Here is a 111,476-nt window from a genome sequence, read left to right as displayed (position 1 = left end):
TCACAGCCAAGTTTTGTTGGATAGACTGTGAAATCATTATTTTCCTTCTGCGTCCCTCCACCATCTGTGCTTTCCCTAAAGAGAAATAAAAACAACATAAACTCAATAATAAATGATCAGAATACGTCCGCTAATGAGAATCAACATAATCTAACCCAAATGAACCATCGTGCAATGAAGATTTAGAGATTAACGGACACAGTTGCAGATTTAATCATTGTCGACAGACATCACCGTCTGAACTAATCAGACTTTTCAAGTCAATCGCATTGTGAAGAATAAAAGGAGTTGTTGATAGTACACATCTCTGCAAAGCGGTCTTGGATAAAGCTTGATTTAAATAAAGGTCACGGGACAGTGAACAAATTGTGACTTCATCATCCAGAGCCAAAAAGGCAATACATGATGTCATTACCAGAATGCATGTTCATTCTTAAGGTGAATGCGCTAGTTGACATATAAGCTAAAATTGTGATCCTTTGTGATAATGTGCTTTTGTAAGCTTGTCACGATGCATTATGGGATTGCCTTTACCACGAAGGACACGTGCAAAGCCAGCTTTAAAATTAACCCCAAAAACATCTTTCTTCAGATTGGAGCTTGATGCCTTAAAATGCTGCTTTAAGAGCCCTTAACTCCTATCATTACATTTGAAAGAAAGGATGGCAGTTTTTAAGAGCACAAAAGCACATGTCCACATCTTTGATCTGGATAATATTCCTCTCTCAACTGAGCCAGATGCAGCAGACTTTGGCAGGTTGAGTTAGCGCTTGTGTCTTTCCAAAGTGTCTTGCAAGCCAAATGTCTGCCTGTAATGACCTGTTAATCATCACATCAGCACAGATTCTCTTTAAAGCTTCACCTGTGTGCAAACATTACTGCTTTAATGTATAAGCAAATTTTCGTCATTTAAAACATTAAAACCTAAATCATGAGATATGCAACTAAGATCTCTATATTAAAAACAATGACTGACTTTTGGGAAAGTGTAAAATCTGTTTGCAGAATGTATTTCAACATTCAAGTTGCATGATCTGATGTGAGAGTGCTGCCATCTGTTGTTCGGTATTGATGAAAATAACTCAAACCAAGTGATGAAGTGATTGATTAAAATATATTAACATTTGTTCTTTAAAAGGGTTAAGAAATCCTCTTAGTCTTAAGAAATCTTTAAAACACAAATAAATACATCTTGCAATTATGTATGATTTGGCAAATATTAGTCATAAAATATCAGTCATTCAATATCACACACATTTTTTTTATCCTGTACATTCTGGTTTTGATAAAAAAGGTGCTTTTATAATCAGCATTCCATGAAATCACATGAAACATCATGTTGAACTAAATCTCTGAAGACAGTGGTACAAACAGCAGCAAAGTAGTCTGAACGACACGCTGGACAACTAAAAGGAATAAATAAACAAAATAGGCAAAGAGCGGCCGTACTATGCCTGGCCTGGACTGGAGGCGGCGATAACTCGCGTCAGTAAAACAGGACAGACTCACACCGAGCAAGAGAAACGCGGGGAAGAAATAGCAGCCTAAAGAGAGAGAAAATAAGGAACGTATCATTACGGGATAACAAGAGGGCGGGAGGACAAGACAATGACAGGTAACACATGGCCACCTGTCGAAACAAAACCCATACACTAAACAAAACACACGAACAAATCAGACCAAAGTCAGGTAACTATGGTGAATAAATGACGACAGAACTTTTATTTTTAGGTGAACTATCACTTAAAGAAATGTGCAACAAGGCCCTACCATTGCAGAAATCCTGGGACTGCATTCTTGGTATAAGTTTGGAATAAAGCTGTTTTCTAAAAGTCTTTTTTCGGATCATCCCTACTCTCGGTTGAATGTTGGCTGGTTATGGCCTGCTGTAACAGAAAGGTTTATGAGCTCAGGTTGGTAAAAGCCGTGAGTATTGTCCAAGAGGAACTGATGCCAGAATAAATCATGTAATATGTGGTGAATGTGGGTTGAAACAAATGAAAGCTCATGGCTCAAAGGTTTCAACAAATTGTGTTCAGCAATATACACACTGCCAAAGTGGCAACACCATGACCTCCTTGGATACGTTTTGCTCGTACATTTCCAAACTTTGGACACATGTCTGTACCTGCAAAAATGTGCCTTTCACTTGAGTATTACATGATGACTTCATTTAATCCCCATAAATCTTCCATCTACCGCTGACCTGCTGAGAAAAACTATTTCTAATGTTACACCATTATGAAGAATCAGCAATTTATCATAAGACCCATTACAAATGTCTGTATGTAGTATGTTTTAGGTCTTATTCCAGTATGATTTCATGGTTTTATGTTGGTTCTCAAGATATAAACACCACTAAGGAAGATCCCTACAGATTTTGGCTTCTCACAATCATGTGAAACATGCGTCACTGGTAGGGGTGGAAAACATCTGAAAACAATATCGTATTGTTTGAGTTCTTTGCATATTGACAACAGATGTCATGTATGGAACAAAGACTATTCAGAAAGTACATTAGTATACAGTTTAACCTTTGACTGAATGTTTCCATAAAGAACCGTTAACATCCGAAGAACCTTTCTGCTCACAACAGGTTCTTTGTAGTAGAGAAAGATTCTTTTGATATTATTCTCACTTTCAGGGCACTTGTTATTTAGGTATATATTAATGCAGGTAGAAGAAATGTTCCAGTATTATTGACACTTTGCACATTTGTGTCCCCATAACCTCAGTAGTAACTACATCTGCTGGGGTCTCTCCCTTTAATGAAAAGGACAACGGATGATATTTGTTTGAGACCCTTAGAGCATCTTTGAAGGGACACTTCACCCACAAATAACAATTCTTTCATCAGTTGTTCACCCTCATGTTGTTTGAAGTCATACCTCAAGCCGGTATGACTTCAAACAAATAAATAACAAAAGAATGACACCGTCACGCATATATATGTGTATAATAATTATAATTTCCTTAATAGTTTTATGGTAACTACACAAATATGAATCTGTTTTTAGAAATATACATTCAAATGATATTATTGCATATTTGTGACCATGCCTGTGAAATTCAGGCTAAAATCTCATAATCTAATAGTGAGAGAACAACCATCAGTTTACTTTCAATCATTGAGTTCAATATTTGACATGACCTTACTCATTCAATTAAAGTTATCAAGATAATGTTTTCAGAGACAGCTCTTGACATTATGTAGGTTGATTTTGTCAGGAGGGAGAACCCTACAGTTCAGTGACACAAAACTTAAACTAATAAAATAAACCCACGAGGGGGCAAAAACCATAACAGAACAATCAAAACTACAAAACAACAAGAGCACATGGCCATCATAACAATCAGTGTCCAAAATCATCAGCATTTGTTTGCTAAATGCCATTCACACAATCTAGTGACAGATTGTTCCGTAAGCGTGTCCACCCCGTCGTGGTCCACTCTTGTCAACTAACAGGGTGGAAGGGTGTTTTAAATTTTTTCAACCCCATTTTCAATTCTCACTTTACACATTTTTAAATCGAAGTTATAAAGTATCTATGTGTTTGATCATAACAGGGTGGACATTTTATGTCAGTAATTTGTTTAAAAGGTTTGTATAAATGAGTCAATTTAAGTGCTAGATCTTGATGTTGAAACAAAATAAAGATTAAAAGTGCTTTCCGGAAAATCCAAGAAATTTGGGAATTGTAGAAATGACCAAAGAAGACATGAAGTACTGTAGTCTTTCATGTAGAACAGGGCTTAAGTGGACGGTTCTTGGTCACAAGTTTCAAACTGTACCAGATTTAACGGTGTTTTCTCTTCATAACCTCAATATCACTGGCTGGATTTACCACACTTGATTTTTTGTAATAATGATCTAGGATCTTTTTCCAAAGATCACTGCATCTTAAGATGTCACTGTTACCTGACAAAAAAATACAAGAAGCAAAAAATGTAATAAAATGTAAAGTAAAAAATGTGTAAACATGTGTGAGTATGTTTTACTCTTTACCCAGAATGCAAAGTCCATCCTGTGCACGTGTTATGGCCACATTAACCAGATTTCCATCAGTGATAAATCCGAGTCTTTTGCACTGCCAGGCTTTACTGGATCTGTTAATGTCTGTGTCAGTAATAGAGCAGGAACGGACAGTAGAGAGGATCACATACGGCCACTCGCTCCCTGTAAACACAACATATAATACTGTCAAAGACTCTTCAAACCAATGTTCCAAAACCTGCCCTACATATACAGCTACCTAGGCTGATTCTGTATACACATATTCACATCTGTATAGACAGAATATTGTTAACTCAATGATACAATTCTCGAATTAGCATAAATATATTTTGTAAAATTGTCTGTTTAAAAGCCATATATAAAAAAATACATTTCATAACTAAATTAAATGATAATAATAAAAACCGCAAAGGTGCTGTTTTCCAGTAAATACGTTTTATTGACGTATGTAACGGCAATTAATTTTGTCGTAATTACGTCAATATTTCTGGAAATTTGACTCACCTCTAATAATATTATATTTAGAAATTGCAGTATATAATATGAATATGTTAATAATTGATAAATGTTTAAAAATAAAGAACCTTGAGAAAATAAAATGATGTTAATAAAGGATATGAATCATCTTTTTTTCACCCCCTGTATGTCTGATGGACAGGTTGATGGCTAATTTCGTTGTATTGTAAAGTACAATGACAATAAAGGCATCCATCATCATCATCTGCCACCTTAGATTTTTTTATTGTTGCAGTGCATTCTGGGATTGCACATTACACAAAGGAAACTCCATTGAAATCAGGTGAAAACTGGATATCTTAGAAAGCAGCATGTGTCGACCTTGCAATAAATGTACACAACATAGGATCACGGAATCACAATAACTCACCTTGACTTTTCATAATTGTGCAAACGGTAACATTTTCAATGCCACTTTTCTGCAGTTGTTCTCGGATATAAGACACCTGTGCATTATATGGAGTCAGAATGGCAATATGAGCAGGGTTGACAAATGAACGCTTGATCAAAAGATTTGCCACACGGACCTGGAACAACAATCAAGAAATCATATGTGAGTGCCTATGTTGGACTAACCGAGAATAAGCTTGGCAGAAAAGTTCTTATGCCCTTTTGAAATATTCCTACTTATACACAGAATCAGATGCATGCAGCGTTCGGGGCACCGCCCGCATGCACAAGGGTCATGGTGCTATCATCAACGCATATCATTTAACAATGTCTTTAGTACTTTACTCGACCTTGGTAGAGAGAATTACCATGATGTTTCTGAGGAAAAAATCTTTATTTGTGTTCTGAAGAAGCAGGGATGTCTTAATGTTTCGAGTCAAAATAACGGCAGTAACTCATGCATTATACGCATAAACAAAGATCTAATGAACGCTTTATTTAGGTTGTCACATCATTTTTCAGAGTGCAGATTGTTATTGCTCCCTGTTTTTGGTTTGTTTAGATGTTTTGCTTCTTCACACTTCTTTGTTTGTTATTCTGAAGCATTCCCACCAGTTTAGACTGGCATGGGATTAGTAAATGATGACAGAATTTCCATTTATTCATCTCATGGCATGAATGATCGTGACTTCGACCGTGACTTACTGCCTGCTTTGCCTCTTCAGCGTTTTTCATTGAGTTCTCGTTCCCCTGTTCTGTGGACACCACCAAACTTTCTTCTATCCCATCGACGTGGCCAAACAAAATGGCCGTAGGAAGCTTGTACTTGTTCAGTAGGTAACAGGGTCCACGCTCAGCTGCTGTTTTTAGTTTGTCATCGTAAAACTCCACTGACGGAAACCTGCAAATTTCTTCATGCTAACACACACAATTGGAGAAGAAAAGAGACGAAAGATGTGTGACATTGCATGTGAGGTACTCCAAACTACAGTCTAGGCTTCTTTCTATTAGGAGTGACATTATAGTCATTATAAAGTTCTGTTGTGTTGATCATTGACAATTGTTTTAGTGCTTACCATTCTGTACTGTGTGTCCAACATTATGGCCAAATCCATGTAACGTTCAAACAGAGATTGCTGCATGCCCATCTTTTTAACAACGTCATACTGCACTATCGGTCGTATCTGTTTGTGATCACCCATCAACACAATCTAAAAAAGACAACCTGTGAGAAAAGCCTTTTCAGTCCATTTTTAGCTAAAGACTCGAACATTCTTTGGTTGCGCCAACCCTTGGACATACCCTACCGCTGGTTTAAATAGTCCTAGAAAGTACTTGACCCAACCATGGATTCACAAATCACAATTCTGTCTTAACATTTCTGTGCTCATTTCTGTGTCTTAGACGGTCATGATTGCGATATATCGTGACATCACTCACCTGCTGTGGATTGTGGGCAACTAAAGGAATGAAAGCCTCGGGCTCTGTTGCCATGGCACATTCATCGATGAGAATCTGCCGGAAGTCCATCACCTGTAGAGTGGGATTCAGTGCTGATGAGCAGGTGCACAGAATGACGTCGTGTTTCTGAATCTCGTACTGTTGTGCTTCTTTTAACAGTTTCCTGTAGCTGTTAAAATACATTTTTATACATGTTCATTGCTGATGCATTAGCTGTAGCAGTTTTCCTCACATGATCAAATCCACTACCTAATACAGTTTATGTCAAACCCCATACATTTAAATGTTTTTTTATTGTTATATAAAATAAACCATTAGCTATAAAGCCATTATGCATTATATACACATTTATATATACATAAGGTCTAACTTACCTGTCTATTTCATCCTCTGTCATGTTTTTTTCGAGGTTGTTAATTTTTTCAGAAAAAGGGTTTTCAGGCTTACGGACAAGATACATCAGCGTAATATCCCTGAGAAAATGAGACAATTAGAAGTGCAATAGATGTATTTGCATTCTTTGTAACATGTATCTGATTAAGTGTGGGTTTTTTGGTAGTTTCTTAAGCAGATTGATCATCATTTGTCACCTTAGTTTTGCTCCTCAAAGATCTTACCTGAGCTCCTCTTTTGGTTGTTCTTCGCGGAGGGATTTGCGACAAAGCTTTAGATCGCTGCCTGGATACGGAAACTCACGCATTTCCATCTGATCGCAGTGGATTCTCAGAGGCTTGAGGACTCCTTTTAGCTTCAACAATTGCTCTGGAACACAAAACAGTTAACTGTTAAAAAAAACACGTTACGACCGCTATATACTCTACATAAACAGACACATCCACACCTCCAAAAAAGTCTAGAATTAAAGGAAGCGTAGCAATGTTTTCTTTATCATTGAAGGCCACACAATGAAAATTCACCTGCAACAATGTCCACAGACTTGTTGGATGGTCCACAGTACAGTATTGCAGGCTTTTTTGGCTGATTCTGAGCTGCACATGATGAATCAGAGGCAGTGGACAGAACCTCTTTGTTTTTGTTGAAAAACTGGTAAACAATGTGAATACCAACAACTGTTTTCCCTGTACCTGTTTGAAAAAATAAAATGGAATATAAGCGCATTGTTCACAAGTCCAACTCAGGTAGTCGGCCAAATAAGATAATTTGAGGTTGGATCACAATATAGAATTGCCGAATACTGAAATTCTGAGAAGCACTGAACCAATGACCTCTAGTAGTTTTGAAAGTGTACCTGGTGGGCCTTGGATAACTGTGAAAGGTTTCCTCAGAGCCTCCTCAACTGCTCTTTCTTGGCTTTGATTCAAGGAGGGCAGTTTCAGGCTCTTGTCCATGGTGTAGAGGCTGATATTTCTATCTGCATAATCGAATAATAGTAAAACAAAATGATGCGATTTTATAAAATGAATTTTCATAATTTTAAGAATAATCCATGAGAATTCTAAAAATGAAAGATTGCCTTAAATATAACTGCTTGAATATAGTTATGTCATGTTGATTTACTTACCGATAATCAAATCTTCAGTTTGTCTAGTGGCAACACTTTTCACCAGTTTGTTAGCCTTTCCTAACTTTGCAACAGCTTGTTCCCTAAGTCTGCAAAAAATTGCATAACTTACAAAGTACGAGACTGGAAACAAATCGGATATGTATAAGTAAGGTACGCGCTACTTACAGGTATGGTATTTTTTTGGGAATGACCTCGATGGTGAATCTTGTTTTCTTATCAAGAACCTTAGGTGGGGTGGCATGCATAGAGCTTTGTATGATCTCAAAATGTATTTGCCCTGATGCTTGCTCTTTGTTTTTGTCCCTCGGCTCCGTTGATGTGGTGGCTACTCCATGTGTAACCCAGGTGAAAGGTAGTGGACCCTGCAGGTCCAAATCTTCTGAATAATTTGGTGGTTTTGCTCCTTTCTTACAGTTCGCTTCCTTCTGATGCCTAAGCCTGATGCATAGAAAGCAATTCCTAAGGTCAAACTCTAGAGACCATTGTGTTCTTTGAGTCTTCGATATATGAAACGAACCCTCTTTATCCCCGATCCATTTAATTGGCACATCCTCTATTATCACACTGTTGTTTTCTTCAAGAGCATTGTAAGCTGTGTCTATCTGACAGAGTCGACTCCAGATGCTTTGGTACTCCATGTAGCTTGCATACTTGGGCTGTGATGCATTGCATTTTACTCTGGAGAAGCACTCAGTAGGGTTTCTTGAGTGCTCCAAACAGATCTCAAAGTTTTCATTAATGTTGAGCAGTTGTACTACAGGTGCGTTGAAACCATCCTTGACTTGGGTCCCAAGTTGCACTTGAACAACCATTCCTAGCTTCAGTTCCATGGTGACTACCGTAAGGTGCTTCTCTGCTGAAGAAGTCGCATCCTTTACATGGCTTGAGGTTTCTTTTTTTGCCTCTTGTTTCATGTCACTTAGGCATTGCCCAATCTTGGCCCAGTCCTCTTTTTTCATGACAGATAATAACTTCTGCCACATGGTACCTGACACTGGGATCACATTTTTGATAGGCTTGGATATATATGGAATCGGGGAAGACTTGAATGAATATACTCGCCTCTTCCAAACAAGAGAAGTGGATTTCTTTTCTTCATTGTATTTAGGCTGAGACACAACTTTCAGGTGTCTGTACATAATGTCGATGGCCTCTGACATGGGATGTAGTGGAAATGATATTGTGAAATCATGCTGATCCTTGATTGGCTGGTCCACCACCGCTAGCCTGACAATGGTTTTAAAAGGAGGCTGAATCTTCCTCAGCATCAAAACTTGAGCATTATGCTTATCTTCTACTTCCGTTCCAGATTGACAGAACTTGTCGATTTCAATTTGTGTGTAATCTGGTTGTTTTATTTTATTCTTAGAGAGAATGGTGTGCAAAAGCCTCTGTAGGATAAGGTCTAGATAACGCCTCATAGGAGATGATGCCCAGGTGTATGCGTCCAGCCGCAAGTCGTAATGACCCAATCTGGAATCCGTTGAGGAGCAGGACCTTAGAATGACAGCTTTTCTTTTAATGTCTTGAAACTCCCGTACCATGTGCCAAAGGGTAGGATGGATTTCGTCTGAAGTTAATAATTGCACCAGACTGTAATAGTCTTTGTTCTGTGCAAAAGCTTCCATTTTCTCAAAGATAGAGGTGAAAATGTTTAGCGATATGACTTGCCCCTTGTCATTGTCGTGGATATTCCGTCCCTGTCCGATACTTTCAGTTGCTTTACACATACTTGAAAAGTAAAGTGACATGGGAATTAGGTCACTGTATTTCTCCTGAAACTGTTCCAGTTGTTCGGGATCGGGCTGCTTGTGGCACCTCAGTGGTGTGAGATCCCTTGTGATGTCCTTAGAGAGGAGTTCTTCAGCTACAGCGTTGTTGTAGAGGTTCATGAGCTCCTCAACCATGGCGTGAGAAGGTGGTTGCTTCTCTAAGGGCCACCCCCCTTCCAACCTGCACTTTCTGTGCACTTCAGAGAAATGGTAGGCAACTGCTACACAGTCCTCCACACCAGAGAACTGCAGAGGCTCCATGGTATCAAAGAAATATTCCTGAATTATTTCGTTTGCATCTTCATATGACAGACGTTCATTAGACCTAACGTACGTTAAAGCAAAGTGCCAGGATACAACTTTGCTTGTTTCCTTGTCAATGTCTATTAGCAAAGATATGGCTTTACGTTTTTCTCCTGGTATCAAACTTAAATGTTCTTTACTCAGTTCTCTTGAGAACATGAAGGTAGCCTCTTCCTTCTCTTGACTGTAAATGGTTTTGCCAAGTTCTCTAGCAAATTCATCTGGCTCACTATCTTTTTTAATGCAACTCGCCACATCTGTGATATGAATACCTATCTGGTAGGTGTCATCGTTGATTTTAGTAACACTAATGGCATCATCCAGGTCTTGAGCTGTAGTAGGGTCAACTGTGAAAGTTATGGCGTCACACAAATCTTTCCTTTTTATAGCATTTTCAGGTTCTTGTGGTTTTAATGATGGCGGATCTTTAGAGTGAAGCTGAAACTTGAGAAACTGAACAGCACCTTCAACTACTCCTGTAACCATCCCGAGAGGATAAAATTTGTTGTTTTCCCATTTGATAACCTTGACAAAAAACATTTGATTCCCGGAAACCTTTATGAACTGCTTCGTCCCCCACCTTCCATTCTTCTGTTCTCGTATTTCAATGTGTCCAGACATTTTTTGAATTGTAAATATTCTGGTCATGTTATTGGGAACAGGCGTGAAAAGATGAGACTGGTTTTCCATCATCCTACAGATGAAGGTAAGGTTGTTTATGTCTCTGTTCATCAATCCAGTAACTGTTCCCTTTAGCGCTTCACCTTCCCATTGAGACTGTTCTCCGTCCTCAATCTCTACACAGACTTCATCACCAGGAAAAGATCTGCCCACATTTTCTCTTCCTCTGATTGTAATACAGACATCCGGCTCATGAATAGGTCTGGCATATGCCAAATCATGTCTTTTCATTTCTAGATTACAGTGTTTGTAGTCATATGGATAGGTGGCAATCAATTCTTCCAGTTCTTCCTTGCTGTATTCCTGGTAAAACTCATCTGGCCTCAACAAATACATGTCTGATATCAAGTCTCAGTATTCTTGCTTGTAACTTCTGCAAATACAGATTGAGGCACTTATGAACAGGCATTTTTCTTTTCAGCCCAGACTAGAATTGTTCAAAAAGGGCAATAAATTTAGCAACATTCTTAGGATTTCTTCTGCAGAACACAACTTTGGAGTTTAACGTATTTTCAAGTTAATTCACCCAAACATTATATTTATCAATGTCCTCACCCTCAGGCTTTCCCAGATGACATAATCTCCTTAGCTTTATACAGTTATATCAAGTATGTCAGTTTTGAGGCTGTAAACAGGACCCATGTTGATGATTGCAAAAGCATATACAGCAATCGAATAAAGTGGAAGAAAACAATTATCAATTTAAATTTATTTTGAGAAATGCTTTTTTCTTCCAACTAACAACTATTTGGTTGGAAGAAATTGTTGTATTAAACTTGTGGTATACTTATTTTATCTTCCTTTATACAGCCTAACACAAAGCCATGCAAAATATACTTCCTTCGAACTATCGCCTACACATGGGCTTTGAGGCACGCACAATTCTGTTGGTGCACGTACAATTTGCGTCACACGCACTGATGTAATTTGTGTCATGCTTGTGTAGGGGTGGGCAGAATGACCAAAATCTATTTCACGGAATGAGTAATTTTATATCACGGTAATTATATATTTCACGGTAACAATCTCCCATTATAATTCTATATCATATACCTAATTTTTCTTAGATTTATTTAATTTATTACAGTTCATTTAAAAGCTCACCATAGTTCAAATATAGGCAAGTTAAGAAAATGTACTAAAGATATTTGTTTCAGTTCTATATATATAACTTGTGGCTAAATCATATGTATAGGCTACAGTAGGAATATAGACAACATGTATAACGATGAAGTATGAATAAATGCACAAACAATGAGAGTACAGTATATGAACAGGTTCTGTGCTGTAGGTCTTCACTCTCTATTAGATGCGCTCTTTTAGTCTGTTGCGGCACTCGGTCTTTAGGTTTGTTTATTCTCGTGCTTGTCTTTGACCTGACTTCTGAAATACGTGAGAATTAGCTTTTTTTATAAGCACGCACAGAGACCTTGCACCCCTCAGGTGAGAGAGAAAGCGCCGGACTGGAAATTTCAATTGTTAGGTGGGGTGGTTGATTTGGAAAGGTGCTAACTTTAGCCTGCTAGCTATGAAGTTATAATCCCACCCTTGATGTGATTTGCCGTCCAAGGCCACGAATGTTTTTCGTAAATCCACGTAAGGAATTACAAACTAAATCCATTAACTTCTTCTCGAAGCATGCACATAACCATCCAAAAGAAGAAAAGAGCGCATGGTATTGTCTTTCAGACCCTTTGCCTGCCAGACCTGTATCCAACGTGTAAAAGCTGAACCAATGTTCATTTTGAGTTTAACTGCTTTTTCAAAAACTGACTTTTGCTTTGTAGATCTACTTGTTGTCGGTTCCGCAGGAAAGTTTGATTGTTGCTGATTGTCCGCCATTCTCCCTACATTGACACGGACGTGAGCATGCAGATGACGTATGATGTGAACACGGAATAGAAAAATCGGTTGACATTTTATTCCGCGATTCCATCCAGCCCTACCCTCACATACGCGTAAAATAGGAACTATACTTCAGGCTTTACTCTTCAGAGAAATAGAGTTCCTCAAATTAAATATTTCCTTTTCTTGAAAATATTTCCTTCCGTTACGGCTTTTTGTTTTCAATGGAAGAAGGACAAGTCATGTGCTCGGCATGTTGTAAGTTTTACTCAAAAGCTGAGGGACCCCTGATAATTCAACTACTTCACGTAAGAATAATAAACCAGAGGCTGCTATATATATATATATATATATATATATATATATATATTGTGTTTTTGTATGTTTTGTTGTCTTTACTCACGTTCCATATGTTTTGACTGTTGCCATGTGTGCTGTCGTCATCTATCAGCCCTCTCCTCTTTCATTTAATTAGCTTGTTGTTGTATCCCAACCTGCACCTTCGATCTATTTCCGCCCCTTCCCTATTTTTTCCTTGTGTTTTCACGCTCTTACACCTGATCGTTGTCGTCCGTGTAGCGCTTTGAGTCCTAGTCTCAGTTGCAGTTTTGTGACTTACCTGTTTGTTTTGTTTCACATAGTTGTCTTCTCCTTCCCTCCAGGCTTTTCCCTGCTGCCCGATGTATATTTTTGCATTAAAAAACAAACGCAGCAGGGGTGGAGCACATGCAAAACTCTGTGAATGACAAGTAGTTGCTAGGATGCAACTAAGGTGTGATAGATTGATTGGTTGTGAACACAAACACTAGTATGTCCAGAAAAAATCATTCTCTTAACCTCTACATCTACTCTTAATGTGATAGTTCACCCAAAAATGTCAATTCTGTCACCATATATTCAACCTCTTGTTGTTAATCACTTTGGTTGCGAGTCCACACAATGGAAGTTAATGGGTGCAGGTGTTGTTCGGGTACCAACATTCTTCAAAATATCTTCTTTTGTGTTCCCGGGAAGAAAGAAAGTCATAAAGGTTTGAAACGACAAGAGGGTGAGGAATTGATGACAGAATTTTCAACCATCACTTTGAAATCATTTAAAAGAGACTCGTGACTACACACTTACCTTCTGAACTTCACCTGAGCTGTCAATCCTCACAATCTTCACGAAATTAGATTATTTCCAGTTTCTTCTTAACCGGATAGTATCAGAAGCGGAGACGTGATGCCAGATTTAAGGCAGCGATGAGAGCGATACTCTTGCTTTGAACTGACGTGTGTTTAAACAACTGATATGATTAACCCTCCTTACAATCCCCATGAAAATAGTTTCCATTTACTCCGGCCAAAGGTATAACCCGTGTTACCAGTTTTCTCTGTTGACTCATTTGCCTCACCTTCATTTTATCAGCCTGTTAGGAAGAACGGAAACGGAAAAGATCTGTTTTTAACCTGAATGACGAGAAGATAACAGTGATTTCACAACCCAGACGTCATTCATAAATCAGATCATCCTCCAGCATCATCGACATTCATACGAGTCGGTCACATTGGAATCGTGCAGATGAAGCAGGAGTTCAAATTCAAGCACAACAAAACATTGGAATAAAATGATGGAGTCGCTGGATTCATTGTAGTCAAATGAGTTGTAGTTGTGAATCTGTCATAATGTGATGCGGATACTGAAAGATGCACACGGCAAACATCCCGTCTTCAATTTAAAAGAAAAACATGAATTTAAACTCTTTACTTTGAGCTATGCATGAACATTTTGGAAAGATCCGCATGCCGGTGATGCGTGACGTAAGCGCAGTGATGTTCTTCAGGGATGTTTTGTTAAAGGATTTTTGTCTTCTGACTCTTCATTCCTCAGGCGTGATGCGTCCAAAGAAAAAAATCTTGGCTGAAACTTAACAAAGGTCTGGGCGATGGGCCAAACACTCAATGTATTGAGAATACACGTGAAACTTAACAGTCTTCATTTTTTCCCTCGACATACCAGCTGACAAATACACCTCGCACAGGTGCTGTAATTATCTCCACCCCCACCGCCCTTAAAAAACATTTGAAAACAATTATCAAATACTCAAATGACAGGAAGATCAACCTGGACAACAGGTCAGTATAGTATCAGCCTATTTTGTAGGTATCTCTCGGAAATAGACGTCAAAAAGAGACACTCAAGTCTACTAGACTTATGCTGACAGAAAGGTCTGGTAAATATGTTTGTATTCGAGTCTTTTGATGGATTTTTGCTCGATAAGGTGTATATGACACATTTCAAGTGGACTTGAACTAGAAGTTGTATTGCTGAGCTTTTTTGTTAAGCTGTGCAGCAAAATAATGGACAAAATAGAAGAAGAATACAATTTATTATTTTATTTAATAATTTAATGCATCCATTTTTTTCCTTTAGAACATTTTACAACAATGCTAAATTATGCACATTATAACAAGTAAAGACACAAGAAAACAACAATAGGAAAAGCAATTATATAAAAACAGGGAAATTATAGGGTGTACGGTATAATTGCAAATACAATACATTAACAAATGAATTAAATCAATTATCTCGGACAAGTGTAATCAGACATTTCTATTCATAGCAAAATTATGAGATTTTGTGTATAGCGGATGCAAAAATGCAGACGTGTTTGACTTCTGTCTTAATCGTTCTTGTTTGTCTGTTTGTTAGTCTGCAGTACCATCTAGTGGCGTCATCAAAAAGTAGTAAAGTAGACATGACGTCAGGTGTAGAGCCAACCTGGTCTCTGTGGCGCAATCGGTTAGCGCGTTCGGCTGTTAACCGAAAGGTTGGTGGTTCAAGCCCACCCAGGGACGCAGTCTTTAGCTTTTTTAAATGTTATATTCAGTCTGTTTTCATTAATATAATGGTGTCTTTATAAAAACATTTTCTTATGTTTATGTTGAACATCCGGATATTTAAATAGCGTAATGAAGGACATATGAGTTACATTCAGCGAGTGACATTCATTTTTTTATTAAATAGGTCTACAATTATTAATAAACTTCATACACCATGTAGTCCTTTATGTATTTTTTTATTATTTGTAAATGTCCATCAAACGAGGTAAATATTTATACCGTATTCTGTTGTTCATATAAGGCGTAAAATAAGATTTTAATTCAAGCATTATCTCAAAACATCTACTCCTTCTTCTAGTTTTGCCATTTTATGTTTGTTTCACTGTCAACATTAGGGGGCTTCCGGAACTCATATAGGTTGAACTACACTATTTGAAGTTTTGACCTTCATTCCGCAAACAGACACGTGATGCGAATATAAAACGACCGCAAAAGAATCCAGAACCGAGTTTAATGTCTGATGACTGGGAGCTCGTCTCAAAAGAAGGCGTAGTCACTGTGTGGGCTTGAACCAACAACCTATCGGTGAACACCCGAACGCACTAACCGACAATAAAAACACGCAGTTCAATTACAGTGTAAAAAAAGTGTAGTTTGCACCCACAAATAGAAGGTTTTGCCAATCTCACCATAGTTTAACCATAACATCTGCTGTAAAACTGTGTTAAAACAAATGGTAATCAATACGCAAAATCGAAATTACGACGGAAGAACGAAACGAAGGCAACATAACACACATTCCGAATCCTAATAATTGATCACGAAACCAAAGTTTGACATAAAGTTCATGTAATGTTTCCGATACAATGTGTTGTAAACAAAGTGACGTTAGCCGAAGTTAACATTACCGGTTGCTTCAGGGAGACACTCGATAAACCGCGTTTGTTATTTATTACTTGTGACGGATGAAAACGCAACGAATGTTTTAAAAATAAGAATATGGTAAACAGAAGAGGAAAACAGGTTTTTAAGATTTACTTTGATGCTTCATTGTCCGTTACCTGCGCTCGTCATTTCGCAAAAGCACACAATCACGGAGCAACACTCGACGAAACGACACTTTCTGACTGATTTAAAGACTTAATGACTAATCAAGAACACAGTGTTAAGATTAAAACATAACTTGTATTACTTACTTTGCTCATGAATCCGCTACCTGCGCTCCAATCTGTCTGACAATGGGCGTGGTCGCGGTCCATTCTCATCCCGCGACGCGATTGGTTCCCGTCCAATCTCACAAAGTGCCCCGATTGGATCCCGTCCAATCTCACAATGGAGAGCGAGTGCCCCGATTGGATCCCGTCCCATCTCACAATGGAGAGCGAGTGCCCCGATTGGATCCCGTCCCATCTCACAATGGAGAGCGAGTGCCCCGATTGGATCCCGTCCAATCTCACAATGGAGAGCGAGTGCCCCGATTGGATCCCGTCCAATCTCACAATGGAGAGCGAGTGCCCCGATTGGATCCCGTCCAATCTCACAATGGAGAGCGAGACCTCCGATCCTGCTCGATTGCGCCACAGAGACCAGGTTGGCTCTTCATCTGACGTCATGTCTACTTTACTACTCCTAAGTGTTATTTTTGATGATGCCACTAGATGGTACTGCAGACTAACAAACAGACAAACAAGGACGATTAAGACGTGAGATTGGACGCGATCCAATCGGGGCACTCGCTCTCCATTGTGAGATGGGACGGGATCCAATCGGGGCACTCGCTCTCCATTGTGAGATGGGACGGGATCCAATCGGGGCACTCGCTCTCCATTGTGAGATGGGACGGGATCCAATCGGGGCACTCGCTCTCCATTGTGAGATTGGACGCGATCCAATCGGGGCACTCGCTCTCCATTGTGAGATGGGACGGGATCCAATCGGGGCACTCGCTCTCCATTGTGAGATGGGACGCGATCCAATCGGGGCACTCGCTCTCCATTGTGAGATGGGACGGGATCCAATCGGGGCACTCGCTCTCCATTGTGAGATGGGACGGGATCCAATCGGGGCACTCGCTCTCCATTGTGAGATTGGACGCGATCCAATCGGGGCACTCGCTCTCCATTGTGAGATGGGACGGGATCCAATCGGGGCACTCGCTCTCCATTGTGAGATGGGACGGGATCCAATCGGGGCACTCGCTCTCCATTGTGAGATTGGACGCGATCCAATCGGGGCACTCGCTCTCCATTGTGAGATGGGACGGGATCCAATCGGGGCACTCGCTCTCCATTGTGAGATGGGACGCGATCCAATCGGGGCACTCGCTCTCCATTGTGAGATGGGACGGGATCCAATCGGGGCACTCGCTCTCCATTGTGAGATGGGACGGGATCCAATCGGGGCACTCGCTCTCCATTGTGAGATTGGACGCGATCCAATCGGGGCACTCGCTCTCCATTGTGAGATGGGACGGGATCCAATCGGGGCACTCGCTCTCCATTGTGAGATGGGACGGGATCCAATCGGGGCACTCGCTCTCCATTGTGAGATGGGACGGGATCCAATCGGGGCACTCGCTCTCCATTGTGAGATTGGACGGGATCCAATCGGGGCACTCGCTCTCCATTGTGAGATGGGACGGGATCCAATCGGGGCACTCGCTCTCCATTGTGAGATGGGACGGGATCCAATCGGGGCACTCGCTCTCCATTGTGAGATGGGACGGGATCCAATCGGGGCACTCGCTCTCCATTGTGAGATTGGACGGGATCCAATCGGGGCACTCGCTCTCCATTGTGAGATTGGACGGGATCCAATCGGGGCACTCGCTCTCCATTGTGAGATGGGACGGGATCCAATCGGGGCACTCGCTCTCCATTGTGAGATGGGACGGGATCCAATCGGGGCACTCGCTCTCCATTGTGAGATGGGACGGGATCCAATCGGGGCACTCGCTCTCCATTGTGAGATGGGACGGGATCCAATCGGGGCACTCGCTCTCCATTGTGAGATTGGACGGGATCCAATCGGGGCACTCGCTCTCCATTGTGAGATTGGACGGGATCCAATCGGGGCACTCGCTCTCCATTGTGAGATGGGACGGGATCCAATCGGGGCACTCGCTCTCCATTGTGAGATGGGACGGGATCCAATCGGGGCACTCGCTCTCCATTGTGAGATGGGACGGGATCCAATCGAGGCACTCGCTCTCCATTGTGAGATTGGACGGGATCCAATCGGGGCACTCGCTCTCCATTGTGAGATTGGACGGGATCCAATCGGGGCACTTTGTGAGATTGGACGGGAACCAATCGCGTCGCGGGATGAGAATGGACCGCGACCACGCCCATTGTCAGACAGATTGGAGCGCAGGTAGCGGATTCATGAGCAAAAGTAAGTAATACAAGTTATGTTTTAATCTTAACACTGTGTTCTTGATTAGTCATTAAGTCTTTAAATCAGTCAGAAAGTGTCGTTTCGTCGAGTGTTGCTCCGTGATTGTGTGCTTTTGCGAAATGACGAGCGCAGGTAACGGACAATGAAGCATCAAAGTAAATCTTAAAAACCTGTTTTCCTCTTCTGTTTACCATATTCTTATTTTTAAAACATTCGTTGCGTTTTCATCCGTCACAAGTAATAAATAACAAACGCGGTTTATCGAGTGTCTCCCTGAAGCAACCGGTAATGTTAACTTCGGCTAACGTCACTTTGTTTACAACACATTGTATCGGAAACATTACATGAACTTTATGTCAAACTTTGGTTTCGTGATCAATTATTAGGATTCGGAATGTGTGTTATGTTGCCTTCGTTTCGTTCTTCCGTCGTAATTTCGATTTTGCGTATTGATTACCATTTGTTTTAACACAGTTTTACAGCAGATGTTATGGTTAAACTATGGTTAGATTGGCAAAACCTTCTATTTGTGGGTGCAAACTACTCTTTCCTTCTCTGTTGTGAAATCAGGGGTACCATAGTTAAGTTAGCTTCAGGTTGTAATTGAACTGCGTGTTTTTATTGTCGGTTAGTGCGTTCGGGTGTTCACCGATAGGTTGTTGGTTCAAGCCCACACAGTGACTACGCCTTCTTTTGAGACGAGCTCACAGTCATCAGACATTAAACTCGGTTCTGGATTCTTTTGCGGTCGTTTTATATTCGCATCACGTGTCTGTTTGCGGAATGAAGGTCAAAACTTCAAAATAGTGTAGTTCAACCTATATGAGTTCCGGAAGCCCCCTAATGTTGACAGTGAAACAAACATAAAATGGCAAAACTAGAAGAAGGAGTAGATGTTTTGAGACAATGCTTGAATTAAAATCTTATTTTACGCCTTATATGAACAACAGAATACGGTATAAATATTTACCTCGTTCGATGGACATTTACAAATAATAAAAAAATACATAAAGGACTACATGGTGTATGAAGTTTAATTAATAATTGTAGACCTATTTAATAAAAAAATGAATGTCACTCGCTAAATGTAACTCATATGTCCTTCATTACGCTATTTAAATATCCGGATGTTCAACATAAACATAAGAAAATGTTTTTATAAAGACACCATTATATTAATGAAAACAGACTGAATATAACATTTAAAAAAGCTAAAGACTGCGTCCCTGGGTGGGCTTGAACCACCAACCTTTCGGTTAACAGCCGAACGCGCTAACCGATTGCGCCAAAGCTGGGGAACAATAGTCTGTTAAGGAGGGGGAAGAAGGGGAAGAAAGGGGAAGAAGGAAAAAGAGGGAAAAAGAGGAAAAAGGGAGAAAAAAGAAAGAAAAAAAGAAAGGAGAGAGTAGAAAGTGATTTTTTTCCCCATTGGCAATAACGTTTTTATATTGTTCATCGTAAACTATCGTTAAAACACTATTTTCAATTTCACAATGCATTTGTATGGGAGTAAAGATGATCACAAGGTTACTGGTTCGAATCCCACGATTGGCAGAAAAGAAGATGTTTACTTTTTGTTGTGAATTATGCTTCATCGTTTAAAATCATAGGACATATGCTAACATTATTTGTGTTTTTCCTTATTACAATAAAAAATTGCATTGTATTAATATTTTACAGAATATATACATTTAAACAGGTCTTTTCACAGAGTATAAGCACTTTTGAGTATATTTCTATAGTGATAACTAATCAATTCTATTATTTATTACCTATAATTGTTGACTATACAAAAGCAAATGTACTGAATCTGCTTCCATAACACAACAGTAGCCACTTTTAAATCCAGATTAAAAACATTTATTTAGATGTGCATTTACAACCTGAGCACTGTGCTAGTTCACACCAACTGCACTTTTATTTCTTTTTTTAATCAATTTTATTACCTTTTTATTATCATTTCAATTCTTAAGTTGTATTTGTGATTTTTTAATTTGCTTTTTAAAGATGTCTTTTGCATGATGTATTCTATTCTATTTTGCCTTTGCCAATCATTTTTTATGTGAAGCACTTTGAATTACCTTCATGTATGAAATGGGCAATATAAATGATCAAGCCTTGCCTATAACATTGTGACTGTAAAATAGCATATGCACTGTGGCATATCAAAACAAAAAGAAAGGGAGAGAAGCATTTATGTCAAAACTTTTATTTTAAACTATTTTCATTATATTACTTATTTAAAGATTAAATATACATGAATAAAACGGTTATACATTCACAAAACTTTGTTTACTATAGTGCAACGGTACCGAACACGTACCTGGATAAAACTATTGTACATTATTTAAATCGTTTGGTTGTTTTAAAGTGCAACAGAACAGAAAACAAACATTAAAAGTATTATACATTAATAATACCTAAAAGAAAGATGACCATAATAAGAAGAATACTCTTATACATTATTTAAACCGTTTAGTTTTTTAAAAGTGCAACAGAACAGAAAACAAACAATTAAAACTATTATACATTAATAATAACTAAAAGAAAGATTATCAATAAAGGAAAAATACACCCCAACATAAAACTTATGTGTTCATTCACTCACCCTCAGGTAATTTTAAACATGTAAGACTTTCTTTTTTCTACAGAAGACAAAATATACATTGAAGAACGTTGGTAACAGAAAACCATTGTTTGCCGTTGATATTATGTGCCCAAACAAAATAGTGAATGGGGACCAATGGTTTTTGTTCACAAACTTTTAAATATATTTTGTGTTTCGCAGAAGAAAGACAGTCAAACAGGTTTGAAATGACAAGAAGGTAATTAAATGATCTTTGCATTTTTACTTGGAGTTACTTTTTTTTATATTCTCCAACCACTGTTCCTTTGGTACAGCCTCTACAGAGGGACAGTATACAACCCCCTTGTATTGGCTGTGCCCAGTCTCTGCTGTCCTGAACTTCCCACATTTCTTGCACGTGTTGTGCAGCACTTTTCGTGTGAGTTTTCGAACTGGACCAGCAGAAGCAGCAGGAGAAGGAGCAGAAGAGAGGCTGACAATAGGAGCCTGTGAAGCAGGAAACAGCACAGGCCTCTGTGAGGCCACTGGCATCGGCATCAGCATCACCATTTGAGCACCTGGGGTGGAGCAGGAAAGAGTTGCCGCGGTGTTGGTGGTTTTTCAGCAGTCGGTGAAAAAACTCCTGGTGCTGATGGCATCTTCTTCCTTCTCAACGGAGCCTGACCAACGGTGCTACTGAGCAAGTGGTATTGGTGAGCTGGTCTATTGCCTCCTCCAGAAGGCCAGACCCCAGAGCTGGCAAAAGTCCTCAGCCTGGCCATCCACTCGCCATCTCCCATACCCTTGTGACTCTTTGTCTAAGCATAACATGGGAATAAAAGCAAAAGGGTTCATTTTTGCAGGTACTGGATAAATACACTGATTACTAGTATTATTATTTCATTCAAATGTAAGGTTTAAACCATAAAAACATGCATTTCAATTACAACCTGAAGCTGACTTAATTATGGTACCGCTGATTTCATAACAAAAAAGGAAAGAGTAGTTTGCACCCACAAATAGAAGGTTTTGCTAATCTAACCATAGTTTAAACATAACATCTACTTAACCTTTTAAACAATTACCATTTGTTTAACCACTGTTTTATCAATATGCAAAAAACATGGCTAATAAACATTTACTCTAGTAAAACCATGATACATTTTCGAAAGGGATGACTACGTTTACGAATATAGTTTATGTTTTGTCAAAACGAACTTTGAGATGAATAAATTAGGTATAATATCTATGATTACTGGCAAATCGTTATAACCCGACCACAGTTAATACACAGAATATCGAAATTACGGCGGAAGAACGAAATGAAGGCAACATAACACAGATTCCTAATAATTGATCACGAAACCAAAGTTTGACATAAAGTTCATGTAATGTTTCCCTTACAATGTGTTGTAAACAAAGTGACGTTAGCCGAAGTTAACATTACCGGTTGCTTCAGGGAGGCACTCGACAAACCTTGTTTGTTATTTATTACAGATGAAAACGCAACGAATGTTTTAATAATAAGAATATGGTTAACAGAAGAGGAAAACAGGTTTTTAAAATTTACTTTGATGCTTCATTGTCCGTTACCTGCGCTCGTCATTTCGCAAAAGCACGCAATCGCGGAGCAACACTCGACGAAACGACATTTGTGACTGAAAAAGGATCGACTTAATAACTAATTAAGAACAGAGTGTTAAGATTAAAACATAACTTGTATTACTTACTTTGCTCATGAATCCGCTACCTGTGGGCTCGTAATCCAGTCTGACAATGGGCGTGTTCGTGGTCCATTCTCATCCCGCGACGCGATTGGCTCCCGTCCAATCTCACAATGGACAGCGAGAGCCCCGATTGGCTCCCGTCCATTCTCACAATGGACAGCGAGAGCCCCGATTGGCTCCCGTCCATTCTCACAATGGACAGCGAGAGCCCCGATTGGCTCCCGTCCATTCTCACATTGGAGAGCGAGACCGCCGATCCTGATCGAGGTAGCGCCACAGAGACTAGATAAATGTCGCTGACGTCATGGCTGTCATATACTCTCATCAAGCACAAATTTGATGTAAGCAGAAGCTGTAGTTACTGCAATGCTGATTCCAAATTGATTCAAAATAGATGTGTAATTCCACAGGTACAGCTAAATCTGGAGTATTTATATGGAGCATGTAGAAAACAGCACGAGCTCTTATACTGTAGTTTACTACGACGCCACTAGATGGCAGTGCGGGCCTTTTATATTGGTGAGAGAATAGAAGCGATTTCATGTGTCTGGAACTGAACATTTCCTAATGTAAAGATTAGATGGATCTTTAAAGGAATATCTACTCCAAACAAAGATGAAAATTCTGTATTGAGTTAATCACGAATTGTTCCAAACCTGTACAAATTCATTTGACATATACAACTGACATTTCTGGGACATAATTGACTACTATAGTAGGAGTAATTATTATGGTAGTCAATGATGTCCCAGAACTGTCAATTGCCAACATTCTTCCAAATATATTGATTTCTGTTCATCCGAATAAAAGCCATTTATACAGGTTTGGAACAACTTGAGGGTGAGTAAATGATGACAGAATTTTCATTTTAATAAAATTATTATGAACGTATTTAGGTCTTCCTTTATAAAGACGTATCCATAGCATTACTACATATATAAATAACTGAAATGTTATTGTTTACTGTTTTGTTATTATTTCAAACATAGACCGCGGAACTGGGGGCAACTTTTGTACTCTGACAAACTATCTTATATGAATAAAAGTATATAATATATTGTATAAATGTTGAAGTCAGATGTGCATTTGTCAGACGACGGCGTCTCACTTCTTTGTTGTCTCGGGCAACAAAGTTTTAAAACTCTTGACACCTCGGCATTCTTCCTTTTTAAAGTTTTTAGACTGATTTTTCCACAACGAATGCAAACTCGTGAAGTGTGTTTATAGGACCATAGTTGGGAAAGTACCGCTGACTATAAACTCAAGATAATGAAAAGCATCCGCCCAACGTGGGGCTCGAACCCACGACCCTGAGATTAAGAGTCTCATGCTCTACCGACTGAGCTAGCCGGGCTTACAACTCAAGGGTCAGGGGTGTCGATAGATCCATTTTACTGAGTCTGAACTTTATTTAGTTTATTCGTTAGTGAAATAATTTACATTGATAATAGCGACAAAAACGGATTTATATGCAGCATTCATATATGCTCATATAAAACACAATCTGGTGCCGTACTTTAGCGCAGAAAGTCTTACGCACGCACACTTTTTTTGGTTGATTATATGAGAACAGCGAAGCGCCAACGTAGGACTCGAACCCACAACCCTAGATTGATCGTGTCAAGATCCGCCGACGGCTGCACGTGACGTGTTTCGATCCCTCTGTGCGGCACACGCACACACACACACACACACAGTTTGTTTTGTTGCGCTCATATTCATAACGCTCGAGTTGTTCTTTGTGATGTAATAATTAACCGAGTTTAATAAATGCTGTAAAAAGTATTGTTGCAATGCACTTATCTCTGGATCATTTATGATGTCCAAAGTCTCTGGGTTTTCCCAGGAAATCCCAGAACTTATTATGAAATAGGCCTTTTAAAGGAAATCGAAAGTGATAGCTTGTAGGCTACAGTATACAAGGTGAAGAAGAGGCTTGATCTCATTCTGCGCCTATAGATTGAAAGCATGGGGGTCTTTTACAGCTACTTTGCTGGGGTAAGTTACTGCTCAATTTCTTTGAGCTTTTCTCTTTCTTTCAATATCTAGCACAGAATCAGCATTGTTCTTACACCAGAGCAGATTGCAGCACGTGTTGCAGAATTTATACAATGTTCAGAAATGTATCTTAAGCAGCTTCTTGCAATATTTATTTTACCTTTAAAAATGATTGTGCTAAATAACCTGCACGCCTACTGATTCTAATATATTGAGTTGAATGCACTGTAAGTAGTGTAATGTTATGTTATTTAGGGAATCCTTTGGCTCGGTGATAACCGCATGGCGCTAGCAACGTCGGTCATGGGTTCGATCCCAGGAATTGCACAATATGTTGCTTTTAGAAAAAATCGAAGAAGTGTATTATTATGCAATGTAAGTCCCTTTGGATAAAAGCGTATGCCAAAATGTAGGAAATCTAACATGTATAATTTGTCTGGGAGTAGCCAATTTGAAGTATTAAAATGACTTTTCACTTGTTAATATTATAACTTTAAAGTTCTTCGAGGAGACAGAGCAGGAGATGTCTCCCCCTGAAAGCAGCAGTTCAATCCCTGCCAGCCTTGTGACGAGAGAGACACCAGAGAGTTCAAACCAATGTACGACACGTGTTTCTTATCCATCCACTTCTGACTGTTGATGTAATGTGTGGTGTCTGTAAATATGTGCACTGTGCAATATATGAATAGTGTGTTTTATTATTCATAATTTTATTTTTCTTCATTGTTATTGTATGAAAGAAATATACGTTTAATTGCAAAAACCATATGGTTTATGCCTTATGTTGTTTTATTATTTCAGATCAACATGAAGCGGTGCAGTCTGTCCCCTCGCCGCCTCAACCCGACGAAGCTTCTCAAGTGGACAAGATCAACTTAATTGTTAAATGTGCTGGGAAGAGCAGGACCATAGATGTGTTCCCACTTGAAAGGATCTCTGTTATTCTCAAGGAGGCGTGTGAACATGCAGTGAAGAAACCTGAGAAAATGATTCTTATTTGTAATGGTAAACATTCATAAATTGATCGTAATGAATTTTGTCCCACTTCAAGAAAGTAATAGCTTACCTTATTTATTTCAGGAGATATTCTGGATGTGAACAAGACAGTGAGTCAGTATAAACTACGAGGAGGAACTACAGTGAATCTAATTCCTACCTGCTAGCAGGTTTTCAGCACCAAATGCGACACGAGAAGCTTCCGTATTCCCGTTTACTGCTATAATGTAGGAATATAGACAACTATAGAAAATACTGCCCTTCACTTCCAGTACACATTCACATTATTTCTAATAACAAGCCGAGAAGAAACTCTAAAATCTCCAATATTTTGAATTCAGACTGCGATATCAAGCTCAACCGCTAGATGTCAATGTACCATACAGGACCAAACTACAGGACCCATTCAACAAATTGTTTAACATACAATTTTACATACATTTAGTTAATACAATTATTATACAATAAAATAATAATATAAATGAGTATTAACATAAATGAAATAAATTATAGATTGTTAGACACTAGCCAAACACAAACCGGAAGTTAACTGCAGTCCCGGCGTCCCGGCCTTAGGAAACACAAACTATATTATTTTGAAGGATGTCTGAGCTTTTCGGCTGTTATGAGCCGGTGTCACACTGAATTCTGTGACCAACAAATTCTGTCAGCGTGTAACTAAACACTGTCATTCTAATCCCATCTCCTAACTGTCACTACATTGCCTTCACGTTTCACTGTAAATAGAATTTGGCTCATGACGTTCACAGTAAACACACAGTTGTGTTCTACGTTTTTGGCATGTCCACTCAACTAAAAAGTTGTCAACGTTTTTGTTGACTGAAAAACAAGTGTCAGAGCAGTGCCATGCCACCTTGACAGAAAAATCTTGAAATCCTTGGCCGTGATTATTTATGTCTTATGACTACACCTGTGTATATGCTATGGGAAACTGATAACCTGCTCTTGACCTTTGCCGTGAATTGTCCTGAGATTTGGTGTGCCGTTATCTTGTGTGATTTATCTTTTTTTTCTTTTTTGTTAATTTATTTTGTGCCCCGAGCATGTATGTCAATCTGTGTGTGCGTAAAACAATACTGAAATGTTATTGTTTACTGTTTTGTTATTATTTCAAACATAGACCGCGGAACTGGGGGCAACTTTTGTACTCTGACAAACTATCTTATATGAATAAAAGTATATAATATATTGTATAAATGTTGAAGTCAGATGTGCATTTGTCAGACGACGACGTCTCACTTCTTTGTTGTCTCGGGCAACAAAGTTTTAAAACTATTGACACTTTGTGAAGTTTTTAGACTGATTTTTCCACAACGAATGCAAACTCGTGAAGTGTGTTTATATGACCATAGTTCGGAAAGTACCGCTGACTATAAACTTCAAGATAATGAAAAGCATCCGCCCAACGTGGGGCTCGAACCCACGACCCTGAGATTAAGAGTCTCATGCTCTACCGACTGAGCTAGCCGGGCTTAAGACACCTGCAATTATGTGTCCAAAGTCTCGCGCTTTTTCCCAGAGGAGAAATTGGCAGCGTGTAAAAACGAAATTGGCAGCGTGTACAGTAGTATACAAGGTGAAGAAGAGCCTTGATCTCAAAAGCAGTATGGGGGTCTTTTACAGCTACTTTGCTGGGGTAAGTTACTGCTCAATTTCTTTGAGCTTTTCTCTTTATTTCAATATCTAGCACAGAATCAGCATTGTTCTTACACCAGAGCAGATTGCAGCACGTGTTGCAGAATTTATACAATGTTCAGAAATGTATCTTAAGCAGCTTCTTATCAAGCTGTTATCTTGTACTGTCTCCCCAATTATTAACCCACAATTAAAATTCCTTATATGACCATCAATAACTTTCCAAGTTTTTTTTGGACTCCACGTTGATCGTAAACCATTGAAATTAGTGTTTTGTGTAAGATTAAAGAAAATTGCCTCCCAATATTCAGGTCTTCACTTCACAGCATGACACACATTGTAGGTCCCAAGTGTGAAAACATTTAAAGAAAATAAATTCTACCATAAATACCATTACATACAAAGGTCCTAGTGTGTTATTAATCTTATTCCAATAAGATTGAATGTTATTCCCAACAGTAATTTCCATTAAAACCAACTTTGTACAGACTTTAACACATCTGTTGTGATTCTTCTGTTGACACTGCACAGCAATTTTCGGATGAAGTCAAAATAGATGATTTCTTGGGGAAGAAAATAACGGTACAGATCGCTCTGTGCTCCGTGAAAGACAGAAACAAACCATCCATCACTGACAGAAATAATAATAATATAATAATAATAATATGAAACCCAACTATCCGACCATTTCTTCTTATACTCGAAACAGAGGAGTAAGCACACAAGGCCTGAATAGAACATATAAAAGGTCAAAAACATAAACGTTTAAGTTTCTTTACATATTCAGAGGAATTTTAGTGTTTTTAAACTGCCCCAACAGGTTTGATTGGTTTTAAGCGGTGGACTAAACGTGATCTAGATCGATCAGATAACATAGAAAGGCTAGGGCCTTTCATCGCCATAGTGAGATTTGCTTGTACTTAAAACGTATCCTAAATACGCTCAGGGTGAGTAAATGATGACAGAATTGACCATTATCTATTCCTATTTCACTCATGGTCTCTGAATCATTTGTGACATGCACTTGAGACACAGAGATTTCATTTCAATAAATCATCTCCAGTAGTCCAACCCACAGGAGAAAGTTTTTCATTGAATACTTGCATTTAAAAAGAAAATGAAAGTGAAACAGCCCATGAGCACATATAAAAGGCTAAGGCAAGGCTTGTCAACACATTTAAAACCAGCATGGGTGCCATCTACAGCTATATCTTTGGTGAGGTAAGAAAATCTTTCATACTAAAGAATACTTGTCAGGGAACTATCTCTATTGTTGACCCATTTAAAATTGACACTGTGTTTCACACTTGTTCTCATAACTATAATAAAAACATGAATATCCCAGGGAACACACCTATTTATACAAACATATATAGCTTGAATGCACTGAAAGTGGATTTGGCACCTGCCAAATGCCTAAATGTAAATGTAATAGATTATAAATGACGTTAAAGTAACAATAAATGTAAAGGACACGTACCATGTGTCCTTTGTCTGACTGTACCCTAAACTGATTCAAATGCTTTTGTAATAATAACACTTTGTTTCTTTTATTTCTAACAATGCTTTCATGGTGTCTCTTTGATGTCTTAGAATGAGCCGGAGAAGCCGGAAAGCAACAGTTCAACCCCTGACTTCAGTTTGACAATTGAGAAAGAGCCTTCAGAGAGCTCAAACACACATCCAATCCGTCCACTTCTGAGTAATGATGTTATATGTGGTCTTTTTATGTGCAGTATGAACAACATTTTTTTATTAGAGGTGCTTACAGAATGTAAAACGTCACATTTGTTATTTTTAGACATATAATGGTGAAGGGACTGCTATTATGGCATATATTTGCAGCACAGTGACAAACAGTAGAAATGGGGTTGGTTTACCCAGGCAACAAGATGGATGTATTTGTAGCCCAGTGTCATAGAAACATGGGGGTGGGTTTGTTTCACTTGTGGCTTGGAGTATCATAAACTGTCAGCTGCCAGACCACTCCCTAGCAACCAAACAGAGTACCTTAGCAACCATTTCTATACCTATACAGTATATCAACAGCAGAGCATTGTATGACATGGATGTTGGTTCGTTTCACTTTGGCTTGGAACAATATCAATTGTCAGCTGCCAGACAACTCCCTAGCAACATGACAGAGTACCCAAGCAACCATTTAAAAAACCTACATCTCCGCAGAACATTGTAGAGACATGGGAATTTAACAAGTGCTAGTGTAGAGTTTAATTTTAGAAAACTTACCTATTTAGTTAATTCAGCCATCACAGGGAGAAAAATAAAATTGTTCTCTTTTCTTTTTCTTTTTTTTAATTGTCATTGTATAAAAATCAATTTATGTGTAAATGTAAAAACCTTTTCGATTTCCATTATTTCAGCTACCGTGCCGGTACCGGACCAGCCTCTCCCCTTAACACCTCAATCTGATGAAACTTCTCAAGTGGCCAGCATCAACATTATTGTCAAATGTGCTGGAAAGACCCTGACGGTGGACGTGTTTCCACTTGAGAGCATCTCTGTTTTACTGAATGGGGCATGTGAACAGATGGGCAAGAAACCAGAGAAAATGGCTCTTGTTTTTGATGGTAAACACAATTAATAAATTGATTGTTTTGATTGCACTTCAAAAACCTTAAAGCCAACCTTGTTTATTTCAGGAAATGTTCTGGATGTGAATATGACAGTGAGTCAGTACCCAAAACTACGAGGAGGAACTACAGTGAATCTTATTCATGGCTGCTAGAAAATTAAAGTTTTAAATTAAAGTTTTATTTAATTAACACTACATATGGGAATGTATAGTCTGTTAAATATTCAACCCGTGTTTCTCTCTCCTTATCTTGGGTGTGTTGTTCAAGGTAATGGACGCTGTGCATGTGTGTGTGTGTGCGCCTTTGTGTGTCTGAATCTGTGTCTGTCATCTTTGTTTTCACATTTTTTACACATGTATAACAATATATGTTTTGTTTATAGTCAATATGTTTTCTTCTACATCTGCTTTGTAACAATGAAAATTGTAAAAGTGCTTTATAAATAAAGTTGACTTGACCGGCAAAAAGCAAATAAGGCTCCTTATTTCAGTTTACACTACTCAAGATATCAACTATTATACATAACACTCAAAGTATTATGTATGCATGTGATTAAGAAAACACAAGGCAAATATACTTAGTAGAAAAACCCTTAAGTTAAAAAAATCTAAAAGAATAACTTTAAAAGAAACACTCCTCTATTGCTGTGTGTTCCGTTTTCCTCCCACGGAAAGGGCAACCCAGTGTACAAAAGGAGATTACTCTGTTTTTCACATTTGGTTTCTTTATTACTTTTTCAAATGGAATCCAGCAGGTAATAAACCTGAAACAATAACAGTTTTGGTTCAACAACCATAATAAATAGCATTAGTCAAATACATATACTAATAATCTTTATTTCACAATTTTCATGTAGACGCTTCATACTTTGCATAGGATTTGGCAGAATTTGAGGATTAGGTATAATGCTTAAAGGCATTCTGCAAGCAGAAAACTACAGCTCCCACAATGCCACGCGGCAAACCAGGAAGTAGCGGTCCGCGATTCATAATTCGACAAACATTTATGAAGCTAAAACAGTAAGCATAAATGGACTCGTGGTATGATTAATTTCATGTCTAACAGCTCCGCCATCTCATCAACGTATAAGTTGCATTATCATAATCAGTAACTTATTTAGATTCACCGAAACATAGCGTTAACATTACCTTTAAAGTGCAACGGACGAAACCGCAGTATAAACAACATAGAGTGGCAACAGCAGACAACATGAAGTGTACATCATAAAGCAGACAAGACAACATTTGAAATGAAGAGAGCTTACCAAGTGGCTGCACACCGGGTTGGATTTCTTAACGAAATGAATGAAACGCGCCTTTTTTGGGAGTAGTAAACAAAGGTCACATGTTCACAGCGCACACCCCTCTTAAAGCGGCACTACACTTTTCGGCCACCGAACCCCAAACGCCTCTCCACAAGTTACATTTTGTTTTACTTACATTTTTTAGCTCCAGTAAACATTAGATAAAACATGTAAATGGGGAAAAACTTTTTACAAATGACAGATATCTACAGAAACCACAACACTGTGTTTAGACACTATCATGGAATACTAAGAATTAAGGATGGAGGTGTTTTACAAAGTGTTGCAGCGATTATTATAAAGGAATGATCCGTGAACACCATTATTTTTTTATTCATTTGCAACAACTCTTTACCACATGATGTAAGCAACAAGAGAGCTAAAAACATTTTTAGCCCTCCAATCCATGCCCAACTAACAACAACAAACCAATCAAAAAGGAAAGGGCAAAATAAAGCCCCACCCTACATTTCTTTTCTAATTCCAGAACCCATTTCACTCGGATAAAGAAGTCGATAGCAAATTCCGTTTCATGGTGACTTTAAAGAAATCCCTTCCTAACGTAGGCCATGTTTTCCCCTTCAGGAAAACCCTCACTTAAGGGCTTTGTCCCGTGTGTCTTAAGATGTTATTTATTTCATTAAAATCAGCCTATGTTAAGTTCTCTTATCATGTCTTCACAATAATTTACCAACATGATGATGACGATAAGGATGATGATGAGCCAAATCACTGCTTGTCAACGGTTATTTTTCACAATTCCATATGACAATGAATACGTTTCCAAGACAAGCTATTTATAAGACAATTTCAACACTCTATTGAATATGCTAATGTTTTTAAATATAGAAAAAACGCAGCTCCCCTTTCATACGGATGTGTCCTTGAGCAGTCTTGTCCGGTCCAATATGGCGCCGGCGTTGGCGTATCGCCTCAACGGGCCGAATCGCTCAACGCGGCGTCAACGCAGGACAACACGTGATCAACCCGGAAGCTGTGGTTTAAATATGTAAAGTCGTGCAGCCCTGCTGGTTTTACGTGTGCAGTCAGTGTTTGTGAAGCGTGTGATTTTACGTGTGATCCTAGAATACTAATACTAGACAAACGTCACCACTTTACCATCACAGGTAAGTGTACATTTTATAGCACGTAGACGCTCGTTGATATGTTTATCCGAGAAGAATGCACGCGTGTAACTTCTCGTAACCTGACAACAACGTGTGTTTGTCTTTACATTGTTTACACATTTCATTGAATTGTTTTAGCGTGAAAAACAGATTCTAAAATAAACCTAGGGGAAATAGTTTTATTAAAAGCGGAAGTGTATTGTTGTTTTGCAGATTGAACACCATTTACCACAAATATCACGATTTACGATGGTTTCTTAAGTATAACCGTGGTGAAAAGGGTTCACACATTCACACAAATAGTCTTCAGCTTGAGACTAGTCACTAAAGTTGATGAAAACTCGGTCTTATTAACATGGCAGATCCCACCAACACATTACCCTTTTGAGGCCATTATAGTTTCCATTTAAACCAATGCAATTCCCATTATGACCATTACATCCAGTAGAATTGATGTCGTTTCAGTAGGGGTTCCCCAAACATTAAGCAATATAATACAAATAAACTTGTTAAGGAGCGATTGACACTTCGCGTCTTTTGCGCGCGCAAATACGCACCGTACACCGTGTTCACACCAAACGCGAATTAAGCGTTTTGCATCAGCATGTTTTTATGGATTTGCTTATGATGGTGTGGCTAGAAAACCTGTGTACCGAAGGAGAGAGAGAGAGGCAACGATTATTATGTAACGTTAAAGTTCTGTTTTAAATGTCATTAAATGTTGTGTAAACAGCATGAGACAGGAGACAAATTGTGTTTTTGTGCAACCAGCTATGGGACACCGGAGCGTGACTATATTTTCAACCGTTTCTGAAGAAAACCACAGTTTCTGGATTGTCACGAGTCTCTTTTTGTGATTTGTGGTTGCTAGGGTGTTCTGTGTTGTTGCTAGGCCCAGGCCAAAAGAGTCCAACCTAAATCTATTCAGGTTTATATTTTTCTACGTTTCTTCATCACAGTTTGGCGTTCAGCGTTCGCACTGGTGCCGTTAGCCACTTCAGCGTATTTACATCTAATCTTATAAGTCTCCTAGCAATGGAATGTTGAAACCTCCCAGCCCCAAAGGCTTTTTTTCTGCACTTCTAGCTCTTGCTTTCACTGTGGAACAAGTCGATGAGCAAGTGGCTGAGTTTCTAGACCGTAGACACCTGCGTCAGCTTTAACAAAAACAATACAAGCCTAACAGGGTTCAAATGATATCCTCTTTAGAAGAAACTGCTTCCCAGTTTGCTTTTTATAATCTCTCCTATACATGTTTACATTTAGTCATTTAGCAGACGCAATAAGCGATATGTCATACGCAATACGGGAAATGTTCACAAATCTCTCCCGTGTTAATACTCATATCTCACTCATTTCTCTTTTTAGGTTTTCACTGCGATGAGCTCGTGACTGAGGTTTCTCTCTCACTTTTCATCTATTTGACACCAGAATGGCCGCTGCTCAGAAAGGTATGCTGCTTTCTCTCTATTTATTTATTTCATTTGATCCTTTGATCCTGAAACCTTTTTATGCCTTTCGTTAGTAATTTTGACAATGCCACTTGCATGCACATTTTTGTAGGTCATTTTCTTCCATATACTTGTGCCGAATATATAGAGCCTCTGAAAAAGTTAAATAATTGAAAACTTTGAAAAACATGCATTGAAAAACATGTATTTGCGTCATATGACACCTTAAAGAGACCATTCCCGATGTTTATTTATTTAGTAGTTCTAGGTAGGTCTATGGCGATTATTTTGGATAAATCATTGCGATTATGACGATTAATTGTCTGACATTTACATTTAATTTTGGTTTGACCATGTTATTCTGAATATAAGAAGTATATCTTGGAAATAAATTAGGAAAAATGGGGTCATCATATATTTAAGGTGAAGACTTTAACGTGTCGGTAATACAACCACCAAATCCACAGGATCTATATGAAGCCTTCTTTTTATCATATAGAATGATTTATTTATCAATTTCAAAGAACACTGTATAAACTAATGAATTGAGAGATGAAAAGGAATCATAAATTGATAAAAAAATCAAGTAAACATAAATGAAAGCAGCCATAGGAACAGCTTAGAGAATAACATGGCTTTCCTATTGTAGGAGTTATGAAAAACAACAGAATAAAACAAACTGACAACCCCCTTTAAATGCAGGTGTGAACGCCCTGATAGTTCCATGTGTCCATTTACATTTATTCATTTGGCAGACGCTTTTATCCAAAGCGACTTACAAGTAGTTTTTTTACAGTGGCACATTACTGCAGAGCAATCAGGGGTAAGGTGTCTTGCTCAAGGGCCCTTCAGTCATGACCTGCTGGCACTGAGATTAGAACCGGCAACCTTCTGATCACAAGCCCAACACTCTAACCACCAGATACCAATATAAACCGTTTGGTATCTTATTTCTCAGCTAAGATTCACTTTGTCCATCAATTGAACCAAATCTGCCAAAGCAAAGACTCTGTCCACTGCTGCGTAAGTGCAACCGCAACCCAAGTCTGATTTTCCATCTTTTGGTTCACATTTTCAGTCCATTTTATATTTCCATTCAAGACTAATAGTATTTCGAGACGTTGATTGTCAGAGGGGGTTGTCTTGTGTGCAAGTGTTTATAGAGCTCTACATTTGGAGAACAGATGCAGTCTCATAACTTCTGTAACAAGGCCAATAATGTGATCGCTCATTCTACAAATGCCTTCGTGTCCTGGTTTACATCGTTGTAACTCAAGCGTACTCGACACCACATGTCCAGGTCGTATCCAAACTCTTCAGTATCATCAGGGACTGTCCAGTCCAACAAAGCCTCCAAATTTACCACCAATTTTAGCCATGGCGCCAATCCTTCTATTTTGAAGTTTTTATTTGTGGCTAATCATGTCCCTTCTAGAAAAAAAGATACTGACCAGATGTGCTACTGTCATTACTATGAATGAGGAAAAGTAACGCTCATTATGGCCTCTCTAGCGAAGGTAGTCGTACCTTCCAGTCAAACGAGCCAATCGTATGTCAGGTAGAGTTTTCTATTTAAAGTCTCATGAAGAGGGTGCCAACTTCTGCACAGTAGCTGAAACGACCTTGAACATTTTTTTAGCACAAGTAATTCTTAGGAAACAAAAGTAATGGTTCAGTTGATGTCAGGATTAATTGTTGAATTAATTAATTGTTAAAAAGAACCGTTACAACCAAGCGGAAACCTTCCGATCTTAGAGCTGCTAAGACGTGGATTCATGCTGACTGTGCTTTCAGGAGTGCAGATTGACTCCGATTTCACAGCACAAATGGATTTTAAATGTAATGTTAGCATTGATCAGATTAATCTGAGTCTGACAATCTGATTACTAGCTTGTTTATTAAATCAGATTTGAAGCTTTAAAGAACATTGCCTGTGTGTTTGATGTTTTTGTGACAGGCTGGGTTTTTTCCTGCGCTGTATCATGTTTTTAAGGCAAATACGCCAGGATAATTTAAAATAGTTACAAATAATTCCAAGAAACTGTGGTCTTAATATTTTTCTTAGACTTGAAACATGCTGTACGTCTACATGGTTTAGCTCCTCACTGCTTGAGTGAACTTCTCTTGTATTTCAGTCCATCACGTGCACTACGCTCTCAGACGTCAGGTCAGTTGGTAATGCCTAGAATTTAAAATCAAGTGCAGGCGGCAGATCCTTTTCCTATCTAGCACCTAAACTTTGGTACAGTCTCCCTCGCACTGTCCGGGAGGCAGACACACTCTGTCAGTTTAAATCTAGACTAAAGACGCATCTTTTTAATCTTACAGTCCACTATCATAATATATATATTCTGAAGATTTAGGCTGCACTAGTTAGATCAACCGGAACCAGGGACACATCCAATAACAACTGATGCATTTGTTGCATCAAAGAGTGCAGAACAGTACTCTACTCTCAGCCAGTCTTGTCTCATTGTTCCAAGGTTACCAGAGCGGGCAGGACGCAGTCCATACCCAGACCTGACAAAAGCTCTGATGATAAAGCTGGACGAAGGACGTGGCGACTCTACAAAAGTTCAGCCACTAATAGATTGTTAATGATAATCTTAAATCTATTTTGTTTTATTTTGCCTTGTTGTGCAGCACTGTCAGGCTTGTGCAGAGGCTGCAGTTTTTGCCAGAGAGGAACTGGAATCCCCTGGTTAGGCCTGGTTTCCCTCTGAGGGTTTTTCTCCTCCAATGGAGTTTTGGGTTCCTCTCCACCGTTTGCAGACTGTTTGTATGGCCAGGGGGGCTGCTAGAATTTTATAGTTTTATTTAATTAACACTGCATATAGGAATTTATAGTCTGTCTGATATTTGACCTGTGTTTTGACTTGCATAACCTTATATGTTTTGCTTCTAGTCAATGTTTTCTTGTACAGCTGCTTTGTAACGATGAAAATTGTAAAACAGCGCTATATAAATAAAGCCGACTTGGCTAAAATGCGAAACGTTCAGTTTATCCTCTGTGAATACAGTTCAGGACGTTCAGAAGGCTCATTTTCTCTTCATGCGTAATTCACATATGCTTTTCTTTCCCCCACAGCGTCTTGTAAGACGTCAGGCGTTCGTTTCACAGAGGAAACCTCCGCAGCCGCTCACTCTCATGTGCACTTTGACGAGAAACTGCATGACTCTGTCGTCATGGTGATACCTGAGTCAAATGGACGCTTCCTGGTTAAGGTGAGGAGGAGTTATATTTCTCGATTTCTTTATTATCTGTCATGGACGGAAATTAAATCATAACAGGAAGGGTGTTGATGTCGAATGTTTCGCCACAAAATTATGCAATCACATATGTGTTTTAACTTAATGTTTGTCTGAATATAATGTGTTTTGAGGGAAACTGGATATTTGATGTAGAAATAAGACCATCATGTACAAAGACTTGATTCCATACTAAAACATTGCGTACGGACAAGGCTGTAAATGTGCGTACCAACAAAAAACTCAGATGAACGAATCTCTGCGTACACAGGATCCCAGGAATATTCTCTTTGCACATCACAATTAACGTGAAATTGAGCGCACATCCACAAGCAAAACCCCCCACCCTGTCTCCTTCCTCAAATAAATACATTTGAATGTGATGAGTCCACTTTGACAAAAATAAGCAGCAAGAAACGATAGTTCATGAAATGTGAGTTATGGCCTCTCCAGATTACACGATTTTAGCCCAATTTTGGCCCGATTTGCATGTCGTAGTAATTCGTAAAGACATGGGGCGTCGAGTAGTTCTTCATATTATACGGCAACCAAAACTGCTCCTGGGAGGTCGCACGACATCACAACAGAAAGACTAGCATGTTCATTTTTTTCCCTGGTTGCTCACGACAGCAGTGACGCTGTAGTGGCGTTGACCAATGGAAGCACAAGACAGAAGCGCGAAGCTCTTCCGTGCACAACATTCAAACATGTTATGTGTATATAGATGGTTTTTAAACAGTCTTTTTTAATGGTCGAGGCTAGCTATCTATTGTCTCATGACTACACATGACACAAACGGGTAAACATAGCAGGGTTTTCGTCTTTTACGACGTGGGTGACGTTGACTGCGTATGTACCAGGTAATCTCCGTTCTTTCAGTTGCCCAGTCGTGTGCTCTACAACTGACCGAGTGCGAGAATGGGCTTCATTGTATATGCGCACTCGGTCAGGTTGTGGGTTGGTGAGAAGAATAATTCTTGAATAATTTTAAATGCATCACTCACAAAGAAGCCACCCATCGCACACCTGGCCAGCTTGGAGTCACATCCCAACCACGCTGTTTGTACGGATGTATGAATCATGTGTTGACTCAGGCCGCCTTGCCACCATATTGGTTAGGCGTCAATATTTGTGCATCATATATTATCTGCACATTTATTGAATGGAAGTTTCCGATTCACATGCAAGTTCTTCCACAGATGGTGCCTTTATAGCTCAGTGTGTGCAGTCGATCGCTCCGACTACATTAGGAAAGTCTGCTAACGCTGCAAATTGCGCTTTAACGTTTGGCTGGTCAACTCCATGTTATGGGAGCCTTATATACATGGTAGGCATGCAGATGATCCCATCACATACACCTGGGATTGCCCCGCTCATTCGTGAGCGGATCGCCAGTTCCCTATGGAAATAGCTTGTTGCCATGAAACCAAGTGTTGTCAGGTGCAGTAAGGGAACGGTGATACCGTCTCTCTCTCCAAAGTCGCACCCAACTCAGCACAGAGCTCCAAGAGCTCTTGAAAATCTGAAACGCTGCTAATAGAGACTGCTAATCTGATACTGCTCATGTATCATCACAAGACTTGTTTCTCTCTCTCTCTTGACACAGGTGGGCTTCCTGAAGACACAGCACAGGTACGAGATTGTGTTTACGCTTCCTCAGGTTCCAGAGCTTGGGAAAGACGTGTGTCCGGCACCAATCCCGAATCCACACCTCCGCATCACTCATTTAACTCCCACTTCAGAGGGTGAGCTCGACTCTTAACAAACATGTGTCATGCCAAAGATCTGATCAAAGAAACCTAAAGCCGTAAATCAATCGGTAACATACTCTGTGAGCACAGAATGAACAATATGTTGATTCATATGTGATGATTTGTGTGACAGGTGGTCTCAGGGTGACGTGTGAATATATGGCCCATCAGGAGGGAGTGATTGGTGAGGAGCTTCAGATTCTCAGTGAGAGTAAAGAGAACGTGTGTGTCATGGTCAAAGTTCATGCCCGGGTCATGGGTAAGTAGTACATCAGACTGTTGTTTCTAGAAGTTCAACAGTTATTGTAAGGTCATGTGTTGCCCTCTACTGGTGCACATGAGAACTGCTCGGTGGTAGTCAAAAGCGAAATAATAGAGCTGGATACATGTCCAACCTGTTTATCACTCTTGTTTCTGCCGTGGAACACAAAGGTTTTGCAGAATGGCCATACAAAATGAAAGTGAAAGGAACTGGGGCTGTCAAGCTCCAAGATAAATCACCTGCCTTTTCATTTGTTTCTCTTCCAGAGCTGTTATACGGATTATAGTGCACAGGTTGTACTGTTCGGGTGCTTTTTGTGACAGTGAAGCAAATGCATATTGCCGTTAATGCTCTAGAAAGTGGAAAATTAAGTCTTTTGAGAAAACACTTCTGAAAAGTAGCTCATACTTCAGTGTATTCATTAACAGTAATATTTCACGGGGTTTAAAACTTAAATGCATGAATAAAATACATCCGAAGGGACTTTAAGCGTTCCAGGTTAAAACATCTATAAAAGTAAACATTGTTGCCAGCCCTAGGACATTTTTTAAAGAAAAAAGCTGACCATCCTGCTTTAAAAACTGTGATGTTCCTCTGGGTTTTAAATAACATAAGGGTGAAAATATTATGGCGCAGTTTTCATTTTTGGGGGGCGAATTCCCAGAATGTATTTAATGTCATATTCTTTCCGCCATTAAGACACACTTTTTCTCTCTTGTTGAATATGTTTTCTCTGTCAGACCGTCAGCACGGGACTCCCATGCTGTTGGAAGGCGTGCGGTGTATGGGAGCAGAGCTGGAGTACGACTCTGAGCAGAGCGACTGGCAAGGATTTGACTAAACCTCCGAGCCTCAGACGTGCCCGTCAGTGCCACCCGTCCCGTATATGAGGGCGAGCGACAGAACATCCATCAATCCAGAACCCAGCAAAGGGTCTTAATCTGTTTTTAAAGACGCTTGTTTGTATCGTTACAGTGAAATGCAGAAGTGGTCTATTGTTTTTCATAGCTCTCTGTGATTTCTCATTTTTCAGGTTTTAAAGAATACAATCATATATCGTGCTTGTTCTCTAACCGAATCCAAGTGTTAGCACTGAATGTTACTTTTAAAAGAAAAAGATGCTTTTATGCACTTTCTTACGCAAATCTGATCCGATTATAACTGTATGTATAGATTACTGTGAATGAAACACTAGGGGGCGACACTGATTCAAAAAACAGTTTTACTTGATATGAACCTTGTTGAGATTGTTCATGTCTAAAGAGTGTGAATGTTGTATTTCGTCTACTGCAATGATTTATAATCGCTCAGGTTATTTTAGTCACATACGTTGGTCTTTTTAAAAATAGTTTCTGCCCTATTTAATACTAATGAGATCAACACATAAGGGCTCTTCAAAATAATATGCCCTTCATTTTTATGTAGAGCCAAAGTGCCTCCACACCAAATATGTATTACATTCATGTTTATTCCTCTTTATCCCAGCATGTCACCTTGAAGCCATTTCATACTGAATGTCCGGGCTTTGTTTGTGTTCTTGCGAGTTGTGTAGGATGATAGTTTCCTTTTGAAAGTGTTTTGAAATCTGGAAACGTAATGTTTAATACAGTTACAACTTATTCAGACGCATAGAAAAGAGCAAATAATGTTAGCTTATGCTCTGCCTGGTTAAGATGTGTCTTATTGTCACTTTTTGTACTTTTAAAACAAATAAAGTCGAGTTGAAATGCTTTCAAAATATGTATAAATCATTGCGTCGAGCATCCACCAGGTGTCCATCTTCTCCATCAAATAAACTCATGGCAATTTCAGCGTCCTAAAATCTAATATATTTCATCTTACTGTCTTTCTTTCTTTTCTCTAACTTTTAATCTTTTAGCCAGTTTTTGTCATCGTTTGTAGCGATATCCATCTGTTCAAGAAATAGTTGAATGTGGTGAGATGAGGTCGAGGTGACCTTTAGGTTACCAGTGATGTGTTATGAGAGTTGACATGTGAGCTCTCATGGTGGTTGAAGATTAAAAATGAGAGGTTTCATGTTATGAATGGATCTGATCGAATATGCTATTAGAAGCAGACATAATTCTTGTGACTTGAAGAACGGGATGACTTTTCTTTAAATAAGTGTAGCTACCCTCTCCTTGACAAAACGTATCGTATAAATATACAAATCTAAATGGTGTGAGAATAGTTTTGGAGTTTCATGCTGTTGTAATAAATGTAATATGTTGCTTTTTAGTTCATCGTTTTGTTTTGTGTTCTGTCTGAACGCACTCTTTATTTTATAAGACGATAGAAAATATGCAGCTGAAGTTTGACAAATAGGCACTTAAACAAACAAATAACAACAACAACACGAAAAGAAACTTCAAATGTTTGACACTTTCACCCAAAAATGGAATGCATTTTATTATCATTAAAACAATATTTTGTTTAAGGCTACACGGTTTTATTTTGTTGTATGTAAAATATTTAATAATAATAACAACATTATGCATCATAATATCATCAACACTGTGCTGGGTGTGCGCGCGTCCACGGCGAATAGGCTACACGTGCACGTCTTTACTCTGTTTTTCATTTTTAAACATTTTCTTCTCTTTCTATACACCACATTAGCATATATTATATGTTCAATATTACATTTTATTACATGTATATTCAAATGTCTTTCAATATCAATGTATTTTTACTGTCTGAAGTAATCAGCAAGGAAAATTGAAACAAAACTTCATAAATCTCGACATTGTTGGTTAAATCTATCAGGATTAATAACTAAATCAATTCTACTACTGCAAGATGCACACGTGACACTTTTCAATATGTGAACTAATTTCGAGTCCTAATTTTAGATTTTAAATTCAAAATACACTATTTGTTTATTACAAATACACTGTAGTTTTAAGGTGTCATTGAAAACTGCGAGGATTTTCAATGTCAGAGCAGAATGAGGAGCGAACACCGAGTGAGGAGCAACACCATCAATTTCACCTGTTCGAGATTATAACTGCAGGGGTGAAAATAACGAGGACCACCAACCTCCGAGGTGACGATAACACACAGGATATAAAGAACGAAAAGCGTTACAATCTATCTCGAACATGGTTGAATGGATGTTAAAAAGGTATCGTCAGAATGAACGTCATGAGGATTGCCGATTACACGCACATTTAAGCTTTAGAAGTGACTGTCTGTTGTTCGGGCGTGAGACATGCCTTCCCAAATTAAATCATTTTAAATACAAATATTAGAAAGTGGTGGTGACCCGAGAGTGCTAAAACAATTCACCTATTTATTTAGAACAAGTCAATTCGTTAGCAATATAACAAACTTTTTTTTCTTTCTGTTAAGTGCGCGTCAGCAGTAGGTACTATTGGACACTGAAAACAAACAGACAACTTTGATGTTTTATTAGAAGCATACATCGTTCGTGAATTTCTTTGATCATTTTCTAATAATGATTCATTTTTAATTGTCACTTAGAGATTTTTCACCACGAGCAGAGGCAAGTTGACCCATCCACAGCCTGCGCAGACTGAAATTGAAGGTATACTTACCCAAAAAACGAAAATTCTGTCATGAAGTACTCAGTCTTTAGTTTTTCCAAACCTGTATAAATGTCATTTTTCTGTTGAACACAAAGAAAGATTTGGAAGAATGTTAGCAACTGACAGTTCCGAGGCACCAAAGGAAAAGTTACAAAGTTGTCAAAAGTGCCAAAGAACTGTTTGCTTTTCTACATTCTATTCAATTTTCCTACTATGGTAGTCAATGGGGGCCAAGAACTGCTTGGTTGCAAGCATTCTTACAAATATGTTATTCTAAATTTATAGAGATTTGAAACGACTCGAGGGTGAGTAAATGATTTGTATTTTTGGGTGAACTGCTTCTTTAAGAAAAAAGTAGCTTTTCATATTTAAACGAAATTCAATGAAATGCTGCTTTAGCCATAGGTTGTTCAAACTTTTGCATTATAATATAAATAAAACTGAATCCTTACAGTCTAACATCGTTGCTTACACAAGAGCTGAACAAATGACAATTTGCAGATGTTTAGAATTCATCCAACTAGATGAGCAGAGCATTTACGTCTCTGCATTTTTGACTCAAATCCTTTTCGTGTGTGACAATAAGCCCCAGTCTTCACTTCACACGCATACACACGCAGCTAAACGGGTCTTTCGATGTAACAAAGCCTCAATGGGTTTGCCAAGTCTAAAATAAATATTTCCCATCGTTCCTGATACCGAATGCACTGTAATAACAATACAAATCGTTTTCTTTTCAGACCCCCAATTTAGTCAACAAGCTAAAGGGGCCAATTTTGTATAAAGGATCACATCTGAACTTGTAAAATGCGGCGTTCTCCCGGCAGGAGATGATCTTAAACCAGGACTAGGGTTTAAATCTAAATATTTCAATCGTTTAAATAAACATTTCTTACAAAAAGCATTACGGGTGTTCATCTCAAGAAAAAAAAAAAAGCACTGATATTCTGAGATGTCAGTTTAAGTTGTTTTCGACTTAGTGGACTAGTCTCAACCCCGTCTGGGAAACTGTTCCTTTATGTATTTGTAGGAACCTTTTTCTGTATTTTTAGGATGTTTTTGTTTTATTTGGGAACTGTTTGGCGAAGGAAAGGGCTGATGGGACAGAGAGAAGACAATGAAACGTCTCCAGTATGCCGTGGCTGTAAAAAAGTGAGTGACAGCTCCATTCATCACGTGCACGGTTTAATCTGTGCTGAATTCAATAATGAGAAATCACGCAACTGAAAACCGCAATGATGTCATTACGCACGCTGATAAAAGTCTGTGATGTTGTTGTGGTGTGTTATGGCAACAATTAAACGATGAGATGAGTGTCAATAAATACACAACGAGTGAACTACTTAAAAACAGAGAGACCATCATGGGAATTATATTGTGACCCCCACAATCCGTCTGCATCGATTGATGACTATAACATGTTATACCCACGGGTTAGTTGGTTTATATATTAAACCGATGTTATTTTGGGGTAATCAGTAAGCATGTTTTATTTGTTGATTTAACTAAAGTGAAACCATTGTTTTTCTTAAAGCCAAGGGTCGGTTTATCGTCCAGCGTGTTACATCAGGAAGGTACTCTTTGCACATCACCTGGTCATTCTTTCAACAAACGTAATGCGTGTCGACACCTTTTAAACGAGCTTCAATCGTTTTCTTTATCTGCTCCATAAAAAGCGACTTGATTTTACAACCATATTTCACAACGAACGAATTTCTGAATATCAAGAAATCTAAATGAAAAATGTCACATTAATAAACAAAAGAGAAAAAATAAAGCTGCTGGCTTCCTCTTTTACTTTCAATAATTCAAGAAGCAAACAAAACAAACTTTCATCAGATTCATCTGACCACTACAGCGTTTAAACTCCCTCGTGCTCCGTCTCCGTTGACCAATCAACGAAGAATTTACCATCCGGAAGTGACGCCAATGCACGGACGGACAATTTAAAAACAAAACGTATATAGTCGCTTCGGCACAATAGACTCGCTTGACAGCTGATGCAGACACTAAACGGCTTATTCGTTTGCTATGAAAACGGTAAACGTATTAATCGTTCAATATACTTTGAATAACAGCCCCCCCCCTGCAGAAATATTGGAACCGTCAGTATTTTTGGTGACTGTAAACATTAAGCTTCAGCTCTGCAACGAAAAACAGAGTAAAGTGACTAGAGAAGTGATGCGATAAAAGGGAAAGCTGCCTGTGCTCGATGCTCGCTGTTTGTTGTGGAATTATTTATACGTGGTTAAGCAGTGAAGCGCCTCCCAGTGCCTCGGTCATAGATCCTGAAGCCTGGTGCATATATGCAGAATGCATTTTGGCTTGAGGACAATCCTATAGATGAGGAGGGTCCATCCATTCGCCCATAGGGCCCCCTCAACCTGAACCTTGCCTGCCTATAGATCTCTCTGCACTTGGATGGATGTCGGATCCCGGATCATGCTCAAACACTTGGGCATCAACTCGGTTCGGTCGTTGGACTCTGTGGCTGGATTATAATTTTATCCTGTTTTTGAGAGAGATCCCCGATTTTTAAAGGAGACCGAATTTACGTTCGTAAAGGTAAAATACGCGCACGAAAACTTAGTGTGCAGATATAAAAGTTGAATAGGATCAGATGTTTGATCAAACCACGAGTATGGGCGATGGAATCGCCGAGGACCGAAACCATTGCGGATCCGATTCGTTGTGCCGTGATCGAGGCAGAGACTCTAAAAGCCGGACCGATAACCGATCACCTGTTCAGAATTCTGGCGACACACCGGGCACATCGGCGTCCACACCGACTTCATCCAGCGAGGATGGACACGATAAACTTTTAGGAGTCGATCCGGACTACTGTCGAAGGATTCTGGTCAGAGGTGTGTGAGGATAATGTTTTACTCCAATCAAATATTTACTGCTGTTTTATTAACGCGGCTGTTTCTCGTTTGAAATGGTCGATGTGTTTAGGGGGAAAGAAATGGATGCATTTATACTGATGCATGATTATAATTAAAAAGGCTTTATAAACATTATTAGCTGATCCAAATGTTTTATAGAAACATTCACAAAGAAACTGATGACAAAATAATCATGTAAGGCCACAACACTTTCTTGAAAAGATGCTGATAATATACGAAAAACGCACAATTCTGTGCATTATTTGAAAACAAATTTCCAAGATCATAAAGAAGTAAATAAAAGAGTAAATTATTTAAAAAAGTCCGCGTAAACCATACATTTAAATGCGCTTGGTTTTTTTAAATATCTTAAAGGGATTATGCATATAATATCATACAAACTACTGGCTTAAAGCCATCAGAGTGTTTAGCTCAGTTTGCTGGAATATTTCGCCTACAGTATATATGTGTGTGTGTGTGTGTGTTATTAGGTGTCAGGAAACATCAGGGCTACAAAAATGAAATCTACGTTTCTCTTAAAAAAAGCTTACGTTATTTGAAATTCAATACATCTAAATATTTGTAATAAGATCTGTGCTGTAAACGTTTTTATCGTACAGAAAGTGTTTTTACAGAATAAAGATGGTTTTACTTTTTCTTTAATGAAATTTGCAATAGCTAAAAAACGATTTACTAAATAAATAAACAAATACATGTAAGTTAATGTTAATACATAAAAAATAATGCAAATCCAAATAATAGGAAGTTAATTTAAATAAATAAAAAATAATGCATGATCAAATCCAAATAATAGGATGTTAATGTAAATAATTAAAAAATAATACATAATGCAAATCCAAATAATAGGAAGTTAATATTAATAAATACATATAATGCAAATATGAATTCTGTATTTTAGATAATGTTTAATGACTTGCACCTGAAAACCATCAAATGAAAATTAGTAAATTTTAACCTTTTTTTATACCCAAATGATTAAGGTAGCGTTTATTTTGTTTTTCTGTTGTGTTCTTAAAGAAAGACAAAATAGATTTTGAGAGCAATATTGTAAGAAAAGGCTATGCTCTCTATGTATTTTACTTGCTGTCATTAACATGGTTTACATATGACGTGTTTGGTTCCAAAATGAAACTTCTAAATTCAAAAGTCATTTTGTTTTAATTTTGCATTCCAATTAATATCAAACAAACTGCAGTTGGTTTGTTTTGATTTAAGCCACAATAACCTTAAAAAATACAGCAAACTAACACAAAAAAACACGATAACAATTAAAACACGATTGAGTTATCTCATTTTGGAACCAAACTCTTCCCATATACACACATATAACTAATACATTTTATAAATGTTCAGTTATTTAAATAAGTAAACAAACATGGACCCTACCAAAAGAACTGACATTAAAGTATGACCAAAACTGCAGAAGGCCGAAACTAATTGTAAAAGAGGAGCGAACTCGATCTTATACATCTTCGAGATAACTTTGGAAAACGCATTTGCCTTTATCCTGATTATATGTGGGCCTACTTAAAGTGTGTAGCATATTTGACAGAGCCTTATCGGCATATGTACAAGATGATATGCCTACCAATTTGTAATACACAAAATGTGTGTATTAGCTAAATGTTATGTCTATGGTGGAGGCAGTAATGTGGACTACCAGAGGTTTCTGTGTGGATCGGCTAAGCCCACAATCCCCGGTGTCACTATTTGTTTATAAAGCTGTCGATTGAATGCGTCGGATCCCTCGTGAGCAGCCGGGGTCAGTGAAGGGTCAGGGAGTCTGTGTTATTTGCCGATGGGCTATACCGTCGATTTAAAACGGGGGAAATCGATTCATAAAGATACCGCCACACACTAGTGCTTCATATCGATAAATACCAGTAAAGGCAATGTAGTATTACACGTAACCCAACCGATATATTACCGAATCGGGTTGTCAGGCAGACCCCTATATAGGCGGAGCTATGACCAACGTCATCAAAAATATGAATACTGCATTACGTCATTTCGACAAACGGAGACAACTCAGGCTTGATATCGTTTAATAACAGTCAGCTGTGAAAAGTAAAAAACTATCGATTTAGGTGTATTGGGAGTTTTGAATTTAACAAGTATGTCATGTACAGAGTCTATTTATTTTTACGTCATTTTGACTTTACATTTTAATGCTACTGAATAATGTTTTGTGGACCTTGATAACCAAAGAAAAAATCGGATGTTCAGGCTCTGGTGAGCGTGTTCAACATGGATGGGGTGTGCATTGCTCGGCTGAAATTCAGCTTTTTCAAATCAACGATTAACAAATAATTGGTATTTTATGTGAGTTTAGACCTTGATTTTTGTGAATTTAAAGAAAGGGAATTCTCATTTCACAGCACCTCTTTAAATAGCCTAAAAATACGTCTTACTGCAAGTCTGCTGAACATATAGCACAAACAGTTAAACAGCAACATTATAACATGGTATTGAATTTAAACGAGCAAAGTATTTATATGTTTGTATTATATATGTATATTTATATTTTTCCGATATCAAGTTAAATCTCCAAGACATCTGGCGGGTTCACTTGATCATTTGGTCTGAGCAAATATAAAATAAGATTTATGCAAATATTTTTCAGACATGACAAATGTCGAATCATGTCGATTGAATACTCTACTGTTATTGTCGACACATATAATTTATTGTCCAATGTCTTTGGTCTGATAAACATGAAGATGATTAATGATTTTATCCAATGCGCCAATCAAAATATTTTAGCATTGTATTGAGCAATTGAACACAATGTAGCTTACGTCACCCATTTTACATTGCTCTAAGTTTTGGCTTTGAAAAATGAATATACAGCAGTCTGTGCTTTGTTGCACCCAGGGGATTGTTATTGCAGTAGACTGATCAAGTATTTCTATTAGACTCGTTGTTAAACTGTCAAAAAAATCTTATAAACATGCAGTCAAAGTATGCATCGAAAAAAATGAAAAAGGACAATTTATTAAGATATTAAAAACCAATGAAGGGGTTTCTTGCCCCACCTAGGTTCATGCTGAAAGAGAGAGCAGAAAAGTTACCTTTTTGTTTTTGTGTGTGTCCTACACAGACGCCAAGGGCACTATTCGGGAGATTGTTTTGCCCAAAGGTCTGGACCTGGACCGGCCGAAGCGCACGCGCACCTCGTTCACTGCGGAGCAGCTGTACCGTCTCGAGCTCGAGTTCCAGCGCTGTCAGTATGTGGTGGGGCGCGAGCGCACTGAGCTCGCGCGACAGCTGAACCTCTCAGAAACTCAGGTATCCTTCCGGTCACTTCATTTTTATTTGAACAATTAAGAAATGATTTCGATATATGTGCATGTTAGTCAACAATACTCTCTTATAAATAAAGATGCTTTATGCGGTCGAAGAACCAATTTTGGTCCCCCAAAGAACTTTTCAGGCAAAGCTTCTTAAAAGAAGAATTTCTATATAGTCTGTCAAACCTCTAAAAAGCCTTTAACTTTCAGTGAATGTAAAACAGTTACAGAATAGCCTCCCTTTAGGGAGCCTCTAGTAATGTGTTTGTTAGATACCAATAATACGCTTTGTTGTTGTTATCTGATTATTTAGCATGGTTCACTTTTCATTTCTTACAGACATCAGATCATATGTGTGTTATCGATTTATCAAACATTTTCTTACATTTGTCTCTGTAGAATTGTCGTATAGGGGGATTGTGGTAAGAGCATGCGTTAACAACGCCAAGGTCATGGGTTCGATCCTAGGGGATTGCACATACTTAGAAACAAATGTATAGGATGATGCTGTGTAAGTCACTTTGGATAAACGCATCTGCCAAATGCATACATGTAAATAATATACAGATGAGTCTGTAAAATTTGCGTTTTTCAAATGGTCTTTTTTTTGCTTCACACAAACGCGAAGTCTTATTGTGGATTATGTAAATATTTTACGTGCTACGGATAGTAAATCATGAAAACTACCCAATAAACAAGATTTTACTTGACCAAACGTCATTTGAAATGCTAGAAACATTAAAGAAGTCAATGTAAGATAAATATTTCTGTTTAATATCCCAGCGATGTCCTTATTTACTTCGAGATTTGTCCATTTGATAATAAAAAGCTATGATAATATGTGTTTTTGGCCGAAGGAATAGCAACAGATTAAGTCGGTGTTGCAAAGTGGCAAAAATATAACGAATGTATAGATGTCAAATCATGCGTGAGAGTTAGCCAGCTTTTGTCTGCAAATGCTGCATGTCAGCCTGCATTGTTATGGACACAATACTCATAATTAGTATTCACACAGTGGGCGTTAGTGGGCGGGGCTTTCTTTTATTATGACGTGAAGAAATAATGACCCGGACACCAGGAACATGTCATTTATGGACGGTCAGTTGTTTACTTCTTCAAATTTGTTTACAAGTTTACTTATCATTCAGATGCAGGGTTCATGTGGAAATGTCTCTGAAATACAGAATATCATACAGAGGGAAGAATGTGAGCCCATATTTATCTTATAAATTACCTTTCAGTCTGATGCACAATATAAGGGTGGACAGGCATAATAATAAACAACCGTTTCTCAAAACTCAAAATTTAGTTCAATAAATAAAAAAATTATTTTGTAATTTTAAAGCAATTTCATTTCGTGGTGGGTTTGAAAACAGATACCTTATTTATTTCATTGTGAATCATCACCTGAACAGATAAACTGATCTCATTGAATTCATGCAATTCATTAGTTAATTAAATTAAACTTACCATTTTAAAATAAAGCTAAACAATGTTAATACTTTGATCCAGCAAAAATACGTTTTGTAGCCTAATATTGAGTAAACGAGATCTGTTAAGTAAACAAGAAAACACGGAAAAGCATTGTTGATAAAACCATAAGTATTGTACCATTTTTTATGTTTCATTATTTAATTTTCCTCTCGTTTGCTGTTTAATTATTATTATTAATGTTCATATTATTGTTTACTTTTATAAATCGTCGGCTGGACATTTTTAGGGGAATCTAGGGGGAATGTTCCAGTTCTTTTCCGCACAGAAAACTCTTTGTTTTGACTTTTTTATTGAGATAATATTCAAATTCCGGTAATATTCGTACCGTTATTATTGACGTTTTTCTTTTTAATTTATAACCTTCTTTTTTTATCTGTTACTGACAAAGGTTTCCAATGCATCTTAAAAACCACCCAACTATCGGTTTAATGAAGTATAGCCCTCATCAGCAGTAGAGCAAAATGATATGGGCCTATTGTAAATGCGTGTATATTTTTTCAATGTACAGTGTAATGAATTCACAAATGACGCGAAAGGCTTCATTGAAGATAGAAGTTTCTAAACGCGACTTTACGCGCCAGGTTTACAGGATTTTTGTATGCGTTGTGCAAAAACACGTCTCCACACACTTCCTATCCGTTTTAAGGATCTTGCATTTTTAAAAGGCGACTCCGTGGTATAGACCACTTAGCAGTATGTAAAGACCAGAGACACTTAAATTGTACATAAATAATTAAGTATTTATATATATTCGTTTGTTCAAATATATTTGATAGGCTGACAAAATGTTATTTTGGTTATATTTTGTTTTATTTGTTTATAGTGTCACTGCGAGTTCTTCTAGGCAGCGTTGAACAGCGTTGTTTACGTCATCCGAAGTGGTCTATACCTGGCAACCACGTTTCGAAACGACTTTTTACCTCTGGTTATGTTGCGTGTGGCATTAAACACTAACAAGTTATCTGTCAACCCTTTAGCAGAGTTTTGAAATATAATTTAAACAAATACAAAAATCAAACGTAATTAACCTAAATAATAAATAGACGAAATCCTTCGAGTCAAACTCACTTTTCACCCAAGTCCAACGTTTTCCGTATTTTTTGCGTAAGTGCATGGTTTATCAATGCCTTAAAACAGAAGGTAACAAACCAGAACGTAATATTAATCACAAAACACATATGATTCGTTTCCTTAATTGTATTTTCTTTTTGAAAAGAACTTCAAAAAAATCAGGCATTCAATCAATCGTGTTCAATAGCACAAAGTCCGTTTCCATTTTCATCTTGATGAAATTGCTTTTAAAATTTACATGTATTATTCGGATTGCTAATGCTCATTCATATTCATTGAGGCTCGTAGAATATACCCGGCGCACAACTGTCCACTTTGACAAAATATAAAAATGCACAACGAAGCCCCGAGTTGGAGAACTAAATAATGATTTTACTTTATTCCAGCCATTTGTGTACACAATTTTCTCTCTATATACACAATTTATAATTTGTCTGCAACTATAGAATGCACTCTCCTGCATCTCCTGCACAGTAATGAAGTGTTAAGGTCGTTTGGATCATATGGATCATACAAAGCCAATATTTTTCACGTCTTGCCTTTTTTTTGTGTCATTTTGAGTTATGTTTGAGTTGCTATAAATGTGCCATATTGATCAATACTAATGAAATAGGCATCTGTATACACATTATAAAAAGTAGCTATATATTAAAAATAACTCTTAATCAAATGTATTTTTTCTAACTCAATTTCATATGCCGTTTTTGCAATGAATAAAGCTCAACAAAAATCATAAAATGTCGTCATGTAAATAATGTCGTTAGATAATAGTGATACGAAAATATATAAGAATGTCCTCGTGTTGTTTTCTCCTGCGATAATAATAATAATCTAATATGGAGAGAGTTTTGTATTTTTTTCGAGGGATCAAAATGTAGGAAGTTGTTGTTTTGGAAGACAATGTGCAGAAATTGAAACTCATTATATTTGTACAATATAAACTCTGGGTGTAGTTTTTCTTCATGGTTAAAATATTTGGCGATGTCTTACATGAGTAGAACTAACGTTTAATGATTTGTGTTGATAGAGAAAGGCTATTGCGAGAAAGAACTGTGAAATCTGTGAAAAGGCATTGCCTGATCTCAAACTTAAAAGATGATGGTAAGCCTTAAGTCTACGCAGTCGCAGATCATTGTTAAATGTTTTATTTTACAGATCATTAATCGACTAAAGATTGTTCAAATGTAGAACATCATTTAAACCCAATTTACTTTTTTACCACTGTAAACCCCAATCTACAGAATCCCCAGTAAAGAAAAAACAATCCTGCATTTACTAACATTTTTAATAACTCGTGAAATATCAACGTTATCATCCATCCATTTATTTATTTTGCGTCTGCATTGTATTAGTAAGCATCACAGTATTCGAAGTAATTTGGAAGACCATGCATGTAAATGTGCCATATGAATAACTTAGGGAAATAATTCAATAAAGTCTGACACCATCACTGTACCATGAGCACCACGCTTCTTTTAGGGACTTTTATTGCACTTTTAAATCCGATTGAGGGAACATTAAATGCACGTGAATGTAAATGATTCCAATGACCCTGATAAATGTAAAGGTGATTAAACAGTTCCCTTTACTCTAAAGAAGCTCTATAAAAGCGAGGGCTCACGTTAGTCAATCGTAAATGAACAAAACCTTCCCTATTTGTGTCCATATGGGTTGCCCCCTCAGGTCTCATCCCCAGCAGGTGGCTCCCCGCTCCAGCGTAACGGAGCAGGGTACCCAAACCTCACCTGACGTCATCGAGCACATACGGTTTATGCCGTACCAACCCGAGATGTGTTGTCGAGTTATCAATCTTCACTCCGTGGCCTTTATTCAGAGATATGCTACACTTTTCACCTCTTTTCGGTCACTGAATTGATCTTTCACATACAGCAAGCATGCATGCGCTCTACAGAAGTGCAGGGAAATAAACAGGGTTTATATGTTGATGAACGTAAGAGGTTTTTCATCATCAAACACAACGAGTCTTTTCCATCACACTGACCTTCACGCAATGAAGCAGAAAGCAGGGTTCACTTAAACAAAGAGCCATTGATGAAAGGCAGCCGAGCCAGATTGTGTTTTATCGGGGTGTAAAAAGTCTTTACGCAGCGTGTTATAGACCGCTTCGGATATGTTTAGGGAAATATACCGTTTTTTATTGCTTGCCAATAAAGGCCTTTGCCTTTCAATGAGCTTTAATCGCATTTATGGACAATGAGCAGTATTTGGCAACTTGGTTTCTTTTTTTGTGAGTAATGAATGCAGACACGTGTTAACTTTGATTTATAGGTTTAAGCTTGTAAGAGCATAGTGGAGAATTACGTATTTGATTCATCATAAAAACCCAAGTCAGGTATAGATTACATTTATTCAGTAAACCTAATTCGAGCATGTGTGAATAGTTTGCATGGACATATTAAGTGTGTGTGTGGTCCCGACACCGCTGGCATATTTAACACATTGTGCCATTCTAAAGTTTATGTTTGTAACTGTATAGCGGCTACCGGCTGTTGAACACTTGTTTATAATGTTGTGTTAGACTTATATTCACTTGACTAAAATGTCCCTCTTAATCTTTCATGAATCCTTTGGTCTGAAGACACATGCTTGGAATTAATAAAACCATTAGTGTGCCAACATTCCAATTACTTTCTTTACAAAAGTAAAACTTTCTTTTTAGACGTTTTGAAATAAGTGACTTTGACTGAATAGATAAATAAATAAGCTCAGAATAGATTTCACACTGCGAGACCTTGAAAAACAAATATTTTAGTAGCATAACTAACCAGGCAAAAGCGCATCAAAGATGCAAAATTGCTCATTTAGGTTTTTAAGTAGAATTAAAGTGTCATTTCAACTTGTTGGTGTAACTTAAATAATAAGTTGAATGTGCTTAAATTATCTCGATGAGATGAAATAATGGAAACATTTCCTTTGAAATGACAAAAAAAGTAAAATAGTTCCAATGATTTGTGAAACCAATTTGATGGTTTTACAGTATAGTTTTTATATTTTGCTTTATTTAGTTCAGTCACAAAATATTTGATATAGTTCCATTTGTGTTATTTTATTGATGAGTTCTTTTAAAATGTGAAAAAAAGAATAAGTGAAACTAAACTTCTGCCAAGAGATGGATAGGCTTGTGACCTACAGTAACTGTTGCTATTGTTGAGCATTGTTCTTTACTGCAGACAGCCACAAGTCACGTAATGTCTGGATCAGACACGTGAGATGAGATGATGACTGGAAACTGTGAAAGACCCAAAGAACCTAAAACACAAGAGTTGAACAAATACAGAGACTTCAGTCAGTCTGAAGGAGAAAACTGATGAATGTGAGGTTGTAATAATAGTGTGATCAATTACTTTTCTTAGTTCTACGATGAAAACTTCTACGATTTAGCTCAAATGATGATGCATTGGCTTGTTAAGGTGAACTGTGCTATTTTTTTCTAATTATTCACAATCACGACGTTTGGGGTGTTGGGACGCGGCCTAAATACAGCCATCTCGAGGCTCCAGAATATCCTAGAAACTTGAACTCTTGGGGCAGTATGCAGTCACCTTATATTCCCGGACCGTGTTACCACTAGGGGCTCTTCAGTTCCGCGCTTGTTGAATCCATTAGGATGGCACAGTCAGTACACCTAATTGCCTGATCACATATGCACACGAGCCGCGTGCCAGAGCTGGAGGATGGGAACTAATAATAGTCAGAGCGCGTTTGCCGTAAGGAGGATTATAGAGCCATATCCACCAGCCATGCGGTAAAACTGGGATGTTGACCCTTGGATGAACCTGCGCGGGAATGTGTTTCGACAAACCAGGGCTAAGGGCAGAGGGTTATGAAGCTAAACAACAGATAGAATGATGAAGTCAAGAAGAGGAGAGTCGTGTTTAAATGAGATGATGCTGGGCATGTAATGGACGTACAGGAATAATCTGAACTGTGCCAGTATATTGATGGTATAGTACGGTTGGATAGTGCACCATTCGTGGATGTAAAAAATAAAATGACTTTAAATTTAGATTTTTGTTATCTACTATGCATGATTTAAAGAAAGTGTCTTATATAGGAGGAGAAAATTGGTTCCATCTCCTCTGGTTTGGGCGACATTAAACAAACATCAGCCACAATATAACATCACCAACAAAGATAAATGCAACCGCCGATGTTTTCAAACTATTTTTGTAACGCACATGTAAGTATTTTATAAGATGGCTAATTCTCACAATTTTGTGCAAGTAAATCATATAAAAAAACGTAATTATTAGCAAACAGCATAAATAAAGCCCCACCCCGACCACGCCTCTGAAAATAATCATCACTGGGTCCACAATGTGTTTGACTAAACAGTTGACGAATTCACAAATTTATACGAATTTACCACCTCATATAATATTTATCAAAATCTCATGACAATTTGAGACATTTAGAAAAAAATACATTTCCAGTTTATCTTTTTTATAATTTGGAAGAGTCATAGTCTTTGCAGTTTAGATTTTTATTTAAATTTGACGGAAAGCTTTGCAGAAATTACTTTACACTTTTAATGGTTCATTTGAAGGTTTTATGGATTTGTTTTTTACATAAAACAAAATGCACAAATCTGATAATGGGTCGACACTTTATTGGAAATGTTAGATATGTAACTATATGTTACAGAATGCACGCGCATGGGTTCCCCTCACGCCATATGTCACGACATACGTGCCAAGAGAGTTTGTAAAGACATCTACTCAGGCATCGGCTAAATGAAAAATCCTCCTGTAAAGATGCATGAGATTAATGAGGCACAAGCTCTTTAAAGAAGAAGAGGAGGTCACTGTGTGGTTGCCAGGTGACCTTCATTGTTTTTCACGTTATCATCACATGTATGGGATCAACAGGGCAGTTAAAGGACAGTATGGCTTGTTGATGAGGTCAACGAAAGTGTCAGAAAGATCAGCACGTGCCTCGATAGAGGTTTTCACCTGCGTAAAAGATTAGAGTTTAGAGACCATTAGTCGCATGTTTTAATGCAATGCCACGCACAGATGGTGCTTATGCAGAAAGTGCAGGACATAATGCTTAAAGAGCTGCTGTGAAACACCAGAGCATAGGACGACTACCCTGATGAAGTTTCTAAAGGTGTTTAAATGTAAATCAATGGTTCATTTTTTTTTGTTTCAGTATTCACAGGTTTGGTGAAAATTTTAGCTAAAAAGTACCAAAATGTCCAGTGTGTAGTTTTTTGAGGATCTATTGACAGAAACGCAATATAATATCCATAATTATATGTTCAGAGGTGTATTGAGACCTTACAAATTATTTTTTTTAACCTTAGAATGAGATATTTCTATCTACATACAGCCCGGGTCCCCTTATATAGAATGTTGTTGATATGTTGTTTCTACAGTAGCCCTAAACAGACAAACTACTCCACAGAACGATTTTTGTAAATACGTTACCCCTTTTGGGAAAGAAGTGAAAATGTGACGACATCTTAATCCTCTCTTGGTCTCTGTAGTGCTTCAAACATTTTTCGAACATTTTAAGTGCGATTTGGTTTCATGCCAGTGGCTTCCGGTTCGGGGCGGAGGTAGGGTTTAGTAATGCTTTTTTCTAGTAAACGTACGTTTTGTACAATTCCCAACAGATGTATTCGAACGAATTAGCCACCTTGTAAAATAGCTACGCATTCCCTTAAAATCAGGTTGAGATTCTATTATATTCTGACATTTTGATTTATGTATGTCATTTCCTTAGTCCATACAATTTGGTACATCAATAGAAATGTTCAGTTTTAATGATCTAGATTTTTGAATATTATGACAATAGCGACACTGTTTTAAAAATAATGTAGCTTTTCCGGTTGTAGTAGGGGTGTGGCGTGATCAAATGTTACATTGCTGTTGTTTTTACGTCACATTACATTGTGTATGCAGCATTACAACCAAACAACCTGAGACAACAATAGAAATCTCTCTCTCTGTCACTTTTTCTCTCTGTTGAGAAGTCTTTAGTGAGTTGGTGGTTTGTTCGGACGATGTTCAAGTCATTTGCCGTTTTCGCTGAGATACCGATATCAGATAAGTTGGAATATAAGAGGATATTCTGCAGTCTAGAGAAGTGTTGTGTTGATTTATAGTGTGTTCAGTGGAGTATGCTGAAAGCGGAGTGGATTGAGATGCCGTGGGCGAGGGAGCAAATCCAGGTCACGCAGATCCTGTGTTTAGTAATCTGTGCCCCAGCTATGAACCCTCAATCTTATTAACAGGGATTTAATTCCAATAGTGTAGATGTACAATGGAGGAGATTTGCTGTCGCCTTTTCTCTCCTCAAGTCCAATATTTTCACCCATATTTTAATTTATTCTCTGAAAAGACTAAACGCTTTTTTCGGGCAGAGTTCTGTGATGCAAAAACCATGTAGAAGAAAACGTAGAACAAAACTTAGCGAAATGTAAGTGTGTGGCTTTTGCATACATATACAGTAGAGAATGAGATGTGTTTTAAGAAATAAAGCTATAAAATAATACAAGATGAGATCATGTAGATGTATCCATCCGGCCATCTGGATTAATAGGTGTTTGGGATCTCATCTCAATCTCAATATCCTCACACTAATGGTCACGCCGGGTCCATGATCTGTGTTCCAGACATCAGCTTTATAAACTGGTGTTGGGTTAGCAAGAGACTTGCTGGGTTTGATAAGATTTTCAAGTTTCCATGTGTTTATAAAAGAAAAATCGGTTGAATATTGTGTGGTGGAATTGTCATGGATGTTTACATTACACGGTAACAATGTAGACCTCATGGTTAAGCCTTGAGAATAATGTTCAGACACTTTGTTCTTATTCATTTTTAGAAGCACTGAAACACTTTTCAGACACATGAAGGTTGAAGACCCTGTTTAGAAAACACACATTGCTGGTCATACCGTGGCACGTGTCATTTTGTCTGGTATTCCTGAAGATTTGTGTTTCAGTTACAGTAGTGTTTATGTTAATGTTAATTTAACATTTAAACAATAGTCGAAATGGACAAAAGTCATTTTATGAATTTTTAATCCAAACTTTTGAACGCCATCTTACTCATGTAAATTGGCGTCAATTTGAACGATTACGCATGACTTTGCTGTGGTACGAGTCGGAGCTTTTGGAAAATTCAGACTTTCCGTTATTACGACAAGCACACTAACACTCTTTAGAAGTCAGAGTCACATGATTTCTGTAATTCTGACATGGCATAAGCACAACATAAGGTCGCTTTGGTTTTGAACCAAAAGATGATGGAATACAAGGGGGCACTTGTCTTCCAAAATCAACTTCTCCTTCACAGAATGCCTGATTTTCACAATCCAATAAATTCCTAATTAATCAGTCAAGTCCCACCTGCATGTGGTTTCCAAATTAGTTTTTTGCACATATACAGGGGAGGAGTAAGGGGTTGGACGGTTAGGACGAATCTTTTGGGGGCCTCTTGCCAGGTTTCGTGCCGATCGGACCTGGAAACGAGGTGGTAAACACGATCGTGGACTGACCGAGGGGGATCCCCAGAACGCCATTGCGAGGCCCAGAGTAAAATTTAGACGGGGTCCAGAATACCTAGCGGCGCCTCTGCATAAATGAACCCCAGTATAGAAAGAAAAATCAACTGTGAATTCACGTTGACCCTCCACTATCATTCTCAAATGATTTTTCTGACTAGTGTTCTGTATGTCCATTATATGGCAAATGCTTCAGACGCCTTGACAGATTATTCCTCTCTTTTTGTTTATGTGCGCAGATCCAAAAGCCAAGAAAAGTGGCACAGGTGTTCTTAGATCAGACAAGTGTTAAGTGCTTCACTCGATGGTCATGGTTATGGCCCTAAGTGATACTGGAACCTCAATCATGCCGTGTTTGAAAGCTTTAAACATTAAAAGTGAGTGTGAATGTGCTTTTTAGGGAGATTACGATGTGTTGATGCATTTGTGTGCATGCACAGTTGTAAATGGGCTCGGTCGCTGGCCTTCCTCGTGGTCCCCAGGGTTGGCCGTAGCAGCAGGTGACAGGTAAAACTCCGGTCAGGATCAGATACATTTTTCATAGGCCTTACTTTCTCTCTGTTTATGAGCGGATACTGATTTCAACCCACCATCAACCCTTGGAACATGCATTAAAGTAGCGCTGTATCAATAAAACATGGAGGACGAGGACATGCAGAGTTCAGGGAACATTTAAACTGCAGAGGTCTGCAGCGTTTAATTTCTGAGCACGCTTTTCTGATGATGGCCTCTCATTGTAAAGGTTGACACTTTTTGTGGTGCTTACTAGGGCACATTAATGGACACCTATGACTATTATATTTTTTGGGATTGTAGCAGTAAATTTGGTTTCACCTACAATTTTTCAATGTCGTTCCACAGGTGAAAGTGTGGTTTCAAAACCGCCGCACCAAACAGAAGAAGGACCAGACCAAGGACACGGACAAGCGGACATCGTCCACCTCTGAGTCGCTCGCTACGTGCAACATTCTGCGCCTCCTGGAGCAAGGACGACTCCTGTCCGTCCCGGCCCCTCCTCCCAATCCGTTGTTGACACACCCGCACCCAGGCAACAGCTCTCTCCTCAGAAGCCCGTCCGTATCTACTTCCTCCGGGGTGAGTAGCACCACCACACCGCCCGGGGTCATGGCGGGCGGCGGTGGCACTTTTGGACTGTCATTGTCTTCGTTGGGGGGCACTCCGCCTTCGCCGCGCCTGGGGGTACCACCTCCCTCGCTTTGCTTTACCATGCCTCTTTTGGGCGGTGCCCATCACGAACTGCCTTCCGGATATGGGTGCGGGTCGTCAGCGTTTGAGCCCTACACAAGGATAGAGAGGAAAGATGGGGAGCTAGGTGGTAAGAAGACGGTTTCCTAAAAGTGTTCCCTCCTGTCGCCATCTGCCTGTCTCAGGGTTCTCACCTTTGCCGTGATCAGCCAGTTGTTGTTGGATAGAGCTCTAGTTTGAGAAAGCACCAACAAACAGAGATTGAAAGATGTTGACAAGTTTTCATTTTTGAAATTGGATTCGTCCTGTTCTTGCGCTAGTGCCTACAACCAAATGTGTGGAAATGGCCAGTTAGACTCCATCTTCCGTGTGGAGCTCTATGAGAGACAAAGGATGAAGCCTTGTAATTTAGCATCATTCCATCTAGTGTACTTGACGGGAAGTCTCGTTCACACTACAACACTGTTTCTTTCCATTTTGAAGTGTGGCGCAGAAAGCTATTTCGTCTGAAAATTCTATGTAACTGTAAAAGATGAAATTATTTAAGTTATCTGAATAGGTGTTTAAAAAAGCAGAAAATGGACGGAAAAAATGATGTCAATGTTCTGTTTGATCAACCTTTGGATGCATGTTCATGCTGCTCTAAATGGAAGAGGTTTTTGTCTATATTAATGTGTGTCCTTATGAAAGTGTAAGAACGAGATAATTGTCTTTCCTGGTCCTTGAGAAGTGAACACGTGCAGAAAGCACTGACAAACTTTCATTCGCACCGGAGGTTGGTGATGGTAGACAAACCATCAAAGCAGTTCAACGAAAGTTCAGGAGAACTGAATCTTCATGCATTAAGAGCTGTTGGCAGCTTTAATATGTAAACGCGCTACCCTTAAATTAATATAAATCTAATGAATCTGTTTAATGAATATATATATATTATAAATGTGTTTCTTGTCAAGGCCAGACCCGTTTAGAATTTCTTAGAATCTCTTTATAGTCTCTTTATAGCAAGTTCAGTTTGACTCACATTCCACACGTCACCCTCATTGGCTCCGAAACATGTTTGTCACCATTTAACCTGACCTTCCAAATTTAATTGACGCAAAGGGCTCATTACTTTGACTTCAGAGACAGAGGACTTCCAGTTGCTTTGAGTCATTCAGCACCAGTTTTAAAAATTTCTATGCTAAATGAATGACTGAACATGCATTGAATCAGTAACACCGGCTCGTAGCATACAGTATGCTCACCATTCTGTGCGGCCATACGGTTTCTTTCAAAACATTTACATTTATGCATTCATCAGACGCTTTTATCTAGACCGTTTTAAAGTGCGTTCAAACAACACATTTGATCAATTTTTGTGTTGCCTGGGACTTGAAATGCTTTTCATGCAGATAGGATGCGCTTTTCATGCAGATAGGATGCGATTTTGTCTATTTGTTTTGCGTTCTCCTGTCGGTTTGAGTTAAGGATGACCAGAATCATCCTTGGTAAAGTTGTTGGGTTGCGTTTGGTGCTGATATTTACGACTGTAGACGTAAATGACTGTAGTATTACTGTACGACTCAATCTGCCGTCTTTCTGTACCTTGAACCCGATGCACTTTATGTTCTTTCTCTTCTGCCTCACAAGTGCATGCTACCAATACATATCAACTAGTTTTTTTGACAGTTTTTGCTGGTTGCAAGTCAAATGTTGCGTCCCAATTCGCATACTTGCGCTACGCCCTTAAAGTACATACTGTTTTGTTATGTAAAAGAATATAAGTAGTGTATTCTTCATTCTGCAAACAAACTCTCTTTACACTAAAAAACTATTTGGGATGTAGTTATTGTAATTTCGGAAACTATTTAGCACTGCTAGTGTATGTGAATTTGGACGGGGGGAAAGACATTTTAAAAGTTTGTTTAGGTGATGCTACATTGATTCAATGAAAAATTGCTCATCGTTGTAATATTCTGCACTCAGAGGTGTAGACGTGTGACAACAGCATCACCAAATAAAATGAGTGAAATAATGTGCCGCAAAATCAAAAATGGTCAATACGACAATACGAGTCTTGTCAGTTGCGCGAAACAACAGATGCACATGTACACCGATCTTACAGCAACATAAACATTGTAGTTTTTCTAATACTGCATCAATACTCTGCTAGTTTTTAACATGATCAAAGTTACTCCGTCATTGTTTCTGAACGCCGTTGATTAAGACTTCCGGGGGAAGAAACATTCTTGAAAATGGTTTTAGTTTTCACTGCAACAATCTGGTCATCACGGTGGTGAACACTGTTATTTTCTTTAACAATTCAGTGCCGCTGTTAAACAGTTTGAACAGCTTTTTACACCCAAATGGCTTACTGAAATTTGCAGATACAGAGTCAAATATACCTTTGCACCTCCTACACGTCTTTTAAGAAGACTGATGGCGCATCTCAGCCTCCGTGACAATAGAGTTTGGGAAAAGCAACACTGTTATTCATTTTATTGTGAAACAAACCAACCTGAGGAAAAAGAAGTTAGTGCTGAAGATAGCCAACTTAAATCATTTGTTTTGGGATGACGTTGCCACAGACATGATTGTAAAGCATTTCATTATAACGTCAGTTTACTGGTGGCATATTTTTTACTCTCACGTCCACGTTTCCTTGCATTGTTAAAAGCGTCGGTGGTCGAACATTACGTGTAAGAAAGCCATAAGCTGTTTTTGCAGTAACTTTTTGTGCGTGTCAGAAGCTAATAGGAAAAGAAATCGTGGCACCAGCTCCTAACAAATAAACAAAAAACACTTAAACAGTATGTACATATTTGATGATTCTTTGCACAGTATTTTCATGTTGTATTATGTGATCTTGAAAAAAATGAATGGAAAATATAATGCTTTACAATTATTTGTCTCATTAACTATTTGCACTTATTTAAGAAAAGTTTCTTTGTGTTTTGTGGCAAAACAGCCTTTCTCGTTGTTGGGTAAAAAATGCCGACATATTGTACAAATATGTACATGTGTTTTTATTCATATGCATATAAATATATGTCTATGTAATTCTCTCTCTCCTGTGTTTTCTTATGACTTTCCAGATGAAGATAGTTCACTCTTTCACAAAATCCCTCCAACAAGACATTACCGTATTTATTACAATAATAGATATGATTTTAGTGAGGCTTTTCATGTATTTCTGTTGAGATTCGCATAAGACCATCCTTGTCCTTTAACAATTTACGTATATATATTTTGTTGGTTAAAAATGCATTATTTTGATATTCTGAAGAACAGACTTGACAAAGTAGAGGCATGAACCTGTTCTTCTAGATGAAAACCTTCAGCCCTGTCCCGAGCCGATGGGGCGGCACATTTATTTTTTAGGAAACGGTGGACCACATGTGTAGTTCCCTCTGTCTCTCTCTCTCTCTCTCTCTCTCTCTCTCTCCTGTGCTGCTCCGGGACAATCAACTCCAGGGTGCCAATTAAAATGACTGGCGTCTTTTCTTCATGGGAGTGGATGGATGGGGGGGCATTAAGACTGGATGGGTGGCCTGATAGAAATGATGGGGTAGCAACAGTTTTCTCTTAGACATCTTGGGTCAAATTTAATACCTTCCTTTTTAAATACTAATCCAGTACAATTATTCAAGTATAACTAGTATAAAACAAGAAGCATTCATGTCGTCTTGTGACGTTTAAAATACAATGGCAAAAAAAAGCTCCTTTTAAAATGATTTTTTTTGTTGTTTCAAAAAACAAAGCGCAATTCAGTTAGATTTATCCGGAATCAACACATACATATTTTATGTAGAATCCTCGTGTTGTTATGATGTTCAGATAATTATACTGGAAACCAAAATGTTTTTTCTGCATAAAGATATGCTTGCTCACTTAAAGAAGTGAAGAGAATAATTCTATTACAGGAGTTCATGTTAGAAATACATAAAAAAACATCAACAATATGTGATGCTTTAAAATTCTGGTGTCACAAGAATGGACAATGCTCATTTATTGAAGTCCGACCGAAGAATTTCTCATGTTTTTCCACTCACTTTAAGGTCGACCTTCTGCGTAAGACTTTGTTTCATTTGTGTGAGAGCAACATCAAGTGTGTCGCCTTGGCTTAGAGGACACATTTAAACTGACCGCGTCTTAGCCGATTTCATCACACGCACATGTCAGGCCTAAAGTTAACTTCCGATCTGTGTTTGGTTATAAGATCATTTACTTTATATTCATATTTGATACCATACCATCTATAAAATCATATGAAAGTTTTATGTAAAGAAGACACCAAAATTCTCCTTCTCTTGCTTTGCTCTAACATCTCTATTTTGTGTACCCGATAACACAGCATTGTGTTAAAACACACATGTATACCTTTAGCAAAGTGTTACAATATTGTTAAAGAGAACAATCAGAATGATTCAAATGATATCTTGGCTAAACAAAAAGCCCTGTTAAAAAAACTCCAACCATCGAGACAACAAGTGCACTTCTGGCAACCCGTGAAACCCCCTCGGCCCTGGAGCTTTAAGCACGCATCACTGTACCGCCAGCACCCTCCCTTTACCCTCGCTGATTCTTTTCTCTTTCAATACCTTCCTCTTTCTCCAGTGACCCTGCAGGAGGTTACATCACTAATTAGGCTCGCTAATTGGGGGCCGACGGGGCCGGGGTCCTTTCCACACCTGCACGAGTCATGTGACCCATCAAGAGGTGCGGCGGGTCGAAGGTCATGCGATTGGCATGGGGAGAGGCGCGGATCAGCTGTGAAGGTTCGGGAGAGGGTAGACGTGGAGGGCGGTGATGAAGAATGCAGAAGGGTTAATTGCAGGAAGACCCCTGGGCCAGGCCGCCCCCTAGCATGAGCCAATCTTTACAGCTCAGGAAAGATGAAGGCTGCTTGTTTTGACATACTTCACACAAGTGGCTGACCCCGGCGTGAAGGAATGATACCGCATTCCTTCCAAAAAGCCTTCGGAGGCTTCTTGGAGGAATACGAGGGGATGAAATGGACGACAAAGGTCCAACGGGAATCAGTTTTGGTTCAGTAAACAGTGACAGAATTTTTTTTAAGAGGAATTATGTGAGTTTAGCAATGAGTTCATTGTTTAGCTTTATTACAGGGAAAGTTCACCCAACAATGCACACCATCATGTCATTTCAAACTTGTTCGAGATATTTTGCAGAACGTTGGAAAACTAAACAACACTGAACCCCATTGACTTCCATTGTATGAACACAAAACCCCCGTGACATCTCTCGAAATATTAAGAAAGGTTTTTAACCACATGAGGGGAAATATAAGATGGGAGATCTTTTTTATTTTTGGGTGAACCGTCCCTTTAAGGCCACCAAAGTTCTTCACTTGACAAACATTATCATTTCATGTTTTACTTGAGAATGTATATAATCTAGCTGTCTATCATCAATGATGTATTTGTTCATTGTACAGCCGTGTCATTCATGATGAGGATTGTCTCCTGTTTTCACCATTTTCTTTTAATCGAACTTTCTGTGGTTCATAAGGCCAGGGGACGTTTTTACATGTTTTGTTTGGATTGAGTTGAAAGGTACGGTCCACTATTCTTTTATCTTTAGCCCTCTCAAGTCGCTCCTGACCCGAGTCTCTTTCACGGAGAACAAGAATGTGAAACAAACGCTGGCGTTATGAATAAAGACAGCCCCTCGCTCAGCAACACGGACGCTTCCTTCGGATCTGAAGAGATGAACCATAGCCAGCACCTGGTCAAAATAAAACAAGATTGTGTGTTCGGTAACACTGAAGATGTTTCAAGCCTCATTGCAGAGTTTTGGGAGATCTTTACAATATAGTGGTCCAATTGATACTGAAACACCTCCATTCAGAGGGAAACCTCAACAGGTTTTGAACACTGATGTTGAACAAATAAAGGCCTATTCACACTGACAAAAGATATGGCATAAAAAAGCATCTATAAAATTGGTAATGTTAAACTTGAATGGATTGTGATTGGCTGTCAATGTTTTATGGTTCGTCACCGTATCGTTTTGTAAGTGTCATTGATTCTATATCTGTGGTTGGGACGCCTCTACTCTCTCTTTACTTTACAACAGTTTTCAAAACACAAAAAAGTTGTATTTCTTTGTGTGTCTGTCTCAATACGTCCACCTGAAACTCCATCTAAAGTTCCTCCATGACTTCCCAATGATAGAAAACTTGACACAAATGATTACTGAACAGTACTATGCTGGCTCGACTTAAATTATGTAGATATTATACAATCATAATTCATTACCAATTATATTTACATTTTACATTTATTCATTTGGCAGACGCTTTTATCCAAAGCGACTTACAAGTAGTTTTATACAGTGGCACATTACTGCAGAGCAATCAGGGGTAAGGTGTCTTGCTCAAGGGCACTTCAGTCATGACCTGCTGACACTGAGATTAGAACCGGCAACCTTTTGATCACAAGCCCAACGCTCTAACCGTGAATTTTTTTAATTAAATTGACAGGCCATTTTTTAATAGATAATACAAAAAAGACGTATTTCAATTGGTATTATTTAAATTTACAGCTGGAGGGGCCCAAGAAAAATCTGGGGGGGCAATGTCCCTTAGACCCAGCCATGTTACTGAACGATGAAAGGAATCTGCATGACAGATCTGATAATTTTCTCTTAAAAGAAGGTCATATTTAAGATTGTAATCTGACTTTTGATTACAGTAATTATTTTTTAATGCGAGATTACTGAAGCAAAATCTGAATCTCTATTTTCTCTCCATTATTACGGTATTTAATCGCGTTGTTTTATAAAATAAATGTTTTTTTGTCACACATTCTTCACGCTGTCTGTTTCATTTGACATTTTGTAGATTTTTTCGTCTGTTTTATCTGTTTGATCTGATGTGATTTTAAGTTAAATATTTCATGGATTTGACTGTTCGCGAATGGTATCATCAGTGTTGTGAATTAAACGTGTCTCGTCACCTTTTCTTTGACATCAAACCGAATCCTCACCCAAACCCATCTTTCAAAGACCCGTGACCTTAATTTTCACATGTAGTGCAACTATAAAACCCAAGGACGACTCAATCTTTTTATATTTTGCTTTTTCTCCATCTGCCTCATTCAATGGTGGCCGTGAATTTGCTTTGTGTGCCCTCACATTTGTTCAAAACCAATTAAACCTTGCATGTCTATAACCTTTTAACTTTTCATCCAATGTAATGCGCTACTGCACCCATACACCTCACACAAGAGTTTGAAAAGCTGCTTCTTCTCTGGGGGTTTTGTGTGGTTTTGGGGCTGTTTGATATGTTCTGTTTGATCTATGTTAGGAGTGTTTGGACTGATTGACACGAGGAAACTGTTATTGCTGAGAGGTTTTGCTCAGGATATGCAAAGTTGTGTTTTATTTAAGTAACAAGGCAGTCTCAGATGTTTCTTTTTGTTTTAAAACAGAATAACATGTAAGTGTGTAATTGTTGAAACACATTGAGGTGTACAACGAATGTAGATTGTTGAAGTAAAATGATCTGCATTTGAGTCAATTTGATGAGAAACGTTTGAGTTCATATTGAAATCTTCAATGAAATTGACTTTTGATTGCTCAAATCTTGACTTGACAAATCTGAGCTCAGTTTGACACATTGTTGACATCTCTTCTGACATTTCTGAGGACAAATATCTGAGATGCAGATGAGATTAAAACAGGGACAGACATGTGATATTTCTTAAATTTTAATTTTAAAGTGAACTACTCCTTCAAGCGAATATTTCCATTCACTCTTTATTTAATCTAATTTAATCATTAAATAATTGATGATCTCATTGGTGTTTTTTGGTTCGTTACATTATCTATTTTTGTACAAATATACTGTATGTTATCATTGCTATGCAATAAAATGTTTTAATGTAAAACTGTACTTGCCACAAAGCTTAAGACCGAAGAATTTCGTCCTTATGTTTGATATTTCGTGACTTGTGAAAAGATGTCGCAGGCGAGGTTTTTCATAGTTGACGGTTCAAATCAGATGTGAATGTTGTGTGTCTTGTTATCGCTATAAGTGCCTTCATGGTCACTACCAAAACTGTAAAGAAGTGCTGTTTTCATCATTGTATTCACCTTATTATTGATATTGATTTTTACACAAATGTCTCAGGATGGTTTTTAAATGCAAACCTAAATGTGAAAAAACACATGAATCTCTGTAACTTACTATGATGAGAAAATCTGAATTGACAAATAGAAAAGAACAGTTAAGCACGACTTTGAGGCGGTCTGAACGTTTCGAATAAAAATGGTACAAATGTTGTCAGATCATCTGTGTATCTGACCATTGACCCAGCGCTCATTCGCTGTAACCTCATTAATAGATGGAGGTCACGCAGTTGCCCTGAAAACAATGTTCAGGTTACGGCCACCCATCCTCGCCCGCATGTCACTGCTGCTACAGCAACCACACAGCTTTTTTAATGGCGAAAAGTTTGAATAAAAGAGGAGAAAACAGATTGTGCGTGTACGCGCGAGAGAGAGCGTCGTGCACGTCAGAGGGAGAGATGAGAAGAACACTTCTTTTGTGAAAATGTGTGAACAAAAGCCTCCTCAAACTGTCGGCCTCCAGGCCCGGGGTGTTTACGGCTTCTGTATCTATAACCAACAAATCACGGCCTCCCCCTTCTCGCCGCCCCTCAGCCGCCTCTCTTTATTGGGAACAGCAAATTAAAGGCCCGTCCATCTGGGTGTTAGCACCAATTACGAGAGGAAGCTGTCAGGCCAGATTAGAGCCTGTGGAGAAGGCGGGCGTACGGCTTTTATTAAAGAAGAACGCCAAAGCGATGGAAGTGTTTTAAGTTACTTAGTACGAAAGAAAAATTTAAGCAAACACATTTTTTATTTCTCTTGTCTCTCTTATTTCCACCCGAGAGTAACAGTTTGTTTTAGATGTAATTATTCACATTTCAGACCAGATGGCTTTGCATAGAAAATATACTTTATAAGAGTAAATAAACACAAGTCATAGTTGAAAAAACCTCTTTGCGTCTTTGACAGTTTCTTTTGGAGCTGTTTGCTGGCACCGGTTGTGATCTTTTTCCTGCCAACCGCCCTGCAGAAGCGACATCATTAACTCCCCCCCCCCCTCTCTCTCCCTGCTCTAATTTGTCAGGACCAGGTGTGCGGAGGCCGAGGAGAGGGGCGGCCGGTCGAGGAAAGACCGCAAGTTTTCGGCCTGAAACACAATGAAAGTCACACAATGGAATCCAAAATCATGGCATGGAGCGGTGATGCGCATCCACGGGCGGACTTTGGGAGGATGCCGGAACTTGAAGAGCTTCATCTGCGCATATCTGAATGCTGTCGTAACAAATGAGAGTGTCGTTGTTGAAATCCATGAAGGTGTAAACTGAATGTGGATTTCGGTAAATTTGATAAATTTGTATTGAGATCTCCAATAACATTGACTTTTGATTGCAGAAAACTGTGCTCAGTTTGAGTCTCTTCTGAAACGAGACGCAAATGATGTCTTGGAGAACAATGATTTCAATTTGCTCTCCACTTACATTTACATTTAAATTACATTTAGGCATTTGGCCGACGGACTTACATAGCATTATCCTATACATTTTACATAGCTATCTGCAATCCCCTGGGATCCAACACACAACCTTGCGTTGTTAACACAATGCTCTTAACACTGAGCTACAGGCAATCTCATTGATGTGTTTTTCTTATAGGAAAAGTGTAATCATGGTTTTATTACAGGAAAAGTGTAGTAAACATGGTTTTATTATAATTAAAGTGTAGTGAATGTGGTTTTATTACAGGAAAAGTGTAGTAAACATGTTTTTATTATAGGAAAAGTGTAGTAAACGTGGTTTTATCATAGTAAAACGTCACCATGGTTTCATTACAGGAAAAGTGCAGTAAACATGGTTTTATTATAGTAAAAGTAAAATAAACATGGTCTTATTATGGTGAAAGTTAAATACAGGAGATTTTATTACAGTAAAACTGTAATAAAGGTGTTTTTATTACAGTAAAATTGTACCTCAGCTTTATTACAGTAAAAGCATAGTAAACTTGTTTTTTACAGGAAAATTGTAGTAAACTTGGTTTTTATCGTAGTAAAACTGTATCATGGTTTCATTACAGGAAAAGTGTAAACATGGTTTTATTATAGTAAAAGTAAAATAAACATGGTCTTATTATGGTAAAAGTTTAATACAGGAGATTTTATTACAGTAAAACTGTAACAAAGGTGTTTTTATTACAGTAAAATTGTACCTCAGCTTTATTACAGTAAAAGCATAGTAAACTTGTTTTTTACAGGAAAATTGTAGTAAACTTGGTTTTTATCGTAGTAAAACTGTACCATGGTTTCATTACAGGAAAAGTGCAAACATGGTTTTATTATAGTAAAAGTAAAATAAACATGGTCTTATTATGGTAAAAGTTTAATACAGGAGATTTTATTACAGTAAAACTGTAACAAAGGTGTTTTTATTACAGTAAAATTGTACCTCAGCTTTATTACAGTAAAAGCATAGTAAACTTGTTTTTTACAGGAAAATTGTAGTAAACTTGGTTTTTATCGTAGTAAAACTGTATCATGGTTTTATTACAGGAAAAGTGCAGTAAACATGTTTTTATTATAGGAAAAGTGCAGTAAACATGGTTTTATTATAAATAAAGTGTAGTGAAGGTGGTTTTATTACAGGAAAAGTGTAGTAAACATGGTTTTATTATAGGAAAAGTGTAATAAATGTGGTTTTATCATTGTAAAACGTCACCATGGTTTCATTACAGGAAAAGTGCAGTAAACATGTTTTTATTATAGGAAAAGTGCAGTAAACGTGGTTTTATTATAATTAAAGTGTAGTGAAGGTGGTTTTATTACAGGAAAGTGTAGTAAACATGTTTTTATTATAGGAAAAGTGTAATAAACGTGGTTTTATCGTAGTAAAACTGTGCCATGGTTTCATTACAGGAAAAGTGCAGTAAACATGGTTTTATTATAGTAAAAGTAAAATAAACATGGTCTTATTATGGTAAAAGTTAAATACAGGAGATTTTATTACAGTAAAACTGTAATAAACGTGTTTTTATTACAGTAAAATTGTACCTCAGCTTTATTACAGTAAAAGCATAGTAAACTTATTTTTAAAGTAAAATTGTAGTAAACTTGGTTTTTATCGTAGTAAAACTGTATCATGGTTTTATTACAGGAAATGTGCAGTAAACGTGGTTTTATTATAATTAAAGTGTAGTGAAGGTGGTTTTATTACAGGAAAGTGTAGTAAACATGTTTTTATTATAGGAAAAGTGTAGTAAATGTGGTTTTATCATTGTAAAACGTCACCATGGTTTCATTACAGGAAAAGTGCAGTAAACATGTTTTTATTATAGTAAAAGTAAAATAAACATGGTCTTATTATGGTGAAAGTTAAATACAGGAGATTTTATTACAGTAAAACTGTAACAAAGGTGTTTTTATTACAGTAAAAGCATAGTAAACTTATTTTTACAGTAAAATTGCAGTAAACTTGGTTTTTATCGTAGTAAAACTGTATCATGGTTTTATTACAGGAAATGTGCAGTTAACGTGGTTTTATTATAATTAAAGTGTAGTGAATGTGGTTTTATTACAGGAAAGTGTAGTAAACATGTTTTTATTATAGGAAAAGTGTAGTAAACGTGGTTCTATCGTAGTAAAACTGTACCATGGTTTCATTACAGGAAAAGTGCAAACATGGTTTTATTATAGTAAAAGTAAAATAAACATGGTCTTATTATGGTAAAAGTTTAATACAGGAGATTTTATTACAGTAAAACTGTAACAAAGGTGTTTTTATTACAGTAAAATTGTACCTCAGCTTTATTACAGTAAAAGCATAGTAAACTTATTTTTACAGTAAAATTGCAGTAAACTTGGTTTTTATCGTAGTAAAACTGTATCATGGTTTTATTACAGGAAATGTGCAGTTAACGTGGTTTTATTATAATTAAAGTGTAGTGAATGTGGTTTTATTACAGGAAAGTGTAGTAAACATGTTTTTATTATAGGAAAAGTGTAGTAAACGTGGTTCTATCGTAGTAAAACTGTACCATGGTTTCATTACAGGAAAAGTGCAAACATGGTTTTATTATAGTAAAAGTAAAATAAACATGGTCTTATTATGGTAAAAGTTTAATACAGGAGATTTTATTACAGTAAAACTGTAACAAAGGTGTTTTTATTACAGTAAAATTGTACCTCAGCTTTATTACAGTAAAAGCATAGTAAACTTGTTTTTTACAGTAAAATTGTAGTAAACATGGTTTTTATCGTAGTAAAAGTGTACCATGGTTTTATTACAGGAAAAGTGCAGTAAACGTGTTTCTATTATAGGAAAAGGTATAGTGAACATGGTTTTATATAGTAAAAGTGTACCATGGTTTTATTACAGTAGAAGTGTACCACAATTTGATTTCAGTAAAAGCATGTAAATGTTGTATTATCATAGAAAAACATGTTTACAGTTAAAGCATAGTAAACATGGTTTATAAGAGTAAAAGCCTACTAAACATGGTTTATTCATGGTGGATTGGTGAACTAAATACAAATACTATGGTAAACTATAATATATTATATTGTAGTGAAAAGATAGTTCATTTGTGTTTTCTCTTCTTTTCTATTAAACCTAAACCTAAACACAAACAAACACAAACTTTGGTTTTTCAGCACACAACAAAAGTTCATGTTGTTTGTCAACTGGCCACATGCACAGAGATGAAACTTGGCCTTTTCAACAGTTTCTATCCCTGCGTGTTTGTGAGAGCGGTGGGTGGGTTGTACAGGATTCGGGGGTGTTGGAGAGTGTCAGCGTGTTGAATGCAGGCCAGTGGAAAGGAAGGGAAACTCAGTGGGCAGCGCTGGACTCTGGCACGCAGATGTGTGATTATGCCGGACTAAAACCCTGCCGAACCCTGCTGTGTGGGTCCTGACCCTTACAGAATCACTGCTTCTGCATGTCAGAACTAATGGAGCTTTTAGGGAGTCCCAACAGAGAAAGAAGGAGAGGCTGTTTCCCTGGCTCAAGCCTTCGCCCGATATTACTGCTAACCTTTCATTTGTTTGAAATATCACAGTGTCTTAATGATACCCGTTTGATCTCACACTTTCATTACAACTGAATACACCCCCCCCCCCATCCCGACCAAAAGGGATTTTCGTTCACTGTATTATGTTGTTGACATTTTTTGCATCTTTCGCATGAACTGGAGCAGGTGTAAAAGAGCTGGGACGTCCTGCTCGCTTTCAACCACGTTTTCCTTGAATCACAGCTGTCTGGTTACTGTACCAGTGTGTGCCGGTCGGCTCAGACACTGTTTCCTGTGACATCATCAATGAGAGACAGACAGAGGCCTCCCTGTGTGTGCATGCGTCTGTCTGGATATATTCCTCTGTCCCATACATCCATCATCATCCAGACGGTGACATACTGTCTGTACCACTGTGAGCAAAACAAGAAACAACATCTGTGTTCATGTGCACAAAGGCACAACATTTGTAAAGATGCAATACAAAGAACTTTTCCTTTGAACAACACTTGTCTATGACATATAATACCCTTTATTGAAAGGATATAAGATTTAAAGGCTCTTTTTAGGTTAAACATTAAAGTAGTTTAGTCCAAACTTAATTTCTACGTGGGAAATTACTTTTACTTTTTAGATTATGTTTTAGTAACAGTGTTGGATCCATAAACGAGACTCATGTTAAGTCACGTTTGTTGTTACAGCATTAAACAACTACAATAACAAAAGTGTAAAAGTGTTAAATAATATCATACTATTTATTTTAATAGTAATTCATTATGAATATCTTATTGGTATTTCATCTTTTTACAACTACAACGCATTTTTATATAAAATGCACCAAGTTTAGCTTCAATATGTAAGAAATGAAGTTAAAAGTATGTTGACAGTCAATAGAAGGTGAGAGATGAGCAACAGGTTGTTGTTCATAATATCAGAGCGCCACCTAGAGGAATATTCACATATTGCGTCAAACTGCATATTCATTCACACCATAAACATCATAACAATTTATTCAGCAAACATGTTAATAACTTGAATAATAAGAATATGTTTTGAAGTTTTATAAGTAATATAATCATATGCTGTGTGTGTTTTAATCAACAAATACAAATAATAGCCCAGGCACAACGTTTTTGATTTAAAGTTATTTTTGGTGAAATGAGAAAAAGTAGTCCAGTGGAATGAGAAAGAAAGCGAAGACTGTATGATGTCAATATTTGTGACACATTGAATTTGTGAATTGAACAGTTAATGCAAGAACCGTGTGTATGAATCACTCCGCACAGCTGATATCGACCGATTGAGTCAATGTTATTCGGCTGTACCCTCAATAATTCAGAGCACTCTCATGCTATGATAACATGACCCAATGACCCACCCGTGACCCGCGCTGGCAGTCAAGTCCCATCATAATGCACTTTGACTAATGCTAAGATAAATATGGGCTGTGTTTCTGTTTGTTTGCTAGTATTCAGTTATTACACTGCATGTTTTTGTACAAAAATAGATATGAATGGTTTATAATGTATACAAAAGACAGAAACACAAGATCCACTTCAGTTATTACACGTGCACGAGATGTACATTTGTACAAAACAGACAGAATTGGGAGGCTGAGACCGGACTTTGGGCCGGTATCTGTCCTGACAAATTACCTTGTGTTATTTTATCACGTTCTTTCTAAAGAGCCATTGTTCAGAAAGCAATGTTTTTGTATCAGTGTGCGTAACAAAATGGGAAGGATGAAAACTAGTGGTGTTCAAAAGCTGTAGAAAGGTTTCAGTTCTCTATACTGTTAACTGAGAGACTGACGGAAACAGAAACAGCGCTTCGCAATATTACACATTAACCTTTCTTGGCTTCATCCGAGTTTTAGAAATCTTGGGTCAGACTCACTCCAAAATGTCAGGTATGATAAATTCACTTTTCTTTTCTTTGAAAGGTGTCTTTCAGTTGATATTTAGTCCATTGGATGTATGAATAGCTAACTAATATATTTGAATACCTTTTTGATGAATGGATGTAAATTGATAGTGTATTGATAGTGTTCTCAATAGTGAATAGGGAAATGAGAGATATAAATCTAACACAGCCACGTGGAAATGATTTGCCAAGGACAACATTCATTTATTTAGTTTTACCAACATGAACAGAAATATGAAGATTTTGTGTGGTCATTGACTCAGAATCGAGTATTTCAACACTGGGATAGCTCTTAATAATGCATTAGTGACATGTGACGTGTAAATGCACTTCAAAAGTATTTCTCTTCATAAGACACAACGTATAGTATTCTAGTTCATGAAAGAGATAATCGGTGTGTAATGTTCATCTGTTGTTCTGACAGATTCCGAGGACGAGAGCATCTCAGAAGATGAAAGAGACATTCAGGTAATGTTTGCTTAAGTAACTTTGAGTATGACTCTTTCAGCGTTCAGTCATAGACCTTTTTAAAAGCATGTGAATCAGTATTCACTATTTAACAAGCATTTCAATATTTACATTTGTACATCTGTATTAGGTCTGAATGAGTAGAAATTTGTAGAATCGCATTGCATTATGGGATTGATCATCTAGTGCTAGTGTTCTGTTGCATTTAATTTGCACCCTGCATGACAATATACGTCCGGTGTTTTACAAGGTTTCTAATCCGTATCAATTCTTATAAAGTGAATGGTATGAAAATATGATTTTTAGAAAGCAATTCCGAAGCCCCACCCCTAAACCTAATCGTAATGTACGAACGATATCACTTGAATTGTGATAACACAAATTGACTTTGAATTGCCATGAGATTGTGGTGTGTATTTTGTATATTTTGGCAAAATACAATTTTGTATTTAGAACGAGCAAAATATTGAAAGCTTGCATAATCTACAGCACATGCAGCTTTCGGCAGAAACACTATAACAAAGTCATTCTGAACATAACCAGCAAATCTCAGCGAACCAAAATGCGCTTAAAGGAACAGTTTACCCAAAAATGAAAATTCCATCTTCTTTTAGTACTCTGCCTGTTGGTCCAAATCTGTATAAATGTCTTATTCGGAAAATATTCGGAAGGATGCTCGTAACCAAATCGTTCTTGGCCACCGTGGACTACCATACATTTCTTTTGACAAAAGAAGATATTTTCAAGTTTGTAAACAAACAGTTCTGGGAAACTTTTGACTATCATTGTCATATGGTTAGAGAGTCGGACTCGTGACCAGAAGGTTGCCGGTTGGATGCTCAGGGCGGGCGGGTAATGACTGAGGTGCCCTAGAGCAAGGCAACTGGGCCCTGTAGTGATAGCAGGTGTGTTTTCACTGGATGGCTTCAATGCAGTGGTCACATTTCGGGTATGGGTCACCATAACTGACAAATAGGTCACTTTCACTTTCATAAGCGTTCTATCAAATATCTTTCTGTGCGTTCATCAGAACAAACACATTTATACAGATCTTGAATAACGCGAGAATGAGTTAGTGAGACAGAATTGTAATTTTTGGGTGAACTGTCCCTTTAATTCATTGATTTCCCCTAATTTCTAAATATGTTTTATTCATCATATCATATGTTCAACAGTGTGAGATTCTGGCGAAAGAGCGAAATGATGCCAATGAAAAACTGTCAATGATGGGGAAAGGTGAGAAATCTGTGGACGTCTTTTGCGATTATAATATTCAAGAAAAACTATTTTGTCTATCATATTGAATGGAGTGTTTCTCTGTTCCTCTGTTTCAGCGTCTTCTCAGCTGCTCAAGGAGTTGGATATGTTAGAGATGCAGTTTCAGATCGAGCGTTCCTGCAGGGAAACCGCAGAGGCTTTTGCACTGAAGGTATCGAAACTTTCATTTTCTCGCACGTAAAACAGATGTCTGTTTGTTCTCTTGGTGTTTTCACATCCCACGTTTCACGCGCAAGCTGTTCTCCAAATTGAGTTCATATCAATCGAATGATGAAGCTCATCTGACTCAAACAATACTGCGTGTAACGTAAGCATTCACATCATGGTTTCCTCAACACACGGATAAAAGCGTCTGCCAAATGCCTAAATGTAAATGTAAATGTTTATACCCAACAGGTTTCAAAGGATTTTAAGGCATTAAAGAGAAAAAGCCAAGCCATTCTTCCTCTAATCCCCGAGATGCAGGAAAACCTCTCTGACCTGAACCTTGACCTGAAGACTGACCCAGACTCTGACTCGGAGCCAGGTCCAGATGAAGAGAGCGATGAAGATCCACTTTTGAAGAGTCAGAATCAGATTAAAGGTTCAAACTTCATAATATAAACATCAAGATCTGGTCCAAGAATAAACATTAAGAGTCAGATGATTTTTGTCCTTTTGGTCTTACAGAGCTCCAGTCATCAGTGGATCGGTTATTCGGGGAGAAAATTCAACTGTGTGAGCAGGTGGAACTCCTTAAGAAAGAGAAAGAAGATCTGAAGGAAAAGGTAGGACAGTCGAAGGCATCCACATAACTTTTCAGGGACAGTTCAGGGATAGCCGGGGAAAACTTTTGCACTTTCTGCTGTCAGCCAAAAACTGCAGGCCAAAAAACAGACCTTAAGGCCTGTTCACACGAGAACGATCACTATAAACATAAAGTTTTAAAAATAATTTTCAGTAAATAAAATAATCAAATACCGACGTCCACACTATAACTATACTGATAAAAAGATACAAAGAAGTGATTTATTTGAAGCAGATAAACTTTGACAGCCAATCACAAATCTAAAGGGCTCACGTATTTGTGAAATTAACAGAACTTCATATAGTATAATGTACATTGAATGGGCCTTTATTCACTGGATAGTTTAGCCCAATGTTGCGATTCGATTTAAATATTGCATAATCAGCTGACATTCACATCAATTGTGGCATTTTCCCTGACTTTGCATTTGGCATTTACGAAAGAATCATACATTTTTCCCAAGTTAGCAATTTTATCATAGGATTCACAAAATTGAAATTCATATTCAGACTTGTGTTGTATTAAGCTGTTGGTGGAGGTCGGCGAGAACGAGGCACTTCTGAAGAAACTCAGCAAGCACAACAGAACTGTAAATAAAATGAAGAGAGGTGAGTGATGATCGAAATTTAAGGTGCTTCATGATGCCACATCAGATTTTTAAAACCATAATGAACTTTTAGCATCTGTTTCAAAAGTTCTTTATTGTGGAAAAGGGTTCCTTAGATTATAACAAAGTGAGAAAGAAATTGTTCTTGTGAGAATGTTTGAGTAAATCCCGCTGTAGGGAATAAAATGGCATTGCTGTGAAGAACCTTTTGTAGCACCTTTATTTTTTTCCAAGGACACCTGCAGAACAGCACATTCACATCTCATCTTTGAATGTGTGTTTGCAGTATCACAGCTTGTTACAGAAGAGTTTGCCGAGATGTCATACAAGCTTGAAATGGAGGAGGGACTCAGACAGCATGCTGAAGTTTTTGCACATCAGGTACTCCAAGAACTGAGTATTCGGAAGTGACAGATGAACATAATATTCGTTTCAATCAAGCATATAGCGTTTGTTCTGTTAGATCACGTGAGTCAAGCTCACATCAGCTGATCCTCTCTATCTATAGAAATATGATGCTATGACAACTTTCGTTTACGATTCATTCAGCTATCATAGCAGTGCTCAGAAGCAAATTACCCTCCTCCATCCCCAACTCCACTTCACATTTACAATCAGGATTCCGAATTCTGATATTCCTTTTCTTAAGTCTCAAACATGTGTTACATGTTCGGTTCCGTTTACCCTAAGGGGTGTTATTGCTGATTTTTTGACCAGAACGAACCATGCCCCCAATCTAAACTGTATGGTAATTGTCAATAATTTTCTGACGTTAGTGATCCTGTGTCAAGTCAAGTCAAGTCAGCTTTATTTATATAGCACTTTTTACAATTTTCATTGTTACAAAGCAGCTGTAAAAGAAAACATTGACTATAAGTAAAACGTGTGTGGCATGAGATGCTGCAAAAAAACAACACAATCTCACAGCAATAAGTAAATTTGTATGAATTCAAATAATGTTTTTTTGTTTGTTCAAGTACAGCATAGTGGCTTCAATAAGCTTAAGCTTAAGATTATCTAGCGGATTTAAAGACCAAAAACTATTTTTTTAATCACGCTTTTTGTCTATGTAAACTAAAACTAATTTAATTGGCAAAATGGACGTATCTTGTTTGCACATGTGATCTTACACGTTGAGCTTTGCCGCATCTAATCAAAGGCGCTGCATGTTTGAATCCAGCTTGCTACACTAGTAGATCTGTCACCATTTCTTCTTCCCGTAACTTAACATTAACACAATAAGAAAAAAAGACAAATTTTTTGTTCATGTGGAAGATGATTTTATGAAATGAATGCTTGTGCCTTTTTAAAATAGTAATTATCTTCTTGTGTTTATTGATCACATGGCAGCTGCTTGAAGTTATAGCTGCACTCAGTTACATTATGCCATTACTATTTTCCCTGCTTATAACATTCCTCTGTTGTCTGATATCGATAACAAAATAAGAAAAAATTAGTTCGTTTCTACAAAGGAAATTTCCTAAATCACAACTTATAAGCATAATAACCTATTTTCCATAAACATTAACTGCAGCTGTGAGACGTCAGAGGGGAACTGGCCCTCCCGGCTGAGTCTGGTTTCTCCCAAGGTTTTTTTTTCTCCATTTATTTATCATTGGAGTTTGGGTTCCTCACCAAAATGCCTTGTTGGCTTGCTCACCGGGTGACTGCTAGAATAATCTTGCTAGTTCTATAAACACCATGCACTACGTGTGTTTTACCTTTTCTGTGTTTTTCTGTTTTTCTTATATTCTCCTGTAAAGCTGCTTCGGAACAATGCATTTGTTTGTGAAAAGCGCTATGTATTGTGTTTGTTTAGCATTGAAGGCATGTTTTTTCACAGCACAGCAGCTGCAGGCCATTAAAAGTAAACAAAATATCTTCAGACTGGATTTCTTATTACCCAATAACAAGAGCCTTGAGAAGACAATATGTCAGTGATTCCGAATCAAGAGACAGCAGTGAGAACTGACTGTGTTCAAGGGCCGTGAGAGTCACGCTCAGGCTTGTGAATCTTGTAAAAACAACACAAACGAAGATGAAAACACACACAGGAATGACACTGGAACTTTATTTAAACACAAACACACACAGCCCATCTGGCCATGTTAATAGCAGTACGTTTAACCTTCATTCAGACTGAATGAGCATCTCATCCTAAAAGTGGCATGCCTCATCTATTCCTGCGGTAATGGGCGGCCATCAAGATGGCAACATGAAAACCAGCAGCTTTTATTCAACACTTCCTATCCGCCATCTGCATTGTCGCTTTTGTGTACACTGTTCCCCATGTGGAGACACAGACATAATGGGGGTCCCACCAGGGGGGCTTCACCTGTGAAAGAGACACAGGGCACTCAGGCCACACACGGCACAGCGTGAATGACATCCTTTATCGCCTCCCCCGGCAATTTCTGTGTTTCTCTCTTGTGTTTTCAAAACACATTCATCCTTTTCTCAGTCAGTGTTTTGCGTCGGCGCAGACGGCTCTAATGACGGACTAATTCGAAAGGGAGAAAATATAGGCCGTCATCGCACAAAGGGTAGTTGTCAAGCTCGCGCGCTTTGGCCTGTAATTGTGACACTGCAGGGGTCTCACTTGGCGGTTTAGATTTGCGGTTCTCGCCACCCTAACGAAAGGCCAGTGAATGGAGATGAGAAGTGAGAGGCGAAACACTCTGGCACATGACCGACTTTCATTTCTCATTCCTGTTTCTCCTTTTTGAAGGAGCTTTTTGTTGTGTCCGTTTTTGCCATCCCAAATATAAGTTAGACAGCATCTTTTTGTCTCTCATGCTGCCATTAATAACGAAAATATTTCAAAAACCACAAATGCATTCTTTAAAATGATAACTTTTTTATATATTTTCAAAATAATTTTTTAACAACATTAAATATAATTGGATCGTTGCCGTTTTCAATAATGAAAATATTTTGGTTTTGCTATGTTGAGACAAACACAATGCAATTCGTAACCATTTTTACGAGGTCTTACGAATTTGTACCATGGGCAGGCGTATTTTTTTCTTTTTTCTTAAATTCTTAAAACAGTGACAATTAAAAGCGATTAAGAATACAAATTACCTTGTTTTGCTAATTTGCCACATTAATAAATCAAATAAATAAATTGTAAAGGTTGCATCATTATTGATTTATGAATTTGACAGATGCTTTAACCCAAAGCAACATAAAGTGCCTTCTGTAGTCATCCATGGGCATTGATCAAGTTATTGACAGGGGATTTCTTGACCCGTTCAGATGGTGGTGAAACAGAGAGAAACCGAGAGACAGACTTTGACCCTCTTACAAAACGCTGAGACTGAGAAACAACTGCAACAAGCTCTGAATCAAGTGTCTGATATTGGCAAAACTCTGGAAGAGATAAGACTGTGTTTTCAAACCCAGGTGAGTGCGTACAAGATCAAACTCTATCCTTCTTTGTCAAATCATAACTGTGATTGTTTTAGGATTAGGGAACACTTGACTTTTGATATTTTATGAAAAGTGTTTCTATTTGTTCTTCTCACTGTTCACACATACAGCTGAAACAGTCACAGACAGCGGCTGAGGAGCTCAACACTTTATCAGATCTTGCAGCTGTGAGAACAAAGCTGGAGATCAGCGAGAAAGAAAGAAGCAACTTGGAAACACAACTAAAAGACTCACAACAATCTTCAACTGAACAAAGTAAGTGTTGTTCGCAAAGGTTTGCATAATAAGAATGATGGGTTTGAAACAGGACCTCATCTTTCATGAAATAGACCACATGAAAAAATCCCAATTGATATTTATCTTAATTACTTGAAAAATAAATTTGCACATCAGATCTGTCCTGCATGTGCGTAAAAAAAAGAGAATAACAACAAAAATGTCCCGTTTACATCTGAGATGTAATAAACATAAATTAAAAACCATTAAAATTAATTTGAAATATAACCTGCAGTTAATAATTCATCGTTTATTTATGAAAACTGCCATGTCATCTGACCATGCAGTCAAACAGCTCCAGGATAAACTGAGAAAAATGGAGGAGCTTTCTGCTCTCAAATCTGACCAATCAAAAGAGGAAAATGAAGATCCAGTTGGTCTGCCATCCCTACCTCCTCCTCCACCACCACCACCACCTCCTCCTCCTCCTCCACCATCTTTAAAAGTCACAGAGTAAGAACACAAAACATTATGTATATGAGGATGAAAAAATATATATGATGATGAACATTTAAACGTACATTTAAAGGTTATTTGGGTTGTTATATAATATTTGGGATAGACTCCAGCATTCCCTGTAATGTAAAGAATGGATGTGTATTTTTATTTTGCATGGCGTGTAAAAATTTGAACACTTAGCAATCATTATTAGATTAGATTCAACTTTATTGTCATTACACATATACAAGTACAGTGAAACGAAATGTAGTGTATTAAATGTATTATGATGGATTATTAAGAATAAATGCATCTGTTTGTATATTTAGCCCATTGAAGGTTTTGAGGGACAAAAAGAAGGTTCAAGATGCCACTGAAACTGCAGGTATGACATCTTTAAATGTCTATAATACTTGTTTCTAAATGAAATATCAAGATGGTGGTAAAAAAATTCGTCAATGCTTTTTAACGTGAAGCTCTTCTTGAAAGCATACTGTCTTAATTATCTCACAGAACCGAAAATGATGGAGAATATGAAGTCCAGAGCCGTGGATGAGATGATGGAGAGAATCAAGAAGGGAATTATACTTAGACCAATTGTTAAGCCAGCACAGGTGGGTCAGTTAGCACACATAAAATAAAACACTAAACTGAGCTCTTGCTGAGGAAGGAAATGCATCACGACTTCCTAAGATGCTTTGAATATCAAATACTTGATTCTTAATTACAACCATTTTATAAACCATTTGGTTTAAAAAGAACAAAGTTTGACCCAACATTGCACACTAACTTTCTTCCAATCTCAGATCTCCCGTTTTTATCAAAGATTTTGGAGAAAACTGTTTTAAATCAACTTCAATCTCACTTGTCTCTTAATGCTATCCATGAAAAATGTAAGTCCGGTTTTAGATCCTGCCAAAGCACGGAGTCGGCCCTTCTAAGGGTTGTTAACGGTATCATGTTGACCATGGATTCTGATCAGTCTTTGGCTCTGGTTTTATTAGACCTTAGCTATGCCTTTGACCTGGTCAACCATGACATTCTTTTATCTCGTCTGGAGGCATGCGTTGGTCAACAGGGCACAGTCTTACAGTCGTTTAGGAGATTCGTTGTTAACATTTGGAATTACTCTTCTTCTGAGATGCATTTAAGATCAGGGGTACCCCAAGGATCAATCCTTGGGCCAGTATAGTTCTCACTTTATATGCTTCCCCTAGTTTTTTTTTCCATCTACAGTATATGCAAATGAAAACCAAATCTACATCCCCCGAAAGCATCGTAATAGACACGACATTAAGCCCATTTTGAATTGCTTGTAAGATTTCAAACTTTGGCCATCAACTAATTTCTTATGTCTTAACGAGAGAAAAACTGAATTCATCTTGTTCGGACACAATGATCAATGTGTCTTTGACTTTGATACTTCATCTCTGTCACCAAACACTACCTCCTGTGTTAGAATCCTGGGTGTTTGGCTTGAAAATAACCTCAATTTTGGTAAGCAGATATGCTTCCATTCTTGTCTTTAAAGATGTTCGAAATAGCAATACATGCATTTGCTCAGCTTCTCGCCGGAAAGCGCTTGTCTTAAAAAGACACTTCACAACGTGGCACCAGTGTACTCAGCTGATCTTTTGCGGCCTTATACACTGTCGAGATTACTTAGATCCTCCCACTCTAACCTGCTGTATGTCCCAAGACTCCGGAATACTGGAATACCATATTTGAACCGCCCCTACCCTTTTTTTTTAAATCTACCTAAAATACCCTCCTTTTTTTCTTTGGCTTTCGATGTCCCTTGACAGCCCGTCTTTGATTTAGATTTTATGAGCGCCACACATATTACAGCTTGTGTTTATATGCTATTGTATGTCTTATGTTTTATGTCTTATTGTGCCTATTTACTACATGTCTTTTTATTGCCTTATAGCATGTTGTAAAGCACTTCGGTAAACTTCGGTTGTTTTTAAACCCTGCTAAGGTGTATTATTAATTTCAGGGTCGATCAGAGGATGAAAATGCATGGAAGGTAAATGGTCATACATCATTGTTTTTATTGTTTTCAGTAATGAACGAACATTATTGTGGTTTTACAAAAGTTTGGGGTTTCCCAATTAAATTCTCTATATGGGTTATTTGTTTATCAACAGTACTAAAAAGAAATTGGCCCAGCTGCCGGAACATTTATGTTTTTTTTGACAAAATCTCCTTTTTTTACAGTTCATTTCTGAAATATCAAGAAATGTAAAATGACAGAAAAGACAACAAATTTACAAGGACACGAAAACCATTTATTATATATTTACTTATATCCTGTAATTTTACATGAAAATACGGTATATTGCTGCGCTCCAGCTGACAGATTTTTATTGTATTTTTTACAGAATTTTTTTACCATGTGTATAAAATGATGGTGACAGATATCTTTAGAAATCCTTGATATTTAACTTCTCTTCTTTTACAAACTATTTTACAGGAACAAAGATCTGAGAACCGAAAATCAGCTGTACTGGAATTGCAGGGGATGCTGGTAAAACAAGATCACTTAATCGCTGTCTACGTTACACCTATTTTATATTTGCTGCTACTGGCAGACCATCAGTCAGATTAAAACCATAAACTATAAGACTAAAACTAATCGTTCATATACTTTTTATATATTACACTTTCCAGATACAATGTATATTGTATGGTGTATTATTGCCTTTTATTGTAATTAATTTATTGTCATTTTATCGTAATCGTGCCTGTTATTTGCTAATGTTCAAAAAAGCAATAGGCAAAGAGGGGTTATTGTGTGAAAAAGTCTGTCGTTAAAATTGCTTTAAGTTAACTCGGTTACTCGGCTCACGTCAGGATTCCATAAAAAGATCTGGCCCTCGCCGGGGTGAATCTAAAAAACGCTGCAGCCGTAATATTGCGGAGGCGGAGCTTCTGATGGTGCTCCAGAGACGGAGGCGGGCCATCGGGGATGACAAAGGTACCCCATCAGCTGCACCAAAGCCCAAAGGTATTTACCCGGTTATAGACCTGGAATGTTTCATTAAAACTGAAGGTGAATTTCAGTATACTTGCTGCACACTAAATAAATCATATTTATTAATAAATAAATAAATTAAATCCTCAGCTGTGGAAACAAGAAACTAAATATTGAGGTTTCGTTAAAACAGACAAGAATGTATTTTTATGCAATTTGTAGTGTGAATAAAATAACCTTGTATAGGTTTGAATAAATCCAACATTTCCTTTAAAGCGGTGATTAAAAGCCGTGTCTTTGTTGTTTATTGATTTGTTTTTTGTGAAAGAGTCATGTAGATCAAACTTTAAGTGAATCCATGCTCGCATATTCACAGAATCACCTGCAGCGATCTCTTCGCCCTGGACCGGTGAGAGTGGAAGCACCCCTGTGCTCAGAAGACTTCAACAGAGCCGTGAGAAGAGAGCTTCTCGCATAAAGGCCTCTGAATCTATTATATGGGAGGATAAGTAAGGTGTAAGGATTCTTATATTCTGAGCTTCTGCACTTTTCTGAAACGTGATGTTGAACGTTTCCTTCCCCCCCGATGCCAGAAATTGTTGTAAAGGTCAGAAAACTGAATAAAACTTTAACCCTGTTAACCTGTGATAAACAAAGCTAACGACCCTATCATTCAAAGTGAATTATGAAATAAATAACAGACATTCTTCATGCTTGTCACTCAGTCTGTGTCTTGCTGTTGTATTGGACATACAGAAAATGCTTTGAGTTTTCCATTTGAAGACTTGTACAATGAACCTATGACTTATTCAGTCCTTTTTGAATTAGACATTCAGCTGTGAATTTTTCAAAGCACTGAGTCCGGTTTTTACTTCAATTGATTTTCAACACCGAACTCACAAAACTCTCATCTGAAGTATGAAGTGAAATGTTAAAGAAAAATATGACTTTAAGAAGAAAAGCAATAATGAAGCCTCAACCCCTTGCCCTAAACCAACCTTTGTGAATGCAGAGCGACCTTGCACAATATTTTCAAATTGCCATAAGACTGTGTCAGTTCACTTAGAATGTCTATATGCGTAGTATAATGTTCTTTTAGCTTTCACATTTATATATATGATATTTTACTTATATTTCTAATCTTGTTAATTCATTAATTAAACAGCTTCTATACTGAAAATACACTTGATGCTGCGAGTTTCACTGTTTTTAGTCACACAGCAGTGTCACATTATAGTGATCTGTTAAGAGAATGCTTTTTATGAAACTGTTCAAACTATCCTGACTTTCATGATAACGAAAACCCAAGAGAATTCGGCCAACGAATCATGAAAAAATGTGGGAAAGACTGAGAAGAAAGTGTGGACTGAGAAGAGGCGGTGACGAGTCAAACTTACAGTCAAATGTTCTTGTTTATATCAAGAATGCATATTTTTCAAGAAAATAATGTCTGATATCAAGATTTACAATTTTTACTTATATAAATTAAGTTGTAGATGCAAAAACTATTCATATATTGAGAATGATTTAATGTTAAACAGGCTTACCATAGATAAGGTGAGAAGAGAAGAAAGAAAGGAAGACAAGAGAGATTAGAGATGAAAGTGGAAGAATAAGAGAAGGGGATGAGCTGGTGTAATAAGAGTCTATTTTATGAATAATGGTCACTACCTCAGTCTAATGTGACCATTCAAATTCAATAACCATTCATTCAGATGGCATTTTCATTAGACAGGTACAAGCATAAGAAAATTTGAAACTAAAGAAAATGCATTAATGTGCCATTCGCATTGCTTCTTTTGCTTTTACTTATGTAAGTGTTACTAGTTTTGTAAGACTATATATTATGAAAATTTGTAAATTGCAAATCGACGCATTTAAAATAAAAACTCATATAATTTGCGTGGCCTAAGCTTAAATGTTTTGTATTTAAATTTAAAGGACATTTTCTGTTTAGGAACCATATTGTCTCTCCAAAACGTGTTTGTTGTCACATCCATAAAACATTCAATGGAAAGCTCGTGCATAGACTGATGTCTGGCCTCTATCATTACGGGTATAGTCAAATATAAAGAGTTGATTCAAAATATTGAGAATATAGACTTTATTTAATAAAACGTCACATCCTTAACACTGGAATTGCCGACCTATAACAGTCGTACCTTATTTAAATGTTAAATATAATAAAACACTATGTATTTATTTTCATAGTTTTAGAGTGATTGTTCATCTTTAAAGCATTTTGTTTCCTGGCAACGCGACAAAAAAACTTTGGAAAGTTTTTTTTTTTTTATTAACATTGTAGAACATTAACAAAAAAGACAATCATAGTTTAACATTCACAACCAACCTTAGCTTACATACAAATATTAGAACATAATATTCATATCATTCCTAAGTACAATGAAGACAGTGAGAGAAAAAACAAACATAAATAAATAAATAAACAAACAATAAATTAAACAAAGTAGTGGAGTAGGAAGTTATTCAAATTATAAAACCAAAATCTACCAACACTGAGAACAAATACACTGCTTTAGGGCTTTTCAACTTAAAACTTTGGAAAGTAATTTCCGGTTGATTTGTGTCAATCGCAATGACGTCGCAGGCACTGACACCGTCGACTGCAAGTGACGTCACTTGCACAGAAAGCGAATGTGTCTGAGAGTGCAAATGCAGTTCTGCAGGCAGATGCTATTGCAAAAAAGACAAGATGAAGTCAGAGGCGTAATTTGCGGGTGGGACAGATGGGAAAAGTCCTCACCACTTTTTGGGAAGAATTGAAGCTTGCGGAAGGTGTCTTAAAGCACGTATAGTTACAACACTACTCCTTTTTGCGCATGAAAGAGATCTGCGACTCAAGAAACGCGGCCCGCATCTGCGCTCGCGCATGCATCCAGCACAAAAACGATCAATCCAACGCACAAGTTTAGTTTTTGTCATAGCATAGAAATAAACTGTTTCTACCGCAACAGTCATGTAACCTTCACCAAATGACAGGCTGGGAACCAAATATTGTGAGAGGTGGAGTCAAAAAGCGGAGTAAGCAATGGACCCGCCCACTTTTGCCTATATGATAAATATCTCCAAGGAGTTATTACAGAAACAATGTATTCAATTATTACTTGTTATTGTCCAAAATAAAGTTACGCCAATGTGTGAAGCATCATTGAGTCAACATCCACGTTTTACGTAAGCAATTTGTATTACGTGTGTAATTGATGATTATTTAGTTAATGATTGTGTTGATGTTAAAATTATTTTATTGATTCCAATCTCAAAACTATATACTTCATAAAAGTGCATGTGCAAAGGGTGGCCATTTCGGATGTATTAAGAAAAGTTGTAGGCAAAATAATGTTTGAGCACTGAAAGAAATGAAGAAAAAAATAAAGTTCAATTTGTGACGATGAAACACATTAAGATTGATATGCCGACAGTGTCAAAGCCTTTGGGTGAGTTTATTCATCCATCAAGAAACACCTGAAATGAAAAAGCAAAGGCTTTTTCCATAACACCTCAACACGCCTTTTCTCTGATAAAAGCATTTTAAATGGAATACAATTATTTTCCACTCTCACACACTTTTGCCGCTCTCCTTTTAAGACCCATTTCATTCTGTAAGGATTCCTCCAGCCCACGAGAGCCTTTCACCATACAAACATTATAAAGAATTCATCTGTCTACCCCGGAGTTGAAAGGTGTCTGATTTAGGTGTGTGTATTACTGTAACTATGTGTGAAAAGGGCAGGAGGTGAGGACATGGACTGATGGGGATGTAATATGCATGACCAAAACAAGCGGGGAGTTGAAATATCTCTATCCAAACAGATGAATAAATAAATAAAAAGTCTATATCATCTATCTATCTATCTATCTATCTATCTATCTATCTATCTATCTATCTATCTATCTATCTATCTATCTATCTATCTATCTATCTATCTATCTATCTATCTATCTATCTATCTATCTATCTATCTATCTATCTATCTATCTATCTATCTATCTATCTATCTATCTATCTATCTATCTATCTATCTATCTATCTATCTATCTATCTATCTATCTATCTATCTATCTATCTATCTATCTATCTATCTATCAATCTATCTATCTATCTATCTATCTATCTATCTATCTATCTATCTATCTATCTATCTATCTATCTATCTATCTATCTATCTATCTATCTATCTATCTATCTATCTATCTATCTATCTATCTATCTTGAACATATAACAAAAGACATACAATAAGCACAAAGTTACAAATACAATGTATATGTAAGTAAACAAATGAATCTATGTATCATTTATGTATGGTGTAATAGTGCCTCCAGCCACACTGAGCGCTGTTTCCGTTCAGTGATCAGACTCCGTTGTCGCTCTGCGTCTGAAGAAACTTTGACCGCTCCAGTTGTTAACTAGCACACACATCTCCCTTAACTAACAGTTTATTTATTTCGACTAATAATTATAAAGAGATGTGGTTTATTTATTTACTCAGCTGGTTGTCGCTGGTGATACAGATATGTTTCGTTACCCTCGCTATAGGTGAGTTTCGTGTTGTTGCTGTTAGCGTGGTGGCTAGCCGTTAGCAGTAAACTGAAGCGAAGAATACATCTGCTAAATCTTGCGCACTTGTTTAAAATATGCTGGTTTAATCGGGGCTTTGCAGTCTATCTCTGCACATTGTAAAATAATCGGGTTTGAAAGAGCAAAATACGGACAGTCCGAGTTCGCAGAGACGCTTTCGTTTCTTGTTTTTCTCAGTTTGTTCATTTAGTTGCATTGATTTAGTTTAAAACAAGAGCCGTTGAAATACAGAGTTACGACACTCGGGGTGGGTTGCGCCAACAAGGATTAGATTTAAATCTAGATTAAATCAGGGTTTATTGAATCGCACTAAACTATTAACCTTGTTTGAAAATAACCAGGTATCATTCGATCCAGGTTTTAATTTTACAGTAAACCTAGATTAATTTGTATTATTGCTCCTTTGGATAAAAGCGTCTGCCAAATGTAACTTTAATAATTCTGTTGCACCATTATTTTAAACTCAGATTTAGTTAGGATTCACGTTAAACTTTCTACTGAGGCGGTTTAAATAAAAAAATATCTATGATAAAATTTGCTTGAAAATGAAAAGAGACAGATACATAAGTGAAATGTCATGCTTCAGTGATGTGTTTTTTGTAAATAAAAATAAATAAAACACATCAGCGCGAGTGAGGGGACGGCGGTCCGATAGGGTCAATACGATTTAAGATGCCCTGCTTTCTTATCAAAATACAAGCACAGCATCTGTGAACAAACGGAAAAGACCGACATCCCGAGAAGAGCATTTTAGTGGCACCGGTATTGCGGTCGCCCTGTCTAAAGTGTGAATGCTTTGTCATAATTGTAGGCTGTCATGCCCCTTATGGCTTGTGAAGTGTGTTTATGGATGATTAGACCGATCAACGATTTATCCAGAGAGAGATTCAAATTGCGAAGTTAAGTTTATTTGACATGTTTATTTTCCTTTTTACATGACAGTGCAACACTGTTGACAGGCAAATCCATCATGGTGGACAAGATGTATTGCATATGATGGTTGCGTACATTTTCTTAAATATACCAGCCCATTGTGTACACGGATTACGTTGACTTAATTTATTACAGCATTTTGTTTGGGGAGTAATGTGACATGTCCGCCAGCTTGTTGAAATGTATAAACATGCAGTTATTTCACCAACTGTACAGTAAATGAGTTTAGGAGACACTTCAATGTATGGGCTTTTGTGCATTGTTATCAGCTGTTGGTCACTCCATGACGCGAGTAACTTCTGCTTTCCATTCTTACAATGGATGTCTATGTGAGTGTCGTAACTCTGTTTTTCAACGGCTCTGGTTTAAACATGCGCTTTTTTGTGTTATCATTTGCTTTGGTTGCTTTCGCTTTCCAACCTTATAGCTTCCAGCATTGCAATATAATCTGCACATGGTAAAATTACCTTCCTGAGGACGGTGTAGTTTTATTTAATTTTAGAAACATCATTTGAATTTGTATAACAGGTGAATGATGTGCGGTTTAACCTGTGAACTCTACCGAGTTTGCGATGTACCAACCGGTCAAAGGTGTGGTAAAACACTACACAAGTCAGTACAGAACAACACTGTCCAAGTAGACACTGATGTAACTGCCTGGCCTGCATTTACACCTGTTTACAACACTTAATTTCATCATTCACTTTGTATTTATACATTGGGCAAATACTTCCGCCCAACATGACTGGCAGTGCATTCAAGCTGAACAGTTGTTTTGGTATTTATGTGTTCCCGTGATTTTTGGACTGCAAGCACAATGTTCTACCAACTGAGCTACGGTGACATCCTTACTAGATATGCCATATATTACTGCTGTTTGAAATACATTTCTTATGCCATAGGATTGCTCTGTGTGTAACTATGTAAGTTTAGTTGTTTGCTGGTAGTTTCTTACTTTGCTGTTTGTCTCTACAGCTGCGGGTCTGTATTATCTGGCAGAGTTAATAGAGGAGTACACAGTCGCCACCAGTCGCATTATAAAATATATGATACTGGTGAGTATTGCCTCCGCAGTGAAGTTTACATCATGTCAAGCCCATTGGTGTCTGAAAGCCTCACCCTCATTGCCACCTAAGTGCTGAAATGCACTACTTGACTTTTTTGCCATTGACATGTTTAACAGAATATCACATGGTTTAAATAGTTGCAGAGCTTCTGCTGTTTGCACCGAAGGCCATGCCGTTAACTCTAGCAGCGAATGCATGCCTTAAGAAAGACAAATGCCATTTCTGCATATTCAGAGTACTAACCCAGATTGTCTTCTTTCAGTTCTCCACAGCAGTTCTGGTGGGACTCTATCTGTTCGAGGGTTTCCCCATTCTCATGATCGGAGTGGGTCTCTTCACTAACCTGGTTTACTTCGGTTTACTGCAGACGTTTCCCTACATCATGCTCACCTCACCAAACTTTATCCTCTCATGTGGTGAGTTACGAAGGATAAAAAGATAAACACGCAAACACGTGTTTTTCAAATATCTAAACTCAGAACTGATGGGTTTCATTTCATTCTCTCATCCTTATTTGTTTCTCTTGCCCAGTGTTGGTGGTGGTAAACCACTATATGGCCTTTCAGTATTTTGCAGAGGAGTATTATCCATTTTCAGAGGTATGAACCTATGTATATGATCTTCTGTTTCAATCCTGGGTGGAAGTTGATCACGGCATGAAGGCACTTGGCCTAATTTAGACAGTTTTACACTTTTGAGTTTGCTAATCATTATTTGCAGTAAATGAGATGAAAACAAATCTGATTTTCCTTTCAGTGACAACGGATGTGAGATATTGTTTGCCCTACGTGATATATTCTACCGTGTTCTTGCTGAAGAAACTATATTGATGTAAATAGCTATATCTGACGTCTTTTTGTTGTCAGGTTCTCACTTACTTCACGATATGCCTGTGGGTGACTCCTTTCTCGTTCTTCGTGTCTCTTTCTGCTGGAGAGAACGTCCTTCCATCCACGATAGAGAACGTCCTTCCATCCACGATGCAGCAGGGAGGTAAGTAGCAAACATCCATTTATCATCATTTCGTTCTAAATGAACCGATGGACGGTATACTGCTTAAAACTAAAAAGCTGCATAATGGATGTTGCTGTTCAAACACTCATATGGACCTGATCACATTCGTTTCTTTTTTGGGTTTCTCAGATGATGTCGTTTCAAATTACTTCACCAAAGGGAAGCGGGGCAAGCGTTCGGGCATTCTGCTCATATTCTCATTCTTGAAGGAAGCCGTTTTGCCAAGCCGACAAAAGATGTACTAAAGCGGCTGTTCAAATGAATACATATGAGACCTGAGAGGGCTTTGGCAGTGGGGTTGTTCAGACCACCTGCCCCTTCAAATGAACAGCATCATGATTTCTTGGGAGGATTTGGGGAAGTTGATCATGGGAGCCAAGGGACAGAGGACCAGATCTGAACAAATGCACATACAAACTCCTGAGATGAACCTTGGTCGAGTCGCAGGATGATTTCTCTTACATGACTTGAGACGTCTTTAAGTTTTTAAAGGTTTAGTGATATATGTGAAGGTGTGTGTATGTGAATGATTGTGGACGGAGCTTTTGCTGGTAATGGCAGCGCTGTCAGTTTAAGCTCCTGCTGATTTTCACTAATCGTGTCACTTCAAAAGCCAATGTTTACGCTCATGAATAAATGTGTCTGGGGGTTTGTTTGCATTTTAAAGGAATGTTTTATCCCAAAACTGGAGTCTGTTGTTCTGCTAGCAAACCATTGTGCAAAACAACCTCAAAAGAATAGTTAAGAAAATGAAAATAGATTTTCTGCTTGATTTAAAGTGTGATTCTGTGGAATATAGAGAGACATATCAAGTAGAAATTGTGAATTAGCTCTAAAAGAAGAAAAGGATAGTTCAAACAACCAGTTTGCTATATTGCATAGAAATCAAAATTGTTGCTTTTACTATACAGTGGGTTTAAAACTTTATTCATGCTTCTAAAAAACTAAACGGGGCATTACAAACATAACAGTATTTATATGTTAAAATAATAATTATTCATAATAAATTGTGTCTGGGATGACGGGGTGAATGAATAATTTTTGGTCGAACTCTTTCTAACTCCACTCGAGTTTTTCATATCTTTTAACTGAACATCTGAAACTTTATTGAATGACAAAATAAATGTACACTGGTAAATCGGAGGAAAATAAAAAAGTTTTTTTTTAAGAGAAAGCTTTTGGGGTTTAAAAAGATATAAGCAAGTTGTAGGTTTTTAGCTTTGTTTACTGTGATGATGAATTACTTTTTGAGGAGAAAACATATTGGGCTTCGTTCATGAAACGCTTTGGAGGCTTTTGTATATGATGGTTGGTCATCTAGTGTTTGACCCGCCTCTTCTCCACTGTGATTGGACGACTGTCAAAAAGGACAGTGACGAGCAGCTCTACATTTTAACCAAAGTTAAAAAGTAAAAAATGATACAGAACAGGGCAAAATAACGCATGACATTTTTTTATTATGATACATAGTGCATCAAAATGCATCAGTTTGTCTAAAATAATACAGAATGTTACGTGCAGTTTTACGCACGATTTACACTTGGTATGGAGCATGTGTACATTTCTTTCGTACCAACTAACATTTTGAAAATTCTAACATTTTCATGAATACTAAAATGAACGTCAAACGACTTTACGAACTATCTGCTCCTGTATCATGAATGAGGCCCATTGTGTGAAGTGTGAGGACGATGAAAGGTCGGTTCATATCACAATAAGTGGGAATGAATCACTTAGGAGGGTGAGTTTGCCCGTGTGTGTTATTTAGTGGTTTGTTTCATAATAGTTGAAGCTAACATACAGTCAACCGATTGTGGAGATGCTCTTATGTGGTCCAAACGTTAAGCGTCCTTTGATGAAGCCAGTGACCCGAGTCACGGTGAAACTGACCTTGACAAACGTCATTCAGAGTTTTCATTCAACATCACTGTAGTTCAGCAGTAGAGGTGTTATATGTCCTCACACGAGCTCTTTTGTAATGTGTCAGTGATGTTTAGCATTGTCTTGTGTTCTGAATAGCATACTGTAAGTGTTGGGCAAAAAATAGGTATATGAATTTCTACACAATTTCTAACCCAGTTCCGACTCGTTTTTAATGCAAACTTTCTATTAATGTAGATTTTAATTCAATATTTTTTCATACAGTAATGTTGAAAGTACATAATGTTTGTATGCACAAATCGCAGTAATTAAATTACATAATGATATATTACTTTTCTCTTTTAAAAAGTAATGATTCTGGTACATAACTACACAATTATTTGTTCAAACCAAAAAAGAAGACCGGCATCTATGAATTTAAAATTGCAGGAACAAATCCTACAAACTTCATGTCTAGATTTAAGATTGTCTTGAACTCATTGAAGAAAAGTTCATTGAGTGTACAGATGAGAGCTCTTTCATATCTTGATACAATTCTTTTCGACATCGAGACTTAATATAGAACGGATAGAAACGTTTGCTTAAGTCTCATCTGTGTCTCAGATATTTCTCCTGAGTCAGAAATCTCACAAATGTCTCTAGATGTCATAAGAGTTTGAGAAGAGACGTCAACAATGTGTCAAACTGAGCTCAGATTCGTCTCGTCTGCAATCAAAAGTCAATATTATTGAAGATCTAAATATGAACTCAAACATTTCTTATCAAATTGACTCAAATCAAGATTATTTTACCTCACAATCTACTGTACATTCATTTACACCTCCAATTACACAAATTTGATTCTCTTTTCATTTCTATCTAAGGGATTCTTACCCCAAAAATGAAAATTATTTTACCTTTTACTCTCATTCGAGTCGTTCCAAATCCGTATAAATGTCTTTATTCTGCTAAACACAGACAACATATTTGGCAGAATGCTTATAACCAGACAGATCTTGCCGCCCATTGACTCCCATAGTAGAAAAAAATACTTTATCATTCTTTTCAAAAGAAGATCATTTGAAGAGTGTAGGACAGCAAACAGTTCGGTGACACTTATGACTACTATTATATTTTGTCCTACAATGGGAGTCAATGGGGGGCAAAATTCTTCCAAATATTTGATCAGAACACAGATTTGGAACAACTCGAATGTGAGTATATTATGACAGCAGACTAAGGTGATATTAATCATAAAATCTCCTGAACTATGAAAGAAAAAACATCTGAGCAATAACATCTTTATTGATTAATAGTGTCCTGGCTGGAACTCCTCTGTAAGATGCATGGCCACCTCGGTCCACGGTGATCCATTCGGTTTTAAGGTCCGGCCTAACCGAGGCACATCCAGCACACTAGAACTCTGAAAATCCAGAGGAGATTCAATCCGTGATGGGAACGCAGATGGAAACAGACCTTTCAAAAGATCATTCAGTGGCAGGTCGGGCAACGAATGCTCAACGCCATCCCATGATGCCATGTAACGAGAGCGGCCATTTTTCCTGCAGTGGAGCCTCACTCTCTGACTCAAGTCCGGCTCAGATGAAACACCCCGAGATCGACCGATGTTCCCCGGAGGAGGTTGGGAAAGGATGTCACAATTTCCCGTCGATTTGCCAGCGTGACATTTTCTGGGATCATCTGGCGTCTCTGACTCAGCGCGTTGACAGAAGGCGTGTTTGGAGGTTTGCTTGACATTTAAGGGGTGTTGCCTCTTCGTCTGTTTTTTCACACTCAATCTGACCATCTGAAATCACAAGGGAGATGTGAAGAACATCCGAGCATGTTTAAGTAAATATAAGTCACAGATCACCTTCACGTCTGAAGCTCGAATGCTTTTTTGAAGGATCGCTCTGGTTAAAAGAACATAGAACGAATCAAGGACAGACCTTTTCTCTGCTTTCTGTCGTTGTGAGCAGGTCTTGTCGGAGATGATGCAGCTGTTTGTGTTTCTCCATCTCCTGCTCTTTGTCTTTCTTCCACATGGCATCTTTGAGAAACCTGTTGGCAGGAGAAACCTTCATGTAGGCTATACAGTTGAATGACTTGAACAATACTTTTCATATCCGAGCACATGCTATCAGTTTATGCTTTTATATTCGTTTTATTTTCACAATCATATAGTCTCAATAACATAAACAAACGTTACTTTTGTGACTCCAACTGAACTTCCTGTACACGTGACCCGTTACTTGGCTAATCTTGTCTCTCCAATATTTTGAATTTAGACTGCGATACCAAGCTCAACCGCTAGATATCAATGTACCATACGGTTTGTTAAATTGCAATCGAACTATATTTCAGGATCAAAAACCAGATCGTGACATTCAGTGGGTGGTACCTGGCAATAGCCCTGTGACCCCAGATACGAGCGACGTCGAGGGCCGTGTGTCCTCTGTTGTCTCGAGCGTGTGTGTCTGCTTTATTTCTCACTAGTGTCTCAGTGCAGTCTCTCAGACCTTCAGCAGCAGCCAGATGCAGTGGACTCAACCCTTCATCTGTCGTTCTGTCAATATGACAACACATCCGTTTTTTGATCCACGGTTTAGTTTGCCGTGCTTACAAAATAGCATTAAGCACACATAATCATGTTCATCCACCACTCAGATCTAAAAACTCGCACGATACTAGTCATTAAAACCATTATTGGTTGTGCTGATCATTGAAGAGTGTTTGATAAATGATCGTACACATTGGTCTGCGCTTCATGTTCCAGCAGGTAAGTGAGACAGGCGTGTGTGTTGGGTCGACTCTGAGCAGTTAACACCATGTGTATGGGTCTGCGTCCACGAGGACAACCAGCATTGACGTCGACAACGTCGCCGACGTTCAGCAGGAGCTTCATACACTCCAAATGTCCATACAGTGCTGCTATATGAAGAACACTGAGACCCTGAAACACGCAAATCATATATTAAAGAATGATTAAAATACACTTTTGAGGGGTAGTGTGAATAGATGCGGTGTGTACTGAATGATGAAGTACACACGTGTTTGTCAGTGCGCAGTGGTTTCTGCGCTCTCTTCAGACTCAAACTCAACCACTCGAGGCTTCCACACGCGGCGGCGTGAAACACGTCATTGTCAGGCGCAACTTTACACGACAGCCGTACATGTTTAGCCACCACACTACAAAAACAAAATAACAACAGATTTATTTATATGACATATTATTGATATTTTTTATTGCATAAACACCTCTTCATCCGTCGATTAAATACTACTAAGCTAATACTAGTTAGGCAATACTAATGATAGCTGTTATAAGGATGAAAGACTTTGACATGTTAGACTTTTACCTCATGGCTTCCGCAGACAGGCTAACCTTTGTTGACGCTGTTTCCATGGAGACCCTGCTCTTCTGTCAATCAAACAGTCATTCAGCATTGTGTGGAGCAGTTTCATCACTGAGAACGCAACTGCTTCAAACGTCACCATTTAATGTTAAATGTCGTCGTCATAGATATAAATAGTCTTAACTATTTATGCATATGTGTTTCACTTGCACTTGTGCTTATTCTGTGGGTTAATAAACATCTTCAGAAGAGAAAATATGGGATATACTTTTTTATTTCGTATTTATGCATTTTGTCATTTGATTTAATATCAAGCTAGTTGCTTTTAAAGGGTTTGGAAGTGTTAGTTAAGCAAATGGACAGATTAGGGTTAGAGGATGTGTATAAAACATGCAAAGAAAATCTTTATCCGATGACTGCATGCAACAATTGATCAAATGCATTGATTTGGTTAACCGCATCTGATACAGTGTGCGAGAGACGTGAGTTAGGATCGTCACAATCTGAATTATTCTCCATCTCTCTATGGTTCCTCGGTGATCAATGCTTTCTGCTGAGGCATCAGCCGCTTGATGACGATGATCAATGAATGAGATGAAAAAACTGCTTTAAACTGATGTTTTACGTCAAAGTCTTTAATCTTCACTATATGATGTTATACAGCAACTTTATGTTGTATATAACAGTAAAAGATACCTCACTGTATGATGTGAACTTGTGAACTGTAATGTTTCTAGGTCGTGTTAAGCCTGAAGGCACATGAAGAGCTTGCCCTAATCAAATGTCAATAGAAACTGATCCTAACATCCTCATCCGCCCCAAACTATCCGTCATATTTCAGGGTTTTGCTTCGGTAAGGTCATGCTGAATCTATAAGCTCAAGGCACGGATGACGTTCAGGATCATTGAGAGGGTTTATCTCTGATCCGGGATCAGTTGTGTGAAGAGATGAAGGGTGTAAAGGGACGATACGGCGAATGACCCTCTGATCATGCAACAGCAAACTATAGTGATTTTAAATAGTTAAAGATACGAGAGGAATGTCGCTATAAAAGAGCACAAAATACCCTAGCAACCACCCAGAACACTGTATCATTGAGGTGGTGGGTTGCACATATGCATCGCCTAGTGTGATGGACGAAGACAGCTCATGTTCTCCTTTTTCTCTCTCTCTCATCGTTTCTTGGAGTTTTCAGACGTGCTGGTTTCTGTTATACCACACTTATCCACCCCTCCTTGCGTTGAGCGCAACACTAATGCAGCATGGCATATTCTTGCAGCTCTGAGTCCCCTTATGTGCAGTGACCACCTCATGACCTCTCCACCCGGACACGGTGTACAGAGCCAAACCACAGACGAAGATCTTTCATCAATTTCAACACAAACACAAAATACAATCACAATTGTTCACATCAAGGATTTGTGTTACGACTGACTTCGACCAGTAAGTGACGAACCGAAAAAGAAGTTACAGTCGACTGTATTGTGACATTTTGAATGAGCAAATAGAGGGCGAGGGTTGTTTTTCCACTGCAAAGTGATTGGATGTACAAAAGTGGGTGTGTCATTGAGAAATGGAGATGGACAGTTGGAGGCGAGGAGTTAACAGATGTTCCGCCCATTCTAGTGCACAGTTCTCAGATTTGATCAAATATGTAGATTATACAGATTCATTGTTAAATAAGTAATAATATCAGCTGAAGTAGGGTTGATTTTCATTTGATGGGAAATAGACTATTATAACCTACATTTGTTTTTTCATCCTCCCTGTTCTTAAAATGCAGTGTTATTTTCAACCCAGTGTCCGGTTAAAAAGGCAAAAACCCATTGTTGGGACACATATTAATCATATTCCGGCCTAATGTAACCCATCTGCTGGATTCCAAATAACATGTTTTTTTATCTTCACTTCTATTAGTAAACAGCTTTTTATCACACACTAGACTGTGTGGATTGTTTCATCCGCTGTGATGTCACAACCATGATAATGCATTATGGGAGATTGAAAGACTCATTCCCACTTTTCCAACCCCCCTTATTAACAGAATGATGAACAAACTTGCAGAAGAAAAAAAAGAGAAGGAAGCAAGTGTTTGCTTAACTTCCATTAAAAAACAACACTGTATCATTTAGGTGCTCTGGGTATTTTGTAATGCAAATGCAAGGGAGACGTCTTGGACTTACACTGACACCTAGTGATGTGAATCTTGCATCACAAAACATTCCATAGCAAATGTTTTCAGAAACCTCAGCAGTCAGGCATTATTAATGTATTCTTCTTAAAAACAATCCAGTGGTTTAGTAAATAAAAATAATCAGCAATTAACTTGATGAAACCTTTTAAAATCATTATATGATATAATATATAAGATTTCTTTACATGAAGACTTAAATGAAGACTGAAAGACAAAAAACATTCAACTGACAGTAAGAACAATTAAGTATAAAATTATATAAAAATGTTGATTGAGCTGTAAATCATTATTTACCTAAAGTAATGCGTGGCTCACGCAAAGGCTGTGTGTGTTTTTCGAACCAAATGAGTGACGAATATAAAGCACGATAAATACAGTTACGAAAACACATAAATCATTCTCTAAATGTGATGGCACAAACAAAAAATGATATATTATCATGGGCAACCAAATACAGTGGACAAACACTGATTTGCAAATCTGTACTGGAGAATTTTGTAAATTCATTTTTTTACATTTTAATTTATTTGGCAGACGCTTTTATCCAAAGCAAAATTATCAATTTTTTTTACAGTGGCACATTACTGCAGAGCAATCAGGGGTAAGGTGCCTTCATTGCATGATTTGGCAAAACTAAATAAGACTTTAGAATATTACAAAACACATGCCGCCTTGTTCTTATGCTTCGTGTTGTTGACGTTTATGTTCCGCTCCAGACAGACAGCTCTGTTTTAAGGCCATGGTCGTATATCAGCACACTATGCACACACCTGCTGCCCACAGCATGATATCCGAGTATGTAACATAAATTAAACATATTAAGTATTAAAAAGGACATTTCCAAAAGTTTCCTCTAAAATTGAATCCGCAAGATATAAAAATAGCGTCTTGTTTACAATAGTGTTTTTGATTAGGTACCCAAGGGGTCCCCTGGTGGTGCAGGGGCCCTACGCAACTTGCGTTGTCTGCGTATAGGAAGGATCGGCTCTGGTTGGGATGTATGAAACATAAGTTTACTCAAGTGTTCTTCAGGCTAAGCTTTAAACTAAAATCTAAAATACACTTTTACTTTCAGAAATAAACTGAAAGTACACTTGACTTGACAGAAAAGCTGAAGTATAATTGATCTAAACTTGTTCTCAATCTTTTGATGGACATACATATAGTATAGCATATGTATACTTCACTTGCTGTAGTGTTTACTCTTTTGATAGAATAGTCTACTAAATATTTGTACAAAGTTTGACATGCTGTCTTTTAAACCAAAAACTTATATAGTAGCAAGCCGGCTTTAGGAAAGAGAGATTATGTGAATATCCAACAAATCGTAACCTAGAATAAAATTGTGAGTAAACAAAAAAGTAAACAACAACAGAAGTTGTGAGTGAACAATGACTTATGACTTTATTTCGAACACAAAATAAGATATTTTGAAGAATGTTGATAACCAAACAATACTGAACACCATTGACCTGGGCGAAAAAAGACTCACAGTTTACAAACACACGAGAGTGAATAACTGATGACATCATTTTTGGCTGAACAGTTCCTTTAAATGTTGTGCGTTTTATGATATATCTTTGTGTGAGTGTGATATAAGGATGTCTGTTTCAGGTCTATGTGGTTGGATCCAAGCATGTGTTGGTACATGGTGTGTGTCACAACATTTGAGCGCAGATACTGTATATATCTGAGAAGAGGAAGGGTGAGCAGAAAGTCGCCTAGGGTGGGGGATGTCTCACGAGATTTATTTAAGGGTGTGTCAAGGATCACATAAACTGTGGTTCTGTTCTGAAACCTACCAAGTGGCCTTGTTGTCTCGTGAAAATCTAAAACATGGGAAAATCATATGCAACGTGCTACAGAAAACCAACTTTTCCAAACGCACCAATTTGATATTAAAAGTGATGTCTTTAAATGTTGTCTAGCTAGGCAGATCACTGGAAACAGATCTGTTTGGTAAAGGATGGGCTTGACTACCGAACCAAACTTTTAGTCTCCGGCAGCAAACACTGCACATTTAATGAAAATCGTTGTTTGCCGACGGAGTAAATGGACGTGAACAGAAGCAGAGATTGAAATAACACCTGTGACAAACGATTCACAAAACTGCCCATCCTCATGATCACTCTGCCCTCACCAGACACAAACGGCTTCAGAAGTGTGAACACTGTCACCGTCTTCAGCGAGTGTTAACACCGAAGCAGACACTGCCATCAGAAAGTATGAACTGTGAGGTCAGTGCGAGGTCAGCCAATGAGAAACAGTCACGATCGGTCGATAATATACTCATCTATTGAATCCGCATGACCTGTTTTCGGTGAAGCAACATCAAAAGCGCTGAAATTCTAAATGAAAAGTTCTAGGCTAGCGTAAACTACTACACATTTCGTCCTTGTTTTTGTATTTATTTATTTAATTGATTTATTTTTACTTACGTTTTATTACAATAAAAATGCAGAAGTACGTTGTGTACAATCTCATTGCAATTTGTAATCAACGTTTATGACGCTGGCTCATTTGTGTGATCACCCTTCAATCTACTTTATTTGGTGCGTGTACTAAATAAACTGCTATAACAATTTTGTCCAAAACATTAATGAATAGACATCCAATCTAAAGAACGTTACAAGAAAAATACTAATTCAGGTCACATTGAGTTCACATCCCCGCGTGTCCATGCGCTGAACTGACATGATTTAAGGGTGCTTTTCCATCTCTTCCCCAGATCCCTCAGCTTGCTCCTCAGATGAGATATGATTGGTGAAGAGCAGATGTGGCTGAATACGAATGGATATATAGAAAAGGGGTGGAGCCGGACAATATAAATGTGTACACTTAACATTCATGACTAATAATGCATGCATGTCTCTCTCTCTCTCTCTCTCTCTCTCTGTGTTTAACCCACATTAGATGGATTACATACAGTCATGAGATCCAGAAAGCACATAGCAGGGGTTGCACGTCAATCACAAATGAATGGAGAATGAGATTGCTGAATATGAACAGAGGTGCAGCGGGCTGCGTTGATAGACAGCATTACTACCAAGATTAAAACTAAGGTTAATAATATCAAGAAATGCACATATCTTTATACCTCTTTAAACTTCATAGACACAACCGCACTAACTATGGCTTCTTTCTCTTTCTGTCTTTATTCATTTATAAAGATGCAGCAATACAAAATTTCTCCAACGATACCGATTATTCTGAGTTATCTTTCGATGCCGATTCTGAAGATTAAACTCATTAAATGTTATCTATTCACATATTGACTATTAACATTGAACATCAAACTGCCGATGTTTCTTAACATTTTCTATACACTGAGGACATATTCATTGCATTTCCCGTCCTCTTTTGATTGGCCGATATATCGGTGCATCTCCAGCAATTTAATAAAATAAATACAAATTAATAAATTAAATACATTTTACACGTTGTAATTGACGTATGCTGGCACACAGGAGATGAGTAATCTTGAAATCCACCTTTGGTGTTTTGTAATGCCGTAAGGCTGCACGAATAATTGCGATTTTCAAGAAATATTGCGTACATCGACCCGTCAAATGATATCGCGCCGATTTCGATTATGTGTTAACTGTATGCGCAGCTTGTTCATGAAGTTCTTTGATCAGTAGTAAGTGCTGTCCCATCTGAAATCATTATGAGTTTCAGGCGCTTATGATGTGCATTTGAAAAAGCAACACCCGTCATCATTCTAAATATACTTTATTATCACGACAATACCTGAGAAGGCTTGAAAAACAGTGAGAGAAAGATTCCTATAAGGCTTTTTTGGAACTACTCATAGTGTTGCGCTTATTTGGAGGTTCTGGGCAAGAGCGCCCCCTCTGGCTATTATATATGACTGTGTAAACAACAGCTCAATAACACTTTAATTTAAAAGCTTTGGTTACTTAAAGTCGACTGGTCCATTGTATTAGGATTGTGTGTTTAGATTGTGTGCTGTTTAAATAGTTTTAATTTAGTTTTCATTTACTTTTATATGTTATACAGTATTAATATTTATAGTGTAAAATAGCATAAAAGAGATTTATCTTAATTGTTTTTTTTTCAAAATCTTTGGTATCTCACACCATAAGACTATATTGACATATAATAGTTATGAAAAAATCTATTCCACATAGCGATCTAAACATTGGTTAAACTCAAGAAATGTGTGTGAATGTATATTCTTATATTTGCCCAAATGTATGTGATTAAGTGATTATTAACTAAAAGAGAGAATTCTGACTTTTGCTCAACCATGGCACATAGATTTAGGTGACGCGCACACACGCGCAAACGCATGTAGGCCTACATATTTAACAAAAGTTGTATACTTCTCGTGTCATGTTTGTCTCTGTGCCTCTTTTGTGTGGAGATAGAGAACGCCTGGTCGATTAAAGCATCTCAGAAATGGATCTTCGGCGAGGTGTTAATCTGAGGGACAGGAGGGAGAGACGTGTGAAAAACATTGGGAAAGGATTTCACTCAGCCGTCGCTGTTAAACAGAACTCTCAGAATGGATATAAAGAGTTTCTCTCTCTCTCTCTGCAGTTCTTTGTAGCAGATGACCTTGGAAAACGCTGGAATAGAAAAACGAAATCTATATTTTAATATCACTTCAGACAGCGTTTTCAATGCTTAATAAAGCCCACGGGCCGCAATGTCACAACTCAGACACTGTTAAAGTCACAAATGCAATAAACAACAACTCATAAATAAATAAATAAATAAACACAAAATAAAATCATTCACACGTATTCCCAATGTGATAGCTCATTGAGTTTTTCATCTGTGCCAAAAGTTCCTGCAGATTGTGTTTCAGGTGTCCTTTAAGGAGATAACGTTGTCAAAGGCCCATGTGAGTTCAGGAGGTTGAGACATGCTCTGACCTGACATCTCATCTTGAGACATCCAGCAGAAGCTTTTAAGATCCCCTCCCAACCCGTCTTAAACTGCTAGGCCTTTCCTTAATGGTATGTCTCTCTTCAACCTGTCTCTCTCTCACTCTGTCGCTATGGCGACATCACCATCTTTCAGATCTCGATGTACAGACGTTTTCCTGAGATCTCAAGATGTCTTAAATCTAACAGCTTAAACATCCAACGTTCTGTCTGAATGAACTTAAACGTGTCCTTTCAGATGCTCAAATGACTAGTTTAATGAGAATTCTTCGCTGTCTGGGGATGTATTCGTGTCTTCTCCCTACGTAGCTTTATAGCTTGGCTCTTATATCAAGTACTTGTTCCGTCCGGGTCGAGCAGTCCCGAAGTCCTGACCCGTCACCCATCGTGTTCGCGGGGGCATTTGCTATGCATCCCTGATTTGACGGGACCTGACACCGCCGGCTGCATTTGCTGCTTCGCACATAAGCGATCTAAAAACGTGGTGCTATTTTTGTCCATGTTAATTTGCTCCGTGTTGGAGCTGCGGTTCACGGCTCGGTCAGCCTTCTCTGATACTATACCCGTTTGTGGCCGTAAAGGTTTCCCTGTCTCATCGCATTAGCGTCCGAATGCCGGTGAACTGTGAATGCACCGCACAGCGGGAGATGATGCGCTGCAGCTCTCCGCTCCGTCTTTTACAAAGAATATCAATGCCAAACATTTTATTTATCATTCCTGTAAAACATGCCAAATCAATAAATGCAACCGTAAAAATGGACCATCAACTGTTTACCATTTAAATCAGTATAAAATTATGTTGGGTACAATAGGAATTAAGGTTGTTCATTTGGTTCCCAACCGCCAGGTAACATCCCACCAATAGAGCCCCACACACCAGACCCAAAGAGACCATTATAGCTTCCATTAAAAGCAATTCAACTCCCATCTTAACCATAAGAAATTATACAGCAAATATTTCATGTAAACTTTAACCAAGACATATTTAAATGGTTAACACAAAGAAAATATCGAAAAATGTGCAATATTGTATATTTTACCTTCATTCTGCCGGCTCCTCTGCGTGTCCTGTGATACCATGTGAAAGCACTCGGGGTCGGGTCTCGTCTTAAATCAAATCATCTCCTTCTTCTGCTTCCCGGCACTGTGAATAATTCATACATGAACAAATGAATGAGAAAATCATTCAGATGTTATTACAAACAGCCTATAAATAAATAGATGTATACTGCAATATCTGGATGTGTCCTGTGTTCTGTTTATACTGTATATGTTGTAAAACATAATACCCAATGTATGTCATTTATATTGATATACTTTATAAAAAACACAGACAAACAAATATCTGCTCACAAAACCGAGGACGGCTGTAGGTACTGTAGCTCTTTAAAACTTATAAACGTGTTTCTTTATAGTTTCAAGCTATAGATGTACATATTTTCTCCTCCTCATATCGTCAGAATCTGTTGAAATCTGCACATGCAGCATATGCAAAATCTGGGAATAATAGTTTAATTTAATATTGTCTAAATGATTTTATTAACATGATGTGCATACCAGACAAACACATTTATATGAAATCTGTATTTGAATCTTCCTGTAGTTTACACGTGCCTGTTCTCTCTCTGTGCGATTAGTTCATTTTCATTATGAGCGCGTTGTGAAATCACTCATAAGATCTCACGTACAGTTGGCACTGCCAGGAGCTATTTTGTGCCTTGACTGAGCTTCTCTGTCCAGGCGGACACACACGGAACCTCTGCCACTGATATATCAAAACAAAAGCAATCTCAGCAGACATTTCAGAGCCTCGATGAGAGTCCGGTGTTCATATTTAACACAACAACCACGGTTTAATTATAGTAAAAGAAGGGTAGTAATAATGATCTTGTTGATGAGTCTTGTCTCATTGTTCCAAGGTTACCAGAGCGGGCAGGACGCAGTCCATACCCAGACTGACAAAAGCTGTGATGATAGAGCTGGATAAAGGACGTGGTGACTCTACAAAAGTTCAGCCGCTAATAGATTATTAATGATAATCTTAAATCTATTTTGTTTTATTTTGCCTTGTTGTGCAGCACTGTCGAGCTTGTGCAGAGGCTGCAGTTTTTGCCAGAGGAGAACTGGAATCCCCTGGTTAGGCCTGGTTTCCCTCTGAGGGTCCAATGGAGTTTTGGGTTCCTCTCCACCGTTTGCATACTGTTTGTATGGCCGGGGGGCTGCTAGAATTTTATAGTTTTATTTAATTAACACTGCATATAGAGAATTTATAGTCTGTCTGATATTTGACCTGTGTTTTGACTTGCATAACCTCACATGTTTTGCTTCTAGTCAATGTTTTCTTGTACAGCTGCTTTGTAACGATGAAAGATGTAAAAAGCGATATATAAATAAAGCCGACTTGACCTCGATGGATTTCAATCATTGTATAACCAAAGTTTAACTATTTTATATCACACTGTAGGTTACTGTGGTAAAACAGCATGGTTTATTACAAAAAATATAACATCGACCTGCCATGCTCATCACCAGTAGAAGGGTCACGTGCTTCATGTTATTATTTCAGGGGTGTCTGTTTTTTTCCTCCAGGTAATAAACACCACTTGAGCTGCCTTTGAGGTGAGAGATTAAATGTACTCGATGAATCTTTAATCGTCAGAGAGAGATTTTCTACCGTGCACTCCCAACACCAACATCAAATTTTCATGGGGGAAATTGAGTTAAAACCAAAATGGACGGCATTTCATCTCCATTACCATCCAGGTGTTAATATCATTGCTGGGTGGTAGACGATGCCAGACTGGTGACCAGCACTCCCAGCACAAAAATACACAAAATGAGTTTGTTTTAAACTGGTGTAATAATGAAGAATAAATTAAGAATAAGAATAATCTCTTCGGAGTCGGAGTCAAAACACAACGTTCTAGCTATCGAAGTCCACTGCTAATTTCCTTACTAAGGTAAATAAAGTCATTTTAGAAATTTCATTTAATTTCATTATTAACACTTTTGTTCAAGCTTTATATGTGTAATATACACGCGAGCGCGCGCGCACGCACGCACACACACACACACACACACACACACACACAGGTATACAGTTTATTAATATGTATGTGTATGAAATCCTTTTACTTAAATACTGACTTATATATGAACAATAATAGCTCACAACTTAGAAACGCTCCATAAAGCGAACTTTGATTACGTTTGCATGAGACTGCTGCCTTGTTACTGCTGTGACGTATGGTTCTGCTGTTCTGCAACCAGTTGTATCTCCCTTGTTTTGACAAAAGTTTGCAGCACCAAAATACTGGCTTTCAGACATTTATTTCATACATTTTATTTCACACCGGAAAAATGGATGTGTGAGAGTTGGCAGCCCTGCCAGAGACTTTTTATAAAGTATTCTTGTATCAAAATGAACGGGACAACCTGGAAGCCTCGCCTTCCAAATGAAAGAGCCAATCACCAAAGTGGAAACTATCGAGTAAACCCGAAGGTAAATGTCGTAAAATCTGCAATTATTACATCTGCTTTTCAATACACAGTGACTGTTACGAGAACTTCTACAGAAGCTTGTGATGCACACACATAAAGAGCAAAAACGACGTTTGCATTTCGCATAAAACCCAAGCTGCCAACAAACACTGACACGCTTTGTTGGAAATTTTATAATGTTGGGAATCACAACTGCTGCGGTCACACTGCAGCAACAGAGACAATAAGATTTATTTTTCCATTTTTGTAGCATCAATTTGACAAAGTATTCTGATCATTTGGCCGGGGAAAGCTGGTGTGCTGTAGCATGAGTTGAGTTCAATGCCAAAAGCTGTTATAATCAAACAATGACACAACGTGCCCTTGACCTTTTGACTATGAACTCTGAATGCCTCCATCTCACCTGAACTTGTGCTCCTCGGATCGTCAACACTTTTTTCAAACCTCAAGACATGCTACACACACACGCAGACACAGTTGGCCACGTCAAAATCAGTTAGAGGTCTTGTGATATAGGTAATGATGTTTTTTGAGCACTTCACCTGAGACCAGTGTGTTTCGCATTTGTCACACTGAATAACCAAACACTTCACACAACACACCGGTCCAGGAGACCCACATAAACTGCACACTTTGGACATCTCCTTCATTTAACACACCTGATATAAATCATTGGAATCTATGACCCGGACCACATCTGTCAAACGCGGTAGACAAATAGTTCAGCTAAGCTATTTATGTCGTACTCTCATAGCACCGTGGTACTTGTTTAGCAAGTTGACACAGCAATTTCTGTTGTCTAAAGCTCGTCTCCAGACCCTTGTGTCCCAAGCTATAGTTTTTAAAAACCATTCCGAGCGCAGAGAACATTGGTACATTGAGTCATGCGCAATTTAAAGGGACACTTCACCCAAAAAGATATTTGGAAGAACGTCATAAACCAACAGATCTCATTTCCCATTGACTCCCATGGAATTTATTTCCCTACTATGGCAGTACATGAGGATGAGATCTGTTTGGTTACTTATATTCTTCCAAATATCTTCTTTTGTGTTTGGCAGATCAAAGAAATGTGTACAGGTTTGCAACAACCTGAGGCTCTGTTTATTTTGGGGTGAACTACCTCTTTATGCTGAATGCATCAACAAACTGCATTGAGGCTGATTTAACTTCTTCATCAGTGCTTCATCAATGTCTGGCGTCTTTGTGAGTCTTATTTATTTTTATTTTGCCTCCTCGTATCATTTCAACACCATTTCTAATTTCACGTGATATATTGTTTCAAAATGTTATCCAGTTTTCCGCCAGTGCTCTGCCTTTCTTTTCATCATTTGTTTTTTCAGCCAATCAGACGTTGGAGATCACTTACGCATTTAACACTTCTGTAAAACATACTAAACCCATTACATCCGCAAACAGAGCTATTGTCTAAGAACATATCTGCTAACGTTCCCATTAGGTTACAAAAATGTGTATCTGAAAGTTTTTTAAACATCCAACTAACAATGTAAGAATTAACATTTTCAGATGTCTAGCAATGACACATCGTCTTGATCAAATATAACGTTACTGCAAGAACATGTCTGCTAACTTTGAGTGAGACAACTTTTAAAGACCCACACAGGTATGCACTTGACCTATTCTGCTTTTAGTTCAAGCTCTTTTCATATCAAAACTTGACTGTCCTACTGGCAACCTGACCAAGCCTCTCCAAATTCTGTATTTATTCACTGTATATCCTGCACTTGCTAACTGCACTTCTGGTTAGACCTAAACAACATTTCGTTACACTGTACTTGTATATGTGTAATGACAATAAAGTTGAATCTAATCTAATCTAATCTAATCTAATCTAATCTAATCTAATCTAATCTAATCTAATCTAATCTAATCTAATCTAATCTAATCTAATCTAATCTAATCTAATGATCCAGGATGAATGTAAATGGACAGATAGCGCCATCTGTTGTATGCAAGAAGAAAGTTGCACAGCTAAATTTAAGAGAGAAGCTGCATGGTCACATTTGTGAGTCAAGATGAGAGAATCTCATAAAACAGGGGTGTCTCTCACCAACAACAGAGAGGTTGTGTATCGCATTTGTATGAGCCTCTTGCAAATACACTTGTATTATGTATACCAATCTTGGTACATACACTTGAAGGTACAAAAGCCAGGAGACCATTTTCATAAAATGATCTGATTAGGTGTTGATAAGCAAAGAAAGCCATTGGCCATTTGAAGGGTAGGTAAATAACTATGCCTTTAAATGTAAATCGTAGCCAAAAAAACAAAAAAACTGCAACAGATAAAAAGGTAAGTTGTCATCTCAAAAGGATTTTCCTTTAAGT

At 37.9% G+C, this 111,476-nt stretch overlaps 8 protein-coding genes across 10 annotated transcripts; 6 read left to right on the top strand and 2 right to left on the bottom strand.

Moving 5' to 3' along the window:
• Positions 1 to 2,949: 2,949 nt before the first annotated feature.
• On the bottom strand, positions 2,950 to 13,244 carry LOC306891172 (3'-5' exoribonuclease HELZ2-like). Its single transcript, XM_079451222.1, has 13 exons — positions 13,128 to 13,244; positions 8,073 to 11,036; positions 7,905 to 7,993; positions 7,632 to 7,754; positions 7,300 to 7,467; positions 7,000 to 7,144; positions 6,757 to 6,855; positions 6,362 to 6,551; positions 5,998 to 6,132; positions 5,627 to 5,839; positions 4,902 to 5,058; positions 4,007 to 4,177; positions 2,950 to 3,919 (listed from the first exon to the last, which is right to left on the bottom strand). The coding sequence occupies exons 2-13, from the start codon at positions 10,997 to 10,999 to the stop codon at positions 3,798 to 3,800; spliced, it is 4,539 nt and encodes a 1,512-aa protein (XP_079307348.1). The 5' UTR covers positions 11,000 to 11,036; positions 13,128 to 13,244; the 3' UTR covers positions 2,950 to 3,797.
• An 11,658-nt stretch (positions 13,245 to 24,902) lies between these two features.
• On the top strand, positions 24,903 to 27,882 carry LOC306891576 (uncharacterized protein). Of its 2 annotated transcripts, XM_079451942.1 has the most exons (7): positions 24,931 to 25,017; positions 25,273 to 25,392; positions 25,517 to 25,616; positions 25,819 to 26,022; positions 26,098 to 26,648; positions 26,685 to 27,066; positions 27,821 to 27,882. In XM_079451942.1, exons 1-5 carry the CDS (start codon positions 24,988 to 24,990, stop codon positions 26,178 to 26,180), a joined length of 537 nt encoding a protein of 178 aa, XP_079308068.1. In that variant the 5' UTR covers positions 24,931 to 24,987; the 3' UTR covers positions 26,181 to 26,648; positions 26,685 to 27,066; positions 27,821 to 27,882. The 2 variants fall into 2 exon arrangements, with proteins under 2 accessions (XP_079308069.1, XP_079308068.1); XM_079451943.1 differs by lacking the exon at positions 25,273 to 25,392 and having other exon boundaries at positions 24,903 to 25,017.
• A 966-nt stretch (positions 27,883 to 28,848) lies between these two features.
• LOC306896524 (uncharacterized protein) lies at positions 28,849 to 30,725 on the top strand. The gene is made up of 4 exons (XM_079460615.1): positions 28,849 to 28,890; positions 29,263 to 29,371; positions 30,051 to 30,257; positions 30,330 to 30,725. The coding sequence occupies exons 1-4, from the start codon at positions 28,858 to 28,860 to the stop codon at positions 30,413 to 30,415; spliced, it is 435 nt and encodes a 144-aa protein (XP_079316741.1). The 5' UTR covers positions 28,849 to 28,857; the 3' UTR covers positions 30,416 to 30,725.
• A 1,711-nt stretch (positions 30,726 to 32,436) lies between these two features.
• On the top strand, positions 32,437 to 41,656 carry adisspb (adipose secreted signaling protein b). Its single transcript, XM_079456376.1, has 6 exons — positions 32,437 to 32,693; positions 34,062 to 34,144; positions 37,233 to 37,369; positions 39,000 to 39,138; positions 39,278 to 39,403; positions 40,147 to 41,656. The coding sequence occupies exons 2-6, from the start codon at positions 34,126 to 34,128 to the stop codon at positions 40,245 to 40,247; spliced, it is 522 nt and encodes a 173-aa protein (XP_079312502.1). The 5' UTR covers positions 32,437 to 32,693; positions 34,062 to 34,125; the 3' UTR covers positions 40,248 to 41,656.
• A 3,191-nt stretch (positions 41,657 to 44,847) lies between these two features.
• vax2 (ventral anterior homeobox 2) lies at positions 44,848 to 63,495 on the top strand. Its single transcript, XM_079463342.1, has 3 exons — positions 44,848 to 45,818; positions 48,961 to 49,148; positions 60,107 to 63,495. The coding sequence occupies exons 1-3, from the start codon at positions 45,575 to 45,577 to the stop codon at positions 60,599 to 60,601; spliced, it is 927 nt and encodes a 308-aa protein (XP_079319468.1). The 5' UTR covers positions 44,848 to 45,574; the 3' UTR covers positions 60,602 to 63,495.
• Positions 63,496 to 75,275: 11,780 nt separating this feature from the next.
• shtn2 (shootin 2) lies at positions 75,276 to 87,592 on the top strand. The gene is made up of 17 exons (XM_079473568.1): positions 75,276 to 75,413; positions 75,852 to 75,895; positions 77,071 to 77,131; positions 77,230 to 77,324; positions 77,570 to 77,756; positions 77,843 to 77,940; positions 78,487 to 78,568; positions 78,854 to 78,948; positions 81,826 to 81,972; positions 82,110 to 82,254; positions 82,563 to 82,728; positions 83,043 to 83,098; positions 83,227 to 83,327; positions 84,713 to 84,742; positions 85,190 to 85,243; positions 85,570 to 85,723; positions 86,067 to 87,592. The coding sequence occupies exons 1-17, from the start codon at positions 75,407 to 75,409 to the stop codon at positions 86,201 to 86,203; spliced, it is 1,659 nt and encodes a 552-aa protein (XP_079329694.1). The 5' UTR covers positions 75,276 to 75,406; the 3' UTR covers positions 86,204 to 87,592.
• A 2,398-nt stretch (positions 87,593 to 89,990) lies between these two features.
• tex261 (testis expressed 261) lies at positions 89,991 to 95,512 on the top strand. Of its 2 annotated transcripts, none has more exons than XM_079456222.1 (6): positions 89,991 to 90,246; positions 92,197 to 92,276; positions 92,551 to 92,704; positions 92,820 to 92,887; positions 93,155 to 93,253; positions 93,432 to 95,512. In XM_079456222.1, the coding sequence occupies exons 1-6, from the start codon at positions 90,177 to 90,179 to the stop codon at positions 93,507 to 93,509; spliced, it is 549 nt and encodes a 182-aa protein (XP_079312348.1). In that variant the 5' UTR covers positions 89,991 to 90,176; the 3' UTR covers positions 93,510 to 95,512. The 2 variants fall into 2 exon arrangements, with proteins under 2 accessions (XP_079312348.1, XP_079312347.1); XM_079456221.1 differs by having other exon boundaries at positions 90,074 to 90,246; positions 93,155 to 93,281; positions 93,432 to 94,462.
• A 959-nt stretch (positions 95,513 to 96,471) lies between these two features.
• Positions 96,472 to 98,603, bottom strand: ankrd53 (ankyrin repeat domain 53; the record flags this gene model as incomplete). The annotated part of the gene is made up of 6 exons (XM_079469831.1): positions 98,522 to 98,603; positions 98,213 to 98,351; positions 97,913 to 98,115; positions 97,564 to 97,728; positions 97,112 to 97,223; positions 96,472 to 96,969 (listed from the first exon to the last, which is right to left on the bottom strand). Exons 1-6 carry the CDS (start codon positions 98,566 to 98,568, stop codon positions 96,472 to 96,474), a joined length of 1,164 nt encoding a protein of 387 aa, XP_079325957.1. The 5' UTR covers positions 98,569 to 98,603.
• Between the last annotated feature and the right edge of the window lie 12,873 nt (positions 98,604 to 111,476).

This window comes from Barbatula barbatula, assembly GCF_947034865.1.
Source record: "Barbatula barbatula genome assembly, chromosome: 1".
NCBI lineage: Eukaryota > Metazoa > Chordata > Actinopteri > Cypriniformes > Nemacheilidae > Barbatula > Barbatula barbatula.
Note: the sequence above shows the minus strand (reverse complement) of the source record. Positions and strands in the feature narration are given on the sequence as shown.

What these genes read in the sequence shown, in the direction of transcription:
- LOC306891172 (XM_079451222.1), bottom strand. Translation starts at nt 10,999, where the DNA reads ATGTATTTGTTGAGGCCAGATGAGTTTTACCAGGAATACAGCAAGGAA. An exon ending in AACTGAAGATTTGATTATCG is followed by an intron (nt 7,755 to 7,904) that starts GTAAGTAAATCA and finishes TCGATTATGCAG; the next exon opens with ATAGAAATATCAGCCTCTAC. An exon ending in TTGCCCACAATCCACAGCAG is followed by an intron (nt 6,133 to 6,361) that starts GTGAGTGATGTC and finishes TGTCTTTTTTAG; the next exon opens with ATTGTGTTGATGGGTGATCA.
- adisspb (XM_079456376.1), top strand. An exon ending in TTTAACTCCCACTTCAGAGG is followed by an intron (nt 39,139 to 39,277) that starts GTGAGCTCGACT and finishes TTTGTGTGACAG; the next exon opens with GTGGTCTCAGGGTGACGTGT. An exon ending in AGTTCATGCCCGGGTCATGG is followed by an intron (nt 39,404 to 40,146) that starts GTAAGTAGTACA and finishes TTTCTCTGTCAG; the next exon opens with ACCGTCAGCACGGGACTCCC.
- shtn2 (XM_079473568.1), top strand. An exon ending in GAGTCAGAATCAGATTAAAG is followed by an intron (nt 77,757 to 77,842) that starts GTTCAAACTTCA and finishes TTGGTCTTACAG; the next exon opens with AGCTCCAGTCATCAGTGGAT. An exon ending in CTGAAGTTTTTGCACATCAG is followed by an intron (nt 78,949 to 81,825) that starts GTACTCCAAGAA and finishes TGACCCGTTCAG; the next exon opens with ATGGTGGTGAAACAGAGAGA.
- tex261 (XM_079456221.1), top strand. Translation starts at nt 90,177, where the DNA reads ATGTGGTTTATTTATTTACTCAGCTGGTTGTCGCTGGTGATACAGATA. An exon ending in TTATAAAATATATGATACTG is followed by an intron (nt 92,277 to 92,550) that starts GTGAGTATTGCC and finishes GTCTTCTTTCAG; the next exon opens with TTCTCCACAGCAGTTCTGGT. An exon ending in ATCCACGATGCAGCAGGGAG is followed by an intron (nt 93,282 to 93,431) that starts GTAAGTAGCAAA and finishes TGGGTTTCTCAG; the next exon opens with ATGATGTCGTTTCAAATTAC.
- LOC306891576 (XM_079451942.1), top strand. Translation starts at nt 24,988, where the DNA reads ATGGGGGTCTTTTACAGCTACTTTGCTGGG. An exon ending in ACCAGAGAGTTCAAACCAAT is followed by an intron (nt 25,617 to 25,818) that starts GTACGACACGTG and finishes TTATTATTTCAG; the next exon opens with ATCAACATGAAGCGGTGCAG. An exon ending in AATGATTCTTATTTGTAATG is followed by an intron (nt 26,023 to 26,097) that starts GTAAACATTCAT and finishes TATTTATTTCAG; the next exon opens with GAGATATTCTGGATGTGAAC.
- LOC306896524 (XM_079460615.1), top strand. Translation starts at nt 28,858, where the DNA reads ATGGGTGCCATCTACAGCTATATCTTTGGTGAG. An exon ending in ACAGCTATATCTTTGGTGAG is followed by an intron (nt 28,891 to 29,262) that starts GTAAGAAAATCT and finishes TTGATGTCTTAG; the next exon opens with AATGAGCCGGAGAAGCCGGA. An exon ending in AATGGCTCTTGTTTTTGATG is followed by an intron (nt 30,258 to 30,329) that starts GTAAACACAATT and finishes TGTTTATTTCAG; the next exon opens with GAAATGTTCTGGATGTGAAT.
- vax2 (XM_079463342.1), top strand. Translation starts at nt 45,575, where the DNA reads ATGTTTGATCAAACCACGAGTATGGGCGATGGAATCGCCGAGGACCGA. An exon ending in TCGAAGGATTCTGGTCAGAG is followed by an intron (nt 45,819 to 48,960) that starts GTGTGTGAGGAT and finishes TGTCCTACACAG; the next exon opens with ACGCCAAGGGCACTATTCGG. An exon ending in TGAACCTCTCAGAAACTCAG is followed by an intron (nt 49,149 to 60,106) that starts GTATCCTTCCGG and finishes GTCGTTCCACAG; the next exon opens with GTGAAAGTGTGGTTTCAAAA.